The sequence below is a fragment of the Hetaerina americana genome, unplaced genomic scaffold, assembly GCF_022747635.1.
Source record: "Hetaerina americana unplaced genomic scaffold, ioHetAmer1.1.p SCAF_7, whole genome shotgun sequence".
In the NCBI taxonomy this organism is placed as follows: domain Eukaryota; kingdom Metazoa; phylum Arthropoda; class Insecta; order Odonata; family Calopterygidae; genus Hetaerina; species Hetaerina americana.
The window spans coordinates 47191556-47335734 of NW_027287316.1; the positions used below are offsets into that span (position 1 = coordinate 47191556).

The following is a 144179-nucleotide window of genomic DNA, read 5'->3' on the forward strand; positions in this document are numbered from 1 at the left end:
TAATTACCTCTAGTGAGGTAGGCTCTACCTTAGATACCGTTTACATTTTTCTGTAGTAAAACATGTTCTATACTGTTTGAATAATTTTATAAAACTATATTGTAACCATAAGTTGAGAAAAACTTGATTTTTCATGTTGCATACCTGGTGCGTAATATATATACGATATAAAACCATAAACAGCCTATGTTACTTTTTATATTTTACTCTATTTATTAAATTTACTTATCTTACTATATTTTATATATTTATTAATTTTACGCTATTTTACTCTATTTAACTTAAATTAGAAGCCCTTTATCTATCCAACATCCTGTCGTGATTGATTCCCATACAAAAAATAAATTTATTTTCGTAAATGCATGCATGAGAAATATTTTTTTATGTATATGTATGTATACACATATACATGTATATAATATAAACCTTAATCATAATTTTATAAATACGTGTGGGTCTGTATATGTGTGTGTATATGTATATATATATATATATATATATATATATATATATATATATATATAGAAAACCATAAACACAGTAATCACCCATCACCCGAAAGGTCAGTTTGGTAGGTGATGGTTCACCCAGTACTAAGCCCGACGGCGTGTGCAATTCACACATCAGAGTAGGGGAGCCAGTTCCTTTCCGTGTCAGTAATGGTTTCCCAGGAAGATCTGGTACCCGGAAAATCACATAGGAGCTGCAGGTTTCCAGAGAGGCTTGCCCGGGAATCGAACCCGGGCCCTCCCAAACTGCGACACACGCACAAATATAAATAATTAGGGTTAAGGTACTTATTGATTAATAATGAACTGTGACTTACGTCGCGACAAATTTAGCTAATTATGCATTCCTACCAGTTAAAAAATAAGCCATTTCACAATTACTTGGTAGTGATATTCTTGGATCTTCTAATATTCGCAATTTGCACCATAATTTTTTCTACGTACATACGTAGACGATCATCTGAAATCCTTAGCGGTGGATATCTTTCAGCTCTAATTAGTTGCATAGTATTTTACGAACATAAGCGTATCTTAGAAGATACATGTGCAAATTCCCTTCCTGGCCCGTAAATGTTTTTACTGAAACGTCTCACGCATATTTTGCATGCATTCATTCTCTTTCATACTTCGTATTTTGCAAAAAAACATTTTGAAATATGGTAGCTGGAGTTATTAAGGGAATGACAAGTAGCTGAACTCATTTCCGTTGCTTCCTAAATGGAATATGATCTTTGTTTCGGGAGAGAATACAGCAAACACGCTTGTAACGATAAATTATTGAAATATTAAAAATACTTGAATTGAATACCACAAGTCTAAGCTAAATATTGTTATACTAATTATTAGGCCATGATTGTAAGGGTACCATCCCTAAGAAATATGTTGGAGCTATTTTCGGGCACATAACCATGCCTTGTCACTGAAGATGAATATGTTAGTCGAAACGCGCGTTGTTTATCAAAACTTTTTATTTTGTGCTGAATTCTTTTTCTTAGTGCATTGGTATTTATTAAGTACTTTCATGAAATTTTCCGCTGAACTGATGATGAGTAAAATATCTCATTTAGATAACCTCATTTTTGACAGTTAAAATTCCACAATTCGGGTGGATTTTTTCGCAGTAGAATGTCCGACGATGGTAGTTAATTAAAGTTATTGATATGTATGTTGCATAACTGTCGCATTGGAAAAGATAATATGAAATCACAGATGTTATGGAGATTTTCATCCCACCAATTCCAGAATTGATTACTGCCGCTTTGTTGGTGGTAAATTTTACAAGTTCATTTCTGGAATCGTACACCACCAAGAATATCCCAGATGGCATGATATCAGCTAGAATGGTTGTAATAATGCGAGCCCTGTCACATCGATATATAAGGAATCTGTTTCTATTGGGAACTTTAATTTAAAACAGCGTTGATCCGAGGACGGTTAATTTTTTACCAATAATGATATTTTCGACCATTGAGCAGCCACAAGTAGAGCATAGTAGTACGAGCTCGAATCAGTTAACGTTCAGCATTTTCGTGGCAAGCAACAGAAATCATTACGTAAAGTTAATCATGTTTAAGGTCCCTTAAAGTATCTTGTTCTAGGTCAATTCGCTTGTGGATTCCCTCGGGAGCTATTGGGCTTAGGTATAATTTCGGTTTTGTAAATTTTTACAAATAACAACTACAGAGTTGGCTTAAAGGTGAATTTTTATTTTCTTTTTTCTTTGATTTATACCATATTTTCGTAGAATTTTCATTTGCTCGGAAATGTTTTTCCTCCGACCGATAGGATGTATCTCGGCCGAGGTAGAAAGAAGAAGGGTTTGGCTATCTCGATGAACAATTCACAGCCTCAGTCAGGAGATGCCGAATTCACTGTGGATGGTGTGCCGATTCCGTCGATTTGTCTTGAAGTCGGGTTCCTTTTTAACCGTAATGGTGTCCATGGTGACCGTAGCCTCCATATCCACCTCCGTAGCCTCCATATCCACCTCCGTATCCACCGTGCCCGTATCCTCCTCCTCCGTATCCACCGTAGCCGCCTCCGTAGCCTCCATAGCCTCCTCTATTGCCTCCATATCCTCCGTAGCCTCCGTATCCATGTCTTCCTTCAGCAGTTTCCAGGTCAGCGGCATACACAACGACGACGGCGATCACAAGGATCAGCAAATGCTGTGGAGGAAAAAGAATAAACATTCAAATATGTCATTGGGAATTCATACGCATAACATACAGTGTCATCGTGGATTCAAAGAGTTAAGGAAGAGTGATGGGGTGCATTAAGAAATGTCATTTATGCAACGAATGAAAAGAGAAAAGAAATGGACCCACACAAACATCAATAATTTGAAATTCAATCACTTAGGGTTTACTAACTGTAGTGATTGGTGAATATGAAAAGATAATTTTAGGTAATAAATAATATTTATGAGGATAATTCAAGGACTAAAACCGTGTGGACATATGTAATGAGACACCTATTAATGCGTGCATCTTAATATCACTATGTATAAATTATTAAGAGTAATTTATTTGTTAAGGTAGGATTTAGATGAATCTTGTGACTAACCAATGCTACATTCCGCGGCAGGCCCCGGCTAAATCGACGTGAAATAGTCTAAAAACTCAGCGTTACGATAAATAGTTCTTCAACTTCACGCACTATCTGCCTACGCATGTTGGACAGTGGAGCAGGGTTTCCAGATATCCAAGAATCACTACCGATTGGAGGAAGGGTGAAAGGGGATCTGGAAATGTCATTTTCTCTTTTTTTTGGCGAATTTGTGATTCAAAAGCGCGTCTCTTATTTTGCCACTCGTGTTCCAGCGTGGAACAAGTGGAGTATCCCTCAGAATAATCTCTCGATCCATTCAAATTGTAATCATGGAATTAGTAGGGAGAGAAATAAACTTAACCTCAGAAATTTAAATCGGACTTTCACGGCCTTGTGAACTTGCTGCACATTTTGTTGTCTACCTGAATATATAATTTTTTTCACTTCGCCTAAGGGCTAGGAAAAAACCAGAGCTATATTTTCTATTCTTGCCATCCATTGGAATTATTAAAGGGTATTTCAGAGCTTTTAGGTGGCAGTTTTTCTAGTATGTCCACGAGCCTAGAGAGTTTAAAACTTCGATACACTCATGGCAGGGGCTGATCGAAACCTATATACCCGCACACAGAATAATTTAGTAAATTTTTTGGAGATTCAGAGAACAAAAGATGTCTGGTATAAAAGCATCACAAATAATGAATTCGTGATAGGTCACCGTAATATTTTTCGCTCCATACTTTGCAATTTAAGGGCGATTACTGGAAAATCTCTCTGATGTATTAAGATGAGTCTCTTAAATATTGAAAATATTTTCGATAAGGGGGAAATTAAAACTATCAATATATTTTACGAAGGTATATAAGTAATATCCAAACGTTGAAGAATTCGTTTTAATTTAAAAAAAATATGGTTTTACAACAGGTTTCGTTTTCGTAAGCTTTCCTCGAAATAACTGTGCAGCATTAACGACGAGTAAAAAATGATGCATCCCATTTTGCAAAATTTATTTTAAATTCTTCCATAGTTAAAAACTCTGGCAACTCTGGGAAAAATAGTGCCCCAACACTATTTTTTCCAAAGTGCTGGAGTGCTACGCATTTAATTACATCGGGGTTTTATCAATCTTGCCCTCTGTAGGAAATACATATTTAAACGAGTGTGAAGACGAAGCCTTGCGATCGCGAAATAAATCTGGTTATCAGTAAAATAACTTTATTTTAAGCTAGCACTAATCCTCCGCAGTAGTATCGCCCTCACGCTCAAGTAGTGTTGCTTTTTAGTACTCAAAAAGATTTTTTTGCTTTTCGACCCTTAAATTCCTTTACGTTTACATTCTTACTTTCATGCGCTTACTTCCACCCATTTACTTGTTCAACTAGTCAAGCTCTCTACTTGTTAAGTTTTGATTTGAGGAAAATAGTTAGGAAACTCACAATAATGAATCGTTGAGTGTTTTTTATTTATGAAGTTATTTCCAGTAGCTCAGACTTTAAATCAGACTTAGAACTCCCATCTAAATGCTACTGGATCCTAAAGAGTCCTACTGGATCCTAAAGAGAGCGTAAAATCTTTTACAATTCATCTCTTTTGTATTACCAAAAGTCAGATAAAATAACTTTTAAAGATTATGCTACTTTAACAACTATAAGACGTATATATACGAGATTTTCCATTCCTAGACTACTCGTTTTTATCCTTTAATTTAGCCATTCGTCGGACTAATCGAAGCCTTTATCGGCTAGATGATGGTAGCCGGCAGTTATTCGTCATGTAGACCAATCCCGACGCTTTTTCTAGCAATAAACGATCCGCGAGTTGTACTCGTTGCCACCCTTAGCGGATAGCCCTTCGGAGAAATACTCCGACGTTGATAGGCTAAAGGCCGAAATATTGTGAAGTCATTCGGGGCTTCGGAGAAAGAGCTGCCCTGACAACAGGCCAAAGCCCCAAGTGGCCTCCGATCGTTGCCTCTGAACCCAGACCTTGAAAATGGTCACCGAACTGACCTATATCTCCCACCGCCCTTCTTCCTTCCCCACAAGAACGAAAGGTTGAAACAGTCTACTCACCTTGAGTCCGAACATGTTGATGCTTTGTCTTTCTCTCTGTTGTGGGCGCAGAGTGTAAAGCATGGACGATGGCTCGTCTTTATATACCCCTTAGATCGTGGTAGTATCCGGGGAAGCGGATCAAAACCTCATGGGCCAATCAGCTTGACGTCTTTTCGTGTGTGAGGGAACTGGATTCCGCTCCTCCTTCCCCATCCCAACAACCATTCCACGGGAAATCCCCGATGCCTAAGAAGCCACTTTTTTTTTCTTCTCATCCTTCAACCTTTTCACGGTGGGCCGCCGAGGACTGGCCGCGGGAGATCGAGGAAACAAAGGCACTCAACTTTACTCTATCATTACAATTGGTAGTGGAATAACCATTCTTGTCTTCCTTTCCTTGGCGACTATTGTATCTTCGTCTCTTAGGGGGTATGACTGGTAGCGTAAACTCGAGAGGTTTTTTCCTCCTGCTAATTAGTATTCTCTCAATTGCTTTTGGAATATCGCGCGGCAATTTGAAATCCGTTCGCTTGGTGCAAATTTCATACTGACACGTAGTGAAGAGTCTACCCCGAGAATGATGATCGCACACCCAGAGAGAGCTGAAAAATATGAAGCAAATCTATTTCGAGAAAATTTTCCATGAAATCAAAATGTCGTTTCTATAAAAGATGCGTAGTAAGATATCCTCAAGCCATGCAAATTGGTAATCATGCTTAAAAGTCATGACTTAAATTTCCGTTGTAATGACTTCAAACCGTTGACTTTCCAAACCAATTGATGCTGTGTTTTTGCATTCGTTTGGCATTTATCTGTTTATATTATTATTGATTTATTTTTTATTTATCCATCATAAATTATTTATTTATTTTGAATCTGCGATGTCGGAGTAACCCATTGCTCTTGAGAACACATCGACTACCTGAAATGTCATTTTGCACCGATACTACTGGGTGTGAATGAAGTATCTCAGCTGTTCCACTGAGTCAAATTTTCCATTTTCACCTCATTTTACACACTCCACAAGAGCATTTAAGAATTGACGGAAATGGAGAAGTGGCCAGGTGGGAGATCAGAAAGACTCAACCCAGAAAATTCGCCCGGAAAGGATCAGATATTTTTATTTCAGAGTTTTTTACTTATGTGTATTGTATTTAGAGATTTTCTCCATGCATCCATTACATTTTGGTCTGCAGTAATCCGGGTTTGAGTTGATGGGAACCATGTTCCTAAGTTACACTAAACTTCGGTAAATAATGTGTACATCAGTCTCGTGAATCCTCGAGTATCAAATTGATAATTTCGAGAAATTCAGTCAAGGTTCCACATACTTTATCGTCTTATCAGTTCTGTAACGTTGAGTATTGAAATAAAGTTTTTGCTCTAAAACTTTCCCTTTTCTGGGCGATCAAGCAATCCTTGAAATTCTTAAAAGCATTAACTGCCGGAAGGAAAAAATGTTAATTCTGCCGTTTCCGTTGAAAATCCTTATTCATTCGGCGGCATCCGGATCCGAAAACTGATTGAGTGCAACACTTCAAAATTCTCTATCCAATGCTAATCCCAAAAATCCGAAGTGTAGCATCATAAGCGTGTCATTTCGGTTACACGAACAAAATATGCTCCTTTCTATAGTTTATTGCTAACATTTCATCGCAGAAAACACAGTATTATAAAAAATTACATATTCTTTTGAAAAACCTTGAAAAGTGATTTTTTGAATCCTGAACGTATTCGCCCTTGGAGGGCGAACTCCTTAAAACATGCATATGACCTTGAATTAGAAAAAATCTCCTCACTGTTCCCTTTTGAAGTAATTATTATTAATTACCAAATCAAAATTCACCATAGTTGAATTCGCAGCAAACACATAAATTCAATACGATATTCAGATTATGAATCCTTCAACGAAATTCTATACCCAACAGTATCTTTTATATTGAATACAAAATTCCATTAAGGCAACAAAAAATATATTCCTCATTTGTATAGAAGGATTGTGTTAAAGGAAACGAAAAGTACTGGACACACAGTTTAAGGAAAGGAGGTACTACCGATGGCATATTAAGAGGATAAACTTCCAACAAACGGGTAATATTGCCATTTTTTCGCTAAATGAAAAAAAACTGCAGTTCCACAATCACAATGCATTCATATGACCATGGTGTCGATGCCTTGCACGCCAAAAAGTGCAGTACGGCAGCGAAAACATGATCATGCGAAGAAATGGTGTCTGTGAAATTGCAGATTTTTTTCTCATTCCTCACGATGGCAAAAATCTTCAATATAAAGCTGGAAAGAGTTTTCCTTACAAAACCTACAGTCAATATTGCACTAGATATGGTGCCATCAAAACTTTTGAATGTCTGCTGGATTCCATTTACAACTCTTGTCCACATTTCGCATTATTCGCGTTATACATTATGAGCACTTCTACTCGTATTTAAGTTATTTATGTTGCGGTTTAAATCGTTTATGATAAGTCTTTTTTTCTCTTTATACATGCTTATGTCTTTACTCGCTACACTTAATTGTGCTGTACTCGCACAAAATTAAAATTATTTTAGTCTAACCACTTTGTATTTTCACGCAAAGAAATTTATTCGCGCAACTTATGTTTCTACTTAAAAAAATAATCTTCTGGTAAATAGTAGAGAACATATCTGTACTCTTTACCGAAAGATGGCTTTGTAAGTCGATACTTGGATCGTGGAAGAAATATTTTTATGCGTAAATTCAAAGTAGTCTTACCTGAATAAGAATCTTTTCCATAAATTAATAACTGGAACTATCCATTTTATCGAGAACGAATTATTTATATTGCCTAAATATCAAAATAAAATAATAGTTATTTTATATAATATTAATGAGAGAGTTGCTGTTTGCATTAGTCTTCATCAAGTACTATCCTTCCACGTATATGACATTGATGGATTGAGTCATTGCGGAGTGTTTTCTGACGGGCTCACCCATAGGCTACAGATTTAATCTAAAATCCTACTTAAAGCGGTGATTAGTGGTTAAAATGTAGACGAGTAAGGACCAAATACCTATAAAATAGTGGCAGACGTTACCAATTGCTTTATTTACTCCCATGGGGTAGTAGAAGACTGCTCCTCCAGTCATATTTACCCGAATGAAGCCAGCAGACAAGCCGATAAAGATAAAACTACTTTGACTTGCGTCTTTGAGAGATCGCAAGTGATCAGAAAAATAAATGGTGATGAAAATGAAGAAAAGTGCATCCTATATTTAGGATTTAATTTGTTATTTATTAAAGATATGCGATATGATATGTATTAAAAACGTTTCGGATTTATTGTCATCCCTCACTAAATCTCACAACGGAAGAAATCGCATGCCGCGCATTTAATTACTTTAAACTGATCGATGTCCTTCAATTATCATTTTGCTCATCTCTGTATGGAACTGAACTTACCACCACTAACGAAATAACTTAGTCCTGGGCTCCATAAATCGTCGGTGTTCATAAGTGTTGCTTTCTAATACTCCTTTAGAGCATTATTATGCTGTGATTAGTATACTTATGCCAAATGGTGGAAAGACTACGCTATGCGACAGATCTCTGAGATGTAAATTTTCCAAGGCATCCTCATAGCGTGAGACCGGTTTGTGAGACCGCTCCGTGGACGGAGGTTGGAGAACGAAATAGATACAAAGGAAAGATTTTGGGGCGGTTCACACCTGTTCCGACGTCATCATCTGTACAAGGTTGCCGTCACGCTTAGGGTTTTTAAGGCCTTCTATTGCTGAAAATTTGCGAAATCTTGAAAGGTGGGTGCCATACTGTTTCCTCTCGGTCAACCGACAATTATGTGACATTCCAATCAATTAGGCACTAAAAGATGACATGTTTGTTACACCGACATGACACTGTTAAAATGCCGTCAATTTATAATACAGGCCTGTAAGCTCTCCGGTTAAATAATGGTATATTTGATAATATAAAACAATTGCCATAAAAAGGGTATTAGTGACCCAGCTGCTTTTAAAAGCCCTTCGAAAATAATTCAAAACTAAAACACTGGAAAATTACATCGTTTGACCCTAAGGAAAAGTAGACAATTCTGGTGCTAGATTCATAAATGTATGGGTAGGCCACAGCATTCAATCGTTTCAATAATAAATACCATCAGTTCAGCAATCGTGATGTGTGTATGAGTTTGTACTTTGAACGCTGTCTAGATTTTTATCGTATGCAACTCTTTGCCGTGCACTGTTAAACTTACCGCGTACAAATATGTTTCCGCTAAAGTAGAAAATAAGCTTATCACTGTAGACCAGTTTTCGTTTAGCGTTCTATTTTAGATGCTGTCGATCCCCAGTGCTTTCTTTGAAAATCCTCCCCTTAAAATATAGATTAGTTATTCCACACTCCTGGTACATGTAACTTAGGCATTTTAGTAGAGCGAAAATACTCAAAGTTTTAATTACTTCAGTGTAAACGATTATCACAAATAGCATAGTAAAGCGAAATCCAAAATATCAACGCAGGATTGTTTTGCAGCCGCGCTCCTATCTATCCTGTTCCCTGCCATCCCCCTAATTCCTTCATACGCGTATTTCCATTCCCTGGCGTTTCTCGTCATGAATCCTTCTTTTTCTCTAGCCCATACCATCAAAGGTAATTGGCCATTATCTTATTCATCGTCATAACTTCCATTACCATCTTCAGAAAAATATTGGAAATCAAAATTTTCTCCATTAGATTTTCTTTTCGTCAATGATGACTCTTCGAAGGACTTACTGATGACGCAGCCGATATATCCATTTCATTTTCATTCTCCGTAGCATCAAATGCTGCTTTTACTGCTATCGCCCACGTCTCAAAGTTCTATACGAGTAAAAGTGAACTTCACGTTCAGGCGAATGGTTTCGTCTGAATTATTCCAATTCATTCAGACGGATACTTGAAGACGCCGTTTGGGATTATTTCAGCGAAATGGTTGTCCATCAAGATGATTCAACCTGGGAGGAACTCGAAAACCCTGAAGTCACATGAACTACGCATGTGAGTTTTTATGAACTGTTCCCTGATGCCGAGGGCGTTTCTATTGTCCCCAGTAATTGTTTCCCACAATAGAACTGCCGGCCTCGGTGGTGGCGGGGTAACGTCCTCGTCTGCCAATACATGGGTCGCGGATTCGATTCCCGCCTGGGTGGGTTTTCTTCCACCTAGGGCTTGGGTGTTTGTAATCGTCTCCATTGTTATTCTTTGTTAATAGTCCGATGTAAAGGCCAGAGTGCTGTTTTCGGACTAATGGATAAATAAATAAATAAATAGAAAGCCATCTTCGCTCACGCTGAGAATTCGAAATGCATTAGGAAGTGCGCGAATCCCAATTACATGAGCCTCTTCATGTCCCTGTGGCTTTATTTGAGGAAACAAATCACTGACGGGGACAACAGGATTCGGTTTCTCTCGCCCACCTATTGTCGGATCCTCCTCAGACTGCGTTGAAGGACAGGATGGAGCCAATTTCCATTTATGATCTTATCGTTTCCAATTAAGGATTTTTGAGGAAGTTGACCTCCTGAGTAATTGAGCCATAGAGCCTATGCATAGGATGTTTAAAAAATCTGTGCTGAATTAATCAACCTGTTTTGTGATGTCATTCAATGCAAAAAAGGACGGGAAGTAATTTTTTACTTTCTTCCTGCAGTTCTAAACGCAACTCTTTTGAACAAAAAAATTTCTAAGAATTTTTACAAAAAAATACTATCATGGTTTACAAAAAAATTTATTGGAGCATGGAAACTACAGATTTAATTTTCAAGTAGAGATATTCATAATTTAAATAAAACCACGCCTTTTTCTATTAGTTTACTCCAAGAATATTGTTTGAGTCCTTTTTAGATGGTCAGGTTCTATCATTTACAAAGGACGTAATCTTTCGTGCGTTTGAAAACTGTAGATAATGGTGTGAAGTGTAGGAAAAAACTTTTCCGATCCCGTAGATTCGTAACAATAGGTACTCGTATACATTCTTATGGGGCACTGTATACCTCTCTTAAATTAATCCACTTCCCACACACGGGAGAATTTAAGCAATAATTTTGTATACACCCGGTGGTATGTTCTGACTATCCATCGACACAATGAAGCAAACCTTAGCCTATGGCAACTCAAGGTTTAGTGGGCATGATTTTACGAGGTATTTAATGTAGCATACATACCCTTCACGCCGTTCAGCTTTGACGTAGACAAGATATAAAAAAACCTGAACTTAAGCAGAAAGCAGTAATAGAAGGGAGTAGATGTTCCCTTTTAATAATCTCTCCCAACTTAATCTTGTATATTTCCGTCTCCTTTATCACATATATGTGTGTATATATATATTTTTTTTCCACGCATAATTTTCGGTTCCTGAGACCTCTGATAATGCTCGTTTCTTCGATCATATTCACTTAGGACTTCCACAGTCAAACGTCTTCCTCTCAGAGCATTTCGTATTCTCTCATGTATCTGTTTGGCTCATGAACAAATCTATAATATACTCTTTCAAAAATACAGGCATTTCTCAATTATTTTATACAGTGCAAAGAGATTCTTTATTAGGTATTCAACCGCATTACGCTGCTCGGATTTTCTTGTGTTACTTACCTTACACTTTCCAACAATACTTTTGCAAACATTTTCCCCGGTATATTCAAACGACTAGCTGCTTTGTAATTCTTGCATTCGGCTTATGGGCAGTACATATATATATATATATATATATATATATATATATATATATATATATATATATATATATATATATCTGTACATTCCTTTTCTCTTCGATGTGCAAATAATGAATTTGTGTCTGTCTAAATGTATTTATGTGTATACATGCATGTAATAATAAATTTAATGCCTAAAATAATATGTATACGACAACGGGTTGAATGGAAGAAGGGACCATTAGGTCTCAATTTCGCCCAAATAAAGACCTCTATCCATCTACCTATCCCACTTCGCCCATTACCAAAAACATTCGTATTTCATTCCATATAATTTTGCATTTTTTCTGCTTCTACCATTCGTATTCTTTCATTACTCTCTTTCCTGATATTTTTAACTTTGCCGTGTGTGTCAGGAATACTATTTGGATAGGTATAGCTGATTTTGGTGTAGTTCTTGCTTGGTGTCACTAAGAACTTTTATTTTAACATATTTACAGCCACTGGATGTGTTCTTTTCCTTTATATCACGTTCATTTTCAGGAGGAAATTACTCATGTCTGGATTCCCCTTTCTTCAGGAAGTCAATTCTATTCTGCCGCGAATGCCAAGGCCGAGTGTGTAAAATAAAGTAAGAAAGCAAAATATTCCGATTTTCCACTTTTCAAGAAAAAGAATGGTACACGTTCGAGCACGATCGTGATTCAGGTAAAGGAAAGTTCAGGTACACTCAAAAGTGAGGAATCAAGGATCGGTAATAATACCATTAATATTCGTGCGTGACTCGATACACATTTTTCCTGAAAATTTCTCGCGTGTTGACGCAACGGAACGTCTTTGGAGCCCCTGGGGCCTTCGGTCCCTCTAATGGTAAATAAGTTCATTCGTCACCGCAAGTGTATTAACCCATACCTGACAAAAAGATGCAGTAACGGATTGAAAAATATATTCCCTGGAAGCTCAGCATATAACAAATACAAAGTTTCATACGCTTGTTTGTTCCCTGCTGGTTCCCACGTGCAGGTATCATTTATTATTTCACACAACGTCATTCGCTCGGGTCCGGGGAAGTACCTACCGGTTCAAGGCCAAGAAATCCCCTCCACGAATCTATCGAGTTACGACTCAAGAAGGGTGGAACTCAGGGATTTCATTTGTTCTTCGTTTTTTATTTCTCCTGAATTTAAAACGTTTCTCATTCGAATGAGAAAATAGTGTAGGGCCTTGCTCGATCTTCAAATGCGTTGCTACTGTTAAACATAATCGATAAATTACTTTTCTCGCCATGGCCCTCTAAATTATGAAAAAGGTCAGTTAAAATGTCAGAGGCTTATAGAAAGCACAAGCCACAGGATATTTTTTATGCATACATACCCTTCGTAGTATCCATCATCGTCTCTACTACACGGCCAAAGTAGTAGTGACGTAAGGAGAAGAATTGCGCTGGGCAAAGAGGCTTTCACGAGGAGGGAGTTGATGACAGGGACGTTGAGTAAGGATGTTAAGAAAAGACTCGTAAAAACTTTGATATGGAGCGTAGCTATGTACGGCGTGGTAACGTGGTCATTGAAGCAGGAGGATAGACGTAGATTGGTGGCTTTTGAAATGTGGGTGTGGAGAAGAATGGAGAAGGTGAAATGGGCATAGAAGAAAACAAATGAGAAAGTACTTGGTACGGTTGGCGAAGAGACGGGTTTGTTAGGAGAAATCCTATGGAGGCAGAAAAAATGGATGAAGGGCGTATTGATCGGCAGTGGGATGTTGAAGACTGTAATTGAGGGGAGAATGTTAGGCAAATGAGGAAAGGGAAGGAACGGGATAGGGATGTTGGACGAGATGAAGGGAGGAAGTACTCAGAGATGAAGAGGGACCTGATGTAGACTAGGTTGCTGGATTTTGTGTTTTTTAGGAGTCATAAAATATTTATTTGGTAGTTGTATTCATCCAAAACTCCCTTAACCGGTAGATTACCTTAAAAAAATGCCCTTCCTACTGTTCAATCTCGGAGTAGGTATGTATTTCCAAAACAAAATGTGAATAATTGTATGTAAGGCACTACCGCACCTTATTTTGTGAACCTTATTTTGTGAACCTTATTTTGCCTACCAGAACGAACTTCAATTTCGTCTACTCAGAAAACAAGCGAGGAGAAGTTGCCTCCTGCCTTTTCTCAATCCACTCAGGCTCCTTTCCTCCTGTGTACTATCCAGAAACGGTTGAATTCCGACCGGCAGTAAGCTAATAATTACCATACGAACGAGGTGACCTGGCTTAAGCTCTCTCCTCTGCTAGCTCCTCGTATTTCCAGTGCATTTTTATTCCGACGGTATCTAAATTTTACCTTATCTCAACACGTTATTTTTCCTGGCAATGAACTTAATTCCTGTTTACCCGCCAACCAGGTTCCTCCAATTTAAAATCAAGATGATGCCCCAAGGAAATATGACTAAACGCAATAAGTAGATGGGTTATATTCCGAGCAACAAAGCTTTCTTGGAAACCGCTGGTGGTCAAGGAGAAGGAGTTGACTATCCTAATATGTTTGCATAAGGTGAGCTCTATCCTTATTATAATTGGTGGTTTCGGGCGTGCCTTTATGGAACAAATTCATATTATAATGAAAAACTATAAATGTGTGATTCCACAGCAATTTATTTAGGTACGACCCAGATTTCGGCGTTCAAGGTGATGATGATGTTGACCATCGAAACCTGGGTCTTATATAAATAAAATACTGTGGAATAGCAAATTCATATCCATATTAAAATATTGTGTATTTTTCCACGGGATTTATTTTAAGATAGAACGCGTTCCAAGAACAAAATATTTTAATATGAATTTCACTCACTTCCACGGAGTGAAGCCTGGCACCGTAAAGTAGATGCTAAGTCATAAATTTTCGTTATCTATCAAAACCCAACCTCTAGGTGAATGAATGTACTAGCACCATAATTACACTCCAATGACCCTAAAGGTATATCTGAGAATTATGTTCATTGGTACTAGATAGCATGGATAACTTTTTCTCCCTCGTAGATGAATTTACCTGTAGACTACAAGCAAGTAATCAAAATCATGCATTAATAAATTTTAAATTATGCTATCACATTATTGCATTTCTTCCTATTTGCTAAGGGTTTTTACATTTTTGTACCGATACATTTACGTACATTTTTTTTACTTATACTTATCACCATTTGCTGTTAGATGAAAAGAGTTTATTACTTAGATCTAATTTCATTAAACTTAGCGCTCAATTTCAAAAGGTTCATCAAAAAAATGAGATCGACATTCCTTCACCCCAGTCCGAGAAATTCTAGTTCGATACATTTTAAGTGGCATGGTATGATTTTCCAAAGTTCCTTTCATTGATGGGAAGGTTTTATCTAGTAAAAATGCTATTTTCTAATGTTTGTATCGATAATTTTCCCGATTTAAATTATTTGGTAGTCATTTACTCGTAAATAAGTAGGGGGTAAAAAAAGTACCCAGCCCTTTTACACCACGCCTGTGATTACAACGATTTTTGAATGCCTTATCATAGATCACTGCCTAATGGTTAGAGCGTTTTCTGATGAAGGCATACATACTCTACATTGAAGCACTTTCAGATAAGCTCATGATACTTGGTGACAACTGGGAAACCGCAGGCAAGAGAACTGGTCCACCCTGAAAGTGTGTTGGATTTCTCACGCCTTACAGCGTAATAGAATGTGAGATCTACTCTTGCCTATCAAATTAACCTGCCATTTGATGACTGTGGTGATGATGGGTGAGTTTTTCTCACGATGACCTTTCACTGGTAAAAACTGGATGCCCTTGGAAGAATGGTATTAATTCAAAAAGAAACATTCCGGATGTGTGAAGATAAAGTCAACGACTGTGTAGCACAATACAAATTTTAAAAAAATTGAAAACGGTCTAATTTTTAGTGCGATTTTCATTGATTAAATTAAAGTAATAAAAGGGTCAATTATGAACTTCACCCAGGGCCTGCGTAGGCAATTCATGAATTTTCGACGGGCTCATGAAAAATATTCAGATTGGTTTTTGGCTTCTCCTAACATCGAAAATTGCGAACGAGAGTAAAACTTGGACTAAGAAACAATATAATATTCTTGGTGTCTGTTTTTACGTAGACAAACCTGAAACGTTTGAGAAGATATCGAGCACGTATTAAATTCAGGGTGTAAGCTCATCGCTTTGCAGTAATTCTTAACGCTTATTTCCTAAACATAATGAGCGCACAGTAACAAGTTTATTGTGATATGCACAAGGATAATGCGGTTATAGAAGACACTCCAGTAAAAAGTGACACTTTAATGTAGGACTTGCTGAATATCGAATGATACACGAACATTCAGGGAAGAATTTTTATGTGTCGACCCAATGTCTGGTTTTTATGATTCTATAAAACTGCAACCACAATGTCCCTAATGGCGCTTTGGTGTAACACCACAGCCATGTTGAAGTTGGCATAGCATAGAGGCATACCTTTATCAATTAGGTTCAAAAAACTATAAAGAATTTCGTAGTCCATATTATTCTTTCCTGCCAATGGCTCCATCCTGCCGCTTGACTGGCAATGGGTAGACGGACCGACGCTTTCAAACAAAAAGACAACCTAAATGGACTTGAGGAAAACACATTTGTTTTTTCCCAAGAAAACCGGTCTCGTCGTAAAATACGTCATCAGTGATACTCCATCTCCTATAGATGACGTAGTCTGGAAAGATCCGGTTGGTATCTACTAAAGTGGCCACCTAATTGGAAGTTACGCACGTCACTCAATTCGGATCCCGTCACTGGGAAAAATCCAGAAATTGGAAGAGGGCTGTTGGAAGCTGAGAAAAAGATTTTGCAGCGGCCCGCCAAGAACTTAATTCTCTCCTCCATTTCTTGACATTTGTAAATAATACCGACATTTTTATGCCATCAAATGACTATCCAAATGTCTCGGAAATACGATTGGTATATGTAATCTCAGTTTAATAAAGGGTAATAGTTTTATTGTATTTTATTTAAACTTATACACGAGAAATCCCACCGGTAGCATGCAAGAAAGTTCAGCCAGTAGATCGTCTCTATGCAGTTCACGCCAAACAAATTTAAAATTCCCACGTTATGTTTCCCCGTTTCGAGTAACACCAAATATGGCCAGTAGATGTCGCATGCATTGCGTTCTTTACTGTATCAAGGTTCTACTTACTTTGCTTAGTCCACCATGCTGATTCTTTGTGTCCTCTGTTGGCAATGTTTGATATTAAGTCAGTTTCCTCTTCTCGTTGAAGTGCGCAAACTTTGAACATTTTTTTGAAATCCATCAAGAAAACCACAAATACGGATGTATCTATGTCTTAGAATGCACCTGGTTTATCCAATGGGCATCAATTATAGAAAAGTACACTATGCTCCAAAAAAGTCATCGTCAAAGTAGGTACTAATCTTATAATATAGCAGTAGTATCTCGACTTAAGGTAGGTTTTTGATGGTCCACGGTATTATGCACCACAGTATTTCAAAGCCTTAATGGATATGACATAACATCAGTATGCTACATATTGTGTTAACTGATTTTTTAGCTATGTGTACTCTCTACCTCCTTTGATTTGGCCCAAAACCTAACTGGTAGTTTCCTAAGCACTCATTTGCTTCCTTTTCCATTCTTTTACTGAGTATCCTAAGTTCTACCGTTACCAAATATGAAATCAGGCAATATTCATAATTTAACTGTGGTTTGCTCTTTTTTTGAGATGGATATTAATATTGATACAACAAAGCCTTCTGACCAAATTCTTCTCTTGTGAATGAGCTCATAAAACTCTTCCTTCCCCATTTTCCTATATTCTTGATTGATTCTGTAGGTATATTATCTATACCAAGATTCCATTTCATTTTTTATGCCTTTACTATCTTACAGGTTTATTTATGGTCAAAAGCAATTATTATCAACATTCCCTTCTTAAATCCAAACTCATTGGCCTAATGTATATTTACCAATTTGTTCCACTATACATATTTTCCACTTTGATTACTACTTTTCCTGTTGCATCTCAAATAGTGTAAATGGATTTTTCTTTCTTAAATCCTAGCAGTTCCTTTGTCATTCTGTATGGTACACCCTTTTCATCCCATCCCTGTAAGCTCTCCATATCCTAGCACTGCTCTTTCCACAATTTTTCACTTGCCCTGTTTGTTCTCACCTTGGTTTATTTTCATAGCTCCTTGTACTTTCTTCTCCCAAATTCTGTATTCACTTTCCATATATCCTTACTCTAGCACACTTCCCACCTTTTCTTTGGTAATAAATGGCTTATTATTTCTTTTCCGATTGTTTAATTCATCATTTTCTTCATTTCTTATTTGGCATATTGCCATCTTTCGCACACTACATCCGTTCCCTTATCCTCCCTCAGAATTTTATCAACTGTGTCCTGGTACTCTTTCTTTTTCACTCCAGTTGTCTTCTACATTCCAATTCCTTCCCTTCTGCATTCTCTTAAATTTAATATTACAGGCCCATTAAGGACTCATTTTCATATTTGGCTACATCATATTTTCTTCCTGTAAACAATCATTGATGTGGCTTCCTGTAGCCTTCTTCAATAGTGTTTTTAATGTAACACCATCACTGTAAAGTATACCCCACTGAGTTGAGACTCTTTTTTAGCCACCTCATTGAGGAACAGATACTGTGCATACTACTATTCATTTGGCTAGCATGGCAACATTTCATCAGTCTAGCATGCATCATTTTTTAAGAACAATAATCGTTATATCAAATATATGGTTCATCAGAACCCCTAGTCCTTCCGTGACATCAAGGCTGTAGCCCATGGGGAAGGAAATAAATGATAATAAGGAAAATAATATTTTTTCCAAATATCTGTGCATATATATTATTTACATCAAGTTGACTTTAATTATTAAATAAACACATTACAGTATACATGCATATGTCAGGTATATAAAATTTTAAAACCAAGTAGATTTGTCACTATGCTAGGTATTATTTTACACTTTAATATATTTACACTATATAAATAATATGTATATAGTGTAATATATATATATATATTTAATATATATACACTATATATATAATATATATATATTTACATAATTTTTCTAAGTTGATCTTTAGTTTTACTTTGATTAAGAAAACTCTTGAATATCTTTGAAAGAATCTGATAACTTTCATACTAGCCAGCTAGTGTGCTGCTTAGTGTCAACGTGATTTAACAGTCATTTAACGAGTAGGATCATGGTACTAATATTATCAGAAATTATATGGGAGCCTTTATCAAGATATGTAAATCACAGTTATTTGCACTTTTGCCCTGCCATTTTTTAAATTTCAAATAGTTGTTTCCTTCATTCCATGGATTCTTTTTTACATTTTAGTTTCGGATCTGAAACTGTCAGCTATCATTAATAGAGGATCTTGGGTAGGCCAAAGTGCTCCTTCCCTCTGACACCCCAAAATATAAATTGGGGGGTTGAAATGGACAAATTGTATGTTATAAAATTATGTTATGCAAATCTATCTCATATTTAATTAGTAAAAATATTAGGCTCAGCATTGACCAGCTTATAAAAAGAAATTTGGGGTACCAAAGAAAAACTTCAACTTTTACCTTCACATCCACATACCTACTCAAGGAAAAGTAACAGGACCATAAGGTGACTCCCAAATGAATGATAAAGGAAAAAATTGTTGCGTAAGTAGAGTATGTACATGGAAAAAGGCTTATTTTATTTGAACATAGGGTTTAAGTATAAATCCATTCAATACTAAACATTAAATTGGGGTAATGTTTTTAATGAAACACCAACGCTGGTAGGACTCTCCCACTGGGTTTGAATCACCACAGTATTGCATATATATCTTGTTGCATATAATGAAAGACTGAGAGGATTATTGAAGGACGGGAGGGCAATAATAGGTGCTGAATATAGAACTGACCACAATTTGATATTTTCAATACAGCACTAAATTTTGAGCAAAAATATTGCCTGGGTAGCAATCCTAAAAATTTAATAATTACAGATATGTTTTAGAAAATAACTTAAAGGAAAGGAAATTCTCCAATTCCAAAGAAGCAAACCAAAGGAGAGAAAAGATAGCAGAACATTTAGAGGATTCTTTGGTTCCCTAGGTCACATGTCTCTGCCTAATTGGTTCTCAATGTTTGAGTTTAGATCATATCATTAAAAATATAGTGCCAAAGAATATCATTTTTACTAAAATATTTTCTTAATTATTAAATTTTTGACATTGATGACTCAACAATTTTTTCCTCATAATTGATTGCTCTATCAAATTCTGCAATAAAAACTACAAAATATATATTTCAAAATTTTTATTGACTACCACCTATACCTCTGAAGTGACTCAATCTACAAAAATGTCATGGCACCTCAATAATTACCCTGTGGAATCAGATTAACCTTGAAACATTTTTTCCAAGCATAAATTTGTCTTCAGGATAGAGGTGAATGTAATTTTAAATACCTCATCCTGTACATACATACAGGTATGTACTTCTCCCTATACTACCACATGGAAGAAAAAAATGGGCTTGTATTGAGTATCAATGTAGAATAAATGCATTAGATATAGGATATTTAAGATATGCTTCCAGTAAATATACAATCGATAGGGTGTGGAATGAGTGAGTTATGAAAGAATACCTGAAATTAGATCGACCAGTGATAGATGTGTATGACAGAACTGCACTTTGCCAGTTGGATCATGATGGGAGAATGGATGAGCTGAATCATCAAAAAGAAATGAGCAGTGCGAATGGTTTAAGGGAAAGGGTAAACAGAATGTTGTACATACATGTATATATGTATGCCAATATATGTGAAAATACTCAAGAAATGCAGTACTAGGAGTCTCAGAAATAGAAGGGCATGTATGAAACAATACATCAATTCAGCAGGGAAAAAAGAAATATTCAAGAGAAGGGTGGTACAAAAGAAAGAAGTATATGTCTGGATTACTCTTGATTGATCTTCTGCAATTCTAATAGACATTATCACCTAATCGACAACTGTTTTTCCCAACTCGAAGTCTTTCCATGCCAACCTTTACATTTCCTCAACATATAAGTTAAATAGCACTGGAAATAATGGCCAACCCCCCCTACTACTCCATCTACTGCCTTGCCTTTCACTAGCCATTGGTTTATTCACTTTGTCAAACACCTAAAATCTATGAACCACTCAAAAACATTCTGGCTTAATTCTAAATAAGTTTCCCCAATGACCCCAATACCACAGCTCTGTTACTGGTAGTCCCCTTTCTAAGCCCAAAATGATCTTTACCCAGTACCTATTTGTTTGCACTATTATGTAATTTTCTATTTTATGATTCTAACTTTTCCAAATGTGAAATGTAACCTTTGATCCTATAGTAAATACTGTCCTAAGGCTACTGGCAACCCAATGAATGCAAATGAATATAATCATAATTATTATTTTATTCAATATGGGAAGGAGACAGATTGGCAGGTAGAAATCACAAGGAGACAGGAAAAATGGATAAAGGGCATATTTTTTGGCAATGGAATGTTGAACACTGTGATAGAGGGGAGAATGCAAGGCAAACAAGGAAGGGGCAGGAATAAGATAGGGAAGTTGGACGGGATGTAGGGAGGAAGGAAGTACACAGAGATGAACAGGGACTTTTTGTAGAGTGGGATAATGGGTTGTGTTCTGTTTAGAGAAACAAAATATTTATTTGGTAGTTGTGTCCTTCAAGAAAACCTACCTTAACCAGTAGATTACCTAATAATAATAACACCTTAAATGTTCATAGAACATTTATGATGTAGTTCCAAACATTATTTTGCAACGGAAAGAAACAAAAACTGATGTGATTATTCCACTTAATTTTTTAATATTATGACCAAGGGCTTAAAAATACAATATGGCTATAGTTTCACTATGTGTTGAACCCAGGTTGTAAAAAAATAGTAGTTTTTTTTTCTTCTCATAATTTGTTAAGGTCCATATAGTCAAGCCTGAGAATGTGAAGTTTATTATTTTGCAAAAATTTTCAAATTTGACAAGTATTAGGAGGAATAAATGACTTCTTCAGACTGAGAAAATTTATTTTGATCCCAATGATATTTTTATAGGTACTCTACAAATGAAACAAGCTAATTATTAAATTCTTGGGCACATTCAAATGCCTTAGCTTTAGAATTGCATATACTTTTCATGCACTTTAGTCGATATATATTAATAAAAAAGTGTCCACAAAAATATGAACACTGCTCACCGAAAAATATGCGTAGTTTCGAGATTCATATTAATTATACTAATGATATAAAAACTGGCTGGTCCTCAATTAATATTGTCACAGGCAAAGTGTGGATAAGCATCAAAGATACAATACGGCAAGCAGTAAAATGATGTCCTAGTGGAAGAGCACTAACTAAATATCTCTATTTTCAAGGGTTTTCATCATGTGCATTGCATTCAGTAGACAACAGTTTCTCAATAGACATCAGTGCTTTCAGTTCAAAGATCACCACCTTTATATAAATGATTAAGTCATTTATGTATTCAGATAATTTTTTTAAAATTAGGTATGCCACTGCTAAAACTATCATGTTAAATTTTATGGTATTCAGCGCACCTTAAGTACTTCATGATGAATTGTGAAAAATAAAAAACTTGATAACAAGTTACCCTAAGATTTATTTAAAATGGCAGGTTTCCTAGAACAGTCAACATTATCAGGTCGGATTATGCTGACTGTTTGACAAAACCAGTTGGGTCAATTTAAATTCTGTGAAACTTTCAGTTTTATCTTTTACAATAGCAGATTAATATAGCATCTTCTGGTTGAAGGTCCCCCTTTGACCTCAAGATGCTGGTTGGAATATCAGGGAAACTATTGTATATTGTAGCCAACGAACACAGTATAAACCCAGAAGAATGGAGGTATCTAAGACCCAAAGTAGCAGAAACTTATAACTACTCAATTCCAGCTAAGTATTTTTTAACTAAGTCAAATGCCAGTATACTGGGATCTAGATAGGCAAAAGATGTGACTGAATGAGGGCATCTTGGATCTAGTAATGATGTTTTGAAACAAAACACCAAAAACATTTTGGTGAAAAAGGTAGGAGGCATAGATTGCACTTTAACCATCACTCAAAATTTAATGAGAAAATGGGACATGTTTTCTGGAATATACTATCATTTGAAGGAGGCAAGAGTTTAATCAGAAGACTTTTTCAGATCAATTTCAATACCCCTAAAAGGATAATGCAAGGACTATAGGAGCTTACTTTTGTAGGTGTAGCAGGTGATTCTAATGGTCTACAACAATTGCTAGGAGAAGATGGAGAGCAATTATTTCAGCAAAGATGAAGGTGAACTCAGAAATAGGAAAGGAATCCAAGGTTCCTCGAAGTAATAACAGCATTAATATGAAGCTATACAGAATACGTTTAGGATATCCAGTGTAGAATGACAATTTGGATCATTACTGCAAATGTTTTAAAGTTGATTTGAATACCAAGGAAACGGTTATAAAGACGAGGTTGTGTTATGGAAGGAATGAAGTTCAGACCCTAGGATGTTTTCGTCAGTTTTGTACAATATTAAGCTATAGGTAGCCAAGGGATTTCGGTCATTTTTTAAGCGAATTTCAGGGCCATTGACAGAAAAATGAGGAGATAAATCATTAAAAAAGGAAATTAATGATATTTTCATGAAGTACGAAGGCTAAAATCAAGCATTAAAGGAGGTCATTATTGGTGCAGTTGGTAAAGTTATCTAGTTTAGGTCACACTTTGGATGAAAATGTTCACGTTAGTCAAGACATTACGGAATAGAATTATGTCAGGTAAAATTCCCACTGCATGGATGCTTGGAATGTGTAGCTTGCAAAGCAGAACTGTTGATTATGCCTTATCTAAACTTAATCAATTCCAATGTAGAGAAACTGACATCAGAAGAATTGGCAACCACAACTATTATTAATGAAAATGCATACCACAAATGTTACATGTCTCAGAAACTCCATCATTAAGGACCTTTGATGAGCGTAGATTTAAGAGGTACACTAAGAAGTATAATGAAAAAGGTTATCTGGATAGAGGCCACACAATCTAACGCAAATTAAGAAATGATTGGTGAGGAAATGAAATTGACTGAATTAAGGGAAAATGTTAGTTAAACTGAAAAAAGGGAGGAAAATAAATATGGCTTGTATGAATCAGATAAAATACAAGAAGCGTTGACGAGGTAAAAGGTTACTTTGTGCAGCAGTTATTTAAATTCCATAAACTTCTATAGTTTTGAGGGACCTTCTAAAACTACTTCTGATAGAATGACTATAATAAAATCGCCATATTAAATTACTATAATAAAATAGGACAACTTTATAAGTCATTTAAATAATGTTATAAGGTTCCACTCAATAAATGGTAATTTCTTACCTCCAATCAGCCATAAGCTAACGTTATAACCATCCTATTGATCGAAATTGAAAGGATAGTACAGGTCTAGCATGGCAGAAAAACGTTAGATGGTACTACAATAAGGTGACAGCTATGCTAGTGAAACTCCTCCTTGTTGGGGTAATTAGTAAATAGGTTTATCAACCACTTGTAAACCACCATTTAACCACTTAATGACGAATAACATATTCACTTCAACTAAGCGATCTATAATTCTTACGGCTAAGTTATTTTGGTTTTTTGGTCATATTCTTTCATGTTCATTACACCAAAGGGTTTTACTTTCAGTTGCACTTGCTCCAGGATTTTCCGCGGATGCTTACGTAAACTGGAAAATGTCGACGAGATTTCAGCGGATATAAGGCATATACAATTATTAACTCTGTATTCCTCGTAAACAGCCATTTGCTTATGCCACCTACACCATCGTAGCGTATTGAACAGCATCGCTCTAGCTTCAAATGAAATATGTCATCAGCCGTTACTTTAGATATCATAGTTGGAAGACGTAAATTAGGGGGAAAAAACTAAAGTTACAACAGCTCAGTCCGTTAGTATAATTGGTTTAAATTTTTAAAATAGTATACATTGCGCCCTTCCTCCGTATCGATCCTTAATCAGTGCAGCCACAGTAAAAAAATACATACACCACCTAATAATCAAAGCTATGCAAATTATTTGTTTGTCTACTTGAAATATGAAAACAAATAAATGGCACAGCTTAATTTCTATTACCTCTGATAAACTGAGACAACTGTTAAAGACATTATTAAGGTTACGATATTTTGGAGGCTTCCTTTGAAGCTCACCAATTGCAATGTTGACGAATCAAGGCTAATATATATTTTATCACTACTTCACTTTAGACTCCCTTGTAATCTGTAATTTAAAAAAAGCGTCCTGTTCAAATGCATTCCTCGAATTCGAAGCCAAAACGAAAATTTTGGTTTGGTGCGCATTCAATGCTTCGTTAACGCCCGGTTTTTTGCCGGTTCGGCTGATATCAATGTGGACGGAAAGCGCCTGGACCTGGTAGCGTCACCTATCAAGCCTCGTTTGTGTACAAAGTCTGTGTTCAAGATGATGGGATTAGGGCCTAAAAAGGACGGCGGTCCTAATGCCAAATACTTCGAGGCACCAGACACGATAAATTTATTTGATGGAATACGTACATGGCTTTTGAAAAATGCTAAAAAGGTACTATTGATAATAAATTGATAACTGCTTCGTGACCAGTTTTTGTTAGTAGTCATCTTGTTTTCCCTCCCTTTTGCTGTATCATTTTATTATTTTATCGTTGTTGCATTTAAACATGTGATAAATAAGAGTATTATTAAGTATTATAATGTCTTTTTAGTATGTACAAACCGATCCACCAACAAACAAAGGCTTGGCGTCCTTAGTAATTCAGCTTATTCAGTTTCAAGAGGACAATTTAGGGAAAAATGTCGTCAAGCCTCCCCTTACGAGGCTTCCTGTGAGTAAAACTTTTCCCATATTTTGCTTTTACTGACTTATTGACTGGTATTAATTCTTATGTTTTAATTTTTGTAGATGCGTTGTTTCCTTGACTTTAAGCCTGGAGGAGCCTTATGTCATATATTGGCTACAGTGTACAAATTTAAAACTGACCAAGGATGGAGAAGATTTGATTTTCAGGTAAAGTAACCTTATCGTAAAGCAATGTAATTGTATTTTATAATCAGAGATTGAGTGAAATAGACGTTTTTTAGCAAGGTATCTAATTCTTATAAAATTCAGAGTTTTCATGATTATTAAGCAGACCATTTGGACAAGTTTATTATTTTTACCGTTTTGGGAATTTGTTCCGAATGGAATTTAATTTAGGAGAATAGAGATTTTTATGGAGGGAGTTCTATTTTTCTGTGATAGTCGTTAATGGGTTGTAAATATTATTAATTTATGGACTGATACTTATGATGATATGCCAGAAATGCTTGAACATTTTTTTTTGTAAATGTACTCTTTCGTATGTGTTTTCTCTTTCTATGAATAAATGGAATATTTATTTTTATGTGATAATAGTGACGTTTATTAGATTTTTTGTATGTCAAAAATTTCTACCTATAATTTTGATTATTTAAAACAAAAAGAGGTAATTAATATACGTGTTGTTGTGTTTAGTATATATATATATATATATGTATATATCTATGTTTTTGTTCATTCATATTAAATTCACATGCATGATTGAGACTGAGTAATACTTTATTTCAAGACGAGCATTATTTTCAGATCATTTTAGTAATGAGTTATATTTCTTATTAACAGAGCCCATCCAGGATGGATAGAAATGTTGAAATGTTCATGAACGTGGAGAAGACACTGATTGCAAATCGCTGCCTTGTTATGCCATGTGTTTACATTAGACCAGAAGTTGATAAAGCTACAGCAGCTCGAATTCGAGATGTGATCAAGAGACATCAAGGATCCATCACAGGTGTGACATCAATTTTCGTATTTTATAATTATTATGAATGGGATGTACTAATAAATAATTCAGTGTATTTTTGCTATTATCAGTGTGCCATTTTGGGTTGAATATTAAAAATGATGTATTTATTTGTTCAGCAGACACAGTTTCAGTATTGAGAACACATAATAAGTGTATGGGATATGTCAATTGGTTATATATCACATTATTCCCAAGTAGAAATTCAATTACGGTTATGGCAGGAAGCTAATATACATCTAAGTTTAACATGAACATTCATTTAAATTATGATAACACCCGTCAATCGGGTATGCAAATAGATTCTTCTTGACTATTGAAATTCTTGTCTCATTTCTGAAATGGTTAAGCAGATTGTTAAACATTTTTGTGCAAATTGAAGTTGGCCCTTTAGTTACCATAGGAGGTTTCGTGTTTTATCACAAATAATTATATTGCCTCTGGTATTGTGACTGGGATAACTATTATTCATTATAAAGTCACTCTTGTTTTTCTTATCTTAAGTCACTGCATGATAGATATATACACAAGGTACAGTTAATATTCCCAAATGTCTAAAAATAGGTTATTAATATGGACGATAAGGTTGATTATATGAGTGTTACTATTATTTTCTTTTCTAAAAATTTTTGATTTGATGAGGTTTATGTTCCCCAGATTACAATTCCACAAGAAGTTACAGAATAAAACTAGCCGTGATATAACATTTTAGTGTGTTTTAACTTAAGTGTGTTTTAAAATTTATATCTGGTAGTAAACTGAATTAATTTTCTTACATACCTGGGAAATATATGCGTTCCATGTAAGAATATGCTCAGAACATGTTCATTGTGAACTGTAAAAGCCATCACTTAGAGTTTGTTTCAGTTATGGTATTGGCAGAATAGGTTTAGATCATTTTCTTAGGATGTCTCTACAAACCATTTTGGTGTATACCTAATTACAGCATCCTGAAGCTATTTTGAAAATGGAAACAATGTCATAGCTTTTCTTAAAACCCAAGAAAATACCTCAGGGTTGTACATCTTTTGCCCAGAATTAAAATTATAGTCATAATTTTGGTTGAGAAACCCTATGGCTTATTTTAACTGAAAGAAGAATACTTGTTGGAATAATGTTATTCCACAACAAATTAAATTAACTTTACTGCTTCCGATGACAGGATGTTTGTTTCTACACTGATTGTAATAGTTAACCCATATTTAGCTTCAAAAATTGCCACCGATGGGTCATTAGGGTGGCCACTTTGGAAAAATTGGGAATTATTTAGTTTCTAGAAAACATTTTATGAAAAATAGGGAAAAGGCTGAAGATGTTAGGAGTTTGATCTGGGAGTCTGGAGCATGATTTGGAACCTGGGAAATCTTTATGAAAATAATGTTATTTTTAATTGTGACACCAGTTATTGTTGTAGGTAATCATGCATGTAGGCTGTGGAAAAAAACTCGGAATATGGTTGAACCAACTTTAGGTACTAGTTACAAGCAAGATGATGGGAATGATGCACAAAAAGAAACTTTATCACATTCAAATCACTCTGGAGACAATCCAGAAAAATCGGGAATGGGAATCCATAGTATCCCCTCGAATCATTGGGGTCATAATTATTGGTAGCAGCTAATCACCTAGTCTTGGTAATTTCTTAAGTCTCTGAAATTTTCAAGTTTATAGATGTAAAAATTGGTAGGTTACCTTTACAGCCAAGGAAAAATGTAAAATTTCAGTATTCTTTTGCTATCACCCTCACACATGGTCAATCAAAGAAAATTGTGAAGCCCATCAATTAATTCCTTTTTGCCAATTTTTATGCATCAGAATAATTAAAACATTAATACCTGATATGAAATGGGAAATGATACATAAAAAGTATTCGACCTGCATTCATTACTCCGTGCCAAAACATTGGAGCAAACTCCATGGGGTATGAGCATAACCAGTGACTCTTCCCAAACTCGCTGTCTGCCGCTGTTACCAAGGGGACATGTTCGTTCGCATGCTGCATTTATTTATTTACTGTGTTTTATTTGAATTCGTCAGATTTCATTATCCTTGGAAATGATGAGATAGATCGTACCAACAAGTTAGCTTCAAGTTTTGCTTAAAGCTCGAAAAGAGTTATGCAGAAACTATTGAAATGATAAAGAAAGCATTAGGTGGCAAGTGTATGGCCAAAACACGGGTAAAAGATTGGTACAAGCGGTTTAAAGTTAGCAGCACATCTGTTGCCAGTGACCTGCATTCTGGCTGACCTTCAAGCAGAATAACACTGAAAAATAATGAGCATGTGCAAGTTGTGTTGGAAGATGATGTCGTTTGACTATGTGTGAACTAGAAAGTGATCTTGGAATTCTGGAAACTTATTTTTTGAGAATTCTAACTTTGGATTTGGGAATGACTCTTGGGTGAGTGGTGACTTGCTTCTTACCACAATAACACACCAGCCAGTCATTCATCGAAATCTTCGCAACTCTTCTCATGTGTGTCAGAACCAGCAAGCAATGATGCACTTCTGCATGTACACCAGAGTTCACATTTTGCTTGCCCAAAAAGTTAATTTTTGGCTGAAGTCCACCAGTATGAACACTTGACCCAAACTAAAGAAAAGTGGCATCATTTCTTCCCAATGACTGCAGCATATGGGGAAGCAATATTGTGGCAGTTTAAAAGTACAAAATGTCACCAAAAACAAATACACAGCACTTCCTTTCAGCTGGCAATACAGTCATAAGGCTACTTCTTCACTCAAATTTTTGTGTCTTGGCTGTAAAATTTTCATTTGAATGGGATGTTTGTGTTTTATAGTGTGAAACTAATTTGTTAAGTATTATTGAAGTATATTAGTGATCTTGATAAAATAAGAGAAATATGTATACTCTTTTAACTCTAGCAGATTAAGTAATCTTTCTTCCCTTGTACAATTTACTAACTCAAAAAAAACAAGGTTAAGTACTTTAAGAACAATGATAAAAAACCTTAATTAATCCCTCAGTCCTATTGTCAACATTACATACATTAAAATATTAAAGAATAGTGTCCTAGGACCCTTGCCTGACTCCTCCATGGCATCTCTCAGGATTCAATAAAGGTTGGTGATATAATTGCTAATGAATTGATTGTTTGCCTATTGTTCTTTGCAGATGTTGATGAAGAATCAACACACATAATTTACCCTGCCAGTGATCCATTGGAGGAGGAATATGCGCGACCAGCTCTCAGACGAGGGGATCGGTCAGTGCTACTCCACTGGTATTACTTCCCAGACTCCCATGACACATGGTTGAGTCCAGTTTCACCTCCAGATCTTGTGCCCCGACTCAATGAAACACCATCTGAAGCTAGGGCTTTGGCACACACTCATGCTCATTCTCCAGCTGGTGCAGTTCCAGCAGGTGGATCTTCTCCAGGCCAGGGTAGTGGAGCAACTGCTCCAACAACACTTCCACCTGTCTACACACTACCAGCGAATGCTACTGCTACTGGTCTGGTGACTTCAGGGCTGAAAAGTGGACCATGGCGGGTTAGTCATCAAATATATGCATTTTAAGTTAATTACCTATACCAAGTCAATGGATTTGTGGTAGCCTTGCCTCCAGTCCTCCTTAAGAGCATGATAAGAGCTAGATGCTTCGCCACAAGAAGAATCCAAAAGAACTTTTACTGAAAAAATCTCACATTTAAGTTAGGTATTCTCTGTGTTTTTCACTAATTGCATCCAGTGGTTTACTTTGCTAATTGTACTTCTTGTGGCTTATGAAAATTTATATGATGGGCATAATATTCTCTATTTTTAAAGCCTATTCAGGCATTCAAAATGGATTATAATTGGTGCAAAATCCTCAAATCATTTTTTCATCGTTAATAAGTGAGTTCCATCAGAGTGAGTCTACCTGCCTACCCAGTCTGACACAATCTTTGAATTTATTTAGGAAATTCATCATTGCTTGGGATACTTTGTGTTATGTGTTTTGGATACTTTTGCTGTTATAATTTATTGATAATTTAAAAATGGAACCAGGCATTTAGTATGAATTGGGGAGAAGGATTGAATGCATTATACCATAATTATTGATTAGTGATAGACTGCTAATCAAAATAAAAATGGATATAATTTGTGCATAAGATGTAAACTAAAGACGAGCTTCCCGATTTTTATGGTGTTAAAGACTTTTAAGATTAAGTCTCGAAAGAATGTGCTGCAGATGTTTAATCATCTCAAATTCTAGCTGCAAACTACGCATACCATGGATCACAGTCTGTGGTCCATCGAATGAGTACTTGACATCAGAGAGACCCATAATTTGTGCTGCTCTGAAGACTGCTTCCTATTTTTGCTCCACATTAATGTAGATATTGGACCGAAAAATTCATATTGATGCTGGCATTCATTTTATCTGTTTGTCTGACTAATTCATAAAAACTGCAATTGACGAATGACTGGATTTTACTGTTTAAAATACATATGTTGAAATATGGGTGCATAGATTTAAAAAATAATTATCTTTTTTATTAATGTTTTACTAGATATTTATAATGTTACACTTAAAAAAAATCATTATTATAATTAAATCAATTCATTGAAATGTTTTAAATGCCACCAATCAGGTGCACGTGCAAATGGTTTCATTTATGCCTTTTTCTCTTAAGTATTTATCTAGGTATTAATTATTTTAATTGCTACCTTGTAGGTTGGTGCTACTTGGGTCCTTGATTTAGACCAGTACAATGAGTGGATGACAGAGGAAGATTATGAGGTTGATGAAGCTGGCAAGAAGAAAGTGCACAAGGTGTGTATATTGTATTTCTTTTGCACCATGAGAAAATTTGGAACTATGCTTTGGTGAATATGACTTTTTCCTATCAGTATTTTGTTATTTTTTATTTCTAATATTTATTTTATTGACCACTTCAAGCCCAGATATTATTTTTTTTGATTTTGACGATTATTGAGAAACTTAAATGCTTCCATAATAGATGTTTACTAAGCTCCTAAGATATTTAATTTAATTTGTAATGTTGTTTTTTAAAACATAATTAAATGTTTACATGCCACTAAAAATGTGAGTTTATGGGCATGCAATAACATTGGAATGAAATTTTAATTATTCAGTATTATGTTATGGCTAACAAATTAGATGCACACTATTTTATCATCAGCTATGCGAGGAATAGCCAAACACCCGAATGTACAATGTAATATTGTTCTGTGATTTAATCAAATATTATTTAATTAGTTTTTCATTAAAATATGATCAAATGGTAAAAATACAAATTATTTCTAATTCGCACCTATCAAAGTTTTGTGTTTAAATAGCATCAGTTCTCCATTTCTCAAAAGAGAAAAGTCCCTTAACAGCTTTTTGCTGAGTCAAAGTGACTGTTGAAAATCAACTTAAATGATGCAAACAGAAGTTTAATTGTGACCTTTAATTGATGACAATCATAAATATTTTAAAATGCTTTGTGGCAACATCCCGTCAGTGGTTCAATTGATTGTATGGCTGCTTCAAGGAGTATAGAAGGTAGTAGTAGGAGTAGTTTTAAGGGAGGTGACCGACAGCTAAGGTTATTTGTACCTTTAGGGATGGATGAGAAAGGAGGAAGGGTGGAGAGAAACTTAGCATCAGCATTAGCCTACTCTTAACAAAAGGCACTAAGGGGTCTGCAGTTTAACGACCCATCCGACAAACGGCATATCACTTAAAGTGCTCTCATCAAAGCACCTCAAGTAGAGATCGGGATACCTCTGAAAAACCATCTGCCGTCTTTAGGAGTCAAACACGGGTCCTCTCCGAGGGAAGCCTGTACATTAACCACCACACCATCCCAATCCCCGGTTAGAATATAGCCAGACCAGTGATATTACAGGGTGTGGTAAAAAATCCAGGCAAATTTTAAAAAAAATTCCAAGCATTATAAATTACAAAAAAGAAAATGTTTACAAAATGTTTTGTACTAAAATATTTGTTTGGTGATAAAAAAATATTTATTCAATGTATCCCCCACTCGCTTGAATAACAGCCTCCATTCTTGGTCCGAAATTTTTAATGTGCCACGGTCATTATCGGGGAATGTCATTTCAATAATGGCTCTCACAGATTGCAACATTTGGATGTCAGAACTTGTTGGTTACCCTTTTGACAAAGCTCCACGCATAGTAGTCCAGTGGATTTAAATCTTGACTGTTTGGAGCCCAGAATTCTTTGGACCTAGGCATATGGACGTTTTTCTGCTACCAATTTTGCACCTAAAGACTCGTATGGGCTGGCGCACCATCCAGCTGGAAAATGTACAGCCTTCCAGATGACACAGTTTCCATTCATGGCTTCATAAATTTTGTCAAAACACGCAAATAAACTTCTTTGATGATATTTTCCCCTTCGTTGAATAAATGTGGTGGCATGACATAGGTCGTTCCTATGATTGGTTTTAGCATCTACAGTAAAAAAAATTTCATCAGAAAAAAATCTGATTCATCCAGCAGGATTGTTTTTTAAGGAACGCAAAAGCAGGTTGCGACATTCAACTCGCTTTGCCCTGGTAGCTTTGGAAAGCATGTCTTATTTTAACGGTTTAAGACTGGTAGCAGAGGTGCTCCTCGACGATTCATCGCATTCTTTTCTCTTACTTTGGCAACTGACAACAATTTTCTTGATCAATTACTCTGAATCCTCAAGAATGAGTTCCTGAATCCGTTGGGTGCTGTTGGGCATCCTGGCAATGTGCTCCTTCAAGTGAGTTTTCCTCGCTGTTGTTGCAAAACTATTGTTGGACTTTTTCGATTCCTTATACTTTGCAACAACATGATATACTTTCAATGTCAGGTACCCAAAGAACCGCATACCGTCAATCTCAGGTAGCCGTAGAACTGAATAATTTCTGTTGTTGAGCTACCAGTGCAGACTCTTTCAATAATCGCCGGTCCTATGTTATTCTCCGCACTTGTTCTCAGCATTACAATCGTTTTGAGGTTATGGCTGTTCAGTACATTTACTGGTAATTTTCTAATACTGTCCTGTCATTGCATTTTAGCTCCGTTTATCTGTGGAGGACCTCATGAATCCAGGTGATCCCATGACTCCAGTGACCCCGTCTGGTGGGGGTCTTGGAGCTGGGGCAGGGGCTAATTCAGCAGGTGAGAGGGGGAAGAAGAAAACAAAAAGGAAGCGGTCTCCTTCGCCCCCTCCACCTCCTCCCCCAACTAAAGGACAACCTGGGAAAAGAAAGAGGTATGGAATTATGGGTTATCTTATTTGTAAATATGCCGCCGAATGAAACAAAATTTTCTTTCAACTTCAGCAGACCATGTCAGTTGAGAAGCTTCAATTTTATGTTCTATTTTCCCCAGAAAATTTCCTTTAGTGAAATTTACAGGAGAAACCTTAAAAGTGACATTTAATGTCCCTGTATTAAAACTTAGTTTCCATATGCGTATTTTTTAGTCTGAAAATGAATGTTTGCCTATATTTTCTATTCTAAGAAACGAACACAATTTTCTCTCATTTTCACCTCTTCCATTAATCAACAATTTTAAATATGCTTATTTGTTATTCGTTGCCGTATCAATTATTTTTATCGAAGGAATAATAAATATATATGTATATACCTATTTCTGGAAATTTTCCAAGTACCATTTGGTTTCTTTTTGAAGACTCGCCTCTGACTTATATTATTTTTGGGCCTTATAAATGGGATAATTTTCATTGGCACCAATCTTACAGTAGCTGTGAAAACTCCAACCCCTAATATGATTTGACTGACCAGGGGTGAGACCCTTTGACCCCTGACTAGGTATTAAAGCAGGTAGATTTTCACTGTCAGGTAGTATAAAACTCCACCTGATAGAGTGATCTAACCTCCAGTTCATAATAACCACCTAAAACTTTCAATAAAAAATTTTTCTGATGAATATATTTTTTAATGACCTAATGGCCCTTTTTAAATGCGTGTGATACTTTTATTACTGATTTTTAAAATGTCAGTTACAATACAAGCATGGCTTTTCTTCTCTGTTGTTTATCTTGATTTGGTAACCTTCCTTGGCACTCTATATGTACATGTAAAAGTTTAGCATGATCTCACTTTTTTTTTTTAATTCCAATGAAAGCCTACTATGATGAATGCTTTCATAGAGCTGAACAACACATTGTGGAGCAATAAAGTTGAGTACTAATGTGCTGAATGCAATCAATAATCAGTTACTTTTTAAAGAAATTTGGATTTTACTATTTGTACTGATCTGTTTTGTCATAACACGTTGAACTTTGATTCAATTTGTTTTTAAGAGTAATTTATTTCATCTGTCTGGTTTGAAATTTATTTTCATTGGCCATTTTATTCTTAAATAAAATTTCTCTATTATCTTTTAGCACGAGTATTGTTTCCCTATAATATTCATCATACTGGTTTTTTTGTGTACATTACATATTTATTTGGCTTCCTTGTTAAGACAAGAATAAGCAGACTCACTTAAGTTTCATGTTCTTTATAGAGCTTAGTTTTCTCCATGGGTAGTGTTTGTTCCCCTGGCTGTAAATTCCTGACTAATGCCTCTCCTCATTTCAGAATGTTGTACTAGTCTTTATGCTTGTTTGCTGCTAACTTTCAGTGGTCGAGGTCCAGCAATTGCATCGGGCAAGAAGCACAGAGGTGGAGAAGAAGAAGGTGGAGGGGGTGGTTCAGCTGGAGGAGGAAGTAATAGTAATTCAGGAGCAAATGATGACTTGACTCATGATCTGGATGATCCATCTTCAGAGCCTAATGTTCAAGAAGTTCCCATTCCTAAAGGAGGTGAGTGCTGTTTCAAATAAATGAAAGGCAATACTTCAACAATGATTTTAGTAATGCAGGAGTTGCTGGATACATTAAAGGATGGTTTTTTTCATTAGCACAGGTTGAACATTTGTCCTATAAATCATGTAACTTATGAAAGGATTCTATGTTCTGGGTTTTCATGGGGAGTATTTACTTTTGAAGAATTTGTGTCAAACAGTCAATTTTCTCCGCAAATAACCTGTAATACCTTTGCATTCTTCATGCCCTGAAAGCTAGCAGAATAGTCCCATGTAAATAAGATTGAAATGTAATTGGTGCAGTTAAGTCATCAGTAAATGTTCCTATGTTTTGTTGGTACGACATATACTTTGCTTGAAGTTGTAACCATAAGTGAATGACTAATGAGTTTGGCTTTATCTGACGTAGTGCAAGTTTATAGTGCAAACATTCTATATTGTATCTGCTCAATCTTGCCTCTTCTTTAATGGACTTGAAATTTCTTTATTACCTAAATTGTTATCTTTTGGGAAATGAGAGCTCTTGCATAATTAATGTTTTTGGATGCATAGCTATGCAAACCTGATTCAGAAATGTACAGGTATTAGTGAGGGTAATGATTGCAAGTTGATGCAATTGATGGTTGAATTTTGGTCTTTCTATTGGTCTTTCTTTTTATGAAAGGAATAGCATCATTTTTAATAGTAAATGAGATGAGAGCAGAAATGGTGTATATATTTTGATGTTCTTGTTCCTAAGGAGCCCCACAAGCAATTATTTTTTTATTAACTTTATCGGAAATTGTTAGTGAATTTTGAGGTCGTTTAGTAGATACAGGTATGACACCTGTATGACACTTTGACCTCTTTGTCATCTGCATTAGTCTCCATGAAATTCAATCAGAGATTATTAATGTGATTTGGAAGGCTGCATTATTTAAGTGTGACTGAGTGTGGACTTTCTCTTGTTTAGGTTCTTCTTCATCATCAAAGAAGGACAATGACCTGCAGCCGATAAAGGGTGGGACACTGACAGACTTAGAAGAAAATGACACAATGGACAGGGGAGAGGACACCTCTGCAGGGAAAGGCTCTTCAGAACAAGGCAATCAGGTTGGTATTTTTTAATGAAAAATTAATAAAAAGGTTGTTTATTGATTGTTTAATGCACCCCTGCAATTGCTGGAGGTTTTTAATGGGTATCCCTCTCTAAATATAAAACAAGTATATTGGGCTACTGAATAGAATCAGTGTAGACGAATGTCATTTTTTATAATCTAGAGAGGAGAAATAACTAATGCCTTTCATCCAAGTCAAAATTTATTCCTAAAATACATGATATACCGGGATATTACACTTTTTAACTTAGGTGTTACTGTTCAATGTCTTACATGTGACTCACTTCTTACATTCCCATGATCTGCCACTCCAGGCTTTGGTTATGAGCCGTGCAGTCGCAGGTACAATGTAACATGTTGAAGATCAATCCTTGAATATTTGTAGCATTGATGAATAAGTATTATAGAAATTTTAAAGAGAATATCAAATCGAGGTCTTTAGTAGTTATATAAGATTGGTATTATGTATTTTTAGTCATGGCTAATCTTGTTATAGATAATCTTGATTGGAACAGGAATTCACTTCCTCATGAAAGATTTGTTAAATCAAAGTTTTCTTCTAAATTAATTGGTTGAATTAACTTAGCTGGATCTTTAGATGAGCCCTTGCTCTGATTTATACTTCAACTCTATTTTTTTCATCCCACATTGCCAGTGAATGGTTTTGTACAGTCCAATTACAGCGCTTGTATTGATGAGTATTCTTTTTGCCCATGTATTAGAAATTTTTGATGGACCTTGATATTTATGATTTCATTTGTGCCATAACAACATTATTCACATGTTATCCCATCTGTTAACAATAGCTAACTGAGTACATGATTTGTATATAATAAGTTGGTTAAGCAGTATCAAGAAGATGGCTGTGATTTGACGTTACCAGATTTGGGCTATGCTTTCTCTATTAGTCAGCCAATTTTGATGGTTGATGAATTGTTTTTATGTAGTTTGTGAGAAAACTCTATATTTGTCTTAAATGTTGAAATAAATGTTTTTTCTGTAAAAAAATAGGTAATTTCTGTCAGTGTTTAAGAGTATTTCAGATTTTTCCCCCATTTCAATGCTTAAAAATGGGATTAGCATGGTGTATGTGTGAATACTCTATATCCATTTATTCCACACTTTTTGGTGAGAACATTTTTAATTTGATATTTATTCATTCTTATTTCTATTCTAAAGTCAGTCCATTGAAATGAAGAATTCAATAGCTGCCCCTAGCTCGTAAATTTTCTTATAAATCATTTTATAACAATCAAACCAAGGTTAAAAATTCTCTTCATTCTTTCATCAAGTCACCTAACAAGATTTTAAACATTTCAATGTGATACATGATTACTATTAGGTTCTTTTATATAATATGAAATGCTGACCTTTGTGAATTCCATACATTTAATCACTCTTGTTTCATCTCCTAGGATGGATCTGTTGGTGGCAGAGATGGAGGTGGAAAGGATGATGGACAGGAAGACACTGTCACTGAACAAACTCACCACATCGTTGTGCCCAGTTATTCTGCATGGTTTGAATACAACTCTATACATACGGTTGAACGTCGTGCCTTGCCTGAATTTTTCAATGGGAAGAATCGCTCCAAAACACCTGAAGTAAGTGTAATTGGTAATTTTATCTCTTTTGTATGACCAGTCATTATAATAAGAATTACATGGATATTTTGGTCCTGCTGTTAGTTTGCATGCAAAAACTTTGTATGCCTGTAAATTCTAATATGTATTTACTTGCTTGTTTTCAGCCTAATTCTTTGTTATATTTTTAATTAATTTTTGCTTCACAGTATTTTATTGATTTTTTAATAATTCAATAATTATTAGTGTTACTCTGAAATTATATTAGTTTTTGATAATTTTTTGCATTATGCTTCAACTTAAATTGGTGATAATATTTCTTTGTTTATGTTTTTGGTGATCTCAATGTTCATTTTACTTTTTATTAACAGGTATATTTGGCCTACAGAAACTTTATGATCGACACCTATAGGCTAAATCCAACAGAATATCTTACCAGCACAGCATGTCGTCGCAACTTAGCAGGAGATGTGTGTGCTGTAATGAGAGTTCATGCATTCCTGGAGCAGTGGGGCCTTATTAATTATCAGGTATACATTTTATCAATTTTATTCAAACTAATATAAACTATTTATTAATCAAGTATTTTATTGTGTTTTCTTCAATCATTGTAATTTAAATTCATGCTTTTCTTATAGAGGCTTAAAAATCAAGCTCATAATTCAGATTGCAATATTTTTTGGTGCTTTGATAAACATTTATTGAAATTTAAATGAAATCCCTCAACATTCCCACACCAAGCTTTTTCGTTTTGTTTGAAGTTTGGAAGGTAGCTAAAAATGGAATACATTTAAATATGCATGTACTTTTGTCAAAAAATTGTAGAAAAATCATCTTATTTATTAATTATGGAGATTATATGTCCACATATCAATAGCAATAAGAATATATGAAAAATTGAATCCACATATTGGGTTATTAATGGATGTTAGTATTGGGATAAATATTGGAAAATGGCTATGAATTGTGATGAGCAAAAAGGTATATCACTCAGCAGTTGAAATAAGATTACTTTATAAATTAATGGGCTCTTATTATCAAGAAATATTAAAAATGACATGCTTATACAAAATGAAATACCTTTTCAACCAGAAAACCATGTACCATATTTCCTGGCCCAGTATCATAATTTTTTGGTTGGAGTTTACGTAAAACACTTGAATCAGACATAAGTATTTTAATTATTACACTCAATATGAAGATAATTGAATGTTACATTGATAAATCAGTGGTTACCCTGATATGTGTAGTCATAGTAGAATCCCAGAAATTCACAATCACTGGGACAAAACGCCTTTCAGCTGCCTTATTTCTTTGTTCTGAAGCGTAATGCATGACTTAAAGTTTAAATGCAATACTATGTGACTATCTTCTCTATTTAGACCCATGAGGTTATTTATCATTTTAACTTTTTATGCCAATTTTAGTTTCTGTTATTATTCTCATATTATTAAAATGCGTTTTAAAAACAAACACATTCTATGTCCAAATTGAGTAGCTTCAGGCGTGATATGGTGGAAGTCGAACATAATGAATAACTGATCGAGGCATTTTCCACTTGATAAAATCTTTATTATAAAGATTTTATCAAGTAGGAAAGTGTTTTGATCAGTTATTCATTATATTCTATGCCATTACAACACCATCATACCACTACTTAAATGGGTTGGAATATATAAGGTTGAATGACTGTAGACTTCAAGTTTATCGAGAGAGATGCAATGCACTATTCATGTATTAACAGACGGTTTGTCAATTGAATGAATTCAATCCCTGTTAGCCCAATGGATATTGAGGAACTCAGCACCACACGTGAGACGAAACTACATTATACACGTTTACAATTTATTTGGGAATTTTTTAGGAAGTACTATTGGCGAAATATTAAAACTCTGTTACGTACTGCTGACTCAAAAAAGTAATATTAACAATATTTGTAAGAATGGCAACCATTTTCAATGCCTGATGTGGGAAAAAATATTTGACAGTCAGTATTTTTCCAGTGAATTGACTTGCGCTTATAGGTCAAAGTGATACCCATGTACATTGGGCCTGTTGAATTCAGGTTGATTTTTTTGGAGCACATCTTGAAGTAAAAAAGGGTGTCTTATTGCCCAGAAAATATGGTGTGTCAGTTGTGTCAGCAGGTACTCTTTGAAATTTATTTTAAGTGGGCTTGATTTTTTTTTGTGGCTGATTTATTTCACTTTCTTTATTGTTTGAGTTAAATCTAACATATATGCTGCAAATGTCAAAGAATGCATACTTTACTTTTTTTCCAACATGGTCAGTTGTATTGTTTTTTCAGTTTTTACTCAAGGAAAAGTAAGAGACCTTGTGCAGAAATGGCAAAGAAAACACTATTTTTTGATTGGCTTTTCAGATCATGTAATGCATACAATGGTTATCAAAACAAAATATTTACTTCATTAGATAATTGAAACTACCAAAAGTAGAACTTACCCAAAGTGTGAAGAAAATTAAAATTTATTTCATTATGAATATACTTACTTAAATTATTATGTACTTAGGAAAAAACTAATTGATAAGTACTGTCATAATGTGTGCACACGCATTTTCGCAGATTCCGCAGGAGGTAATGGTATATCATTAGTTTCTGTTTTATGTGTGTTTTTGTCCAAAGATGTTCGTAAAATAGTTCTCTTATTCATTGTGTAAATCATTATTTTGCACAAAATAGCATCTTTGCATTAATCTGATATGTTTTTAATAATTAAATAAAGCAGACCTCTGCTTTTTACTTGGGGACATATTTTAGGGTATAAAGACCTTATGACTTGCTATTTTTGTGCATGTATCACATTTTCCCAACTTTTACCAACTTTGGTTTTACCCTTCATTTTTGTTTTGAAAATAAAGTGTAGCTTTGGAATTGTACAATTTTAAAATGGAATATTTATTTAAGTGATTTATTGTTAATTATTTGCCTCTTTTGGAATAATTAATCAGTATGGTTTTTTAATTTTCCATCTCCATATTGAACCAGCATTGGAATGATAACTTCATTAAATTCAGTGGAAACTTATTCTTACAAAACTGAATTGTCAGTCCTTAACAAAATAATCGTTATCTAACATGCTTTGGCTTGATTAGTGCCTCCATAATTATGAATAGGTTTTGCTCCAATGGGGAAAAATTCTGACTTTTCAGCAGTATTAGATACAAGTGTAAATATACATAATAATGAAGTCTTGCCCTCCATTCATTGCAATGTAATTTTTATCCCTCTTGTCATCCCTGGATGTAGTACAGCATTTAGAAAACATCAAAATTACATCCATCGTTCATAGGCTCCAATAGTTACAAATTCTCCTTGTTGCAGTTAGAATAAGAATAAAACCGATTTTCTTATTGAACTCTCTGTAACCTTAAATATGCAGACTTATGGTTTTATACTTCTGTCATCAAAACAATACTATAATAATGTTAAAAAATATCATGACTTAATTTGGACAAATAATTTGATCGGCCAAATGGAATATGTTGAAATTTAAGCCTAGAATGGGATAAAGTGCTGATTGTCATTTTGAGAAACTGATTTTTCTGAAAAATGGGACTACAGTAAACTCTTGATCATTCATGTTAATGGGTGCACAATATTGCACTGATAGCTGAAATATGTGGAAAATATGGTCATGACATGAACAGATATATATGGAATATCTATTTTCATTCCTTGTGATTAATTCGTATTTTTAGAAATGGAAAGTAAATTTTTTTCCCTTATTCAGCTATTTTTATATGGGTGGACTAATAGTTTTACACACATATATATTTAGTTTTAACACAGAACTATCATCAAGTGAATAACAGAATGTATTTTCCTCAGAAAGATGAACCAATCACGTAGCCAGGAAAAAAAATGACTATTAAACGACGAATCTTGACAAAGGATCACTTATTTCATTTCATATTCATCATATGATATCCATTAAAACAATATAGTATTGACAGTTAATGGCTTATTTGTTGCATAGTACAGCTATGTATTTGATCACCTTACAGAAGTCTATAGACTTCTCAGGGCTAATGAATGTGAGGGGAAACAAAAATGGGAAAGTACAGATGGTACACTAATGTCTAAATTAAAAATTGAATAGTGTTGACAAAATTTAATTTTGTAAAATTAAAAACATTGCATGGACATTTGTAACTTCATGAAGAAACAAACTATAATCTGCAGTTGAGGGACCTGTTAAACACTTATCAATTAAAATGAGTGAAAGTCTCCAATAATTTATTTTATTATGAGTAAATTAGATTTCCTTTTCATTACATGTATTCATGACTTAGAAAGAAGTCTATTATGGTATTTTGTGGCAAAATAATATATATTTATACGAATCCAGTGAATGTGTTATGAGATGACCCAGCTGAAGAAACTAAAAAATTCAGTTCAGTTTCCTTGTACAGCATGAAATTCGGTATATCAATTGTATTGCATACGAAATTGCTCCAATCAGTCTTTTATGAAATCGAAATCTGCACCAAACACAATAAAATGAGATTATTGGGGAGAATGTTGGGAAAGGACAAAAAGGGAAGAAAAGAATAGGCATTTTGGATGGAATTAAGGCAGGTAGAATGTATGTAGAGCTGAAGATGGGAGAGTACTGAGTACATAAAAATTAAGTGTACTTCTGGACTCTCCTATGCAATTCGACTAGCATAAATTAGCTAATCTCTTTTGGGTTTCCCATCAAAAACGCTCTTTCAGTTTTGACTACTCTGGGGTTAAAATACTTTAGTAGTTTTCAAATGTTTGTTCCATATAATCAAGGCATATGTGCAAGGGTACATTTTTTTTGTAGGTAATGAGTTACAAACTGAGTGTGGCACTTCCAAAAAATGTTAATGTGATAAAATATCCAGGGCATTTTGAATATCTATTCTGTGGGGGATAATAATTCAATTTTTGTGGGAATAATTTTTTGAACGTATATATTGAAATGTTGTGTGTTGATACTTTATCAGGGGATTAAACCACAGTTTATTCAGGACTAATTTAAAAGTAATAGGTGCAACTTGTTTGCTTTCTATTTATTTATAAATCTAATCTATGTTTCTTAGGTTAATATTCATGAAAAAGGTCAAATGTGCAGATATGTACTAAAGTTCTAAAGGAACCTCTTTTATCTTTTATTTTCATCGTCAACCATATTGATTGGTTATTGTGGTTGTAAAAAACACATGCAAAATTGAATAGCTAGTGGTTGTGACATACATTTGATCTCAATTTATTAACACTTATGAGTGAAATGAATGCAAAATTGTCATCATTCTCTTTATAGGCTGTAAATAAACAATCAGGGATTAGTTTATCCAAAAAGAAAAGTTATGTTGTTTTCTGTGCTAGGCACCTTCGTGCTTGATCATCCTAGAATTCATTTTCGACACCATGTATTACTCACTCAACTGAGAAATGTTGATAAATTATAAACCGTGTGCTGAGGTAAACCTAGCTTTGACCATTATTAAAATCAATATTTTAACTGTTAATTATTACTTAATCATTATCATTTATATTGTTAATCATCACCTCATAATATAGAGTAGTGAAATACTATGAAATACATTGTAGATGATGCTTATGAATAGCATTTTAAGCGCTGAAGAAGAACCTTAATAAAACTGCATGCTAGGATAGGTTTTTCCAAGAATTTATGCATTTAAAATGGCAGAAAATAGGCACTATAAAATTTCCATGAAAATTACCATATGGTTGTGTTTTTTTCTCTCAGAAAAGAATTCTTAAGGTTGACTGCCAAAGAAAATGCTAGGGTATTTTGGTAACTCTTTGGAACATTCAGTTGAACTAGTCTAAACTGTACGGTGGCCAATGGTGTGAAAAGTCAATCGTATGGTCAAGACCTAGCCGATATATCTTTTGCCCTACTAATTTGTAAAGGAAATCATGGCTAGTGAAATGTTTTCTATGTAATTCTCATGTAAGAAATGGATGCTACCAGTTCCTTATGTAAGCAAATTTAGTTACTGAGAAAACTGCATTTCATTTCCATTTGTTTTAATTTTGTCCTGAATTAATTAATTATGGTAAATATTAATGAATATTTATGTTTAAATGAATTACTGATTGTGTATATTTTTTTGCTTTCTGTATCACAACTCTGGTTTTGAATTTTGTCCAAATCTTAATGCATGACCTGTAAAATGAAATCATGTTTATCTTGAAAAAATCTTAATAAACCTGTGATTTTTTAATCTGTAATGAGCATAAAATTATGCATAAACATTTTTGCTAAATTCTTTAAATGTAAATGTAAACTATTTTTATTTAAAAAGTTGAAGTTCATTTATGATAATGAAATTATCAGAAAGAAATAAACTTAAATTTTAAATAACATCTCAAGTTCCAATGTTTGTAAATACCTAAGTAAAATTTATTCTTTTTGAACTTTTGATGAAAATTATTTTGCTAAGTCATTTTTTTTGTTTGAACTTATCATTTATAATTGTAATGTCTTTGTTGTAATTTGAAAATTTATCATGATGTGAAATTATGTTATTCTGTGTTATTATGGTGTTGCCATAATTTCAGATTGACCTGTAGGTAAGCTGTCCACTTGAGTAAACAAGATTGTTTAACTTTCTCTCTAATTACCCTCAAAGAATCCATCTCGGGGTACCTATATTTATTTGAGGAGCAAATGAAACGGAATAAAATAAATTCCCACGTGCAAAAAGAGGAATGAACTCTCATTCATTGACCAAATAAGCATTTTTTTTTCCTCAAGAGTTCCTACAGGATTCTGATATGGCAACACTGTTGTTCTATTTTTGTATGAATCACCCTGATCTTGGAGTGGAAATTTTTCTCAAAACGTGGTTGCTATCATTAGGAACCTGGTTTTATCGTGCAGGTGGATGCTGATGGTAGACCCACGCCAATGGGCCCCCCACCCACCTCACATTTTCACGTGCTGGCTGACACTCCATCTGGCCTGCAACCTGTTAACCCACCCAAAACACCACAACCATCAGCAGCGAAAGCACTCTTGGAATTGGATGGTGCACAACGCAGGGAAGGCACTGCCGCCAATGCCACAGCCCGAACTAATGAATCTTCAACCACCGATATATCCAATTCCAATTTTGGTCTGCGACTAGATCAGTAAGTATTTTATAGATGCTCTCAATAAAGTCATGGAAAAGTTATACTTTTTGCATGCATTAGTTCCAGATTAATTTGTATCACATTGTTTTATTGCATTGTATAGTAACTTTGTTTCTATAACATTATCCTATCAGTGAAGGGTGCCCATCTTTAATTGATTAAAACTGTAGCTATAAAAACAGAAGAAAAAGCAATTTTATTTCCATAATGAACTCATATTTCACAAGTTATTATGTATGAAATCTGTATAATTGTAAGTTTAGGGTTCAGTATATGATGATTTCAGTTTAATTTATTTGGAATTATTTCTGGATCTGAATGTATGTTTAGGATTTTGAGCCAAAATTGAGGCTAATTTCTGTTGCCTTGAAGATGAAGGAAATAAACACTTTAGCTAATGTTTTTTTTTAATTTTGGTTGTAGGAAGATAATTCATTGATCTTATTGTGCTTGCAGGTATGCTAGGAAGCCAGCTGCTTTACGCAACAAAACTGCAGCAAATATGACGAGGGAGTGGACAGATCAAGAAACTCTTTTACTCCTTGAAGGTCTAGAAATGCACAAAGATGATTGGAATAAAGTGTGTGAGCATGTTGGCTCCCGCACCCAAGATGAGTGCATACTTCATTTCCTGAGGTTACCAATTGAGGATCCTTATCTTGAGGATGCAGAATTGGGAGGTAAATGCCCACATAAGAATTGGAAACATAATATAGTTTACTAATTATTTGTTGGGATTTGCAATTTAAGTATTTAACACCGGCTGTCCAAGTTGAGAATTAATATCACAAGCAGTAAGCAGTCTTTTCATGCCAATTTTTCCAGTTTGTGACTCTCACCATCCCGAATTTTACATGAAATAATTTTCACTAGTTTCTACCACCATATTCATTAAAATTTTCTCCACCAGACCTCATATTTTCCATGATAAAGAAATTAAAAAGTTTGTAAAACTTTGAATAGACTCCACATTATGAGTGCAGTTGATAAGGAAAATATTCATATCTCAGTGACAATCAACATATATCAACGTCAAATTTTATTACATGCCAATCATTGTATGAAGGTTACAGTAAATAAGTTTTATGAGCTCTGTCTCGTCCTGTGGGCCACTATAAATTTATTAATTTTAAGTTAATGAAGTTTCTAAGCATGAAAACATTACTTCTCTAATAAGTGATACCATTGTAAGGAAGAGGAGTTACCATATTCATTTGTTAGTTGAATTAAATTGAATGTACGTATGCTCAGAAAGAAAAAGAGAAGGTTATTTGATCGCTTGTAAGATTCATTTAATGTAGTAAAATTTGTTATGGCTATGCCCAGATTATTCAAAATAGAATGTTAAGATACTACCTTGATCAAAAATTTCCCGGAATTTATTCAGAAAATTAAAAATACAAGTTTATTCATCTAAATCTATATTGTCCCCTTCAAAGTAATCCCCATCGACTGCAACACACTTATGCCAGCGCTTGATCCAATCCTCGAAACATTTTTTATATTCGGTTTTCGGTATGTCCATCAGTGCTTCCTGCGATTTTTCCATTACTTCCTCTCGGCTGCTAAAACGCGTTCCCCGTAATGGTTTTTTAACTCGATTGAACAGAAAGAAGTCACAGGGAGCCAAATCAGGTGAATTCGGTGGCTGTTGGATGGTATTTGTTGCATTTTTCGTCAAAAAATTACGAATAATGATAGCACTGTGCGACGGTGCGTTATCATGGTGCAAAATCCACGAGTTTTCTGCCCACATTTCTGGTCTCTTTCGGCGAATTGCTTCACGCAAACGTCTCATAACGCCCAAATAATACTCTTTGTTTACTGTCTGGCAAAAATTCATGATGCACTACACCGTTGTAATCCATGAAAACCGTCAGCATTGCCTTCTTTTTTGACTGAAAACGACGTGGTTTTTTTGGTCTCGGCTCATTTGGTGAACGCCATTCACTTGCCTGATGTCTGGATTGCGTGTCGTACTCATAAACCCACGTCTCGTCTCCAGTAATGATCCTTTTGATGAATGTGGGATCGGATTCAGCCTCGCAAATCATGTCTTTTGCGACGTCAACACGGTCTCTTTTTTGCATGAAATTGAGGTCTTTTGGCACCAACTTTGCTGCTACACGACGGAAACCCAAATCATTAACCACAATGTCTTGGGCGGATCCATAGGCAATGTTCAAGTCCTCCGCTATTTCTCTGATGGTTAATTTGCGGTTATTGACCAACATTTCTTTTACTTTATCAATTTTTTCACCGACTTTCGATGTCGATGGTCTGCCACTGCGTTCATCATCTTCGATTGACTCACGACCACTTCTGAACCGCTCGTGCCACTGGTAAACGACCGTTTTTTTTAGAGAATCGTTGCCGAAACACTTTTCCAACATTTCCAACGTCCGTGCGCCACTAAATCCGTTTTTTACGCAAAATTTAATACAAGTTCGTTGTTGCAAATTTAAATCCATTTCTGCAATTGTAAAAAATCGCCAACACACACAGAGATAGATGTACTCTTGGCTACGTAACATTTGCAAATGTCAAGTTATGACACTAAGATTTAAAGGGAATATCAACAACAGATGTACCAATTTAACAAAAAAAACAGAACTCAAATCGGAACGATGGGAGCGCCACACGGTGGTTATTCCGGGAACTTTTTGATCAAGGTAGTATAATGCATAGCTACAAACAAGTGCCTTATGTGAAATATTTCATTGATCAAAGGATGGCAGCCTAAATTGCTAGTTTCAGTGAATCATCTTAAGATGATAAAAATAATATTTGTCTGAAGTAATACAAAGGAAAAGTAATTAATGGCTACTGTAATATTTTGCATGGTTCAATTTTTCTGATGGTGTTGAATTAAAAAAAAGTTAATGTAAATTTTACTATGTTCAGTTAATAATGAATAGTCAACTGATAAATTAATTATTTGAATCCAATGCTTACATTACTGCTAGTGTCCATTGTGTCCATCCAAAAAAAAACACCCCTACCTTAACCGGTAGATTACCTTATAATTATACATAACTACAGGGTGGTCCTCAATCAATGATTTTAAATTATAATTTATCTATAATTATTTTATGGTTGTAAAGCACTGGTTCTTAGGGTTCTTGTGGAAGTATGTGCAGAGTCATTTGAAATTTATATTTTTGTTAAGCGTCTTTAGTCATAATTTCATTTTAATAATTGATCGGTAAGAAAAGCAGGAAAGAGATTTTGAGGCCATTGGTAATTAAAAAAGTGAGGAAATAGCAATAATTGTATGTGCTCATCTTTCTTCAATGGAATTATGTACAAATGTATAAGCATATATACCTACTAGGAGGTAGAAATCCACACCTGCACACCTTTGTATAATTTCAATGCCAATAATTTACTTTTTGTTCAGACACAGTGCATTTACCTTATGATACTCGGCTCGGCTAGACACTTACATTTCCTTGATAGTTATTGGCTCCTTTCCCTCACTCATAATTTTCTCTACAGCCTGCTGATACTCCTTCCTTCCATCAATCCAGTTAATATTTCTACATTCCATTTCCTAAACCACCTGCTTAATCTTTTTGAATGAGACATTACACTGAATAACAACTAAATTGTGGTCGGAGTCGGTATCCACTCCCAGGAAACTGTGAATTGATCATCGTGTTCCTAAATCTGTGCCTTACCATAATACAATCTAGCTGATGCCTTTGTGTTTCACCTGGCATTTTCCATGGATAGGTATGCCTTTTGTGATTTCTAAACTAAGTGTTAATGATGACTAACCCCCTTGCTCTTGCAGAATTCAATTGCTTCCCCCCATGGTCATTCTTTGTACCTAAGTCATAATCCCCTACCTTGTCACCGTCTCTTCCTTTGCCTACTATTGCATTCCAATTCCTTGTCCCTGTCAAATGTTTTCCGGGCAGGAGAATGAATTAGCCTAGTTTAGAACCCATGCTAAGTGAATATATCCTACCCTCCTTAAATTGCATGCCATGTAGCAAAAGAAATATTGGATAAGGGAAGAATTTTGTTATTCAGGCAGCAAGGTCATTAGTGATGAATGGAGAAAGATTTAAGTTTGTAGTAAGAAGGATAGAATGATGAAGAAAGCTTTCTATTAGAAGAAAAAACAACAAACAGGAAATACCTATTGCACAAGAGTGAAAGTGATTGGTTAAAATGTAAATGGAATTGACCTTTTGATATCATTGTCAGACATGAATAATAGGGGCTGAGAAAAAAATAGGAGCCAGGAAAAAAGATCAAAAATGATGAAAAAGTATTAAGGAAGAAAGAAAATAAAATGGATTGACAGAATAACGAATGCAGAACTATATTAAAGTGTGGGTCAAAGGAGGGGTCTGTGGAGGACTCCTACCCAAAGAAGAGGAACTAATTTGACATAGCCTGAAGCATTTGAGTTTGCTAAATGTTCACTAGTTGATAATAGCACAGAGGGAAGAAATTACAAATGAAGGATAGCTGTGAGAGGCAATTAATGGAAGATGTAAGTTAGACCGCGAGGAAGGAATGAAAAGATAGTCAGGGAACAATAGCTTGGAGAGCTGCTTAAAACCAATCCTCAATTGATAACCAATAGCAATATTAAGGAAAGAATGATATTCCCTTCAGATTGAAAATCTACAACAAGAATATTGATCTAAATGGAATGACTCAATATTTAAAAAAAAGAAACTAAAGCTTTATTAATGCAATCTCAATTTAAATATCACAACATAATTTTCAACAAGAAAATTATCTGGGTATGTATGTTAATAGGATGTTTGCCCTAGAAGCTGACCCAGCAGTATTTGGAAGTGAAGGTCTGGAAAAGTTTAAATAAGGATAATAGCTAGCTAGCTGTGCCCAATTCAGGTCAATGATTTACTCATGGCTAGCATCTAAAGCTTTATATTCAGTGGATGAATAGTTCTCTCATAATGTTACTGATCTTATATTCTGATATACCTATGATGTATTTGTGTTTGTATTGTGTTTTTCCGTCTTTACGAGGGCCATTATATTTTATATATTTAATGAATAATAAATATTATTTATGTCCTCCTGCAGTCATTAATATAATTGCTTTGATATATTGCAGGTGGTGCTCTCGGACCATTAGCCTATCAACCTATTCCATTCAGCAAAGCCGGCAATCCTATAATGTCCACTGTGGCTTTTCTGGCCTCAGTTGTTGACCCTAGGGTAGCTGCTGCAGCTGCCAAGGCTGCAATGGAGGAGTTTGCCAACATCAAAGTAAGTCCAATCTACTATTTTTTCAAGGAATTGGGGTCAAATGTCCAGTTTTTAATAACTTGGACTGTATTTAATTTATCATGGACAAAAGAATTTGAATTCAAAATAAAACTTGTATTTATGAGGGCGGTTCAATAAGTACCCATGTTAGAAATGAAGAAACCATTTTTTCAAAAATATTTTTTTTATTTTTCAACATAGTCCCCTTTTAGAAAGATAAACTTCTATCAACGTCCCGGCCAATTTTTTAACCCCTCCAAAAAATAGGATTTGTCGAACCCTCCAAAATACGCCTCTGTCTCGGCGATAACTTCCTCGTTTGAGCTAAATTTTTTTACCGTGAGCCATGTTCATATTCATGTTAGGAAATAAGAAAAAGTCACAGGGAGCCAGATCGGGTGAATACGAGGGGTGCGGCAGCAATTCATAATGTAGTTCATGCAGTTTGGCGGCGACAACTCCGGATGAATATGCCGGTGCGTAATCGTGGTGAAACAGCACCTTCTTTTTCACCGAATGCAGTTGTGTATCCTTCAATTTTTTGTCAAAGAGGTCAAATAACTCACTGTAGTATTTCCCAGTGATCGTTCTTCCTTTTTCTAAACCATCCATAAGGATGATGCCATTTGCATCCCAAATAACTGTCGCCATGACCTTTCCGGCCAATCGGACCATTTTCGCCTTCTTCGGAGCAGATTCACCAGAAGAAATCCATTGTTTTGATTGTTGCTTAGTTCCTCGTGTGTAAAGATGAATCCAGGTTTCATCAACAGTGATAACTCGTCACAAAATCACCTTTGGATGTTGCTTAAATTGCTGCAAACCCTGTTTCGAAGTTGACAGCCGGATCAGCTGGCTATCCACCGTGAGCAATCGCGGCACTCATTGGGCTGACAATTTTTTCATCGCCAACTTATCATGTAAAATATTAATTGCCGTTCCGGTCGACACACCCACGGCCTCTGCTACTTCGCGCACTTTCGTTCGTCGATCAGCGAGAATCATGGCGTGGACTTTTTGAATGATTTCCTCGGTAACCACATCTGCCGGGCATCCTGGTCACTCCTCATCAAAAACAGATGTTCACCCACGTTTAAATTCATTGAACCAATATCTAACTGTGGTCATAGATGGCGAAGTGTCCCCATGAACAGCATCCAACTTTGCTTTTATGTCCTCGCATTTCTTCCCATTCAAAAACAAAAAGCAAATTACTGAACAATACTGCTCTTTTTCCATCTTAGCGAAAGTCGTGAAACATGTCTTACTCGAATGGCTGCCAAATCCAAACTAACCTTTAAATCAGTCTGAAATTTGTTTCAACGTCGTTTGATAGATGGCAGCACACGATGATAACATAAACTTCCCTTAGGAACACCCTTTGTTGTCAAACATGGGTAGTTATTGAACCACCCTCGTACTGGTCATTTCATACCACAGTTGCAATTAACATATAATCACTTCATTTGTGCTGAGTTTTTATGGACATTTAGAACTTATTTTTAGTTAAGCCTTATGTAGTTGAGTAAGTTGAATGAATGAAGAGCTCATTTTATGCTCTAACAAGGTTGAAAAATCTTAAAATAAGAGAGATACCATTGAAAATTAAATCTAATATTGTCTAAATTATATTAAAGGATGAAGTTCCTGCTGCCCTTGTAGATGCTCATGTGAAGAATGTTGAAGCTTCAGCTGCAGAAGGAAAATTCGATCCCTCAGCAGGTTTGGCACAGGTCAGTGGACATCATCATGCATGACATATTCTAAAAGTTAATACTTACAATGGGGAAATTTTTTCAAGTGATAAGAAATAAAGTTTTGTGAGATACATTGAAATATATGTACATCCTTCTAAGGTTACAGTCACACTAAGCCACAAATGCAATTGCAATTTCTTCAGAACGGGGTGAGAAAATTTTTCTCGACAATTGTATAACAGGAAATTATAAGCAAAGAATATCATGACACTCTTCCATGAAATATACCTGTTATGAAAATGAATATTACTTTTAGTTTCATCGCTGAAATTGATGCCATAGGAATAAACAAAAGGATGCTGTGTCATAAAATTGATAGAAATGAAAGTCATTGCCCATATTTTTTTGCCCCTGGAAAATTACTGTAATTCAATTAGTTCATTGAAGTAGTTATTAGTAAGGGATAAAAAAGAGGGATTATTAATGAAATTCAAGTGAGCTGAGGTACATGTAAAATAACTCTGTTCATTTACTTATGGCATAGAATTTAAGAATTTTAAAATTTAAATATTGTGGAAAGGCAGATATTAGGAATGAATGGAAATAGTACTTTGATAGAATACTGGTCTCTGGTAATTTTTGCATTTAATAATACATCCTGAACTACACTGAAAGCATTGAGCCTATTGAAAATTAATTTTCCTGTTTGAGGCCAAATTCTTCAATCTTTTTCTATTTAATACTTGTCGACAAAAGTGAGCTGTTATGGTTCCATGATATGTTCTGCTGCCACCTTTGACTTGCTCACTCTTTGCTTCTTCAATTTAGAATTTAAGGAGAAAAATTGGGTTTTGTTTTTAAATTTTGATGAGATCAGCTGTAAGTACTTGTTTTAACATCACTTTGCCATGAAAACTCATATTATTTGAATCATCAATCAATTTGTGTTAGTTTTCAACAAGAGACCATGGAAAAACACCTGAAAGACCAGGTGCATTGTTAAAGAAGTCACTTCCATCATTCCTTCTTAATTATTCTCTTTTCAATGCCATATCCAATCCAGTAAAAGCAAAACTTTGAATTTACATAACGAAAATTTGCATAACCCTCACATTAATGCAATTTTTTTATGACATGGACTGTTCTCCATATAAATCCATGCGATCAAAACCTTATTATATACAGTAAACCCCTGCTAACCTGGATTTAATGGAGCCAGGAGTATTCTGTATTGGATTAATTTGGTCTATCAGGGGATATGGTACACATAACCCAAGGGAACCTTTTCTCCTAGTTACTCTAATGCATCCTTGCTTAATGATTTAACAATTTCAGAGTGGCATTGCTGGAACAGCTGTGGAAAAAGAAGAAGAGACTGAGAAAGAGAAGACACCTGTGGTGAAAGAGGAAAAAGAGGGTGGAGCGGCAACAGCTGGGGTGACAACAGCATCCACCACAACAACAACATCAACGACAACTACCACTACAGCAACCACGACTACAGCCAAGGAGGGCGAGGGAGCAACAGCACCGTCATCAGCAGTGACACCAGCTAAGGAAGAGGGAGGAGAGCAGAAGAAGGAGAAAAAGGGTGGGGAAGAGGAGGAGCCAATGGAGGTGGATGGGAAGGAAGATTCCCAGGGAGGGAAGGAGAAGGCAGAGTCAAAAGAGGGGGCAGAGAAGGAGGGGGCAGGCGAAGATGAAGCGGAGTCAAAGGAAGAGGCAAAAGAGGGTGCCGAGAAGGATGCTGCCCCTGTCAAGGATACACCTGAAGACAAGTCAACAACAGAGGCAAGACTGCAAGGGGCGGCAGCAGCTGCTCTTGCATCCGCAGCAGTCAAAGCCAAGCACCTTGCAGCTGTGGAGGAGAGGAAAATCAAAAGCCTAGTAGCCCTGCTTGTTGAGACACAAATGAAGAAGTTGGAGATAAAGCTTCGACACTTTGAGGAACTGGAGACAACGATGGAGAGGGAGCGAGAGGGTCTAGAATATCAAAGGCAGCAGCTCATAGCCGAGAGGCAACAGTTCCATCTTGAGCAGCTGAAGGCTGCGGAATTTCGTGCCAGGCATCAAGCTCACCAGCGGCTAATGGCTTCTGAAATGCCCCAGTCTCAACCGGTAAGTTTCCTTAATTCCCGATAAATTTTGTGCAGCAATTGAAAAGGAAAATGTACACTGTTCAGTATCATTAAATAGTTGTTAAAATGCCTTAAAAAATCACTCCCTGCATTGAGCACTCATTAATACTAATGCTGATTTTATAATTACTTACTTTGTAATGAATTCCTGTGACTTTTAGGATAAAATATCTAGTCGTAGCAATTGGATATCAACTGAGAAAATATTGTTTGATCAAAAATTTTGATGATTTTACATAATTTTTATATTGTGTACTATCAATAATTTTTAGTTTAAGTTTATTCACTTAGCCTTATCCATAATGTGCCTTTTGGATTTCCTGACCTGAATTTCAATCTTATTTTTGATAGTTTTTCATTGTTCTGGCATATGCAATCCATGCCATATATGTTTTTAATTATGGTGTGATGATGTCTAAACATCTGGCATGAAACACGAGAATGGGTACCTTCTTCTACTCATTTATACTTAATCAAAATTACCCAAAATTGTGAACTTCAACTTTGGTGTGTACATTGGAGACATTTGTCAGAAATTCTAGAAGTAATCCTTCATTTTATTGAACCATGGAAGGCCTTCAGATGCATAGCTAACCACAATCTGAAAAAACTAATCAACCCTTTCCAACAGTCTATCTCTTGGTTGTTTTTTTGGGTGCAAGATTTGTCTTGAAAACCACAGGTGTCACAGGGAAAGGATCTGAATCCCCTACCCTGATGTGTACATTTCACATGTCATAAAGGGTTTAGCAAAATGTGGAAGGAAGAGAATACATGGACTGATTCGTAGTATCTATGAGGAAGGAATCTGGCCGGAAGACTTTGTGAGATCAGTGTTAGTTACTATGCCAAAAAAGATAAAGGCTATATCAATTGAGGACTGCAGAGCAATGAGTTTGATTTCCCACACAGCTATAGTGGTTCTCAGGATCATCAACAAAAGGATAGAGAGTAGGGTGAATGATTACTTAGGAGATGATCATTTTGGGTTTAGGGAGGAGAGAGGCATTCATGATGTCATGGCAGTGATGAGATCACTAATCAAAATGAAGATAGAACACAATCAGGACTTATTTGCCTGTTTAGTTGATTTCAAAAAGGCATTTGTTAGGGTGGATTGGGACAAACTAATGAGTATAATGCAGAAAATAGAAATCGATTGGAGGGACATGAGGCTAATCTGCAACCTGTACATCTCTCAGTCTGCTCAGGTGCAAGTGGGGAACGGAGAGTTCAGATGGGGTAGTGTTAGGAAGAGTTGTAAGATAGGATTGTCCATTTGCATCAGTGCTGTTTAACGTGTATGTAGAGGAAACGATTAAAGAGGCACAGTAAGAACTGGAGGTAGGAATGAAAGTTGGCGGGTAATTCATAAAATCAGTTGGGTTTGTTGATGGCCAAGCCTTAGTTTGTCAGTCAGCCAAGAGGTTTTCAAGTATTGTTGAGTGAAATGGAAGTTCAGTGCGATAGATATGGGATGAGAATCATTATTAATAAAACAAAGGTCATGCGATTTTCCAGAAAGACAGTCTTTTCTTAAGATTAAAATTGGAGGGGGAAAACTTAGAGTCAGTGGAAAAATTAACATATCCCGGAAGTGTTTTGGACAAAAATGATCAAAGTAGTAAGGATGAAAGGAGAATAATTGCACTTGGAAAAGCGGCTTTCACAAGGGGGAGGTAGTTGACAGGGGCATTGAGTAAGAAAGGACTCATTGAAACTTTGATATGGAGCATAGTTATATATGGTGTGGAAACATGGTCACTGAAGCAGGAGGATAGACGAAGATTGAAGGCTTTTGAAATGTGGGTGTAGGGAAGGTAAAATGTACGAAAAGGAAAACAAAAGAAGTGCTGGTTATGGTGGGCGAGGAAAGGGGATTGTTGGGAGAAATCATAAGGAGGCTGGAAAAATTTATTAAAATGTTCGGAAAACAAGGAAAGGACAGGAACAGGATAGGGATGTTGGACGGGATGAAGGGAGGAAGTACACAGGGATGAAGCATACAAGAAGAACACAGCATCCTACTCTCCTTGTTGTAGAGTAGGATGCTGTATGGTTTTTTGTCAGGAGATAGTTATTCGGTAGTGTGTCCATCCAAAACCTACCTTAACCGGTAGATTATCTTTAAAAAAAAACAGGGCTTGGTATTAGGTGAGCTCTACTCTCACATAGCATACCCAACCTGCAGGGTGATTTCTCTGATTTGGTTTTGTTTCCCACATTTGATCTAAGTCATTTGGCCGTCAAAACATTTTATATCTCAATCTTTAATTTCTCACGTATTTTCTCTGCTTTTAATATATACTACAACCGCTTCCACACACTGTCATTTCATGATGGTATATTATATATGTCTGAATAATGTATCATTTCTCCCATGTCATTCCTTGCTTCTGAGATAGATTAAAGTTGACTGGTACCTGGGAAACTGAAAACCTTTATCTTGCTTACAGTTCAAAGTATCAAGCTCACAGTATAAAGTGTAGTATATGTCCAAGGTAAAGGTAGAGTAGGGAAATATGTATAGTCCAGAACTCTAGAAAACTTAATTTCGTGTATATTTCCATTCCTTCGAATTATTTTTTTTTCATTGGTTTTAAATGTGTTATTACTTGAATCATCAGAATGTTGGTTCACACTGCTGGCTTGTAGTGGGCAGTGAGGAAGTTGTTCATAGTGGATCATTGCAGTAACTGTTTGCATTTGTTTCCTTCCCTCTCCTGATTCTTTATGTAGTTCACTTTAATGTCAGTTTGATTCTATGCTGTGCCAAGTGGAATATAATCACCAGCATACCTTTCATTGAGGAAATTTCAAGTCACAACAATTGTAACCCCAAAATTGAACTGATTTGGGTATTGCCTCCCAATTATGAACAATTACATAAATATTGTTTTTAAATTTAGGCTACCATCTTCTAAAATTTATCACCAAAGCAAGATATTACATGCTAAGCCATGTTGTCCAAGGTATATGTGATGTATGTTGGTACAAAAGTGCCATTATTATTAGAATGCTGTTGTGTATGATAGAGCTGCAAAAACATAAATTGGCTTGAAGCTGTGAGAAATTAGAACCAGACATTAGTTACTTCTGATAATAATGATATAAAATGACATATTAATCTGGGTGTTGAAATTTGTTAGGTTGTGGTGTCAAAGCCGTGGCAAACATCAATTATTATATTCAAGAATTGGGTTTTTTTTGAGGCTGTCATGTCAAATCGTCAACAATTTCAAGACTTTTTTTAGCCCCATGATCTGGGTACTTTCAGTCCTAGTATTACTTTACAACTCATATATCCATAAAGAATTTCTGCCGCATATTATAAATATCCTGCATTTTTTATTCACAACAGCAACAGGTGGGTCTGGGTGGACCACCCCCAGGTAATCCACCACCGACATCACAGGGTGGCCCTCCTCACCCTGGAGTTGGTTCACAACCACCCCAGCAGCCCCCACCACCTCAGCCACAGCAGCAACCTCCTCCCCCACCACCCCCACAACCGCAAATGCAGCAACAGCCGCAACCTCCACCACTGCAACAGCCTACACCATTACCGCAACAACAGCCACCACCACCACCACCCCAACAACAACAACAGCAGCAGCAGCCGCAACAACAACCACCACCCTTGCCCCCACCACCGCAGCAACCCCCTCAGCAGCAGCCTCCACAGCAACCCCCTCCACAGCAACCTCCACCACAACCACCACAGCAACAACCTCCACCACAACAGCAGCCACCACCACCAACACCCCAACAACAACAACAGCCCCCACCACCTCCCCTGCAGCAACCACAGCAGCAACCCCCACAGCAGCCGCAACCCCCCGGTCCAATTCTTGGATGGCAGCAAGGCCCACCTCGACAGTCGACGCCTGAGGTGGTCGGTCCAGGGGCCCCACCTGTCGCATCCCCAGGGCCACAGTCAGCGCCCTCGCCGGGCAACCAAGCGTCACCCCAACGAGCAGTTTAAAATGTTAAACGAAAGGAAAAACTTTGTGAGGGGGGTGGCAGAATGGTTTTTAATTCTCATTGTCCCCCCCCCCCCCCACTCCCTTGCCTGTCCAGGCTGGGACTCTTTCTTAGGTTGCTCGGTGATCTTCATTTGTCATAGGAATTTGTAATCTACTTTCCATTCCCCCCTGTGTATAGGTGACTCAAAACAGATTTGTATGAAGTTTTCAACAAGAGCGGTGCTCGATAATTGTGTAAATTTTGTGTCCTTTTTTATGGAAGAAATACTAGTAGTGCATAGATTTGTTTCGTTTCTTACTCATCTCGATTCTCGCGCTCTGTTTCGTCTTTGGAGTAGAGGACGTGGAGCTTGTGTCAAGCATAGCTGTGCAAAGTGGTTGTTTTATAGTTAGCAACAGTGGTTTTCGGTATTGCCTTTATTTATAATCTTCCCCGTGAAAAGGGACAATGTTTTCTGGATGGTAATACAATACCTCTACATTTTTGAAGGAATAAGCTATGCTTTGTGAAGCTGTCCTTGTCAGCTGAGAGAAATCTTCTGTCCTCTGCCTGTGAGTCTGTCTTTCTATTTTTTAAATTTTATTTCTCTAGTAAAAGTATTTTATGTCTAATACTTAAAAAATAAACATGTTGAATATGAAGGATTTAATTCATCAACTCCTTTTAAGGCATGTATAACTCCATATCATAACTTCTTTATTTGAAGAGAAGTGAAAAAACATACAAAATAGTGATTAAAATAAAAATACCTTTTTGTCCTCATAAAAAAATTTTATGGGATAGGCTAGATTGCATCATCCACAATGACAATAAGGTATGTATAAAAAACGAAATACCTAGTCAACACAAACAATTTCACAAAAACACTATGTACTCATTTATGCATGATGTGTGCTAATAGGAATAACAAGATCACAGTCATTTCTGATCACTGTAAAGGTGGCCTTCAAAATAGCCGAATGTTACTCCAACAAGATCGATACTCCAACTGGAAGTAGTAACTTCAAATGACTTCCCTCTTACTTAATGCCATCACATTACTTTTGCACATCCATATTATAAATAATTTTCAGTCGGCAGGTAAATTTTAACTGCCAGCAATTTGTTTGAGATTGCAGCGGAGAGAAACCATCTTGAGTAACACACTTTGAACACTTAGTGCGTAATATGTCTACAAATGAAATGTCTCATTTTTTCTTGTCTTGACACACTTTCTGGAACCATGATTTGGTGAGACCACAGCGAGCGTTGACACAGTGAGGACATCGTGTAAGAAATTTAGGACTAACTGAAGGGCTGTTTCCTTTTAAGTGACTCATCACTATATCTGTGAGTGCATTAATGAAGAGTGGATGATCATTAGGTGCTGCAGCACGGCGAATCATGTTGACCCCCAACTGTGAAAGCACAGGTAAGTAAATAAGGTAAGCTAGAAGAGTAATTTGGATATTGCATATCTTTTTTTAACATATAGTAACATAATGAGTGTATAGTAATAAACAGGCTTTCACAATTATAATACTCGGCCAAAAAAAAATTCCACTTCATTAAATTCAAATTTCAGAAGCAATTATTTCAACAAAATCAGATTAATTATTGTAGCAATCAGAATTTAAAAAAATTAAAGTACTTACTTCCTTTCCAAGGTCATGACAATATTCTATGTCCATTTCATGAAGAGTTTCAATATGTTCATTGACAAATGCCACAGGAACTAAGATAAAATTTTTCTTTCCTTGTTTAACATAAGCTGTAAGGAGAATTAAGTATTAATTAATAATGTTCAACTAGCAATAATGAAATACCCTATATTTAACACAATCCATTAGTTTAAGTGGATATTTGTATTTATCCTTCAGAATTATGAACTACGCTGGCCAAAACCATAATTATGTCATCTGTCATTCTTTAATGTTGTTTCACATAGGAACGATGGCCTTTTCTCAAGTGCACTGCTTCCAATACAACATGATGGACTCATTAAGTAACGAACTAAGTAATGCTCAATTTCAGTCTCATGTTAATTTCTGTAAAAGGAAATTTCTTTTTAGCAACCACAAGGAAAGTTAAGAAAATATACAGGTACATCTGAACTAGCAAAGTGCAGTAGCAAATTTAGAGGTAAGCAGAAGAGCCTACTGATATTATTATGAAGAAATAAGATCTTTCAAAACAAGCCTCTCACTTGGTCATTGAATGAAGAAAGCAATTTATTTTTTTACTTCTTAACTTAGGTACGACCAGCTTCTATGCTTAGGTCCGATGGGGTACTTCTATCAGGTACGATGATGACGCCTGTGTCATCACTTACGAGCATTGAAACTAGTTGTACCAAAATAAAGAACAGTGGAAAAATACATTGCTCTTCATTCCATAAATATGAACTTCGTCAAAATTGAGCCAGAAACTATCAAATACAGTCACCTGGTATATACTAGGGTACACATTCGAACCTGAGGGGAGAGATTTTCTGGGAATTAGAAAACTACATTCTTGACAAAACGATATTCATTTACTCATTCCAAGCGTATGTATTAAATAATGAGAATTGAAATTTAATTTGAGCACGGCTGAGTAACAGTACAGCACAAAGAATCTACGGTATTTCATACCCAGCAGGATTAATGTTAATGTGATAACTGATTCATTCATTTTGGGGCCCATGATGTAACCATTGAATTCCAACTGTTCTTTTTATTTTTAACCTTAAATTTAACAATGGAATGGATAAATTTAGTCTACACAGGTTAAATAGTCATTTATGCACATTAATTGTACTTAATCATGCTTGTTTTTGTCCTCTACTTTTGAATCATTTAAAAGTAATTTTTTCTCTATTCTTCTATAAATGCATTTCTAGAGTAGTAATATAAACAGCAAGTATATAGTTTGCTTCTTTACACCTAGAATGAAACTGCCACACATATTGAACAATTTAGTAGATGTTGGTTTTCATCAATTATTTATAATAAACTTTTGTCTTTGAAAATCATTCTTATGTATTGTAATATCAATTATTTTTGCAGTCATAAAGATCATTTAGTGATGAAGAAAAAGCTCTGTGCACAAAAAAACTATGATTGATAGTCAGAAACAGAAAAAAATATATAAATATTGAGAGGTCTCAGAAGGGGAAAAGACGAAATGGGTGTAGAAGAGGAACATAGTTATCATAAAATATATTGATAGATAGTTCCTGCAAGTCTTAGCCCAATAGCCATTAATAAATATCAGGTATTCATAATTTCATTATTCATACAGTGTCTCTTGAATAAGAGTGGCATGTTAGTTTCATGGAAACATTGATGTCTCCATTCTAACAATTAATTAACTAGTTGTCATGAAAGTACTTTTTGTTCTGTGATTAAAATACATACATACTCAAATATTAACCCTGCTTGGAATTGTGGGAACCATAGTTACTGTAATGAGAGATGGCAAATTCTGCTCGATCTGTGAGCAATGCATAATCTTCAAGAATTTTATATTGGAGTGCTTTTTTTGGTCAGCAGTGGCTCCGGGCATTAAAGTATTCCTGCTTAAGCTGCTTATTGGGCCAAAATGAAGCAATGAATATAGTAAAAAATTCCAGTTTCGCCCTAGTGTTATTCCCAAATGATTCCTCATAACCAACAGAAAGGTTTTTCACATGGTTAAAGTCACATAAATTCACCAAAAGACATCTCACCTTTAAGGGCATCATCTGTGAAGGGGCCCAACCATGGAAGTGGGCCAACCTTTGACTGCCACACAAGAGCATATTGATGTGAAAACTTTAATTCTTCCATCACTGCATGAACTGTAGCACCAACTTCTGAGGGGTAAGTGTCTCCTCTGTTCACCGCCTGTGAGAAAATATATGGATGTAGAATAGTCACCTATGGTCTATGCCTTATAGTGTTGTCACACACATCTTAATTTTGATTAGTCTTTTCCTCACTTTTTACTTCCTCAGTAATAACAGTAGAACCTCTCCCAATGACCACTCCTATTAAGCAACCACCCCTTTTAATGAATAGTTTTTTCCCAGAACCGATTGTAATGCCCAGATGTTCAATGTTTATAATACCCATATTCAAAGATCACACCTCACTCCAACGTAAGACTACTACTTCCTTGGGATTCTCCCTTAATTCTGCGACACAGTCATAAAATTGGGTTTCCCTCAGCTCATAGTGTTCAAGACCTTAATCCTCTCTACAGAGGTTCCGCTTTGTCTTTTGGTACTCCCCAAAATATTCACAAGAGAGAATGAGTGATGTCGATTGTAGACTATTGCGTTTCTCCGTACCTTATGGCATTTCATTTTGGGTGACAGCATAAAAATGATTCACAAGTCAAAGATGTCACAGAAGAGAACTTGTTGGAGTTTTGAGGAAAGGTTTAAAATTATCAGAAAATGAGATAAAGATGCACTGAATAGAAAGCAGAGCTGTTTAAGGGTGGAAAAATCAGATAAACAGATTTTGTGCCTCACATTTTTGATGGTGTTTTTTTTTATATGGAACCACAGAAGACACCTGAGGACAAACTCTGAAAACAAGTTTGACTGCTCAAGAGGCACTTTCAATGATATAAGGGGGTGTCATAATTTAGTAAAAGAGCCCAACTATGGAGAGATGAACTACCTAGTCACAGAGCGTAAATGTATATGTTTTTGAAAAGAAATTAACCAAAAAAAAAGGACAGAGGTCTGAAGCAGACATCTTTCCAAAGGTTTTTTCTAATACAAAGTGAGACTGACTAAAACTTAAAAAGCTAGGAAAGATGCATTATTTTATGAAAACGTTTTAATGACTGTGTTAAATCATTACTCCCTTTCCAAGTAAAATTGAATACAGATCACTAATTTTTTAAAAAGTTGCCACTCATTACTTAGTTCAGCCCATTTTCCTGTTCTTCCAAGTCCCAATGACTAATCTCTCTCAGATTCCATAACCTTTACATTTTGCCAAAACTCAGTTCTAGGGTAATAGTAAGCATATGTATCGTATTTTCATGTCAACTATGTTCATTTACATCAAGATTTTACCTGCTTATTTATCATATTTTATATTTTGCTTCCCATAGGTTACACTGATGTAGTGTGAGCATTTTTAATTTTTTATGAAATTACTAAGCTTACTTCATTCTCCTGAAACATTTTGTCATCATGAATATATGATAATGAAAAACTAGATTTATTCAGCTTTATTTCAACGAGTTCAGTAATTTTCCCATTTTTTTAATGTATTCTATGCTCATTTGAAATCATATTTCTAGAAACACAATCTTCCCAAGCACCTGTGCCCCAATCAATCACCCCTCTTTACGACCATTTTTTGGCTAAACTGTTAGTAATCTCTTAATGCAAGTTTCATATTGTTTCTGTTTATATATTTATTTGTTTGTCCAGCGATTTGTTTATACATACCTGTATATTTCCATCTCAATATATTTTTTTTAGTTAAGAAAAATTTCGCTATATAACTGAAAATTTAACAGGAAAGAGCTTTGGTTTCTTAAGATACTTAATAAGTAAATTTGTCCTAAATACCTTAAGAGGAAGTGAATGGGCAGAAAATAAAATCATAACATCTTGACGGATGTCACTAGGAAATTCCTTCAGCTGCTCACTAATTCTCTCAGCAATTGTCTTAGCAAGAAGGGGATGAGTAGACCAGCGGTCAATGAGATTCCATTTCATGTTGGATGGCTCTTTTCTGTGTCAAATATAAAGTAACATCAGAGAGTAAGCACTGGTGCCATTACACTAGCTGCAATTTTAAATCTTGCAGAGTCAGCTATAGGTTTATTAAAATGCAATTTTTTAATAAATATGGGACATATTAAGGAAATAATAATAAAAATGTAAATTCAGCTCACCAAAAATTAATGTTTTACAATAGAAAGATCAATGTGAATTAAAAATTTGATAGCATTATACAGAAGGTTAATTAATGAAAATTTCATAAATATTTACCTGCAGGAATAAAAATCATGGATAGCATTGAGACTGGATCCAGTAGTGGCACAGCTGTACTGAGGATATTGTGAGAAAGCTATTACTCTCTCTAAACCATCACTATGAAAAAATTAGAATGAATATGAATGCAACAGTTTTGAAAGTATTATTTCGAATATTAAACGACCATTTTACATATTATTATTAATAAGGTTAGGTGAAGCCAAATACTTAATACATCGTGCAAAATACATTTTGCATACTTTACTTGATAACTCAGTAAAATGTAATTTTGTTATTCAAATTTAGTTAGATATTGTTAAGTAGTTTCCAAATTACAAAGTAAGTCTCCAAATTTACAAAGACAAGAATTTGATTTTGTCACAACATAATTTCCTATTCACTTAATAATCATTTTGGCACTAAATACCACTAATTGAGTAATTGACTAATATTGGTATACATGAACTAAAACCAGTTGTGGATAAGTTATCCCTCCCCTGACTCTCCTTCAATTACCCACCCTGAGACTCCTTCCATAATATATCTTCTTTCCTTTGATTCCAATTAATTGTTTAAAATTACTGAATACCCAAAAATGAAAAACAATTGATTTGAACAAAACGTAAATTTCAATTCTAATTGATTTCAGTGGTCTCTCCTATCTGCTAAAGAGTGTGCCACCCTTCTACCTCCCACAGAAAGTCAACCCTACTTCTATGCCTGACTGAAACAAGTGCATGTGATCATATGTACTATCAGAAATGGCTGGACGCCACCTTAGTTTCACGTACATATTCAATAAACCAACATCTTTGAATCATGTAAAGAGTACATTTTAGATTTCAATTATGATATAAGTGATGTAAAACATGGTGCAGAAGTGAACTGGAGATATAGGTAACTTATCTGAAAACAGTATTTTACTCAGACTTAACATATGAGGTTATTTTATGTAGAATGGGAATCATAGGGAAATAGGATAGGGTTGTCCATAACATGCCAGGAAAGAAAAGACTAATTCCCTTGATAGTCATGGAAAGGGCTGGTGTTAGGAATTGAAGTTGGTGGGAGAAGATTAATCTTTGGCATTTGTGGATGATGAAGGGTTAGCAAACCACTAAGCTAAGGAATTGCTGTCATTGTTGAGTGCAATATTGCATTCATGTTTAAACTATGAAATGATAGAGCATAGGAAATATAAATTGAGTTTTACGAGGCAGTTAGAGTTAGTCAAACAAAATATGAAGTCATATATTTAAGGTGGTGGTAAACTTTACCTACTAGGGAACTATTTAAAGGAGAAAATCAATAAGGATTCAAGATGAATAACAGCATTAGCCAAGGAGGAGATATAAGATGAGAGGATCCTTGAGTAAATATGCGAAGTACACCATTGAAAGCTTTTATATTGAGAAGAGTGCTTCATGGTACTGGAAGCTGGTTTTTTGAGGGGAGAAGATAAGTATACATATAAGATACATGGAAGGCTTTTGAGATGTGGGAGCGGAGAAAATAAAATGAACAGAAATGAAGACAAGCAAAGAAGTGAACAGGACTTCTATAAATGTTTGCCATCACATTTTTTTATAGGTATAAGGGTAGATAGGTAGGTAGATGCTCATTGATAAAAAGTATATTAAGATTATGCCATGCAAGTTCTTCATTGGTCATCATATTTTTTTATAATAAGTTTTACCTTTCCATCTTTTCCAGTGTGACCTCTGTAAGCGGGTCTGCATATCTAAATGCCACATAAGGCTTGTGAGGAGCTGTATTGGGAGAAAGCTCATCCAACTTTTCACAAAGTAATTCACCCTGAAAAGCAAGTAGATACTTCATTTTAAAACTACATACGATCTTGAAATTGTAATAATTTAACACTGTGGTCACACACACCAGGGAGACAACATTGCTGAAAGTACAATTGGCAAATTTGCCATGACAGGGCGGAAAAGGATACACATTTTGCTACATGGTCATGGTTTCAACCACAAAAAAATGCACACTGGGCAAATATTTTTACTGTGGCGATTTCATTTCTGATATTTCCCACAACTTGTGGCTAACTTTATCTGATATGCTAACATAGCAGCAATCATTTCCAACTCAATTAGTAAGTATTCTAATAACAATTTACGAAAATCTACCATTCTGTCACCCTTACACACTATTGGTATACAGTTGAATTTCTTCTGGTCAGAAAGTTGAATTCTATGATCAAAACAAATAACATTCTTCAAGAAAATAATTAATGAAAATTTTATGGGATGTAATGGAAAATGTACGAAATGTTAAGTGTCATGTACAGGGGAATGATATTATAACGAAAAATACATGTATTGAATGTGAGATCGATGATCCAAACTTCGCAAGGCATCTATTCCAAAGAAAGTTTATTTAATCACTTCCAGTGCCAAATCAATGGCAAAAATCTCATTTGAGCACCTGTAACCAATACCAGTAAGGACAAATAATTAGTGCTACTCATAGAGAAAACAGTTCTCGCTAGACATTTACAGAAATAAACATGGTTCATACTTAGGAATTTATTGGGACAATCCCTCACCACAATTGGTGATATAGTTGGCATGCCTTATATCTCATATAGTTTTATGTATACTGATCACCTGGGAAAATAAAATTTTTACAAATGTATAGAATATGCAAAAAGGTTTATGCCTGTTTTAAGTAGGCATTTAGACAATTCATAATGCAATTCTCAATACAATGTACAAAAGAGATTATTGTAAAAAGAAAAAGCCAGGTAAATGAGGTAATTCATGTATGCAAATATTATAAGAGTATTCCTTCCTTATGGGATGAGTTCAGGAGTAGAGCATTGGACCCAGGAGGTCAGTAATAGGTCCAGGTTCAATCCAGAGCACACCTTTTGACATCCTCTGCAGGGTCTTCTTGGTAAACTACAGCTGGCATAGGGAAAGGAACTGGCCTCCTACCCTGATGTGTGAATTTTACACACTATTGGACCTAGTAGGTGAGCTCTAACCTCACTATCAAACTGACCTTTGCATAGATAACAGTGTTTATAGTTTATTATTTCTTTGAAAACCCTTTCATTTGTCCATTGTTGCCCATTATCACCGTTGCTGTTCAACCTGTATGCGGAGGAAATGATCAAAGAGGCATGGGAAGAACTGGAGGTAGGAATGAAAGTAGGCGGGGAATTCGTAAAATCAGTTATGTTTGCTGATGACCAAGCTCACCTGATGATGAAGTTTTACTTCGAAACCCGGGTTGTGTGAATAAATCGTTATCGTGTGGAACTACAAAGTTAGTCCTTTCATTTATTTATAATGAATCGGTTCCATAAAGTTACGCTAGAAACCATTAATTATAAAAATGTTGGGGGCTGTTACGGTAGAAATCACGGGTCTAATCGGAAATCCCGGTTTGTGAAAGGGTTTGAAAGGGTGAAAGGGTTTGTGAAAGGCTCACCTGATGATGAAGTTTTACTTTGAAACCCGGGTCGTGTGAATAAATCGTTATCGTGTGGAACTACAAAGTTAGTCCTTTCATTTATTTATAATGAATCGGTTCCATAAAGTTATGCCACAAACCATTAATTAGACCAAGCTTTAGTTTGTCAGTCAGCAAAGGGGCTGCAAGCATTGCTTAATGAATTGGAAATTCAGTGCGACAGGTATGGGATGAGAATCAATATCAATAAAACAAAGATTATGCGATTTTCTAGAAAGAAAAAGGCTAAGCTTAACATTAAAATAGGAGGGCAAAAACTAGAGCAGGTAGAACAGTTTACGTATCTCGGTGGTGTTTTAGACCAACACGGTCAAAGTAGTAGGGGCGTAAGGAGGAGAATTGCGCTGGAAAAAGAGGCTTTCACAAGGAGGAGGGAGTTGATGACAGGGAAGTTGAGTAAGAATGTTAAGAAAAGACTTGTAAAAACTTTGATATGGAGCGTAGCTATGTACGGCGTGGAAACGTGGTCATTGAAGCAGGAGGATGGACGTAGACTGGAGGCTTTTGAAATGTGCGCGTGGAGAAGAATGGAGAAGGTGAAATGGACAGAGAAGAAAACAAATGAGGAAGTACTTGGTATGGTGGGTGAAGAAAGGGGTTTTTTGGGAGCAATCCTATGGAGGCAGGAAAAGTGGATGAAGGGGGTGTTGACCGGCAGTGGGATGTTGAAGACTGTGATAGAGGGGAGAATGTTGGGCAAAAGAGGAAAGGGAAAGAACAGGATAGGGATGTTGGACGGGATGAAGGGAGGACGAAAGTACTCAGAGATGAAGAGGGGCCTGATATAGAGTAGGATGATGGATTTTGTGTTTTGTTAGGAGTAATAAAATGTTGGTTTGGTAGTTGTGTCCATCCAAAAACCTACCTTAACCGGTAGATTACCTTAAAAAAACCCTTCCATGCTAAGTTTTCTTGGAATTCTAACCATTCTTAACGCATGTATCAGATGTGTAAAGACTGCAGTGATTTGTGGGTGAAAATAGTTGTATAACATTTTCAGAGCAAGAAAGCAAGAAACCGCAAGATCATTTTGAAATGGCATGAGGACGTTTGGCTAAAACTATTTTTTTTCATTTTTATTAGGATACTCTCCATGTGTGGAAATAGGAAAATGCCTCCCTAAAATGTATGCATTCGCAACCATTTAAAAGAACCAATAATAGAAGAGGACCTTAGTGTAGCAATTTAAACATAGATAATAAACGCAGATTCAATAAACAATAAATAACCAGCGTATTGGTTCATGTGGTAACATCCAGGCCTTTAAAGAAGTAACTATTTTTCTAAGCTTGAAAAATTAACCAAAATTGATATTTTTATTAAGGCTCAAAAATGAAAGCAATCACAGGGATTTCATAATACATCTTTAATTCAATTGATGGTATTGCTTCTGTCAGACGACAGCGCGTACCGAAAAAAATAACTTTTCTCTACCAACATTGTCTTGCAATTACAGGCAGATATTAAGTCAGCCAATTACATAATGATGACCACTTTACCTGCCGTTTTGTCCATTTCAATATGGGTGAACCCCCACCAATCTCAGAATATTTTTTTTGGATCTCCGGAGTTCTGCGCCGCGCTATATATGGCCCAAGTGTCCTAACAGAGGAAATCAATACAATTTCTTGGCATTACACAATAGCTTACTGATGGCCACTTAATTATTACATTGGTAAATGAAAGGAATACTCTTTATGTGTTTATACTAATTACCCTTGAACGGGAAGTTGAATCATATCCCTATCAGTCATTATGCGAAGTAAATAATCATGTACTTTGTCAGTGGTTTGTGGGCCTCCCATGTTAATCATTAATATTCCAGTTTTTGCTTTTTCTGTAATTTTCTCTTTTACTTCCGGGAGCGTAGAGGCAGAAAATTGTTTTGAACATATTGAATACCAATTTGAACTCGGATCTGAAGAAAAATCAAGTAATTCAAGTTAAAATACATATTCACAGATACTTGGAAATTGAACTATGTGGCATTTAATAATTACCAAAATGATTATATTTTCCTCCTCTTAAGCTATGCGAAATGCAATTTCGCAGGCTATTCATTGCGTTGAAAATGTAGGCTAAACAATAGTACTTTAATTTTAATTTAGACCCCACACTGTCTGCTAACCTCTTTGAGTTGGCAGTTGAATGTGAACAATAATTTGTTCGCATTACAATTATCGTTTGTCATATCTTATCGTGGTGGGCGCGGGCGCATGTTTTATTCTTTTGAGTCTGAGATGATTTCGGTTGCTGACCGCTTAGTTTGTTCTATTTTATGTGGTCGTTTTACAGGGTGTTCTTTATTTTCTCATATTTTACATTTATACCGTGGAAAAAATGTCACATAATGAATTGCAACCATCGGAATTAGGGACGAAAGAATAGTAAGCAGCTAAATTTTATATAATTGGATTAAATTATGATCTTTTATTCATTTTCACTTTTTTTCAGTTGGGATAACACATATTCTGCTGAAATTGAAAATTTCAAAGAATTTGGCGATTTCGGTGAGATATGGTTTGGCGACGGATGTTCTTCTAGAATTACTCGGTTAGAATCCATTTAGATACTTGTCTGTCAGTCTTCATATATAGATAGACCGTTGATTTTTCATGTATTAATTGATGAAATAAAACGTATAATTTATTAGATGGCTGGAAAAAAATAATATAGATAAGAATCAGAGTGTGATCGACCTCGGTTGTGGAAACGGAATGCTATTAGTTAAGTTGGTAAGTTATACCATTATTTTCCATAGTTTTGCGATTGGAAGGATGCATGTAGTAAGCACGATTATTATACTTGTTCACAGGCGGAGAATGAATGGAAAGATTTAACGGGTGTTGACTATTCTCAGAATGCCATTGAACTGGCCACTAGTATCGCCAAATCCCAAGGAGTTTCTATCAACTACCAGGTAAATGTCCCGAACATCGTTACTGCTGCCTACTATGATATTTTTGTATGACGTTGTAGCTTGTCTCCACATAAAATTTCTTCAGAAAGGGAATCATGCCAATTCAGAATTAGACTTTAACTTTCTCCTCCACGATCAGCTTATTTTTTTAGCATTTTTCATGATCTAACTTTAATTCGCATGACAGCAGTTACTGAATTTACCGCATAATTACGCATTTATCATTGGTGATATCAGTTTAAACTTCATTGTGTTATAGATCTTATATCTTTTTTTAACTTCGGGTTTCAATTTGTTCACTTTGCCCTTTGGAACTAACCAACTGTTTTCTAGATATCTTCCTTCATAAAATATTGCTTGACAAATAATTTGGTCATAAGCTGCCTCTGGTTCGTATCTGCATAACCTGCATATATGTGCCCTCAACTATTTCATTCTTTCATTCCTCATGCGCTCTATAATTCTTCCATCTAAAGTCTGTTCTTTACCTCTCTATCCTTTTCATCATCAAGGTATTCTTCATATTTTGAAGGTAGTTTTCGGATAATTTTCATCGTATACTAATGGCATTGTTACCGTAAAGCACTGAATGAAAGCTGCAATTCTATGACTGCCTGGTTCACTATTGCTTGATAATTTGCAACCCTAACTGACCTAATCACCTTGCTGTCCACTTTTTCTCAGCTTCAGCTGTTCCTATGGCACCCTTAGTATTTCCTCAACACATATGTTGAAACATATTGGCAATAATGGGCAACCCTGCCCTCACTTTCCTGCCAATCTCTTCCCATTACAAATCTTCCCCTACCACCCTTACATGAGCCATTTGAATCATGAACAAGTTTCAAATAAGCCACCTATCCCTCCATTCCAGTCTCACATTACACAATATCTTCCCTAAATCTAAATTGTCGAATGCCTTATCAAAATCCAGAGCACGCAAAGACATCTTGATTATATTCAATATTCCTTTATATTTTATAATAAAATATAAAGGAATATTGAATATAATCAACCCCCTACCCTGATGTGTGAATTTTCACATGCCGTATAGGGCTTAGTACTGGGTGATCTCTACCATTACCTACTAAACCGACCTTCGGGTTGATTACTGTGTTTATGGTTTTTATGGTTATTTTATTATATTAATGTTGTCATCACTTCAATGGGATCACACGTTCTGTTCTTCTTTCTGAAGCCAAACTGATCCTTGAGTCAGTAGTTGTTCACTCTATTTTTAGCCTTCTATTTATGATTCTTAGGAGTACCTATGCTGCTTGTGAAATTTAACTTTATCATAATTTTATTATTGTAGAGTCCCCACATAAAACTACTTTATACTTTTTTGGAGTTGGGATCAAAAGTGACCAATGTTAATCTTCTTACAGTATTCCTTCCTCATAAAATACTGCTTATAAGTTCCATGAATCCCTCCCTTACATTTTTGCCTGAAATATTTAGGAATTCTGAAAATATGTTATCTACTCCTGATGCTTTGTTTGACTCCATCTCCGTAAGTGCTTTTTCTATCTCACTGCCTAGTATTCCTGGGTGTCACATTCCCTTGTATTTCTAAACTGGCCATCCAAGTCCCTTTCCGATAAAGCTCTTCTAAATAATCTTTCTACTGTCCCTGTATCTATTGTAGCTCTGTTAATAACTTCCCTGTCTTATCTCTTATATTAGGTATAGTTTTTCCTTTGCCACATCCTAATAATTCTTGTAGCTTCATGCATAGTACTACTTTTCCTTCTTTCTGAAAATTATCATTATTCTCCCTCAGATCTTTCGACCACATTTCCTTGGCCCTCTTAGTTTTTCAACCAAGTTTATTATTTATTTCTCTGTACATTACCCTCCCTGATTCCACATTGATATTCTATCATTTTATTCTCTCATTCATCCTCTTTTTATCTAAAATTATTCCTTCTATGATGGCTTTCAATGTTCCACTTTCTTCTGATACTACAACTATCACTTCAATTGTGCAACTGTGCCTTTTATATAATCTATCCTCTACCTTGTTCATACAACTTTTATTTCAAGGTCTTCACTCATTCACATTTGTCAACTTTGCAATTTTATGTGCATGTAAATGTGTGGTAATGGAATAGTATTATGTTGTGCCATTCCAAAATAATGTTAATCAAGCTTACATGGCTGGGCAGCAGCAGTGTCTGATGAACACAGCACTTTCAAATCAGAGTGGATACAAGAAAAATGCCTTGAGGCAACATTGTATAATTTTATCTCATTAATTGAATTCTGTAGCATCTTCATCTCTCGAGGATATTAATTAGTGAACATATTTTTTAGTAATTTATATAGATTTGGAGATTCTCTTCAGAATTAACTGAAAGAATTATGTTGCCATTTTATGCAGAGCTAAATCAAATAATTAATAGAGCAAGCTCCAACCAGATGTACAAGGTATAATAGTATAAGGCAGATTAAAATTCAGTGTGTGAACAGAGGATGTGAGAATACTTACTTTATATTCAGGTAAAAGCACTGCAGTTCAATGTGATTTTGGAACAATATCATCTTCAGATTTTTGTGAATTTTAAAAGATTTTTAATACCAAATCTTGAAAAATTGTTATCTGTATACACTTCTTGGCTGTTCATAATGATGTGTTCAGTATGATTTTCTTGGCATTTTTTTTCGATTATGAAATGAAATCGCACTGCACTGAATCCTGATTGCTCAAGGCATATATATGAAATTGTCTGACTAATGCTGCATAATAACAACTTAATGTTACTTTTTTCAATTATTAAATGACTATTGTTGGAATACATAATGAAAAGTTATCTACCCACTTTCAAGTACTAAATTCATTTATTATATTGAATTGTACCTACTTAAAAATGGTCTGATACATTGAAACTATTCATAATATAAACATTAATAAGTTGAGGACTAAAACCTTGTTTTTATCATTATTGAGTAATTCCTCTACATTACGCATAATACTTGTCACATGCATTCCTTATAAAACTACCTTGCAGTTTCCTAAGGCTACACATCGACCAGACATTACCTAAGATTTCAAAGTATGCTATCTTCATTTTTTAGTTAACCATTTAAGGTTTTAGATGGACACAAACTTGACACCCGTACATTTCTTAGCTGCAACTAATAAGACACAACCTGACCCCCCACAATACAATAAAACCATCTTCAATTCTGCATACTTCCTTCCTTCATTCATTTCGTTCAACATTCCTATCCTTTTCCTACCCCTACCTTGCCTGCCTAACGTTCTCCCCTCCATCACAGTCTTTAAAATTCCATTGCCAATCAAAGTTTTCTACATCCACCTCTTTTTATTTATTTTATTTTAAAATATTATTCACATGCAGCAGTAGTGCCAATTTACAGCGAAAAATATGGCAAAAACATGAAAGTGGGCAAAATACAATAATAGCATAACAATAAACAACGAGAGCCGAACATTGGCAGGGGAAATATTTGATTTGTTGACAGGCGGAATAAAGCTTGGGTGGTGAAATTTTTGCATGATAAATAAATAGGATCGTCAGTGTGAGGGAGTGAATTTAGAAGGGAGGAGAGGCAGAATAAAGGTGAGCACTTAGTGAGAGATATCCTAGGAATAGGAAGTTAGAATAAGGAGTGGGTGTGGGTGGATCGAGATGGTATCCTGAAGTTGAAGAGAGAGAGAACCTACCTCCTTAGGAGTTTTCTTAACAGTCCTCTCTTTGCCCAACATGCTGAGTATTACTGTGTTTGTTTTCCTTTCTGTCCATCTTACCTTTTCTACACTTCTCCACACTGACATCTCTAAACCCTCTAATCTACGCTTATGGGGATCGAGATGGTGCGGGGGCTAACGTAGTGGCTTCCCACCCAGAGGGCCCGGGTTCAAATTTCGGTGGTGTTGAATATTTTTCAGAGGTATCTTGATCCCTACTTGAGGTGCTTTGTGGAGGGCACTTTGAGTGAGTATGCCGTCCGTCAGATGGGACGTTAAGCTGCAGACCCCTTGGCACCTTTTGTACAGAGTAGGCTAATGCCAATGCTGGGTTTCTCTCCAACCTTCATCCTTTCCTGTCCATCCCCTGTGGCACAAATGACCTCAGCTGTCGGTCGGCTCCCCTAAATACTACTACTATCTACGCTTATCATTTTGCTTCAATTAACATTTTTCACTCTGTGCAAAACCATGCTCCATATCAAAGTTTCAATGAGTTTAACAGCCTTACTAAATATCCTCGTAATCAATTCTCTCCTCCTAAGCTTCTTTTACAAATGGAATTCTTCTTTTAAGTTATTATCATAAAATGTACAGAAGCAACTTAAATTAACGCCTGAGTTTTGAATGACTCAGTTTTACATCGTCTAACACCTGGTTAACATAGTTAAGGCTTCGAACATTTTCTTCTTTTCCTTGAGTTTTTCCTTAATTAAATATAAACTCAGAAAAAATCTTTATAATTTTTAATGATAACTTTTGAATTTTCCATAAATATTTATATCCTGCATTGTTCTCTGCATACTTTTTCTCGCTTGGTAAATCTAAAATTTATCCACTTCGTTTCGACTACATCCAGAGCAATGATTCTTTTCACCGAACTCGAGTTTCATACTGTTATTTTTCAGGTTTGGGATCTCCTCTCAGGAGAAGAAGTTTTTGAGAAGGAAAAGTTCATGATAGCCCTGGACAAAGGTACTTATGATGCTATAAGCCTTTCTCCTGATGACAGTGCCCAGTGTCGTCGCAAGTACATTGAAAAAGTGAAGGATATACTTAAACCAAATGGACTTCTGCTTATTACATCTTGCAATTGGACAGAAGAGGAGTTGCGAACTTCATTTTGCTCATCTGGTAATTATTTACTGGGAACATTTAATAACTCAACAACTTAATTTTATGTTGGAATTTTATGTGAATAACCCCTATATATGTAAGTTAAAAAAAAATTAATGCATGAATATAACTGACAGGTAGAAATTCACTCCTGTATTTTGGGAAGAAAATTGTTTATATGCTGAAAAATATAATCAACCCAAAATTTTGTTAGACCCATGACAGTGAACATAGTAGTAAACATAACAGCAATTCCCACATCTGGGTAAGGTGACCCATTTCCTTTCCCTGTGCTGCCTGTAGTTTCCCAGTAAGATCTGATATCCAAAAAATACATACCTTGGACCTTCTGATTAGTAATGCAGAGTTCCGTGGATATATGTTTTACATTATATTATTTTAGTATTATTTCATTCTTAAATTATAATATTCTTAATGTGATACTAGTACTTGGATGATATATTATTTCCCATTGATGAGGAATATTTTTGTTTACAAGTTGCCCAGGTAATATTTACTTCACACCTATGCACTGCAATAAACAAAAGAACTTCAGGATAGCAGTCTTCTAGCTCATTGGCCTAACTTGACTAGTGCTAATTCCATATCGCTGCAACATTTCAAATGCCTAATTTGTTGAAATTCAGAAACTAAATAATCAATATTAAAAAATCACTTTTGACAGTGTTGCGGGAAAAAATTTCTCCACAAATCGTTTCTTCTGGTGTAAACCATTTTTATAATTGTAGCATTTACAATTACAAATTTATAAGTATTATACTGTCCAGCCTCTGAACTATGCCTTTATAATTTACTGCCTTGCCATTTAATGTTCCACACTTGAATACTCATTTCTTAGTATTATAGGTTGCAGTATTCAGGATAATTTTAGAGTGTTCTAATTCCAGTGTATGACCAAACAAATTGGGGCAGAGAAACAATATTTCATCTGTTATCAAGCATCTTGGGTCATGCTACAACATCTTTTATTTTTCATATTGTCAAAATTCAATAAAATGTTCATTTTTCTCATTTCAGGTTTTGAGGTAGTATCATTAATTCCTGCCCCGCAGTTTCAGTTTGGTGGTAGCTCTGGTAATAAAGTGACATCATTAGTTTTTAAAAAGACTAGGTCTGATAAAGAATAATGACTGTCATTTTATTCTGCATTAATAAGCCTTACTGTAAAATATGAGAACATAAAAATATTTTACAAAAGTGAACTGCAGTGATGGAAAAATGGCAAATTGTGATAGAAATAATTTATACAGCTCTTGTGAAACTATAAAATATTTGCAGTTGCTGAGGAAATAAATGAGACTCATAATGTTTTTAAATCCTGGCCTACCCTTTTACAATTGTGCAACAGTCTTTTCATTTCACTGTCTTGTGAGAACACTATTTGGAAATGGTAAGTGACAAAATCAGTTGGTCAACAGTACGGTTGTGTTGGGTAGTAATACCTAGATGTGCTTAAATAATGAGTTGTAATTTGGTACATTAAAAGGATTTTTTAATTTCTAAGAATAAAAAATATTGTACTTCTCATTAACATTTTCAATACTGTCCTATTCTTAACTTAATAAATATTTTTACAGGTCCAAAAACTATAAATTTTCCAACCACTGCTTGAGAGAGTATTTGAGTGTTTTTGAGTCTTTAATGACCTGTTCATTTTGAAATTCATCACCATAAACTATGTCTATATATTCAAACTTTTTACAAACATCCAATTGTAAGGTAATTCACACCTCGGAAGTTAGTCATATCTTTCTATCAATCGTTGTGTATCTTATTTAAATTTGAAATATGTTGGATCCTATAATGGCCGTGTAAAAGAAATTAAGATTTGTTCATTGAAGGGAAATTTCCACAAGTAGGAGCTGCAGTAAAATAAAAAGGTGGGATGCGTATCACTTGTTATTAAATGTAGCTCAGCTGTTTATTTTTAAGCAAGAAGGTACTATGAAAGCTGTCTTGCAGCTTTAAATGTTCCTAATCAGTTGTTGAACCATTTTATTCTCCCTACTGTCATTTCATTTCTCCAAATTCATTTCATTAAATAATTCAGGCTGTGCTTTTTTCATTTTGTACTAACTTTACTAATTACTGTAATATTTTTTTTAAACATCATAATATTTGAGGATATCTTCTTCACCTCCTTTGTCAGAAATTCCTTTGACTGGCTTTAATTTCATATTTTTATTTTTGCATTGTCAGATTCAAAATTTGCAAGTTTGACTGCATTTATTTAGAATGAAAATGACTAACGCTGTCCACAGTTTAATTGGCTCAAAGTGCATCGACATACACAACTTTTCTTGATTTTACAATTGGATAGTATTTATTACGATCATGAATTTAGTAAACTTCATCACTAAAGTAGCCAAGCCCTTTTGAAAATTTCAATTATACCTTGATCAAAGGTTGACTCGTAAAAATACTCTTAGAGGTGCAAAAAGATTAAGTATACAGTTTGTGACGTTGTGCTTGGCGCGGCGTCGCTTGCCCGGTTCGAATGCGCGCGCCCCTCTCGCGAGCCGTGGAGCGGCGGGGCGCTGTCTGTTGGCGCCGACGACGTGTGTAAGAAGGGGGAAGAGCGGGGCGCGCCGCGCGCGGGGGGTGCCGGCCGGCACGTGGTGGGGAGGGTTCATTGTGGGATGTCCGAGAGAGGGGGTCGTGTGCTGTCATCGTCGAGTCGCCGACGGCCTGCGAGCACCGGGGGTGCGCGTGCCGGCGGCCGGCCTCGCCGTGTGGGCCCCCCGCGGGCCCCGGCCGGAGCGTCGGGAGCCGGCGGTCGGCGGCGCGGCGGCCATCTTCGGCTGCGGCCGGGCGGCCGCCCAGCGTCGTGGCCCGGCAGGCGTCGGCGCCGCGCGTCGTGTTTGCTTGGGAGCGCCCACACCTTTTCTTGTGATAATAAATAGTTCTTGTGAAGTTTACTGGTCGTAGTCCATTTTTATGCGCCTCCTAGCGTCCCTCGTGATTTCAGCTGAAGAGCCGCTGCCCACCCCGGGGCACATAAAAGGTGAGCGAGCCCTCCCCTGGGACGAGGAGTGTGATGGGCCAGGTGACAGCCAGCGGCGTGACTCTGCGGCTAGCCGTGCGGCTACCCTGGCGCCCTCAAAACAAGTAGAGTCGCGGCCTCCCTTGTCTCGCGGTATCGGGGAAAATTTATCTATGAATTAAATACCGCGTCACAAATGGCGCCCAACGTGGGGCAGCCTTTCTATTGTTGTGCGAGAAAAGTGACAATTATATTTCGAGAGTGCGCATGAGGCGCGAGTGTAAAATGGCGTCGCGTCGGCCTTGACGAGGCAACAATGGTGTGAAGGAGAGCGAGCGGAGTGATACCGGCATGGTGTGCAAAGCGTGTGTGTGAGCGGGAACGATGCGTGATTAACATCGCGCGAGCGCCAGTTATTACGTACAGCTCTTTCGCGAGCGGTATACAATTTTTCTATTTGATTTATAAATTAGTCCTTTTTTTCTTTCGCTATACATTTTCATGAAATTAAAAAATTTAAAATTCTTGGTGAGGGAAGCAGTAAATAAGAGATTATAATTTCTACTCAATCTTTTGTACTTGAATGTGGTTTGTGCGGTTGCTTTGAGTGGTTGCTTGGCGTTGAGGGTGGGATGAAAGCTGTGAACATTCCCGAGGCGACTTGTTTCCAGTTAAGTTGCGGAGGGACGATCGGTTTCTAAGATTAACTACTATTAATGGCGTGAGGGAAGCTCCGTGCGTGGCCACGTATCCCCGGAGTGGCAGAGGATCCTTTGAGAAGAGGAAGTGGAGTTTGTAATTTTTGAATTTTGAGGTTAGGTTATGCTTTTAATATAGAATTCTGATTTATTCTACCCTATTTGTTATAATAACTGTAGAACAGGGAAATATCTTTAGATTAGGATTAAATTTTTTCAGTAAGCGTATTTTAGGTTAGGTGGGGCAAATCCTTTAATTATTCAATAGGTTAAGAATTTTCTTCTTCCTAATTTACAATGGAGGGTGACACTGGATTTTTGGCGAGATATCAGAGAGATATGAGGACACTGCTACGGCATTCAGCGGTAAAGGCAGAATTTGAAATAATTAAGCAAATGAGTGAAGAAGAGGTGGAAAATGAGTTGTCAAGTAAAGGACACTCCTTGGTAGGGCCACTCTTAGTGCGCAAAGAGCGATTATTGCGGGCTAAGCTTCTTTTGGCACAACCACGATTAGGAACACCATGGTCCAAAGAATTGGACGAGGATGTGCAGCCTGACGATGTAACCCTCTCAGGAGCTCTACACGCCTTAAACTGGGACGAAGACCTAGATGCAGGGCGGAAAATGAAACGAGCATGCAGTAAGGGGCATAAAAAGAAGTACATCGAGACGGAGAAAGTTGCCGCAAGCGACGGAGAAATTAATGAGGAACTGAACCCCATTCAGACCATTACAGCAAACGCAGCGGGAGGCCCTCAGCCCAAACTGCCGCTGCTGGACTCATATGATTTTCCACCGCTGGGGGAAAGGAAAGAAGCGTCAAATTTGACCAGAGAAAAGGAAAAACTGCGCATTCTGCCTTCGGAAGCGAAATCAAATCAGAAAGAGATACCAGTACAGAGCGACCGCAACCCTGAGGAAATAAAGGAGTTGCGGAGTCAATTGCAACAGCAGAACGAGATGATCAACAACCTAACGGATGGAATTAGCCGAATTTTACAAAAATTGGGCAGTGAGAAGAACGATAAGGAAGTGAACTTGAGAAAGGGTTCCAGGAAAAAGTATCGGAGGGAAATAACATCCACTTCGTCATCTTCTTCAGAGTCGGAGGTAACGAGCGGGTCGTTATTTACTGACAGCGGTGATGACTCGGACGATACATCAGGGAACGATGGACATAGACAGAGCATCAGCTCTGAGTTAGGAAGGGCCAGTGCTCCGAGAACATTGGCATCTAAATCCAAGAGACATCGTACGAGCTCGTCACGCTCAGCTGAAATCTCGCAAAGATGCATAAAGGCGTTCCAGAGTTGGAAGCTTGAATTTCGAGGAGACGGCAATTCAAAGGCAAGAGAGTACCTCCAGAAGTTGGGAAACATCAGAGCCAGCACTAATGCCTCGGAAAGCGATATCTTGAAGGTTTTGCCGTTTACTCTTCGAGATACCGCTTACAACTGGTATGCGGCCACGGAGGAGTACATCAAAGACTGGAATGACTTTGAACGACGATTTAAACAGAGATTCGTCGAAGAGTGGGACGAAGAGCAAGTGATGAGGGAAATTACCAATAGAACCCAAGGGAGGAAGGAGAGGATAGTAGAATTTATAGGCAACTTACAACATCTTTCTAAATATTTGAAGAAACCGTTGTCAGAGAGGAAACTGCTCAAGGTCGCATTGAGCAATATACTTCCAGAATATCGAAATGAGATTAAGGATCGACGCCTTAAGACGTTGGATGAACTGATGGATTGTGGTCAGAAGTATGAAAGAAGAATGGCAATCAATGCTCGTTATCATGACCCTATGCCAGCTAGCGAGTCGCTAATCACGACTGGCGCTTATGTGAGGAAAGGAGAAGAGCAAGAATCAAGAAAACTAGCGAAAGTAGGGGCCCTGGGGAGCAATGTGGAGGAAATGAATAAGAAGACCAGCGAACTTCAACCCAATGAGGTCAAGAAAAAGTCCATTACGGACGGAGGAGGGAGAATACCGCCCACCATGGGGAAAAATGGCGAGCTGTCCCCTCCGAGAGAGGTCACGCCCAGCTCCTCTGGGGCAGGTTACAATGGCCGATGGGACAACCGGGCCATGACGAGACCTACGTGGTCTAGGCCTTCACAGGCGAGAAACCAGGGACCGGACTTTGACGGAGCTTGTTATTCCTGCGGAGAGTCGGGACATAGGGCAAATGCGTGCCCGAGAGTCCAGTGTTTCAGCTGTGGCGCAAGAGGGCATATCAGTGTCAATTGCCCCAGTCGACCTGGAAGGACACAAGAAAAGTGCCAACTTTGCGGCAAGGTCGGCTTATTGGCAATTAATTGCCCTAATTGCAAACACCTGTTTACTCGGCAGGAAAACGGACAAGCGGGGAGTCGCCTAGCTCAAGCGGCTTCCCCGCAAACCAATCCGTCGAACACGAAACGGCTGAATTAGATCTAGGTAATCATAGGAATAAGTCGATTAGGTTAGGAAATGGTGATTCGATTTTGGAAAAGCCGAGTTGGACAGCCAAATTCTGCGAACCAAATTCGATCAAGGGAGATGTAAATAGTGGAATAAAGGATTGTATAGGGAAAGGAAGGGAGATAAACTCAGATGGGCCAGATGAAACATCTGCTCCTAGGTCGAGTTGGACAGCCAACATCCACCACCCATCTGAGGCGTTGGCAAAGATCAAGGATGAAGAAATCTACAGATCGAGGTGGACAGCCAACCTCTATCTATCTGGGCAATGCAATGGAGCTATCAGAAAAAGCTCTCCAGCTGAGCAGTCGAGACGGACGGCCGACCTCCACTGCAAAGCTGATATTTGCTGTCCAGCCGTTGATTTCGCCGAGCCGAGCGGGTCAGCCCGTCTCCGCCCATCAAATCAACCGCATATGGGGCAGAAGGCGCATTGGTCGACGGAGTCAGCTCCGCTCTGCCAATCCGTTAGGTCGGAAGAAAGCGAAAGGGTCAAGTCCTTGGTAGGATCGAACAGGCCAGCCTGTCTCCAGCCACCAAAGCAAGCAGAGAGTGAGAGAATGAGTGAGAGGCCTCAGAGCATCTCGTCGGTGCCACAAAGCCCGCCGAGACATGCGTGGAATGTAGATTCTGCCCAGTCGCTTCACGCGGGCCGGAAATCAGAACAGGACAGCGATTATGAGAAATTACCTCAAGTACTGTTCACTCTGGATCGGTTTTGTTCCGACAAAGGGACGGGCCGGAATGAGTCGAGTGAGAGTGTGATATACCCTGAAACCATTGAGGACAAACCTGATAGGCTGTGTCCGGTTCAGGGAGGGGGAGTCGGCGTGGAGTCCACGCCTAGAGTGAGTTTAGCGAGTGTGACGGCAGAGAATAGAGACCAAGTCTCAGTCCTGATCGGGGGAAAAGAGTACATTGCGCTCTATGACCCCGGGGCTCAAGTGACCATAGTAGGTCTCGAGGTGGTGCATCGTCGAAGTAAAATCCATGATTTGCCTGATGCACTATCTTGTATGTACGAGCAACTTTCTGGCGAAGAGAAGATCGCTGAAATTACGGAAGTAAAGGATGAGGACTACCAACGCAGAGTCGAGGAAGTCAGCAAATATCCGGAGAGGTATAAAAATTGGAAGGTCGAAGCGGGCCACTTGTATCGTTACAAGTACGATGAGCTGCTCGATCCAATCGCTGATTGTGAAGAGGGCTGGAAACTCGTGCTTCCAAAAGAATGTCGAGAGCGGGTCATAAGGGATGCCCATTGTGAACCTTCATCGGGCCACCTCGGAGTGGAAAAGACATTCGATCGAGTCGTACGAGATTACTATTGGAGAGGGGCCTATCACGACATTCACAACTTTGTGAGGCAATGTCAGGAATGTCAACAGTTCAAAACGTCGCAGCAAGCGCCTCAGGGACTATTGGGTAAAAGAACGGTAGAGAGACCATGGAGCGTCGTAGCAGCAGATCTCATGGAGTTTCCGCTTAGCAAAGCCAAGAACAAGTACTTAATAATCTTTCAGGACTTATTTTCAAGATGGGTGGAGCTAAAGGCGGTCAGAGCTGCTACAGGGGCCAACGTGGTTAAAGCACTTGAGGAGCTTGTCCTATTTCGCTGGGGAACGCCGGAGTATCTCGTGACAAATAATGGAAAAGAGTTTGATAACAAATGCGTAAGAGAAGCATTGGCAGAGTATGGAATAACGCATACAACAACGCCTCCATACCATGCTCAGGCAAACCCAGTGGAAAGATCCAATCGAACGCTGAAGACGGCCATCGCGATGTTTGTAGAAAAAGACCATAGAGACTGGGATCAGCATTTACACGAACTAAGGCATGCCGTCAACACCGCGAAGCAGGCCTCGACTAAGATCTCGCCAGCCTATTTGAACTTCGGAAGGCATCCACTGCCAGTGAAGAGGTTGCGGCGCGAGCTTGAGAAGGGGGAAGGCATAGAGAGCAGATTGGATCCACAAGCGTGGAAAAAGAGGGCCGATAGGTTAGGCTTATTACGAGATCTAGTAACCAAGAACATAGAGAAAGCTCAGGAAAAACAGGCGCGAGCGTATAATAAGGGTAGAAGAAACATCGAATTTAATAAAATTTGTTGTCTCAGGCGTAACTTTGTGGAATTTGCATAACATATTGAAATGTAATGAAATAATTGACTTTGTAATTCCACACACTTTATTTAAAAACACACGACCCAGGTTTCGACGTTGAACGTCATCATCAGACCTGATGATGACGTTCAACGTCAAAACCTGGGTCGTGTGTTTTTAAATAAAGTGTGTGGAATTACAAAGTCAATTATTTCATTACATTTCAATCGAATTTAATGTAGGAGACCTAGTAATGCGTAGGACCCACCATCTGTCCAGTGGGATTGATAGGTTTTCAGCCAAGCTAGCCCCTAAATTTGATGGACCAATCGCGATACTAAAAAAACTGTCTCCAACAGTTTATAACGTAGAAACGCGTTCCAATAAGCAAAACGCGAAAGTAGATATTGGTGACTTGAAACGATATATAGCACCAAGATCCACTCGTCAAAGTGGTGAGTCCTCCGAGCGCCAAGCCCACGGAGCACACTCTCAAAAAAATTCCTTATGAATTTTGGTATTATGCAATAGGTCAGCATTGTGTGTTTGCCTCATGTTATCTTGTCTGTGTGTCAAAGTGAGCGATTTATTTTTCAATGATGTGAAAATCTCTGTCGGACATTATTGTTGTTATGGCACATAGCCCTTGAATTGTGGTGAATGAAAGTTTGCAAACGAGGTGTGATGTGTTTGAGCTGAGGACGTACTGCCTTTTATAGAGTGAATTATCTGAGCGAGTGATGCTTTTGTTGAAATTTTGTGAGAAATTCCCTTGGAATGTATGAAAGATTCATGCCAAAAGTTTGTTCATACCAAATGTATTACTTGATGTTCATAGAGAATGTGGTTAAAATTAGAAAAAGTTGTGCTATCCATTTTCTATCCAATAGCTGAAGACAGAATCTCAAAACTGAGTGAACTACTGGTAGAAATCTGTGAAATTGTTGTTATTATATTGTGTTCATAGGTTTCAGTTGCAGGCTCGTCTGTAAGCGGTCCACTCGGACGAGTGTCCGACTTAGGGAGGGGGTATGTGACGTTGTGCTTGGCGCGGCGTCGCTTGCCCGGTTCGAATGCGCGCGCCCCTCTCGCGAGCCGTGGAGCGGCGGGGCGCTGTCTGTTGGCGCCGACGACGTGTGTAAGAAGGGGGAAGAGCGGGGCGCGCCGCGCGCGGGGGGTGCCGGCCGGCACGTGGTGGGGAGGGTTCGTTGTGGGATGTCCGAGAGAGGGGGTCGTGTGCTGTCATCGTCGAGTCGCCGACGGCCTGCGAGCGCCGGGGGTGCGCGTGCCGGCGGCCGGCCTCGCCGTGTGGGCCCCCCGCGGGCCCCGGCCGGAGCGTCGGGAGCCGGCGGTCGGCGGCGCGGCGGCCATCTTCGGCTGCGGCCGGGCGGCCGCCCAGCGTCGTGGCCCGGCAGGCGTCGGCGCCGCGCGTCGTGTTTGCTTGGGAGCGCCCACACCTTTTCTTGTGATAATAAATAGTTCTTGTGAAGTTTACTGGTCGTAGTCCATTTTTATGCGCCTCCTAGCGTCCCTCGTGATTTCAGCTGAAGAGCCGCTGCCCACCCCGGGGCACATAAAAGGTGAGCGAGCCCTCCCCTGGGACGAGGAGTGTGATGGGCCAGGTGACAGCCAGCGGCGTGACTCTGCGGCTAGCCATGCGGCTAGCCTGGCGCCCTCAAAACAAGTAGAGTCGCGGCCTCCCTTGTCTCGCGGTATCGGGGAAAATTTATCTATGAATTAAATACCGCGTCACAAGTTGAACTAAAGATCTTTTCATTCACTAACATTTTACATATTTTTTAACGCAATATCTAGTCGAACAGATAGCTGGATGTGTTAGGTCTGTCAGGAATTTTAAGGCTTAGGAATTTCAAAAATGCTGGGAAATGACCATTATTAAGGTGCATTTAGCTTTCTAGTAACTGTTATTTAGGGGGTGCACGTCTTATTGCTCACAGCCTTAGTTCAGGAAATGTATTTCTTGTCCTTAACATAAACGATTATGTTAATGAGAGTGCATATTATTAATTTCCAATATTCATAAGTCTTGCATTATTCAGCTACTTTTATTCATTTAAAATCATGATAAATCATATGTGTACCCTAATTAAAAATAAAATGAATGAGGGAAATCCTTTTACAAAGTGGTTTACACAAAAAGCATTGTCTTGAAATTCCAACCATTCCTTATCTAGTTCTTGCTCTTTGGAGCCTCTTTCCTGCTTCATAATTTCTTTGAAAATATTCCCTCAAATAGTTTCATGTATTTATAGAAATAAGACTGGGAACACAATGTGTTCCCAGTCTTATTTTTAAATTTTCAACAAACTTTATACCTCAAAAAAAAGTCAAATTGACACTGGAGTTACAACACATTGTCTTCTATGAACCAAGGAAATAAGGACCCGCATTTTTAAACCCTAACCAAAACTCTGTAACTGAGGATGCATAAATGCAATGCCATTATTAGCAGTTGTTAACCAATCAGGGAAGTTTTTCATATGTATATATATGTATAATAATTTTGATTTATAAAAGTACTGTGAATTAAATAATGTCAATTTTTCAACCCAAGTTATGTAATAAGTTCCATTATGATGTTAATTATACTGCAACGGTAATGTGATAAAATTATGCTCTAAAATTTCTCATTTGGCTCAAAATGAAAACTTAGTGAATTGAGGTGCCAAGGCATAGAAAATAGATGAAGATATATTTGATTGATGATGTTACTACAGAAACCTCACAGACATTGGTATTTGGAAAGAATTTTCCAATGCAAAAAAATTTCATTTTTTCATATTAAAATTATGTAAAGCAAAAATATTTCAAGCAAAATGTTATCACATTTCTTAGGTGAACAGCTAGCTAATATTTCCTGGTAAAGACCTGCTTAATTGGAAATTTAAATTGGCTACCAATGAACGTGGCTTTGCAATATCGCTTGGATGAAATTCACTAATGTTTTCTTAAAATTTGAACAAGTGAGCAGAAATGTCTATAAATCCTGAAAGCTAACAAATTGAAATCATAATGATCATTTTTTAATAAAAATATTATGTACAAGGCACTATCTTCTTACGTATATTTCAAAATATGTACATGCACCTAGTTGCATTTGTGTGATAAAACTAATCAGTTTCCTAATGTTGCAGTCTTCTGTCCCATTCATTTATCAGGTTTTGACAAATGCCCTGTGTTACTTAGTTGAACAAAATGGTGATCTTCTTTCACTTCACAGGCTTTGGATATGATTACTTGGATGCTCAAGAAAGTCTGATTACTCATATAGTATTTCTTTCTTGTTATTATTATTATTTGGGTCAAATAATGTCTTCACTTGAACATCACTCCCAATTACAGCCATGAATTGCAACGTTGAATTTATTGAAGTATGGTGCTTAGGACTATTCCTAAAATCAAGACCATACCTGAAGTCTTGAGCATTAGTCCCTCTCCTGTAAATAAAGAAAATATTTTGATTATTACTTGACCTCATAATAAACCAAGGTAATTGATTATAATTCACCATATTATAGGAATTGTATTAAATAATTTACTATTTGATTTGTGCTGAATCGTGAATGTTCTCTTAATTGCGGAATTCTTTGAGGTCAGTGTATACGTAATGTACAACTAATACACCTTTTGAGTATGATGGAAACCCAGGAGTGTCGTATGGAGCATATCCTCAATGTGACCAAAGAATTGACTATCCTGGAGAGTTCAAATCACCAATTCCCTTCTGGTGGGTGTTTATTACATGCCTTGTAATTCTTATTTGATATGAACTTTTAAGAGTTGAGAAAAGTGTTAGCAAAATTTGAGAAAAAAAGTTTTTCAAATTTTTATTTTCTAGTAAATTTTGACATCATATTGATGGACACTACATGCAGAAAGATGATAAAAGGTGCTAAGCATTCTGTATTCCATGAATCATTTTAAATGCTGACTCGGTTCTCTGATGGCTTAAATAATTATATATTTAAACTTGAGGTCTAATGGGATACTAACTTCCTCTTATTTTCTGTGTTCATGTCAGTTTGCATTTTCCTCTCCTTAAGTTGCTCACCCGTAGTCACTCCTAAACATCAAATAGTCTCCACCATTAAATAAAATTTATCAAAATGATATTCTTCTTCCTTGTTAGAGAAATGTCATATTTGTGAGGCTGTCCACCTGGTATATAGTATTACTAATCTGGTTTCTCATAACCTTACGTATTGCAATTCATGGAGTGATTCTGTGAGTGTTGCCCTGGCACTAAGCTATGGTGTTCAATATCTTGAGCAAATCATTAAGGTATAAAACAGTGTCTGGCGTCACTTGGTGGAAAATCTTTATATTGAACTTAAAATTAAGCCACTTGGCTCTTCCACATGGAAAAAATTTTTATTTACTATCCAGGTTTCGTTATGGTATAACATCATCAGGTAAAAATACAAGTCAAACAAAGTGTGTATAGCTGTGGACGGAGGGGAAGAGGAGGGAGGGAGGAAAGCAAGGATTGGTTGAGGTAGGAAGAGGGGGCGGAGGAGGAGGATTGGTTATATTGATAAATTGGCAGGCTGGGAGAAGGAATTAATACAACTTTGAAAAAAGTTTTGCTTGGCGTCGATTAGCTGGCAGAGGAGTGGGGGAACGGGTAATGCGACCGGCCCTGCATAATTAGGTGATTAAGTAGCAGGCTGGCAGGGGTTACTACATTGTTGAAAAAGTTTTGCTTGGTGTCAGTTTAGTTGGCAGTTGGGCAAGGAAAATACAATAATGAGGAACATGAAGGGTAAAGAAATTCGTTGGTCAAAACATCTTCTCCATAATCCATGTGCTGAAGTATTTCTAATTACTCCAGCGCATCAAGGTGGTGACCTTTCTTCTCAAAGTGCAGGATTTTGGGGATGAAATCGCTGCTGTGACCACAGTCTCTCAGGTGTTTGGCAAAGAGTGACGTGGAGATGTTTTTCCCAAAGCATGCTCGGTGCTCCTTAATTCTCTTCTCAAATCTCCTTCCCGTCTGGCCAATGTATATATGGTTGCAGTCTTTGCAGAGGAGTTTTTACACCCCACTCTTGTGTATGGGTTTAACTTGGTCCTTCATGTGGCATAACAGGTTGCTTAATTTTGTTTTATTGTAGAAGGCTGGTCTCACCTTTTCTTTTCACTCTTAAAGAACGCAGCATCATAAAACAGATTGTGGTGAACAATGGGTATAGAGAAGTGTTAATTCATAAACTTGACAACAAGAAACTATCCCATTTAGCCAAGTTAGCCATGTATAGTTCTCCCTTATCTGCAGAAAACCAGCCACAGTGGCGGAGATTCCCTTTTCTTAGCCACTTGTCATTAAAAGTACAAAGAATCCTCCCAAAAGAGGATTCCTTCCTCTTCCCCTCTGTCCAGAGCTATATATACTGTGTTTGACTTGTATTTTTACCTGATGATGTTATACCATAACGAAACCTAAGTAGTAAATAAAAATATTTTCTATGTGGAAAAGCCAAGTGGTTTAATTTTAAGTTCAATAATCATTAAGGGTGAAAATCCTTCCTTTTACCCATTGTGCCATGTGGTTGGGCTGTTGGAACTATTTCATTGTTTTCCTTTTTCTGTAAAAGTTATAAAACAATTTTGTTTCAAATCGAACAAAAAGGTTTATGAAAGATATTTTGCTGTCCCTGGGGTTTGACCTTTAGGATCATAGTTGGAGTCTCTACTATTAGGCCACCTCTGATCTGTCAGTCATTTAATTTGTGAACTAAAAGGCATTATGGACATAATTTTCCATTATTAGACCACACTTTGAATGTATAGTAATTATTTTACATTTGATTAAGTTTAAATTAAAGATTCAAATAAATTTTAAAGGAGATCCTCTTGATCAACAGATTTTGTCACTTGGGTAAATTATAAACATTTTGTAAAATTAACTATGTATCCATTTATACTAGAAAATGCTTCATTTCATCTCAACCTGACGTCATTTTCAGGTAAGGTGTACCTGCATAATTTTTATATCCGTCATAGTGTGAGATAGGTGGAGATAAGTGAGGAGGGTAACAACATTGTTGAGGAAAGAGGTAAGAGATAATAATTGAATGGAGTTGTGAGCAGTAAAAAAGGCGGGAGAAGTTCATTGGTTATTGATTTAGATTTGCTGATTATTGTTCAGTACATTTAAATGTATAATTATAATTCAAAATTAATCGGATACTGTCCTTCATATTGACCCAAGATCCACTAATTAAATGAAAAGTTATCGGAAGAAAAACTTCAAGAGTTAATAGGAATGGGAGAGAACACCTGAGTAAAAGAGACAAGACTCCCACATGTTTAGAGATAAGTGTACAATTTTGTCTAAAACATTTTAGAACCACAACCAAATTAAAGTTCTAATTCCCCAATGTTTTAATCATGAGACAGTGTTGTCATCTGCCTGGATACTACAGACTATTCATGAAAACTTGTTATTCATTTCAATTACATAATTGAAGGCTTCTGTTATAAAAACCCCCTCCTCTTATTTATATGTAGAGGTTCATAGAATATGCAAGAGATTATATTATACCTTTTTCTATGCATTCCATGGTTATGTTATCATATATGTGGTTCATCTTACACAAGCAGCGCTTCGTGTAACCAATTGCTTTACAGATGGCATTCGGAACAGTGCATCCACCTCCAATGTCATAAACTGTGCAGTAGCTGTTTAGGCCTTGAAAAGATTAATTTGTCTTATGAAAATGCTTATGGATGTGTAAGGGAACGTTACTTCTAAGTATTTTATTCGTTAAATTAATTCATTTAAAAAAGGTTTAATGGCCATGCTATTTTATACACAACAGATCACCCAGGCTCACTCTATAATCTAGATCTTCACCAAAAATTTGGTAGCCCATTAGATTTTTATTGCGCTATTTGAAAACTAACATCAATGCCCTATTATTTATTCATATTATAAGTAAAATGTAGTGAAACATAAATTACCATCAATTTTTGTATTTTTCTGACTTCTGCACAAATAGAAATTTATCATTATAGAAAGTGCATCATATTGTAAGACTGGATGCTCAATTAATGGTGAATGGTAGTCACCCCTAGATATCACAGTTTTGACACTCTGATGTAATTCTTGATTTCAATATAAATAGGGGAAAAAAAGATTGATTTTGGATTTCCGCAGGATAAACCTTTCTTTGCATACTCCTTTTTGTATTAAACACAGACCATCAGAAATCAAAGTGGAAGATATACGAGGCTAGGCTCGTAGACTAATGGTGTGATGAGCAGAATTATTCTAAGCTATTGTTAAGAGAATCTGTGTGTTAAATATTTGGCCAGTCATGCTCACTGAGTTGCCACTAAATACTCCTAGACAATCGTAGTTTTAGTACTGAAAGTATTTTTAGCTCTGTTTGGTAAATATAAACGAAAATAGTTAATCATGTGGCACAGTGATCTAAAATTGATGATGACCATCTGCAATATCCATTTCTAATTCATAAGTTGATGTTTGTTAAATGTCAACTAATAAAGGTACATAATGAAGTACTTACTGGCCTTGCATTTCAGTTCTTTCATGTCAGTTGTAAAGGTATCATTGCAGGTACATGTGTCATTTAAACATATAGCTAAGGGATTGTCACATTTGCCGAATAATCTGCATTTCTGTCCAAGAGATCCTTCTAATAGAACAGACAAAATAAGAAAAATCTTAGCATGTATCAAGACAAAACATAAAAGTTATAAATCTTAAGACTTACATTATTGTACATTTTTTAGTTGCTAATGATTTGGTTTCTTAAAATTTTGATCAATTCTTGAATAGGTTTTTTCAAAAGGGCACATGCATAAAAACCTCTTTACAATAAAATTCCTCAATGTAATTGTGTGTACTGGTAGAAACAGAGCATTAGACTGATATTAATCATCATTCAAGTGTGCTAGTCAAATAAAAGGCATGGGGCCCTAGAGGATAGAGCGTTTGACTACTGGCATAGGACCTTTGCTCAAATCTGGGTGAATCTTGACTGCTTCAGCTTCACCAAGCCTTGTGAATTTGTCGGGTTCCAGATATTTCTGGGTAACCACAGGTGATGCAAGTTAAAGAACAGGGCTCTCTGCCTTCATGATGGATGTATCCCATATGTGGTTCCAATATGTAATTCCCTGTAAAGTTTGCATGTGTTCATGTGAGTGTTCAATGTTCATTCTCTAGCTCAGTTTTGGGCATGGGAGTAATTTTTGCTTTACTATCTTCCATTTATGATTGTTCAAACATTCCTTTGTCTTCTGCCCCTTTAGGAATATGCCTTAGAATATTTAACATTCCCAGTCATTTTAGTGGTTTTGGATATATTTTTTCCACTTAAGTGGATAAAATAGCTCCTTAAAGCCATCCAAAGAATCGGGGTAGTTGGCTTAATAACCCCCCCCCCCTCCGCATATATCTGTGTAATTTAAGTTTCCTCAATAGCTGAAATGGTTTAGAATATTGGCTCATCGAGTCGAAGATCCGAGGTTTGACTCCTGGTTAAGGAAACATTTTTGAACTTATAATCTGATCTATTCCACCTTCTCCACCATTCCTGTGTTTGTCTTTAAATGTGTTCCTATCCTTTTTCCTTTTATAAATAATTATTATTAGGTCATCAACCATTTGAGTTAGGTTTTGGATGGACATAACTACTAAGTAAATATTTTGTTTCTCCGAACAAAGCACAACCCAACATTCTACTCTACAAGTCCCTCTTCATCTGTATACTTCCTTTCTCACCCCATCTCAAATCCCTGTGATATTCCTACCTTTTCCTCATTTGTCTAATATTCTCCCCTTTATCACAGTTTTCAGAATCCGACTGTTGATCAATATACCCTTCATTTTTTCTGCCTCCCTATGATTTCTCCAAACAATCCCCTCTCCATGCCCACCATACCTAGTACTTCCTCATTTGTTTTCTTTTGGTCCATTTCACCTTCTCCATACCCACATTTCAAAAGCCTCCAATCCACGTCTATCCTCCTGCTTCAGTAACCTTGTTTCCACGTCATACATAACGACACTTCATATCAAAGTTTTGACAAGCCTTTTCTTAACATTCTTACTCAACGTCCCTGTCATCGATTCCCTCTCCTTGTGAAAGCCTCTTTGCCTAGTGCAATTTTTCTCCTTACATCCCAGCGACTTTGACCATTTTGTTCCAAAACACTTCCGAGATGCATAAACTTCCACCTGCTCTAATTTTTCCCCCCTTTTTTAATGATGAGCTTAGCATTTCTTTTTCTGGAAAATCACATAATCTTTGTTGTATATGTATTGATTCTCATCCCATACCTATTGCAATGATTTTCCAATTCACTCATCAATGCTTGCAACCCCTTGACTGATAGTTGAACTAGAGCTTAGTCATCAGCAAACATAACTGATTTTAAGAATTGCCCTCCAACTTTCATTCCTACCTCCTGTTCTTCCCATGCCTCCTTAATCATTTTCTCCACATATACGCTGAGCAGCAGCCTACTCTTTACCCTTTTGTTGCTGATCCCAAGAATGACTTTAGCTGCGTGGGTAATCAAACTTACTGTTCTGTAGTCCTCACATGATGCAGCCTTTACCTTTTCGGAATGGGAACTAACACTCATCTCACAAAGTCTTCCAACTAGATTACTTCCTCATAGATGCTATGAATCAGTCCATATAATCTCTTCCTCCCACATTTTCCTTGACCTTTTAGTAGTTCCGCAGAATGTTGTGTACCCTTACGGCCTTATTTGATTTCATCTCCCTTAATGCCCTATCTATCTCATTGTCAAGTATGTCTGGACCTAAGCTATCTTCATCTACGTCATATTCTCTTTCAATGTGTAATCTTGTTCACCTAAGTTCTTTACCATGGAGTTCTTCTATTCAGGTTCCTGTAAGTGGTCCATTATCAGTTTGTGTAGACCTAATGTCCACCCTCATTACCTTTGATAGTTTATATATACATTTTGAAATTATGACTAAAGATGGTTAATATGATGTTGAGGTGGGAAGGCCTATTGTGCATACTATAATTTATAATATCCAATGTGTCACGGAGCAAGTATGTACTTTGTGGCAATTTCATTCATTTAAAATGTGATTATAATTTTTCAGAACCTTTGCAATGTTCATTTTACATCACACTGCCATGTTCAACATTATCATTACTTTCCATTGTATTTATGGCTACAGAGGTACATGAATCAAGGTTAAAACATTATTTGGAGCTCATTTGTCTTCTGTCTAAGTACAAGCTCTCAAAGGGACATAAACATAAGTCTCCTTACAAGAATTATTTTTAAAAATCTTACGTAATCCATATGTTGAGACCACTAGTGTACTCAGAATGAAAATGATTGCCAATGTCATCCATGCCTGCATTCTTACAGGTCTGCTTTCATTTACTGCGCCCATTATAAAGGTGCTCAGGCCTGTAAGAAATAATGCATTAAAAGTTTAATTTGACAGGATTCAGTAGTAGTATTTAGGGGAGGTGACCGACAGCTGAGGTCATTTGCGCCATAGGGGATGGACAGGAAAGGATGAAGGGTGGAGAGAAACCCAGCATCGGCATTAGCCTGCTCTTAACGAAAGGCACCAAGGGGTCTGCAGCTTAACGTCCCATCCGACGGCCAGTGTACTCACTCAAAGTGCCCTCCACAAAGCACCTTAAGTAGGGATCGGGAGACTGCTGAAAAATATTCAACACTGTCAGGATTTGAACCCGGGCCCTCTGGGTGGGAAGCCAGTACAATAGCCACCGCACCATCTTGATGCCTGACAGGATTCAGTCCCAGTATTAATTAATGAGTGCACATTATTCATTATAGATACAATTTTCTGTGACAAGTGCCACAAGAGGTGTAGAATGACTGGAAACCCATATATATGCAATATTTGGTAATTCAAAATACCAAAAATAGGTTTACTTTTTGAACTTTTAAAACGTGTAATAACTATATCAGTAAAAATGGAAATAATTCATAGAGGAGCTGCTTTTTGATGAAAAATATTAGATTGTCTCATTTAGGCATACAGAGAATGTCATGTTATTGAGGATAGCTTAAGTAATTGTAAGATAGATAAGGTATTCAAGGAAATGAAATTCAACAAGGCGGTGGTAATGGGTACTTTTAAAATCTCTGTGAAGGAAGAGTTTTTATGGCTTAATATATAGTCTCAATGAGGGAGAAATTTGGCTATAAAGCTTCAACAAGTCAGGAATAGTTCCCATCTCAGTAGAGATAAAATCAGCAGTATGCAAAGACTATCTGTAGCCTGTCTAGATAATGTAATTGCCAATTGTGGTCCTGAACTGTATAATATAACTGTTATTGACTATCCTATATCTGGCCATCAAGGAATAAACTTCACTTTTAAGAGTCAAATAACTTCAAAGATATTCTAAAAATAGAGGTAAAACCTTAATCATTAGGCCTATAGCAATAGAAGGTTGAGAGTTTCAAACTGCTTCTATCTTGTATCAATTGGCATGGTATTTGCACTGACTCTGTAGAGCAAACTTTTTTAAAAGTTGTTTGGGTAATTTCCTAGACATTTTTGAACATTACTTTCCTGAAATAATACTAAACTCTATGCCCACTAAAACTAAAAATAATCTCAGTTATCCTGAGGAGTTATTAGCTCTTGGAAATGATTTACTTAATTACTACCACTCTTACAAAACCAGTAGAGGCCTGCATGACAAAGAGGCTTATTTGAAATGACGTCTAGTGCCGTCTTGCAATGTCATTTGAATTATGGTGCTGAGTTATGGGGTCATTCCCCACATGCTGAATAAATTTTGTTACTACAAAAGAGAGCTATCCGCTCTCTTGCTAACATACCACCAGGATTCCTTTCTACCTTTTTTTATTAGGTATAGAATCATGACTGTGTATAGTTTATGTATCTTTAAGGCTCTGATTCATGTGAAAGTTAATCTAGAAACTTACCAAAAGATCTCACATCCATAACTACACCAAAAGAGGTAAAGTGAATCTAAATACTACTTATTGTAGATTGTCTTCAACTTAAAACATATTTCATAATATGAAAATACAGGATGTATCTACCTAATCTGTTGAAATTGGACTGTATCCAGAGTTTCAAGAATAGGTTATAAACCTGGTTACTTGCTCGCCCACTTTACTCATTTGATGAATTCTTTAGTGACAATCGTCATCACATTTAAGAACTTATTTTTATATATTTAGTCTCCAACTTATTTAAACTTTAAGCTAAAATTTAAGACTTATATTTTATATATTTATATCGACCACAATATGGTTTTACCATTTTTCAAAATGAGTAAAGTATTATTATCATTTTAGGACAATAAGTTTGATTTTGTAAGCATCTAAGGTGATCCTTGTGATCATTAACAAAAAGATGGAGAAGAAGGCATGTAATTGTTTGGTTTGGTTTCACAATGTAAAGAGGTGTGTGTGCTGCCATGGCAGTAATGTGGTCACTGAAAAAAGGAAATATAGTGTGTACAGCCAGGACATAATCGTTTCCTTCCTGAATTTGTGAAGGCATCCAACAGAAAATTGGGTATAATAAATGAGTGTATTGCAGAAGATAAGAGTAGACTGATAAGATAGGCAAGTCATTCAAATTCTGTTAATGTTTCAATGACGGAAACCTTGAGTAAGGGTTTAAAGAATAGATTAGTGACATTTTTTAACTTTACAGGATAGTATAGATTTGCAGGCTCTGTAAAATTGGTCTTTGAAGTTAGATGGCAAGAATTGATTGGGGTCTTTTAAGTCGTGGATGTGAAGGAGGATAAAAAAAATGTGAAATGGATTAAAAAGAAAAATGAAGGGACAATTGCTAGGCATGTTAGAAAAGAGGAGGGAAGATGGATGGAAAAAATTGATAAATGAAAATTGGGTGCTTTGCACAACATGACAAGAGGGAAAAATGTTCGGTAACAAAGTTATTGCTGTAATAATAATAATGAAAAGGATAGACATATTGTATGAATTGAAGGAAAGCAGAAAGGAGTATCTGTGGTGGAAGGATTGATTTATTCGAATGCAAGGTGTTTGAGTGGAGCTGAGGTTAGTGATTGTGCTTTGTATTTTTACTACCTTTACCAGTGGACAGCTCCTAGCAAAAATTCACAATAAAAGCCAGCAGTTTGACATAGCCTATGTTATCGTCATCCAAAAATGTAATTGAAGTATCCGATATTTTGTTATCAAGCTGTATTATTGACTGAGAAAAAGCTCTTTAATGGATCGGAGTTCCATCACACAAATTCGATTGCTAAAAGTTCAAATCGTGGTGTGATCAATTTGACCACAGCAATGTCATGTGCCATATAACCAGCTCCCAAGGGGATGTGTAAAATATTTAGACACTTCCCACTCAAGGAAGAAATCACTTCACTGAAAGTGCACATTACTGTGATTTTTTGTATTAAGGGAAAATTTTTCGAAATTTTCTGAAAACTGATTGAAATCGTTTTTATCTAATTTCCATTACTCTTACAATATTTTGGAAATGACTATTCTAAATATTAGAGTTTATACTACCTTTTATAGAGCTTGTTCTCCACGCACTCTTCGTTTGTGAACTGCAATTAGGGAGGGCACTTTTAACGGCTCCGTATCACCTTAGTTGACTAATCTCTTTGCTTCTGGTCGTGTTGTCCTTCCCGGAGTACACGCGCGTGAAAATCTTGATACAGAATTGGTAAAAAAAACCTCAGTCGGATGCCATTGCAGATCCGTGATAGAAATCGTTTCTCCAAGCGCCTTATCTCCCTCTTTTCTCTTCCCTTTTGCCTTATCTCGTTGTGGGCTATCGGGTTCGTTGATTAATCGGATTACTGCCACTAAGTTATCTGATAGACAAGATTGATGGCTCCGACAAATGAAGTACTTGCGTTCGGATTAGGATTATGCATGAAGTGTTTCAGTAAGGCCTATTATTCAACTTTTAGCAGAAAATACTCTTAAGCGTGAAAGTCGACCTCCAGTCTCGCTGTTTAAGGAATGGGTTCTTCCCAATTCCTACGAGCTTGCCTCGTCCCAAGCACCCGATGTGAGATGACCTGACCAAATCCAAACAATGCCCGTTGAGCGAACGCGTCTCCGCCGGGCTCGGACCTGTCTTAAATTCGTATCTCTCGCGTCCTTGGCAGTTTAACACGATAAAACATGCGGTAGATTTGATTGACGTTGGGCCGATTGGATATCCTACCGTGAATGTGTATGTACAAACCAAAGCCAACATTTTAGAAATATTTTATTAATTTTATAGAACATACTTGTAGTATGGCATGAGTAAAAAATGTATTCATCATTATGCTCACAAATTATTCTGCCTGTTAGATTAAGGAAGGTCCCTAACCGGGAGAGGACTGGCCCGATGGTATATCGGAAATTTCCCGGTTGGCCGTCGGACGGATGAACGATACACCTAAACCCCCACACTAATTATTTGGCATATGGACTTGATGGAATTATGTTTTTGGTAGCCAGTGAGCCCCCGTTCCTATTAATTATTATATTCTTTGTATCGCGAGAACCTCATCTTGTAATGTCCACATTGTTTTCTATTGTAGTTATCTGCGCTTTCTACTTACCTTTGTACTGTCGTAGTAGTAGTAGTTTTGAGGGGAGGCGACCGACAGCTGAGGTCATTTGCGCCATAGGGGATGGACAGGAAAGGATGAAGGGTGGAGAGAAACCCGGCGTCGGCATTAGCCTACTCTTTACGAAAGGCGCCAAGGGGTCCGCGGCTTAACGTCCCATCCGACGGACGGCGTACTCACCCAAAGTGCCCTCCACAAAGCACCTCAAGTAGGGATCGAGATACCTCTGAAAAATATTCAACACCGCCGGGATTTGAACCCGCGCCCTCAGGGTGGGAAGCCAGTACGTGAGCCCCCGCACCATCTCGATCCCCTTTGTACTGTCTCAGAAATATATTCTCTTCCTCCCGCTAACTTGGCATCCCTCTATTACGGCCTTCAACATTGTGCTTCCTCGATATTTCCTTCGCCCTCTTTATTTACTTTTTCAGATTTCCCAAGTAACTCATCTCCCTACGTATTTCAAATTTCGTCTGTAGTCTTCCTTTCTATCTAGCTTATGTTATTTTCACTAATCTTTTCTTAACCTACGAACTTAGTGCTCCTATAATTGTTTCTTGTAAGAAGTAAGTGGAAGTGCATCTTTTGGCCAACTCAATTATTTTTTAATGTTCCCACTGCTTTGACTATTTTCCTTTAAAATAAAATTCCTGCCAGAATTAATGAACTGCTCCACTTGCTCTCCTTCATTCCCTCCTGATTTTTTTTCAAACTTGCCTTTGCTACTTTTCGAGAACGTCATTACTTTTGCTTTCTTGTAGTTATTCTTCACCCCGTAACTCTTGCAGTAGTAGTTTCGAGGGGAGAGGACCGACAGCTGAGGTCATAGGGGATGGACAGGAAAGGATGAAGGGTGGAGAGAAACCCGGCGTCGGCATTAGCCTACTCTTTACGAAAGGCGCCAAGGGGTCCGCAGCTTAACGTCCCATCCGATGGGCGGTGTACTCACTCAAAGTGCCTTCCACAAAGTACCTCAAGTAGGGATCAAGAAACAGATGAAAAAATTCAACACCGTCGGGATTTGAACCCGTGCCCTCTGGGTGGGAAGCCAATCCGATGGCCACCTCACCATCTCGATCCCCCCATACCTCTTGCATTCCCTGTAAAACAATCAACAATAACTGCAATCCCTTGGCTGTCTGATTATTGCTTGATCATCTCCAAGCCTATCTCAATAATCTTCCCGTACGCTTTTATTCCAAGTCCAAGCCTTTCTCATACCACCCTTAAAATATCCTCAGCATATATGTAAGTAAGTTAAAAATGTACCGACGTAAGTTAAAAATGTACCTGTCTCCCCCCTCTGGCTATCACTGTCATCCTTATTTTCCCTTAGTTATCGTTGCTTGCTTTGTCCGATTCATATGCGGGTTTCAGATAATTCATCGTATCTCTCGGGTCTATTTCTATAATCCAAGATAATTTGATCAACTTTAATTACACTACTCGGTGGAAGCCCTTCTCAAAACCCAGGAAGCATACTAAGGCATTCTGATACTAATGTTTTTTTTTACTGCAATGGCGTCACAAGTTCCCCTCCACTAAAACTAAATTATTCTTCGCGTAGCCATTTTTTTGCGCACGAGAAGTATACTTTACGAGTAGGCTTTGATGCGATCGATCGCAAAACGGTTTACTTATTTCTACTACTGACTACTTGACGGCATGTGCAGCTGGATCAACCGTGGTCGAGTCTGCTTTTATCTCTACCAACAGAATCACCTCCTCTTTGCTCACTATCCTTCTGAATAGGGGACAGTTCCCTATTCAATACTATTTATCACGGTAGACTGAAAGTAATCGCTAGGGTGTGGTCGGGGATGATTACACGTCAGGCATGCAACATCAAAAATTAAGTTTTTCCTAATTTGAAGTCGCAATATACGCGTAAATATTTAAATTATTCAATTAATGTAGATCTTGACCACTACGGCCATTCCACATTAATTGCCTCCCAACCTGCCCCACCCCCAGTAATTGCCTCTCTCCACCTCATCTCACACAAACCTGGCATGTTTATCCTTACTTCCTTCATTTCTCTCTCTTGATATTTTCTAGCTCTCCTACCCCGGGTTTCGTCATAACATTCTATGTTCCAATTCTAATAGTTATGGCTCTCTTCTGACAATGAGTCGTCTTTTCCTATGCTTTCAGCTCGGTTCTGCAAGATTTCGGGTGAAGACCGCGGAGACACTGCTGTCCCTTCAGCTGCCGGGCATGACTCCCTCCTATGGGTTCGAAGTCACGTAGTTTTTAGGATTCATCATGTCTTTGTTACCGTCCGTAGTGTCGCGGAAAATACAATTGAGGTGGGTTTCTTCATTCGTCCTCATTGTTTTTAATGTGATACCATCGCTTGAATGACCGCCCCGCCAGGCTTAAAAAAGCCTTTGCAGCCACCTCACTGAAGAACAAACTGCGTGGACTACCTTAAGTCTGGCTCCGAATCTTCACCATATCTGACATGGGTTATCCTCCCAGGAGCAATTATCATTGCCCCTGCTAATATAGATCCAAAGGCCAACCGAGCGCGCCACCATATCTAATTCGTGGTCCTTGGGAGAGAGTATTCATCATGACGTTGCGAATTAATTTGGGTAAAACGTAAGTTTAAGGCTGTTTAAGAAATGGTTTATCTTTATGCGTACGAGTATGTCAACCAATCGACGACTCATGAATATATTCAATTTGTGCAGTATTTACCTCGTAGAGGGAAAATAGAGACTATTGGGCATATCAGAAGTACGACGCTTAGGCAGCAAGTCTCCTATTCGAGCCTCGTACTGGAGAGTTGTTTTCCCATTACGATTCTAGGCAGGATTCGGCTTGTGAGTCTCACTTGATTTACGGATCCCATTCGAAGATTCGCAGGCGAAATTGGAGGTGCAAGGAACGAGGGTGACGAAACGGAACCCAGTTAAACGCATTTCGCACGTCCAGTAGGTGTTTTTCATCGATCAACGGAACGTGCCGCATCCACGCTTAGCGTTGAAAATTTTTGGAGAGGGGCAGTCGTATTTGATTGAAATTGTAGCATCAAACCACAACAAGTTTTATTTTCACGTTTCTTACATTCAATCTAATTGAATTTCATGGAAATAACGTTGCCCATCTGGTAGACTGCTGACCGGAGAGCCTTGGGCTGAAATTGTGTTATACCGCAAGACACTCAACAACCCTCAAGCTGTGGTTTTCTAGATGATATTAGGGCATCCTAGGAAACCGCAGTTGGGGCAAGAAAAGAGTCTGCAACCCCCACTCAACATGTCTCCCCCAACATATGCATTCACTATTTACTGGTAGTCATGTAGCCGCTTTGATTGGAAGCTTTACCAAGGAGTACATTCTGTGGCTTTGACGACTTCATGTAAATGTATTTTGCCTACGGATAAATAAAGCTACTGCTTCTACTTTCGTCTCTGTAAATTTAAAAATTGGCTGTCATAGAATTTAAGACACTATTTTAAAGGATTGGGGATTAACTTAAGCCGTTTCTGTACCATAGTGGCTATATTAGTATGTATAGGTAGTATGTATTCTGTATAAAGTGTGTGGAATTACAAAGTCAATAATTTTATTCCATTTCAATATATTATACAAATTCCATAAACTTACACCTGAAACAACAAGTTTTACATATGTAGTAGTTGTATTTAATGCATTCGGGTACTACTTTTTCAAACTCATGCACATATTTACCTATCATGCACTCTTGCATCATGCATTCTTGAATGTTTAGCATATTTATGGAGTGATGTTTTGTGGATAAATTCTAAGATGTCTTGCACTCATAGTTCAACCACATACCCATATCCCTGTTCAAAATCCTTTGGGAAGCTGTTTCCGTTACTATGTATCAATACAGGGTCATATATAATTGTTTATTCCGGAGGGTTGTAGCTCTCCTTTAAGCTTACAATTATCTTATTGCATACACTTAATTATTATTAAGTATTTGTTATAATCTATTTATTATATAATTCAGATGGAATGTAAAGTCAACTGTAGCCCATACCACCAATCTTGTTCTTGAAGTAATCCTTGGCTTTGCTCTGTACTTATTTTTAACTTTAATTTTCAACTGTTGAAGTGCATGCCATACTTATACCTTTTATGTGTACTTTATAGACATATACTTCTACGCTGTTCATTGAACAATATAACCTCACCATGCATACTCTGCCCCCTGAACATGTATGCAATATGCAACTCTTCAAATAATTTGGATTTAAAAAATCCTACTCATACTTGGTTCCGTGGATGCCGCATTAAGAGGTTCCACCATATTTTGAAATGCCATAGCAGCTAAGTTATGTTTTCCGAGAATCGGGATCCCTCTCAATCAATTTGGAATAAATGCGACTTTAACATGTTAATGACGTTTCAGTGAAAAATCTGTAGTATGTTCCAGATTCATTAATGACTTTTTACTAATGGCGTCGTTTTTTCCCTCCACATCAAGCACAGGACAAATGAGCCTTGACAAAAACAATATGATATTACTGAGGAATCAAATCATGGAGTAAGTAATGGAGGGAGGGATGTCAGACAAAAATGATTTTTATGCATTGCTTATTTATTTACGTGCTTATTTTCAACATGTATATTTTTTTGTATTAGGGTTAATACCACTTTGACCTTACTCCCGCAATCTATGCCCCCATAGAAATGTTATGCAGCAATTATGGCAAACTAGTATTTAGGAAGTTTTTTTTTTACAGAAGCAGAGCCTCTCAGGAAGAAGAAAAATGTGGACTATTGTATGAAGAATTAGGTAGTAACGAAAAGGCAGCAGCAAAGAAGTGTGCTGTCTTTGATAAAACACCATGATACAATTATATATATGGTGATATACTATGCCCTACATAAAACTGTTTATGGCATTTTATTAATGGACCTTAAATGGGTCATCAGGTGACTTCTTCATTGAAAGGAAATGTTGCTAATGTTTGAAATTGGTTGACCCCCCATGTGAAGGTTCTTGGTAGAGGATGTCTATTCAAAACAAATGAACTTGGGACTTAAGGGTGAGAAATAATGAGGTTTTATGTTTTACCTAATACTCCTTCTCCCATTGGAGATGTTGGTCATCGAAAAAATGGGGAGTGATATTGTCGATGTCAATCCCTTTAGTGAGCCTACGCCATAAGATTAACTCCTTGCCAAGTGTTCTATGCATTTTATCAATGGTGCAAAGAGATATCTCAGTTGTGGGATTTCCAATTGGAGAAGAGGCAAAAAGGATGGCTGACGGGAGAGGGATGAAGTCTTACAAAAGGTACAATTCTGAGGTCCTAACCATGAGCACCATTGGGAGATAGAGGGAGGAGATAAAACACAATCAAAACTTCTTCATTAATCTTCATCATCCATTTCCTCAATCCACTCTTATTTCCCAAGAGTGTAATTTTACCCCAGCCTCAGATTTAATTATGGTATTTCATCTCAGAAAAATTTGAGAAAAATCAGGATATCTATATGGAAGTCATTCAAAATAAATATGCAATTTTGGGCAGCTATCTGCAAAAGTAGTAGTTTTGATTGAAATGTTAGTACATTTGATCTGAATAAATGAAAAATATGGATTCTGTGATGCTTCTAATTAAGACGCTCGTGAATTCAGAATCCTCACCAAGTCAGATCTGGCTGGCTAGCAAAAGAAGAGAGGAAACATTTCTACCATATGGTTCATGATATGTACCCCTGAGGTTTGCTATTATATTCACAGATGAAATTTACATGACCATTTTGCCTCATTAAAATAAATGGAATTCTAATGATTTCCCCGTCTACTCAGGGCCAGCCTTAGGAAGAGTGAGGCAGATGCCATGAGTACCACAACATGGAGTGTGCCATGATAGATGTGAATAAATACATGCTTTTCCAGGAAAGGTATTTAATTATGCGGGCATTGTGTGTGACTTGACTCCAACTGTAGAACAGTTCAAATGGTTATTTCAAGAAGGTTGACTCACATAAATTTTACAGGAGAGAAGATATTATTTATTTAATCATTATGTACATTTTATCAAAATTAATATGCCATTTTTTCTTCCATTTGTTTAAAAATGCCACCATAGTTAAAACAAATTTAAAATGTCATTTGTACATTTTCACCTGTTTTTAACTTACTGTCTTATCCTGTGCCAGAAAAAAGTCACTAATTTACGCAGGAAAAAAACTTCATATGAATGCTACAATTTTCATATTTTGAAATAAAAAATACAAGTATTTATTAATGGATATACAAAGAAAACAGCCCACTAGGAGCTTAATTATTGTTTTTGCTCAGGTTTCTTGCAAATATACTATAAACAATATCCATCACCAATTACAGCTTGTTCTTTATTTCCTTATTAGCCAATAGTTGTAACACTGGGTTCTCTTCGTTTCTTGACCCTTCTGTCTTCACTGACTTTTCTTGTTCAAGCCTTTGAAGATGTAAATCCTATGCTTTTTAAAGAGTCAACCCTGTTAATTAATTTAACTTGATAAGTTGAGGAACCTTCTTATGATTTATTTTCATTTAATCTCTATCCCAAACTAAATTTACATACCAATATCAATAAAATATATACAATGTGGAGCAAACCTCTTGCCATATGTCACACAGAATCTATTGTGTAATACAAAGTTAGGTATACTTTGGGAGACCAAATAAATCATACCTTGTTAACTTAATTAATTACTTGTGGAAATATCATAGATTGGCCACATATTAAATATATAGAATCTGCATCACTCATGCCTACCTATCCTCATCAGCCATGTTACTATGAAGTTGAATTTGTTGACAACTCAATGTGGTAGCATCTGACTATACAATGAATGCAGAATTTCAAAAGCTAATATTTTTGTTTGTGATATTAAAAAGTTTTTCTGGCTGGTATTTTTGTTGAACCTTTTGATTGCTACATAAAATATGAATATGAATTAATGAATCAATTCAATTCTCAACATAAAAACTGCACCATACTAGCTAAACAAATATGAATTTTGATTTTTTTTGCCCGTTCCCTGTAGGCATCTATGGGTAATCAGGAATTTTTGTGTTCTTATGTTGTGTGATAGATTTTGTTGATATTTTTTTCAGAACCTAATGCGTGGTAGGTATGTTAAGTCAAGTAAATAATAGGTGGTCATTTAAGTGACATCACACCAAGCTTCAAATGAGACAAACTACAAATACCAGTCAAATTATTAACGATGAAATTCTTTGCGCTCAAAACTACATTCATTAATAAAAATGGAATGGTTGAAATATTTGAGTGAGTTTCAAAATCACAGAGGAATGTGAATTGATTAAATTATTTCCGTGCACCAATATTTTCTTCACACCATGTGATTTTCACCCAAGTTTTATTGTCTGTTTGTCAGCAGTAAAATTAATATTATTTATGTCTAATTAAAATGTTCTTCATAAAGATACATACTATCAAATCACCATGGTAGATAATATTATAATTGTTAATAATAATTAAAATCACATATCCTTATCTTAATTAACACTTAAATAATACCAAATTTAAGTCAAAGTATTGCTCAATAAGTAGGCTTTTTCACTTTTTAACTTATCATAGTTTGTAGGTACCTCTCATATTCATTTTGAACTAGTTCATTATATTTACCTCAGTTATTCTGTTATACTCCTATGCTTTTTGCAAAATAGGAATGCCCTTTTGGCTTTCATGATTATGCAAGTTTAAATCACCATATAGGAACTTCATTTTTTTTCATCAAGTTTTATAAAGGTAGTTTGAGTTCCCATCAGTCTTTTCATTTTCTTGTTTACTTTTTGTCCCATGGTAGTTCCTCATTCATTTAACGAATGAAACATTCATAAAATCAACCTTTTAACATTTTTAAATGTTATAGCACAACTTCTTAGTCTTCATCTTCTTTATTGCTATGAAATATAGCTCTTATTTCATCGATGGGCTTCAGTAGGAAGATAATTTTGTCATCATCTCTTCGCTAAATACAGTTCCCCGGCAAACCAAAGAAAAATATTGATCAGTTTCATATTAATTTTAAAATATTCACTTAATATTTCTGTATATTTTTACTAGATGACCAACCTGAAAAAGTGTCTCCCCTTCAAAATGAAGGAACTGGTGCTTTCGCCCTCTCAATAGGATGCCAACAACTTTGTTGGATATGTTTGTATATATCTGAAATAGAATTCATATATTCAAGTATAGTAATAAAGCTCTTGCCTTTGGAATTACATTTGAGGGCTTAGAAAAACTGAGTGAGTCTTGGACAACATGATGTTGATGGCACATATATCCTGAAAACTTTTTTTAGCGATGTATTAAGGACAATCTAAAAGTCCTCTTTTAAATTTATCTTAAGATATCAATAACATTTAAATATCTTCAGAAAAACAAGTTCATTAAGGACAATTAAAAGTACTCTTTTAAATTGATCTTAAGATATCAATAGCATTTAAATATCTTCAGAAAAACAAGTTATTTTTCATTATTGATAACAAATATACATTTTTGTCTTTGATTAAAAAAGGACAAGTATTGCTGGCACACCATTAACATAGTCATAAGATAAATATTAAATTTGAATATCTGACTATAACTAATTTTACAAGTGTGTATGATCCATCATACTTGGTTGTCTTAAGACCAGGTAAGATTCGTTGAACATTTTGTTATTTTTTCATTTCTGCCAGTGTTACATTGGTCTAGGTAGTTTCTGAGAGGTACATGCTTATGAAAATAAACATTATTGGAAATGGTAGGTAGAATAGCAATTACATACCTTGAAAAGTTCTCCAAATGTTATCCCATCTAGTTCTCCATCAGAATATTCGGCATTCTCGTGGATGATTTCACATAACTCTAGCATTTCCTTAGTAACATGGGAATGTGCTTTGAGTCCTCTGAATTCTGTTTTGGATCCAGAAGGAGGTCTGAAAAAAATTCAAAATTCTCGATCAATATTATGAACAGGACACTTTCATCAAATGTTTTCATATCTCTATTGGGGAGCATTATCATACTACATACACATAATTAGAATCAACGAAGTCCACCATGCTACTATGTATCTGATTTTTATCGATAAAATAGTTATCATAGTTTTTCAATAAAACAATCAATCGTAGCCGTATTTAGTGTTAAATAATATAGACTTTATTATCTGATGTGCTAGTATTTAAATTTCCCATGTTAATTCATCATCCCGTACTATTAACTCTATTTTACTTCACTATCTCATGATGTAGCTTATGTGAAATTGAACAATGCTCAGGTTCTTTAAGCAATTTATTGTTATACCTTTTATATAATTTTTAATTATGTATTGTTCTTTTTCTAGTTCACTTCCTGGATTGTTTTACCAAGCTTTATCAGTGGATTTATTTAGGGCAAATTTACAAGAGTGCATGAAACTTTAGCCTCCACTGCCATGAGCCAGATATATATAATTTCTTATATTTTTTAGCCCCTGACCCAAGACATAAGGTGCCAGGTGCCCCTGACAATTTGTCATCCAAGTGGGGAAGAGAGATGAAAATGCCCACTGAACTAAATTTATGGCATGCAAATATTGCATTTTGCTGCCGTAGGTGGCCCTAGTTTGCCCAAGAATTCATCTCAATCTGCTTGTGATCTTAAGAATATCAATGATTTTTGCTATGTTTTAAGAGAGTTATTTTTGTATAATTTACTATAATTATTATATTGCAATTTGCATGTTTCCAAAGGGTCCTGGAAATGATATTACACATTTATCTATTTGAATGATACAAGAAAATAGCTTTAATAGATGCTGAGCAGGGATTTGAGGCATTAAAATTACTTCTCCTTATATAGAAAGCTGCACATGTAGAGGAGCCAGCCCCCCAAAACAATGATGTATGATTTGACATGCCATGGGTTTGGTATTCGGCAAACTCAACCTTGACCTATCAAATCCACCCTTGGGTTGATAACTTAGTGATAGAAAAATTCATTACACATGAATATATCTATCCTGTAACATTTAACAATATTTTATGGCACCTTTGACACATGATATCTATTATTGACCCATCTTTTACTAATACAAACTTTCTATTCACCTTCCATACTCGGGGTCACCTTTCTTGGGAGCAAAACCTGTTTGCCCAGCTCCTTTGCGATCTTTTTGCAGCCATTGTGCTGAGAAGGGATTCTTTTCTTGAGATTGTTTATGAGTTTCAGCCTTGGTCTGAAACATCTTCACTTTGTCCGAAAGGCCATGGCAATATCGCTTATCCAATGGATCCTTCTGCAAATTCCAGATTGATGAAATCAATTCTAACACCAAATGCATAGTACTTTTAAGAATGCTGTGTTTACAAAGCTGCATGTCGCAAACAACAGACAGCCTGAATCATTTATAATAAAATATTCATAATTCACCCTGTAAGGCACAATCTTCCCTTGCTGTTTATGTCATCCCAAATGTCCTTTTGCAGAACCAGGAGTGTTATTCTAAAAGTCTCATCAAAATTTCATTATTGTCAAAGTTTAACAATTTCAATTTTATACTGAATAGTGCTCTTGCCCCTCCCTCCCCAAATATAGGACAGTGGGAGTGAAAATGTTGGGCCATGCACTCATTGTACTCATGTCAATCATAGAGAAATAAATTATATTATTCTAGAAAAACAAAATTTTCATAAATGCCTGTGAATAGTACATACATGACAACAGATGTACTAATAACTTTGCAACAGGAAGTTTTTTAGCAGAAATTTGTTTTGAAATAAGTGAAAAATCTATTTGAAACTTATTTTAATCTTATCTTTGGATAGTATGAAAATTTTTTTTTCTCACAGAAAGAATGTTTTTCAAAAGCATATTTCAAACTGCCACTTGCTGTCACTTTTATGAACTGTTCACATAATATTTATGGATGTTATGTGAATTTCAGGAGAAAAGAATCCCATTTTGAATACCTTTGTTATTGTCCACTCATAAAACTAATTCTTAATCATAAATGTTTTTCTTTGGGGCTGTCATTTTATTTTAACTTCACCAAAAATTTGAAAATTTAAGATGCCTGTAGTCCTCAACCACTTAAGTGTCCAAAAGTTACATTCTTTGGTCACTACTACGGAATCATTTGGGCAAAATGAGTATTCCTAGTGGAATAGATGGATGAACATATTGTAATAATACTTAACCATCAAAAGATGAACCAGTGATTCAGGAAGCAGATTAATTACATTTGAATAAGCATATTTTAGTGATATATAGAATTATGGCAGGAATCAATTGACGTGGTGTATATTTTATGATGAATTACGTTTTGAATAAATCCATCCGGGATAAATAACCGATAACTCTTCATTAATTATTAAGCAAGAGCATGTTTTGGTTGATGATTTTACCCAATATTTCATCTTGAAGTGCATGGAATGTCGGTGGGTCAAAGAACATCTGCATCTTCTTTGGTGCATAAAAATTTCGCTAGGCACCATCCCAATTAAACTTGGAATAAGATATTTTTGAAGGACAAAAAGAGCTTTGCTAAGATCTCCTCACATCAACAAGGTCATGTAAGTTACGCGAGGGGAGAGAGCGCCTGTCAGTAAAAAAATCATCAGGTTAAATATGATCGCTTGTTTATTATGCGAGTGCGCTCCTTTTTTCTGTTGGCATCCATCTCTATGTAAACAAAAGACCACCACAATGTGCGCATAAAGATAAAAAGGTTTGTCTACAGTGAGCCGAACTATAAGGTGCTTTTTCGTCGAGTGTCATTTAAAATCTGTTGTGATCAATGCATCGTGCACAGTGATACAATTATACTTACGAATCACATTCCGACGCCGTATGAGAGCTAGAAGCGGAAATAAAAGCAAGACGTCCAACATCCCGAATGCACCATGAAAGCTGCGCTAAAAAAAACAAACTACTGACAAATGCTAGCCAAGATAATTTTCTATTTCCTCGTATTCATAGGTAAACAATGAGATGACACAATAGAAGAGGATGGTGACACTTAACGCCAGGAACAATGTGGGGTCTTTAGTCGGATTGCAGCAATGGAGTCGATATTAAGTTGGTAGGTAATGCCAAAAAACATTAACTTTAGGTACCTACTTGCCGAACATTTTATTTAAGAGCGTAAGACCCTTTTTCATTAAAGATAGCAGATTTTCGAGAGGCATGCAAGTGTCTAAACATGAGAGTAATTTTCCGTAATTACCCGAAAAATTACTGCTAGCTGTCATTGAAGTCGTCTTCCTACTATCAAGTCATATTTCGTCGTGATTACTTAGTTCGAATTTTCTATTGCGCACTGGTGTAACTTTAACGAGTTTTTCTTTTCCGTTAGGCACCAGAATGAGTGATGCATATTGAATGAATGGGTAAATAATTCATTTATCCAAGGCGCATAAGTTATCCTCCTCCTCTTCAATAAGCTTTTCACACTTTGGCTGCATACTTCTCTTTAGAAATTCCTTTCCCGCAAAATATGGCAATCTGTCGTGATAAAGTACACTGAGAAACTATTTTTAGTGAGAGGAATCATTAGGTAGCCGAGGAGTCATCTGGTGCAGCACTCCTTTCGCAGTCCCGTTGATATAACAGAGTTGTAGAAACATAATAACTATAAATAGTTGTAAGAAAAAGAGCTCTTATTTCGTTCCTTCTTGCCGCAATTCACAATTTAAAATTTAAAAGTAATAGAATGAAACCTTGAACGAGTCCAACAATAAAAGAGGAGATGTTGAATTGCCCTCCGAAATATATTGCTGGTAGCTAAGGCTCTCACCAAACTCTACTCGTTTATTTGCCTTCAACAATACAATAATTACTTTGCTCAATACGTAGTATGCTGATCCTTCTGCCAGATAAAAAACACTTTGATGGTACAGGGAAGTTGGGGGTGTTTAAGAAGATACGTTCAGCAAGTACCCAGCATGTTGCGACTACTGGCAAGAGAACTTGACCTGGTAAATCACTGGAGCGAACAACATGAGCGCCTGAAGGTAAATGCCCACGCACTGGCTTTATTTGCTCTATTCGGACGGGGAAGTCACAGCAAGCCTGATTATTTGTGTTACTTGGAATTTTTATGGATCATGGTTGCCGCTAATTTATATATAATTATGATAACCATTGAATAGTTAGTCAAAAGAATTTTGAAGCACATTTATTACTCACCAGCAGATCAGCAACTGCGTCTTTCTCCATCTCAAATCCGGATTCAACTGAAGAAGCGTTCTGGGTAAACTGCCAGTCGTTCTATTTTCTCCGTGCGAGCTAAAATTAGGCGGGAAATCTTCACCGTAAAACGTGAGGCGTGTCGCATAAAGATCCCCGCTGCAGATTACAAGCATAATTGGTGTTCCCGTGCTAATGAAAACGGCTCCCGTCCAAAAAGTTTTTACGGTTCGGTAACCAGATCATCAATCAGAGTGCGTTCAATGAAAGTTGTTTCAGCTCCGAATGCCGAGTGCAATGACCCCCAATCCCTTTGTTCCATTTCTCATGCCATACATACATATACAGATTGATTCGTCTCGTGAGCAAACTTAAGCAACCTAAAATCCGTGGAAGAAGTTAATAAATGAATTACACATCGAACTTATTTAATTACTTCTCACTTGCGTCTTTCCCGTTCATATGGTCACTCGTGGGATGTTTTCTATCGTGCACTCGTTTTACGATAATACAATGTCTCTACAACTAATTAATAATAGTTAACCTAATTAAAACCTCTATGTGACACTGTTTGAATCTATGCCTGTTATGGCATTGGTTTCTGTTGCCAATATTGCATGCAACAGGCTAATATTTTTGTCGTAATTTGAGGTTGCCTAGCAGTTCTGTTGTCGAAAGATGGACGAATAGAGATAAATATTGTACTGATTGTAAGCTTCAATTAAAGCATTTATAATAGCTCTCTTCCTACGCCAGCGTTGCTGTATTGTTATCGGATTGTTATCGTATTGGAAGAAACCGCTTCTCAGTGAGAGCCGAAAGTCTGCGATAGGGATTTTCTTATTCTTTTTTACAGAATGTTCTGGATTTTTAGGCTATGACACATACCTTCCACAAATGAGTACATGGGCGATGCTTTATAATATCAGCTTCTTTGTATTATAAACTGATTGTATAGGAAATCGACAGATCAGCAGATCAGAAATTGGACAGAATAAAATTTGAGAGCTATCGTTTATTGGAGTCGGATGCCAGTTTAAAATGACTAAGATTTTGTTTTCAGAGGGTACTATTTCGCTTTAATCGCTAACTAAATCCGTTGATCAAAGTTAATTTACTTGAATAGATTTATTCGCATCAAATATTTAAATATTACAATTAACATTAGATATTCAAATGCTATTGCGCTATCATCTTTAAGAATAATGCGTCGTCAGTTTGAAGTATAATAGGAGCTAGAAAAACAAAGATTCGAAGAGAAATCATTAATCTTACCTTCCCTAGAGGTTTACCAAGATATCCGTAATCATGATGACACAGCAGCTTTAGCAGCTTGCTTAAGTGCTATACAACGCTGGTGCGAAACTTGGCAATTAGAATTAAACTTAAAAAAGTTTCCAGTGACGAATTTTTGGAAAAAGAATGATTCCTTCCCGAACGCCTACTGCATCGGGATCATTGAAATGGAATGTATAGACTCGATTAAATACTTAGGCAATATCATCACTCATGATTTCTCCCGGGTGAAACACATGCGGGAAATATGAGCTAAGAATGTAAGCTAACAAAAAATTAGGACTTATCAGAGTAGTACTGGGTAAGTGATGAAAATATCAAAAAGAAATGTTATCTGTCGCTGGTTAGGCCTCATTGATAAGCTGCAAGTATATGGAATCCGCACGAATTTGGATCGATTGCCGAATTGGATCGCGTGCAGCGTAGAGGAGCTAGGTTTGTAGAAAAGTATACTATGTTAAACTTCGTGGCATATCCAAAATATTAGAGGAGCTAGGCTGGCAATCACTGACGGAGTTAAGATTAAATTGCAGATTAAAATTCTTGCATTAATTGGAAGGAGATCTCTTTAGCAGTGGTTTTGGAAATGTATTATTACCCCCACCGTAGGCGAAATCATTTCAATAATATTAAAGAGATTAAGTTTAGAAGAGATAGATTTAAGATGCAATTTCTATCCCATGAACGATAAGGGATCAGAATAACGTTGTCCGACCGATCTAGGGGGAAACTTATTTTCAGTCAAAAGTAGTCTGGTGTGTTGGGGTTTCGTAGTACCCCTGGCCACCAACCCTAGCGGTGGTTTGCGGTTACTACGTAATGTAATACCAAAGATTCCTACACAGTATTACTCGAGGGAATATACCTGTAATACCTCGCGTATTATGAACATCAGCGTCTTAAATAATTTTTTAGCAGAATAAAAGTGGTTCAAAATATCTTCGATATTTTTACCCGTTGCCAATAATAAGGGAGATTAACTTTCTAGATAAACGCCCAAGCAAGCCATTTTTATCAGTAACTATAGGAATTGGGGTTTCTACTCTAAAATCTATGACTGGAGCGTAATTGAGTCAAAGGTAAAGCCATCTCCTCTCCATTACATTACATCCCAGTTACCACGCAGCTAAGATAAATCTTCGCGTCGAGCTCCTTCAGGTAATATTTGTTAACGTTCATTTCAATTGATTTCTATTGAGGTTAATTTTTTACACGAGCGATAAGGATTCAGAATAATCACGGTATGGTCATATTCGGGTCACAATTAGTCTGGCGTGCATTCACCCCCTGCCGCACACACCCTAGCGGTGGCTTTATTTATTAATTTTTATTTATTTATGTACCCTGAAAGCCTCCGTTAGAGCACTAACTTATCTAATATCTAGTATTTATTTTCCGGGGATGTCAAAGTTTTCCTGCCGATGTTATTGGAATGTTTAAATGCTTGATTTAATAAAACAACCCATACTGTATCTGGAGAATGCATGAACATATCGAGAATTTAAGGGAGGGGACAACCCTCTCTAAACATCCCGGGTCAGCATTCATTGACTGGTTAAAAAAAAACCTTTGTATTTGCGTCGACCTTCTGAGCGAACCAAAATGGTTACATTTTTTACCAAACGCCCTTATACCTCCCTCCATGTGTACGTATTTTTTACGACTATGATTCCACAAAATGTGAGATGAGTCGATGAAAGTGGTCGAATTTTCCAAAAAGTGACCGCACTAACTCCTCACTAGCTCGATGCACGTTTTGCATATATCATCCGCTTTCGTTCGTATTTAATATATTGACGTGTATTTTCGCATCGAACGAAATGTACGAGGGTCATCCGGAAAGTAGTACCCGTTCGTGCCGCATGAAGTGCTGACGACGCGAGTAGCCGCTGGACGAGATCAGATAGCTTCAGTGGCTTGTCTGCCTTCTCTGAGCCAAGTTGCGTGACGCTAGCATTGCCTGTGTTGTTTCTGTGATTGTTTACAATGTTTAAAAAAATTGAGAACGCCGCCAGTTGTGAAGTGAGGGCAGTGATTAAATTCCTCAATGCAAGAAACGTTCGCCCATGTGATATTCATCGCCAATTAAAGGAGGTGTATGGAGACAATGTAATGGACGAGTCGTCTGTTCGGCGGTGGTGTCGCAACTTCAACATGGGGAGGGGGAACACACACGACGATGAGCGTTCGGGGAGACCGTCTGTCATTACAGACCAACTGGTGAGCTCAGTTGACGAATTCGTGAGGAACGATCGGCGCGTCACAATTGATGACATCTGTGAGCATTTTCCCAATGTTTCTCGAACAATTGTTCATGAAATTGTTAAACACCATCTGCATTATGCAAAAATTTGTGCAAGATGGGTCCCTCGCGTATCTCAATGAGCTGGCGGCGAAGGACTATGCAGCAGGAATACAGAAACTTGTCACACGTTATGACAGATGCCTTAATTTGCTTGGAGATTATGTTGAGAAGTAGTTTAAAGTATCCTCTTTCAAATAAAATTTTTTATGTTTGTTAATATTTACTTTTGTGTCTTTATTTCACGAACGGGTACTACTTTCCGGATGACCCTCGTATTTTGAAGGGAAATAATGCTGATTGGCATCTACCCCAGGGTGTATCCGTAGGGAATTATTTTCATTGACCACGGCATACAGCCTAGCATACTAACTAACTAGAATCGGATGTAAAACCCCAGAGGATTTTAAGACGCCTTGAGTTTATGAATGTATGTAAGGCTTGCAAAAATTTTGTTAATGCGGGCTTGTGTGGAACGGTTTTGGTATAATGAAAACGGTCACATCGTCGCGTCTGCCCAGCAGCATAGAGGAACGTGCTCAAATGATAACATTATATTCTTATTGCATCTGTGCCCGAAAAGAACCACTAAATATAACTCACCTTTCACTCGAAACGCATTGCTCAAAAGTTAGAAGATCGTGGACCGAGCACACAGACAACGAGGCATAGGAAGTGCTTTCCCAAGTTTTTCTATGGCGACAGCAGGGATCAAAATTATATGCGCGAAGTCTCAACAGCAATACGAGGCGAGAAAATGGTAAATGATACATTAACTTTGTCTTCCTACAACAGCGAAGAAATGATACATAGTACTGTTTGTCTTAAGAATTATGCCGATGAAGGAGTGCCGTGGACGAATATTACTTATCTAAATAAAAAAATGAAAGAGACATGGCACTTTTTAAGGTAAAATGTCTGGTCTCTTTTGATTTTTATTTATGAAGATGATATCAGTTCACGACACTCCGTTCTGTTTCGCGGCGCCTAGTTAGAAAGCACTCGAACTGACTTTGATAATCTAATGAACATCTTGTTTGGCCATAGACAGATTGAAAACTGCCATAAAAAGCCCATCGCACATCTGATATCTTTTGCACGAAAGTCTTTTCGATTTTCACACAGTTTTCACGTAAATAAACGTTTTTGTGCGGCATTTTAAAAAAATTAAGATTCTTTTAAAGGTCACGTTACTCTTATTCCCGATAATTTTCGATCAAAATGAGGTTGACAGAGGTTGATACATGATGGCTCGCGGACTGGAATTGAAATCACCTAGGGTGTCTATTCAACCTGAAGATTTTTGGACCATATTCCCTTGAATTAAGATAACGACGCTGCTTATTTAGCCTCGGCAAAGAACTTAAAAGGGCATTGGTCAACCCGCAATTCATAACGAGAGATTCTTGTTTTGGACGGAAATTTTGTCAACCGCTGCTATGACGCACTCGCTTTTCATTGATTCGAGTATCATCCCCTAGGGCGAGAGAACATTAAACCCAGTTTGTGCTTCAAAAGGACGGAAGAGTTTTTCACTAAGTTAAGAGTATGTGTGATGTTTTTGGAATATTTTTTTTGTAATTGGGCAAGAAAGCTTTCCTATATTAAATGGTAAAAATTATAAGCTTTGCAATCTCTTTTGCTAGGCCAAGACCTAAATTGACCCTGGTCGTACCGTTCTTTTCCCGTATTTAGGGTGCGCTTTCTAGCTGTGTACATTTTTGACCCTGAGTGCACCTCTATAAAATCATCGATTATTTTTATTTAAGAGTCTTAATTATCAATATTTTTCTTCCGACGATGATTTTCTAAAGTCACATGCTTAACATTTCGATGTATCTATTATGCTTAACTTGAAGTCAACTAGGAGAAATTCTTTTATTTTAAGTTTTCCATAGTGTATTTCTATGTAAAAAATATCAATTGATATCTCTTCCTCCAATCCATGTATCTCTATCAAAGTGACGATTGCAGTGGAAGAGGGTGAGGGTGTATAAATCGTCGACGTGAGGCCGTTTGGGGGGTTACTCTTCACCTTATCTATTGAATTAATTGAAATGTTCCCTCAGGCCAACATTTGAATTTGGATCTAAAAACTTATTTCACTATTGAAAATTACAGTGCAATCACGATATTTTTCAATTCACACAAATTCAACTGCTTCTTTGGATCAATTTTCAAAAATTGAAACATCGTTTCCCTCTGAATTTTCCGTTTTTTGTTCATGGCCTACTTTAATCCTCACATTTTAGGACTCGAAGTGTGCGGCACTGACCACGGTCTCACAAATGGACCCCATTGGGGTCGCCGAAGATGCGTCTCGCGGCGTACAAAAAGTCAGTCCGATGGTGACGGAAGGAGAGCGGCCGGACCAGTTATGCAGTTCTTCCGACGGCGTGCGAGTGAGAGATAGCCGGATCATCAGCGAGGCAGTGCCGGCGGTAGAGAGACTGTCTCATATCCGCTCGGAAGAGGTTATCGAGAAGTGTTGCTATGACGAAATAGGGGGTTCGTTCCCCCCCACCGTCGGTAATAACGTCAACTCGAATTATCCGAAAATCGCACTCTCAGAAGTGGATCCGCCTGGAGGGAATGCGGGTCCAAATACGGGCGCGACGGAAATGATCGAGATATGTGGTAGTGATCTCAGGGACCTAGTGATTCTCCGTGGTGCACAAGAGCCTTCCTGCCGGGCGACGCAATCAAACTCGCCGGAAGATCGTAAGGGCCTCGATCACACGGAAAGAAACCCGCAATGTGGTGTTGAATCGGCTACACCAGCCGTAAATAATCTGTGCAGCAATCATGAAGAATTCGTGGGGAAGAATTCTGAGGCTAAAGGCACGGTCAAGCAGATAAACCTCAGGGCTTCTAATAAACGAAAGGTAAGCCCCAAGATGAATATGATTGATGACTTGATATTGTGTTTATTACAAGAAATAATTTACTAGTGCATTGCACACTGCCAATTGATTCTCAATCGCTAGACATACGTATAATTTTGTGATTAGTGTCCAGCTTCCACTGGAGAATATCGCAGTCTAAGGCGCACCTTTTAGATAGCGTTAAAAACTGCTAACGTTTGGTTGGAAATAACAACCCAATAAAATAAAATAAATCTGGCGATTTATGGGACATTGCCGTTCATTTGCTCAAATATTTTGCATTGCATTCATGATAGGTCGTCAACACTTCAACGAAAAATTAAGTGAATACATTTCACTGAGATATCTACAATGGGAACTTATATTTGACTTCCTTGTAATGACAAAAATGTTTGCTGTCAATTTGCATTACTTCATCGCCGAAAACGGATAATAATTTGGGAATGGATGAGCTTTATCATCATTCTACCTTGTTCCCCCAAGTCAGCCTCTTCAGCTCCTTTCATAATAGCCGTATACGTATTCTAGAGAGGGGTTTCTAAAACTTTTTTCCACGGCGGGAGGAAGCCAATACCATTACTCCTTTAGAATTTTCCTAGTCACAGCAGCGGTCAGCCGAGTTTTTCTTGTATCTCTATTAACTTTCTCTTGTAGTTAATCTTATAAGATTAGAGAGCCGACCGTCGATTCGCTTAATGACAGAAAGCTCACGCGGGAAACTTCGAAGAATGAAAGTTTCCCGTCTTACGATGGGTCTCAGATATTTTTGAATTACGCTTTCCTTAGCATTAAAAATATTTCTAATCGTCTTCCTTAATTTATTTGGGGTAAAATTAGATAACTACGAGAAATGAATAACATATCTTCAATCCATAATTTGACAGTAGAGAGCAAAGCACCACTGGTTCCATTCTCCCCACCAGGTGTAACGTAGGCGAGTGTAGAGGCTAAGTTCTTTTCCTATTTTAGCATTTTTGCCATAAGTTTTGATAATCATAAAGTCACAGAACTTGTATTTAGCTGAAGGAAAATGTGAGGCACACCAGAGCCCCTCTGGTCGCCCAACCAGACTTGAACCAGTGCCCTTCTTGTCACTGAATCTATTCTTCTAGGCTTCTACTCACCTAAGGAAAGAGTAATGAAGAATAATGTGGTTTTGGAAAATGCTTCATTTTCAAGAAAGGCATTCAAAGTAGTTTTATAGGTTGTTAAGAGTACAGGACGAGGTAGGTTTTTGATGGCTTGATTACCAAATAACTAATACTCTTCTTAGCTCCGCCTAGCATGACACTGAATAAATTCTCAAAAACCTTCATTGCAATAAACTATTCGTCAGCTCTAGAATTGCCTCCCTTTATCCCTTCCTACATACACACTTTTTTCTGCCTCTACGTCGTTTATCAATCATTCTTCCCTTTACCACATTTTTCAGAATATTATTGTCACTCAATTTGCCTTGATTTCATGCAGTCTTCTTTCAATTTCTCTCACATTCTTTCGTAACGTATCTTCCCTAGAACCTCCTATTTTAATTTTATTTCCGTCCATACTCTTTTCCTAATTTTCTCTGCACCCACACCTCAAACACTTTTTACATACGCTTAAACTCTTGCTTCAACTATCAAGTTTCCGAAACATTTAATGCTACGCTCCATATTAAAGTTGTCACGAGTCTTCTCTTAACATCTTCACTTGTATTCGCCGTCATCAACTCCCTCCCATTCGTAAAAGCTTCTTGACCTAACGTAATCCTTCTTTCAATGGTCTGTCTATTTTTTTACCAACTTTGCCCAAAACTCTTCGTAAATAGGGGAATTGCTAAATCGATGCAAAATTAAAAATAAAAATGGCGAAAGTTAATTTTTCTGGATTTGGGAAATCACTCCGCCAGTAGCAATTAATCGTACTATCTTTAAGGAAGTGAAACTTCATAATATGAAAAATCCGAATGTTTTTATATTGTATCCCTTAGGTTTCCTTTCCATAAATTTTAGCCGTCCACACCAACTGAATTCCTCTTCTCCCCTTGGACTGGTGGCGCAGTTTGGGTACCAATGTCTATTTGCTCATAACCATCGTGTCTTATCGTACTTTTTCCCATTCCAGGCTCGTCGCAAGAGGACGAAGCACCGTCCACCTCAGCTGCCTGGGATGACGACTAGGGGGAACCTTCAGTCCCAATTCTTCTGCCTCTCGGACTTCCCCGCCGACATCGGCCCCATGAAGCGGTGGCCCTCTTCCGTACGCCTCGAGAGACCAGAGTACCCCTCTTGCATGGAAGGCGTGGAAGAAGAGGTGAGGGCAATGGCGGAAGAGACAGAGTGTGCCACAGTGATTGACGATTCGCCCTCGGCCTCGGAAAAGTACTCCAGCAGTGAAGACGTCGCGGTCTCGGATCCCTTACTCAGATTGGAGTCCTGCATCGTTCCCGGCACGCTTGAATCCGTGTTAGTTTTCTGTCGAACGTCTCCGCTCCTGCCGAGTTCTCTAAGACCTCAGCCGAACCATCTCCGCGACCTCCTGCACGATTCGTGCGTCCTCCAATGCATTCTCAGGGGGATCGGGCCATTAACGATGGCCAGTTATCTAGATTCTGAGTTTTCCAAGAAGTCCGTGACAGATTTCAGGGATCTGAGTGACGCGGCCATCTTCGCGGGGGAGTGATTTTGTGGTACATTTCCGACGAGTGGATAGTCTACTTTCCTTTTGAGATTTCAGGGGCATTTGGGGTATTTTTTAAGAGCGAAGTCAGTTTAACTCTCAGTTTTTTTTGTGATCCGGAGGAGAAACCATGCATGGTTCACGATACCAATTTTTTGGAACAAACCTTTCGACCTTCTTCGAATATTGTCACCGCGATTATTCTACTCCCGTCGAAAAGCGTCGACCTGGACTAGTGGGGAGAGACCGTCTTGCTTCAAAATGAGAAGACACAGCGACGTACACTCTAGTTATACCATACGAAAATTTAGCTCTAACATATAATTTATTGGAATTTATTATTATTCCATGTCACGGGAAATAAATTTCAATTTTAAATTCCTACATATTGGAATCTTCTTATTTTTAAGGCTTTAAAACATTTTTATTGTATTTTATTCAAATTCTGCGACAGATTTTTTAATAAAAAGATAAATGGGATATCTAACGGTGAGTCATTTTGTTTCTCTTTCTTTTACTTACATTGAGGAAATCTCGAATTAATGCCTGAACTAGGCTTTGAACAACTGAAAACCTTTTCAAACTTCCCAAATTATGGTCCGTAACCCAGTGCCACTCAAACCCTTTTTTATAACGTTACCGACTTTCAATCTGGAAATTCTCCGAGAACTATAATGATCTGAAGAAGGTAATAGTATAAAACAAAAGGTATTTATGTGGTACGGAACTTCTTGAGAAGTTCACTACCTTGTGCAACAACTCTCAGGGTCCATCCTAAACCCACCCTTAAGTTGAATCATGATATACAGGTACCTATCCTGTACCTATCATCTTGCGGGCCACTTGCACTGGAAGATGCGTCGGCCATCGGAATCCAAAAATCTTTCTTTTTTGGTGCATGAATACACAGGCGGAATAGCTGAATGCGTAGGGAGCCCAACATTTCGTGGAATAAATGTTCTTCAACTCGGTATTTTTCTACGTAGGGTTTTTCACAATGCTAGTTGGTGTTTCATTCTTGTTTTAAATTCGATATTTACCTGTATCACATTTTTCTCTTGTGTCGCACAGATGGAATGAAAGTATAGGCATGAATCTTCCATATCTAGTAAGTTGGGAGTGCCACTATGAGAAAACTGCAGGAAAGCATTGCTCTCGGGGATGAATGTGTGAATGTAAAACAGGAAAAGATAGTTGATTCGCTTCACTCAACATGAATTTTCGAGTTAGGCATTGGTCGATGGCAAAAAATGGGGCGTCATATGAAAAACCTTTCGGTAGCAATAGAGTTAAGGGCGCCAAGGGTTTACGCCCGAAGTTAGTTTAATGTCCGAACCGGCAGACGGCCTACTCCGTATCAATCATCGGGATACCATTGAAAAAAACCCTGAACCCGGGCCCTCGGCTAGGGAAGCCGGTAATAAGCCACTGCATAATTCCCAATCCCCTATATTAATACGTGTAAGCAGTCGTCAAATGCAAACGTCATATTCCACATTAGCTTTGAAGATACAAAATTGTTTTGAATTCCAAATAGTTTGCTTGGAGTTTTTTGTTGGACACGGTGCTGGCGGGGTAACTTTCTCAGTTGCCATCGAAGAAGTCGCGGGTTCGATTCCCGCATTGGTGGGTTTTTCTACACTAAGGGCATGGGTGTTTGTTATCGCCTTCAATTCAATATTTAGGGGTCAGGTGGACCCCTAAAAAGACCGATTTGAGATGATAATTAAATACCACCACCCTGCCAAAGTGGAATATCTGTTGCTTGTTACCTCATCACGATTACAAACGAGTTTCGGAATGAGTGATACCACGCAAACGGGTCGGACTTACACCCCTGACCGACCAGGGTACCCTGCCTTTGAAACACCGCCTGGGTATATCTTCACTATGGCAGCAGTTTGTTTACATCGATGCTCTTCACCTAGCGTATTGAAATTATTAAATTTGAGCGTAGAATTACGTTAAACACTATTAGTTTGCATTAAAAATAGCCAGAACGGTCGAGTAAAAACGGATGAAGCAAAATTAGCAATATTGGTTTTTCAAAAAAGTCTCTCATAAGAACTATGCTAAAATTCTCCATTTTATCAATGCAATGTAATTATTAATTTTGTTTAGCGATAACTATGTCATATGCGGCATGTATTTAGTTTATTTCAACACTGAGCTCTTTAATTTTTTTATTGTAACTACTTCACTTTCATTCGCATTCGTCGTTTTGAGTAAAATCGGAGAAGTGATGCGTGAAACAATCAATTTTTGTTCAGAATTGCCTGGTGTCGAAGTGCACTATCACTAATACGTTTCCTATTTGATGAAGTTTTCTCTTGACTTTCCCCGGGTCAGAGGTTCCATATTGGCCGACGTTTCGATGCTCGACTCGTGCATCGTCTTCAGGGTATCATCTTCATCTACCCTGAAGACGATGCACGAGTCAAGCATCGAAAGGTCGGCCAATAAGGAACCCCTGACCCGGTGGAAGACCCGAGAAAACTTCATCAAGCAAATACGCCGGGAAAGCACCAGATCTTTCTTCACGTTTCTTATTACTGCTGGGGGATCGAGATGGTGCGGTGGGTATCGTACTGGCTTCCCACCCAGAGGGCGCGGGTTTAAATCCCGGCGGTGTTGAATATTTTCAGTGGTATCTCGATCCCTACTCGAGGTGCTTTGTGGAGAGTACTTAAAGTTAGTACGTCGTCCGTCGGATGTGACGTTAAGCCGAGGACCCATTGGTGCCTTTCGTAAAGAGTAGGCTAATGCCGACGCCGGCTTTCTCTCCACCCTTCATCCTTTCCTGTCCATCCCCGATGGCGCAAATGACCTCAGTTGTCGGTCGCCCCTCTTAAATACTACTACTACTTATTATTGCTGGCAGTTCGTTCACTGATGGAAGAAAAAAGCCAAGCTACGTATTTTATTGACATTTTCATGCTTAGGGTCATTAGATTTTTGCAGGTGAATGTAATAAAGGCTATGCAAAACAAAATTAGTCAATAAAAAAGCACGTGTGCAAGCGTAAGCACGCACGCACACCCATGCATTTACAATATTTCATTGGTGGGAAAAGTCGGAAAACAAACAAATTGTCACTTGAGCGACCCTTAAAAATATTATATATCCGTGAAAAACCTGACAGCTGGCAACCCTAGTCGCTCTTACCATTCCAATCTATCTCCACGAGCCCTCCCCCCTAGGGTGAAAACACTCATGATAAAAATTCATAATTTTTGCTGTTAAGGCGCAATATGCATTTTACAGACCAGTTATCGTAAATATATGGTAGATAAAACGATACTTCTAAGTTTTTGAATTTTGCTATAATTTAACCCTTCGTTCCCGAATCAAATCCTTCCTCTGCTGCAATTTTGCCTACTGTGGGACCACCTTAAAAACCAGGCTTGAATAAAATGATAATAATTTATAATTACCGTAAGAATCAATGCATATAAGATGCGTCATCAAAAAGATGTGATAGATTATGAAAAGGTTGCAACTACCTGCCTCCGGTATTATGATCTGTAAGGAATTCATTCACTTCTGACGTGATTTTATAACTGCTCCTCTGCATTGCTCCTACTTTCTACCGCGATCCCCTCGGATCTCCTCAGGATCGCTGCGTTCTTTACGAAGTGAGTGAATGGCTCGGCAGTATATCTCGCTGTTGCCTGTTACCTCGTCACAATCGTGAAACACCGCATATGTGTTATGGATACCTATTCAAAGATAGCATGAATTTCGGTAAGGCAGCGTAGTGGCTCCCCAACTACGTTGGATTGCAACTACGCCGCTGCCTTATGAGCTAGAAAAGGCTCTATCATTGCTTTTTTTTACACTTGACGTTTATTTTATCTCCAAATAACTATTCATTCACGTTTCCAGGTGTCATTGCTCGTTTCTGTAGAAAACTGATAGCAGGCGGAAGACAGCTACATGACAGAAACATGTTGGCAGCAAGGCGAAGCTAATCTTTTACGGATGCCGTTGTACTCCATTGTTTTGTTACAATGTCTCCTCCCCTTTTCGTTTGTCGCTGCCCTCACTAGCTGTCACTGTTGTCTTATGAATCTCGGCAGCGCGAGTCGCATCGTGGTGTCTGCTGTTGTGTGGCTCAAATGTGCTTGATGTCGTCGTACGGTTAAGTGTGTGAGTTGCCGTGTCAAGAAAACTGAATTTAATACAATTATAAAGTGCAGTGTTTTAAACAGAAAGCGTGCAACATAAACTCGTATCACTGGAGGTTTTACTTCTGGCGTCTTAAGAAGGGGAGAAAGAACGGACCAGTACTTCAAACATAATGAGTAAGTGTGCTAAATTCGTTTATACTTTTCAATCGCAATAAATGACGGAGATGAATGGTTGTAATTAAGTGCGCTAACTTTTGAATTAGCAAATAAATAGAGGTGATGCTATATTTCAACGGCATATTAACAATGATGACGAATATTCAATTCAGTGGAATTCAATTTTATTGCACGGGATTAAACCTACTTTCAAAAACATGAAGCGTTAGGAAATTTGAATATGACCGTGGCTATTTTTAACTGTCAAAACGGTTCCATCAGTAGACTAACGTATTTGCTAACGACTCATTGTTGGTTTTTCCTTTTGGATTGTTTGAAATTAATAACGGTTTTCAATACATCTTGAAGTTTAGCGAGCAGGATTGTTAAAGCTACCGAATTGACCATTAAATATTACAATGTACACATTATTTACCATTTAATGTTAGGCATTTAAATAGAAATCATGTGGGAGTTATTTGAATCAATTGTCACTGATTATATCAACATTTTATGTAGTTTGTATTAGTTGGGAGAGTATGTTGTGTGATATGAAACAAAAATTTTGGAATGGTTCTTTTGAAGGCAGCCTTTTTCTTGTCAGCTAAACGTTTGCCTTATTTATTATAAGTTGTAATTTCAATATTTCTTTGGTTTCACTGTTAGTTTTCTGGCCACTGAGATATGAAAAGGTTTGGGTCACTTTGCCACATGTGAACTGCAATAAAGTAACCAAATATTCTGTAAAATCACACAATTGTAATCGCATGCGTCGTGAGTTCTACTTCCTTTTTTAAACAACAGTGTGTCTTCAAATTACAATTTTTATTTATTTAATTTTTTAAATTTATATGTACTCTGCAAACCACCGCCAGGGAGTGTGGCAGAGGGTGAATACACACCAGAATAAGATACTTAATAATAACCTTGATTTTTTAATAATTTTGATACGGTACTAGGCTTGTCATAACAACGTTTTACAAATCTGACTCCTCTGCGCTGCAGGCGATCCAATTCGGCGATCAATCCAGCATCATGAGGACCCCATGTACTAGCAGCATATTCTAAATGAGGTCTAATTAGCGAAAGAGAACATTTCCATTGATCTTTTCATCACATTTTATGTTCAATTCTGATTGCCATTCGTCGCACCAACGTTATATAGCATTAAGGTAATCTTGTAATGCTATTTTATCCGGAGGACTACGGATATCTGTGTAAACTACCAAATAAACGTATCTTATTATCAACCAATGTCTCACTGAATATCTCCGATAGCTTGCGACATCGTTTCCGTCAACCGGTGCCCACAATGGAAAATTCGTATGATGGAACAGAACGTAGTCTGAAAAATACTAGCAACCCCGATCAAACCTAAGCTCGTGTTTTTAAGGATTAGCGTCGGAAATTTCACCATATCTAGAAATAATATGTAAGAAGTGGCGGTGACTTGCAGGGTATATCAAAATTAAATTTTAAAATATCTTTCGTGCGCTATTATTATCGTTATGCCACGTTATACCATAAATCTAATGCCAAGCGATCTTTATACATTTATATTTATTTTAGTACCCTGCAAGCCACCGTTAGGGTGTATGGCTGGGGCCGAATACACACCAGACTAACTTTGACCTGAACATGACCCCAACCGCGGTCGGAAAATGTTATTCTGAAACCTTATCGTTTGTGGACAAAATGACATCCCAAATCCATCTGCTCTACTCTTGATCCCTCTTATTGTATTGACATGATCTCTCCTACCGTGGTACGATGGGGGTAATAATACATTTTCAGCATCCAGATCTTGAGAAAAATAAAAAATTACTGTAGGACATCCACAAAAAGGGATGTTTTTGATGAGATAACTAGGAATTTTTGTGCTTTAATTTTATTGCTTGGCTACCTCAAGGCAAGTCGAATTGGAATGTACATTCCATGTGATACTATAAACTATCATTGTCTGACCTTACTTTCATGTTAGCATGGTACAAATTCGTTTTTTTGGCGCGATTAATGTTTTGCCAATTTAAACGGCAGGAGTATTTCCAAAAATATATGATTAAGTTATTCTAAGATACTATGAACAAAAATGCGTATTTGCTGTATGTAAAAGTGTTATGCCTTGCTACCTACATGCATTTTCCATAGAATTGATCTCCTTCTGTTTAAATGAAACATGATATTTTGAAGTTGTTATTATTAAAATGGCAACTGAGAATTTTAGCTCGAAATATTAAATAATTAGTTGAATTTCAAGGTCAGAAACTTGCATTACTTATCATGTAGTTGTATAATATGTAAAGAAGAACTATGAGTACTCATTCGTGGGAATAAACTGACTCGTATTTGAAAATTTGTAACGGCCTCGGTTGAGTTCTGTGATTGGTTAAGATGGGAAGCCAATGGCGTGGTAAAGCGCAGGATTTAAAATTCTCGGAACGTCAGCAGTGTGACCCATCAGAAACATTCCTGCCTTCTCGAGCTTGGCAAAAGATTTATTATTGTTAAGTTTACGATTAGAATGAATGCAAATTTAGTGGTACTCATCACCACGAATTTTTCTTTCGCCTTTTTGAGTCTCCCTGTCTTTAAGTAATTAAATGAATGTATTGTGTTCTATTGGTTGTAAGATCAGTTATGGATAGGCTGTGGGTCGTGGCTCATGTTGGCGTCAACAATGCCGCCGACCGTGGATCTGAAGAGATTCTGAATTCCTCCAGGGAATTGAACTCGGAAGTGAAGCGGGTGGGTGGTGTCGATGGGGTTGATGTGATGCTCTCGGTCTGCAGCCTTGTTCCGAGGATTGATTGTGGCCCTCTGGTTTAAAGCCGAGGGGAAGGCTTCAATCAGAGGTTGCGTGCTTTCTGTGGGGATATCGGGGCTTCCTTTGTCGACCTCCAGCCGGCAATCCAATCGCATAGGAACCCCCTGAACCGTTCTGGGGGTCAAGTCTGTAACTTATCTCTCTCCTGGAGAAACTTTAAAAAGTTTTCTTCTCCAGAATATATCCAGATGCAAGTCCGTAACTGGGCTGGATAAATTTTTCTGCCGACCGGAAGGTAGAAAAGTCTGGACTCAAATAAGTTTATGGAAGATGAGAAGTTCTCGTGGGAAGTGCTTCGCGAGCCAATGGAATCTTTCATTACTACTTGTTTACATAATACGTCAACCGAATCCGTATTGTGCAGACGAGTATCATGCGGGGTATGAAAGAGTTTGTATCCTTTGTATATTTCATATTTAATAGATATTTTGATAAATAAATTTGTCGGAGATGCTACTGCAAAAATCTGCCTGGAAGTTTGCATTGATAGGAAGATGAGTTACTAAAAAAATACAACTGGTAGATTAGTGTCAAAATAGTTATTTTTAGTATAGTTAATTTCATATTTAATGTAGCCAACAGATTCAGGTGAGATGTAGTGGAAGTTCGTCATTATGAGGAATATTATATATATGTATATATATATATATATATATATATATATATATATATATATATATATACACATTCAAACACGAAATCCCGCCAAACGATGAGTATATATATATATATATATATATATATATATATATATATATATATATATATATATATATATATATATATATATATATAACGATTGTACGGAAAAACTCACACGAGCGGCACAATAATGGGCTGACACAATATAACACAAATAGAAAAGAATAGACACATTTAAAAGAACACTCACACGGTAAATTGTTCGAGCTTTCGGCCCTCTCAGAGGCCTTCTTCAAGAGAGACTCACCGTGTTCTTCTAGAGAGAATTTACCGTGTGAGTGTTCTTTTAAATGTGTCTATTCTTTTATATTTGTGTTATATTGTGTCAGCCCATTATATATATATATATATATATATATATATATATATATATATATATATATATATATAATCTTTACTCCACCCTTGAATGCTTGGACAGTATTAGCCGTTCAACTACAAGTTAACGATGGCTATCATAAAAAGTGATGTAGTGATGTAAAGAAAAGGAAAACTTGTTGATAACAAACTATTCCGTCGTAATCGGACCAAGCTCATCCCATCAGCTGTTGTAGTGCAGAACCAAGGAATAGCTCCTTCCAAATTTTAATTCTCTCTTAATATTGAAGTACTCTATTCACCCACTCACAGTAATATTATAGTCCTTCATTTTACCGTCGAAGAAAAGCATGTAATTCTCTATTTGCTCATCTTCAAGTAAGACAGATATGTTATGTAGTTGAAGTTTATCCAGTACAAATCATAGTGAGATGGCCTGAATAGACTGTACAATTTTATTTTAAAAATCTTATAGCATTCTGATTTTTTGCTCTGAAATGGTAGTTTGAAAATACTGAAGCGTTTGAATGATACGTGAGAGAGATAATGATGGCTCTGTTGACAATTTTAATTGCCTCTGTCAAAAACTGATCAACGAAAATTTAAGGCAATATAGGAGGTGTCTCAGGATCATAAACAAAAGGATTGAGAGTAGGGCAAAGGATTACTTAGGGGATGATCAGTTTGGGTTTAGGAAGGGGAGAGGTACGCGTGATGCCATTGCAGTAATGAGATTATTAATGGAGAGGAACATAGAATACAACCAGGAGGTATTTGCCTGTTTCGTATATTTCGAAAAAGCGTAAGAATAAAGTCTAAGCTAAACATTAAAATAGGATGGCAAAAAATAGAGCAGGTAGAACAGTTTACGTATCTCGGTAGTGTTTTGGAACAACACGGTCAAAGTAGTAGGGACGTAAGGAGAAGAATTGCGCTAGGCAAAGAGGCTTTCACAAGGAGGAGGGAGTTGATGACGGGGACGTTGAGTAAGGATGTTAAGAAAAGACTCGTAAATCTATTACTCCGGAATCTATTTCTCCGTGCGACTGCTCTGGTCGATGAATCTACTTGTATATCGACTGTAATAGAGGGGAGAATGTTAAGCAAACGATGAAAGGGAAGGAACAGGATAGGGATGTTGGACGGGATGAAGGGAGTAAGAAAGTACTCAAGAGCTGAAGAGGAACCTGATGTAGAGTAGGACACTGGATTTTGTGTTTTGTTAGGAGTCACAAAATATTTAGTTGGTAGCTGTGTCCATCCAAAAACCTACCTTAATCGGTAGATTACCTAATAATAATAATGGTAGGGAACCTGATGTAGAGTAGGACACTGGATTTTGTGTTTTGTTAGGAGTCACAAAATATTTAGTTGGTAGCTGTGTCCATCCAAAAACCTACCTTAATCGGTAGATTACCTAATAATAATAATGGTAGGTGTATGTATATTTTACATTGAGTTAGGGAACTGCAACTTTTTTGTCGTCGGATATGGTACTGCATTCTACGGATAGTGCATAAATGTATTAGTTAATGAAAGGTCACTGTCCTCAATCATCATGTCGTCAAGCCATAATATCATGACATTTCTTAGCGAAAGCTCTTTTCGGCAGGAAGAGAATATGAAGTTCCCATACCTAGTTAACCATACCATTTGTTTTAATTTTAATGTTTTGTTTGTTAATAATGAATTCCAAGGGGTAGATAGCAGACTTAATCTACACAATGTATAAAAGGACTCTTTCTCATCCGTTATAACGCAAAATCACACCAGCCTAACGAGTTAGTTAACCTGCTTCAGCTTAGTCACTTTTTTCACAGCTGAAAAATCTCATAAACCGGCACTTTTAAAAGTAATGATTCTTGCCTCGCTCGTACACCAACGTCTTTTCGTAAGCATAGTCTATAGAAACATATGATTACAATTTTTCATGAATGAATACTTTATTAACGGAAGGATACATTATGGATATTATGGTGAGCAATTAATATCAGTGCAATATTCACCCAAAAAACAATCATTTACGAATAAGTGAAATTATGCCACCAACGTTTATATTTCAATTTCTTGGATATTTGAAACTCAAATTCTAAGTAGCAACGACGGTCAATGATGCATGTAAATCGAACAGTGGTATGACACTATTAATATAATGTATCCCTTTCGTGATTTTTACGGAAAATATTTACAACGGAACCAATTAGCTTATAACCTGGAACAACAAAATACTATTATTGATTTTTTGCAACATGTTAAATAAGTTACCTTTGCATAGTCCTATAGTGTGCGCCTTTGTCTCTACCTCAAAGTAAAAAGGAATTTGGTTGATGCCTCGATCAAAACCAACCTGTATTAATTTTACACAGGATATCAATTTATTTTTAATGAATGCACAAAGCTAATCATTTTCCCCAAAAAAAGGCGTTAGCCTTGGAACCCGGGTTGCCTGGAAGGACAACAATTTTTTAAAGTTGAAGTACCTACTTAATCTACACTGCTGAAATTTTGCTCGTTTGTACCGTAGGTATTATGGTCGTTATTTGCATGGAACAATTGGCAATATGCATCAACTACTTACTACTCGGAACGTACGAGGGTCATCCGGAAAGTAGTACCCGTTCGTGCCGCATGAAGTGCTGACGACGCGAGTAGCCGCTGGACGAGGTCAGATAGCTTCAGTGGCTTGTCTGCCTTCTCTGAGCCAAGTTGCGTGACGCTAGCATTGCCTGTGTTGTTTCTGTGATTGTTTACAATGTTTAAAAAAATTGAGAACGCCGCCAGTTGTGAAGTGAGGGCAGTGATTAAATTCCTCAATGCAAGAAACGTTCGCCCATGTGATATTCATCGCCAATTAAAGGAGGTGTATGGAGACAATGTAATGGACGAGTCGTCTGTTCGGCGGTGGTGTCGCAACTTCAACATGGGGAGGGGGAACACACACGACGATGACCGTTCGGGGAGACCGTCTGTCATTACAGACCAACTGGTGAGCTCAGTTGACGAATTCGTGAGGAACGATCGGCGCGTCACAATTGATGACATCTGTGAGCATTTTCCCAATGTTTCTCGAACAATTGTTCATGAAATTGTTAAACACCATCTGCATTATGCAAAAATTTGTGCAAGATGGGTCCCTCGCGTATCTCAATGAGCTGGCGGCGAAGGACTATGCAGCAGGAATACAGAAACTTGTCACACGTTATGACAAATGCCTTAATTTGCTTGGAGATTATGTTGAGAAGTAGTTTAAAGTATCCTCTTTCAAATAAAATTTTTTATGTTTGTTAATATTTACTTTTGTGTCTTTATTTCACGAACGGGTACTACTTTCCGGATGACCCTCGTACATCAACATAGTACCCCGCAAGCCACCGCAAGGGCATGTGGCGGGGGGTGTTAGGTCACCACCCGTAAAAGTGAAAAAAACCACAATCAAAACAAATAAATGCTCCTTAGGATGATGTTAGAAATGTATAAAATAAATTGCAAGCTAGAATTTGATAAGCAAGAAGGCGAAATTCGACTACCACATGGACATGTAACATACAATGGTCTCCACCCACAGGACACGGGCAGGGAGTATGACCCAACGCTGCAGGTAGCGGGAGGGTCCCCCCACAGAGAGAGACGAGGGATGGAAGGTGAATCTTATAAACAGAACAGGCAGAGCAACCAATGATGTAAAGAGCACTACATTATTTAATGACATTCTAACGCGGCAATGCAGAAAGAAAGGTTTTTGACAAAAAAACTCACGAGGTTATTGAAAGTGCAAGCAATTGAGCAGACCTAATTATTCCCTAGACACTAAGGGTGGCAAGTGGAATTTTTGCTGTTTCGAACCCTACGATTGCTATCCCGTATTTTCCCGAATTTTATATACATGATCCAAGCGACCAAAGTACGAGGGTCATCCGGAAAGTAGTACCCGTTCGTGAAATAAAGACAAAAGTAAATATTAACAAACATAAAAAATTTTATTTGAAAGAGGATACTTTAAACTACTTCTCAACATAATCTCCAAGCAAATTAAGGCATTTGTCATAACGTGTGACAAGTTTCTGTATTCCTGCTGCATAGTCCTTCGCCGCCAGCTCATTGAGATACGCGAGGGACCCATCTTGCACAAATTTTTGCATAATGCAGATGGTGTTTAACAATTTCATGAACAATTGTTCGAGAAACATTGGGAAAATGCTCACAGATGTCATCAATTGTGACGCGCCGATCGTTCCTCACGAATTCGTCAACTGAGCTCACCAGTTGGTCTGTAATGACAGACGGTCTCCCCGAACGGTCATCGTCGTGTGTGTTCCCCCTCCCCATGTTGAAGTTGCGACACCACCGCCGAACAGACGACTCGTCCATTACATTGTCTCCATACACCTCCTTTAATTGGCGATGAATATCACATGGGCGAACGTTTCTTGCATTGAGGAATTTAATCACTGCCCTCACTTCACAACTGGCGGCGTTCTCAATTTTTTTAAACATTGTAAACAATCACAGAAACAACACAGGCAATGCTAGCGTCACGCAACTTGGCTCAGAGAAGGCAGACAAGCCACTGAAGCTATCTGACCTCGTCCAGCGGCTACTCGCGTCGTCAGCACTTCATGCGGCACGAACGGGTACTACTTTCCGGATGACCCTCGTAGATGAAATTATGCAGTGAATGCTGTTTTCGCTAAATGGGGTCAGAAATAAGATGCCTAAAAGAAAAATTTACTTGTTGAAAAAATGGACTACAATGGCCTAAAGTGCGTGCTACAGAATCAATTTGCTAATTTTAAGAAAGATGGTAATCGCTGGAGTACTGAGGATACGTGGAATCACTTCCTTGAGACCACGCACTCAGCAGTCAACAAGTTCATTCCCCAAAAAAATATAAAAGATAACTCGGAACCTAGACGGTACAACGCGGATGTTAGAAAGGCATTACGACGTCAAAGGCTATGTCACGCCAAGATGAACACATTAGGGATGATATCTGCAGCGAAAAAGGAATGAGATCATTTATAATTACAAGATATGTAGGGAAAATGCCAAGAAGGAATTTCGGAAAGCGTTAAGCGAATTCCAAAGGAAAACATTAGCGGAAAAATTGAAAGAGAATCCGAAAGCATTTTGATCGTAATTCCGAGAGGTTCAGGGAAATAAATCAACAGTTAATTCACTCAAAACTGATAAAGGCGAAAGATTAGCCAGCATACAAAGTAACTTTCCACTGTCCTTTACTGGACAGTGGAAAGTTACTTTGTATTCTTAATTTTATTAAAATGAATTTCCACAAGTTTGAGCCGGGAACAATTGAATATTAGCCAGCATTTTGGGAAACACCAACTTATTAAAATCCTTCTTTGAAAGCGTCTTCACCAATGTCTCACCGAATGTCTCCGATAGCTTACCAAATCGTGCCAGCCAACCGATGCCCAAAATTGAAATCTCATGTGGTGGAATTGAAAGTTTGCTGAAAAATATTAAGTCCAATAAATCCTCCTGGCCCTATCAAATACCCTTTGGCATACTTAAAGATTTACCATCGGAAATTGCACAGTACCTAGAAATCATATTTGAGAAGTTGCTAGTAGATCACAAGGTTCTCAGTGATTGGAAAACGGCTAACGTAACACCAATATTCGAAAACTGAGACTAGGAGGAACTGAACAATTACATACCTAGTTTCCTCACATCCATTTCGTGCAAGGTTATGGAACATAACTCGTATGGTATTAATAAAAAGACGTCTCTTCAGCAGTGATATTGAAAATATGTTATTACCCCCGTCGTACTACGTTAGGCGAGATCATTTCGATAAAATTAAAGAGGTTAAGCGAAGAACGGATAGATTTAAGATGTAAGTTTTATCCCGCAAACGATGAGGAATCAGAATAACTTTGACTGCCGTTGCGGTAAAAATATTCGGGTCAAAATTAGTCGGTCAGTTTTCATCCTCTGCCACACATCCTAGCGGTGGCTTGCTGTGTACTAAAAACACAAACAAAAATACCTCTAAGATAGAAAAAACAACAAAATAATTGAGCCTTGTGATGACTAAGGAACGGGTTTTGTAAACTGAAATAAATATTTTAAAAGTTGAAGCCCCTTTCGCTGGTTTTTACCTTATCGTTTTCCATCTAAATAGTGCTGAAACGCGTAAATGAATCTCCTGTGGCCCTTTTTGTGCTGACTAATTGGAAGCGAGTTACAGACTTGGATTTGGAGAAGAGATTTGTAGATCTATTTTCCCCAAAGAAATGCGTGGAGTCTTGTACCTTTGGAGTAAATATACGATCGATTTTTATCAAGTGAAAATGATGCATTGACGTTACCAGCAAAGCCCACGATTTCATCATTCGCATTCGCGATGAGAAATGCCATCGAAAATAACTTTTGTAATGTGAGGTGGGCTTTTTCATAGCTGTTCGTACGTTTATCTTCGTGATTTGCGAGTTACCAAGAAAAGAAATGGTTTAATATCTGCAGAATTCAAAGTTATGGAAGCATCTTCCTCACAGGGTAGGGACGCACCGAAATGAAAATATTTATGAATGGGGAGAACTAAATTATTTTAGTTGCCTTGCCTGCTTTTCAGAACGAAATTCTTCGTTTACCGTATGCAATAGGTAGACCCGAGTTACATATTTATGAATATTCTTTGAAACTTTGAATTACCTCTTATCCAAGAGTTCAGGGACGCTTAATATGTGTGTAACCATAGAAATGTATTCTCTTTTTTGTATGATAGTCATAACCTTGTTTATAATGACTGTATTTTTTCCGCAGGTGGCATATTTAAAAACTTTTTCAGGTACATCTTCGGTGGCGCTAAAAATCCTGAATTGCAGTCGAACGCTCCTTCGCAAGTGAGCTGTGATTTTAATAATCATGAGACTAATTGGGCAGAATTTTGGCAAGAAAATCAGGTAAATGGAACCTTCTAAATAGGCGCTTTTTCATACGATTTGGCGATTTGATTGTATGTCGAGTAATTTTGTTATTATCGTAAATAGGTGAACTCTATGAAGATAACATACCAATGTAAATCCCGGATATTATTTTACTTACCCCGAATGGTCGACTACCAAATAATAATAATTATATTGGTAGTTTAGGCCACGGCATGAGGTTAAGTTAATTGACTGCCGAACAATTATCGTGACCACAAGATTACTGACCATCTCGTAAAACAATCAGAACTACTCGAAAAAGATAGCAACTGGTGACCTAAAACGCCCTTCATCATGCCACTTTGGCTTGAGGGCCGGATTGAAATGCAAATGCTGTTTAATCCTAACGATTGTTTATTACCAAAATTCCCCGGTTACTATTTCCAAGCTGAGCGAACGAGAATGCCGAACGGGATGATTCTGCTGTTCTTGGTTTCGCAAAGTTGGAGATTATTCTGAAAAACATTTGCATTAGCTAAAATTCCAATCACGGAAATGGTTTTCGGTCTCTAATAATTATTTTATGCAATGTATGAAGAGGTAAAGGATTTTTTTCTTTTAGACAAGCGTTCGTCTCATGTTTACCAATATGTATCTCAAATAAATTCTGGAAAACGAATTAACGATGACACCCTGTAATATTGCTGGTGCTCTTCTGCACTACGTTCATAAAAATGGAAAGGGTAATCTGCAGCACTATAATCGATATATATATAAAATAGAGTCTCACTTGAAGAAGGCCTGTGAGAGGGCCGAAAGCTCGAACAATTTACCGTGTGAGTGTCCTTTTAAATGTTGCTATTCTATTTGTTTTCTATTGTGCCGTCCTATTAATGTGCCGCTCGTGTGAGTTTTTCCGTACAATCGTTATATATATATATATATATATATATATATATATATATATATATATATATATATATATATATATATATATAGTGTGTAGTTCTAATAATTACTTCTGTCTCTGAATGTAGCACGATGTTTATCACAAATTTTGTTGTACTCGCTGCAGTCATTCGTATTGAACAGGGATTCTCTATGATCAGTTAAATTTTCCCCTTAAGGACAACATATTTAGGATTTCCGGCGGGAATTGGGAACGCTATTCGGCACCATGTTTACAGTGTGCCCTGTAGATTACACGTATTATTTGGTAGTCTTTTTTTTTCAAAAAAGTATTCATATTTAATCGAAAAGCATACAGCGTAGAGTTTATGATAATTACATGACGGTATCTATTTCTTATTCATTGTTTTCTTCCAATCGGTTTTCTTTCTAAATGCAATGCGTGGCTCATTATGGTGATCACAGTATTTTCCCATACAGTGTCACGAGAGATCGTCCCATATTCCCTAGGTTGTCTTTCAATATGCGACCAACTACTGATTGATTTTATATGAGCCCATTTGTTTGTAGTGATTGTAATTGATTTGGAATCAATAAATGATTAATTAAAGAGACTAAATTTGCTAAAGAGTAATATTGTGAGTAGCCATTGTGACTTTAATGAGTGAATTGAACTCAAATTGATATGATTTACATTTGATTTTCAGGAATCGAAAATCGAAGTGAGAGACGACGAAACATTTGGTCCAAAAACAAATTCAATTCACGATGGACATTTTCGAGACCCTTCGTCCGCAAGCAACAGCATGTCACCCAAAAACGATGAGTGGGATTGTGATTATAATGTTTTTTCAGAATCACTCAATGATGCACCTGATATAGGAGATCTGAAAGAAAAATACATTGACATCTTTACCGAAGAAAATAAATCCCTATTCACTGCCCATAATGACATGGATGAAAAGGACGATATAAAGGTCCCTAATTTATTTTCTGCCGAAGATAAACCCGACGGAGGGAATAGTGGTCGTGATATAAAAGAGGAACAACCCATTTTGCCAGATCTTTCTTCCGGTGAATCCAGCGACGATGACACTTTGAAAGGTGAAGAGTGCAATTACGAGAAGGAATTGCAGAAAGAGGAAACAAATGAAGAGGCTTCACGCGGAACACTGACTCAAAACTTGCGTATAAACGATAATACCCAGGTTTCTTCTACCTTTCTCTGTATGTCTGATCAGAATTTACCTGAAGGTATAGTGAAACCTCGAATTATGACTGTAATACCTATGGATAAGGTGAATGTTATACAGAGCAATGGCAAATATGTCGTGGATTGCGACGACCAAGGAATTACAAGCTTCCTCGTAATGTCGAAAGGTCCATGCTCAGTACCCATTAACACGACGCCACAAGTCCAGAATGTTGAATCAAACTCTACCATTGCCAGCCGGCCCCGGCTTGAATCGCCAGCCGTCACCGAAACCGGCTGGCCTCATAAGTTGCCCCTTTCTTGCAAAGACATGACCCTTGAGGAAATGTACCGGAGATTCACCCAATGTGACAGTAAAACACCTTCCTCAAAGCAAAATGCTGGTGCCAACAGATCTCCCAATACAAATATCAAGAAACTCATGGACGTGAACCTTCATTCTAGCCTTGCCTACACTCCTGAGGCCAACTCCTTGGGGACGCCACCGAAGAGTTCGGTCTCCTTGGCCGGTCCAAGTGTCCCCTCCCCAAACGCCTCCATAAGAACCCTTGGATGTGTTTCCGCGGCCTCTGGAAACCGAGGAGGCCGTGGGCTGCCTTCACCTCGCTTGACTTCCGTATTGAAGACAGCAAAAAAGAACGCTGCCACCACGATGACAACCACAGCGAGCCAAAATGTCGGTGTCATCAAGGGCAGAGCTATTACCGGCATACCAAAGAAAGCTTCCCCGCTAACTTCAACGAGAGTTCACGGTGGGACAAGCAGCAAAACCTGCAAGTCAATGAACCTTCATTCGCGGGAGCTGGAGTGTAAAAATGTGCAGGTTAAGGATGAGTTCGCCACGACTAAATCTAGCGCTTCCCAGAGCGAACAGGTGAAGAGCGAGACAATTTCCTGGCCCGGGACACCGCATCCTGGACCGGCACCCAAAACCTCGTCAAATGCGGGGACCGCTGATGGCCAGAGAGGAGGCGTGCAGGCTGTTTCTGGGAAAGATGTTGGCAATCGCAGGGCTGTGAATTCCCACTCCAAGAAGGCGGCGGGTTCGGAATCCAGACCTACCAAGAAGACATCCTGTCTCCTGGGGAAGAGGAGCAAACTTGCGAACACGACGGGTGAGCATGCCGCCCCCGTAAAAAAGAAGCCGATGCATGGCGGCAACAGCACACCAGGCCGATGTAAGCGGTCCAGCCCCCGCATTCAGCTGTCCAAAGTTTGTGTCCAAGGGAAGCGACCAACTACCGCAGTGGTATCATACAAGGTTTGAGGCACTGGGCGGAAGTGATTAAATGTGGAGACTTGTTTCAAACATGAAGCGAAATCTCTTGAATTTAGAGCACTCGTACAATCATCCTCTTCCAAGATTTTCTCTAGTTTCTACAAAATATACGTAAGAATCTCCAGGGAGAGTTTTTTCTTCAAGTGGACTTTTGACTGAGGACATAACTAATTCTGAATCTTATGATTTTCGGAAGAAAAACTGTTGTGTTTTTTAAAGAAGTGTTTGTGTTTTTTTTTAATTTTTACTTAAGAGATTAAATATTAAGTATTATTTTCAATGAGCTGTGCATTTATAATAAGACTACTTATTCTTAATTTTTTAATTTTCACTTTTTTAATCACTCTGTGGTTCCATTTAATTAAACTGTCATAAGTTGATATTTTTTAGACCATATGGTTTATTGAAACTTTTTTTTTTGGAGACTCTATGACTTTTGTTGCATTTCATTTATTATTTTTTTAAATGTAATTTTGATTTTGCAGTGAAGTAAGTCCTTGATCTCATTCCACAAACGCTTAAATTTTAATGCATGAGTGAGCGTTTGAAGTTAAATGTGTTATTTTTAATTTAAGATATTGGATTTGTATTGTAAAGAAGTTTTTGTAAAAGACGTGTTTATTGCTGAGTTAAGTAAAATTTTTGACTGCACTCCTTTTCTGTTTTTCCTGGGTCGGCTGAATGGAGAGCTCACCCTGGGACAGTTCGAATTGGTGGAACCCCGACTAGAGTGTGGGTGTCGGCCTTTGCTGTTTTTGACTACACTCAACTGTGTTTATGATATAATGTGTCCTCAGCACCTTGCAAAGCAAATAACTTCAAGGATTAATTCTAACTGATTTCAAATTTAGCGAAGTTTGCCCAGAAATACTTCAATTTTTCAGAACTGGTAAGCAATTATAATGGAAATTTTTTTTAGAATGAATCTGGGAGAAAACCGTCACAAATTCGGTCAAATAAGCTGGGAATTTCCACGAGTTACTCTTTTTTTCAGCAAGTTTAACTTGTTTAACAAGAAAGTTTAACTTGTTATACAGTAGTAATAAATCATTAAATATATGATCCACACACACTGTTCATACATACAGAAAGTCCTCGGATTTACAGTTCGATGCACGCTGTACGAAAGAAATGGGTGTGGTGACGAGAAATTCTCTCTCAAGGAGTTTTAAAAAACATATTTCCCTCAAAGCAATAACAATCCTAGCTTTTGAAAAAGAAATTTTTGACGCATTTTAAGAAAAAAAAAATTGAGAACGAATTATACTTTTAACATCTTGTCCATCAGATGGTAATGACAACAGAGTGTGTCTTGGAGGTAAGCACTCTTAAAAATGGAGACAGTTAGTATGTACTAGCATGCAGGAACCAAAAATGAAGATTTATCTTTTTTACCTTTTAATGTATTTATTGAAATTTTAAGAATTTTCCTTAATAGTCAAGAGACCGTGAACATCAGTACTTCAGGTACCATAGTATACACATACGTGAAAGTACAGAGTCAACCCTTGCAATATTTAAATCTTGAACAAAATTATTCACTCTGAAAAAGTTACATTAATGTGATAGATATTTTTGTTGATGAAAAATTGAAAGTTCTTCAAAATACATGGAAGTCGTGCACCATACCGCTAAACAGCATTCATATCATTCGGGAAATTTCTTAGATCTCCATTGTTTAACATTTGTCGCCATTGTCCATGCCAGTATTTGTTTTAATATTTAAGGCTGTCAACCTTTTGTGGTAACAGGGAGAAGGTTAAGCCAATGGAAAGTCAACACTTTTGATTTTTCTAATTCACTAATAATATCAATAGGAACTTTTTATTTGGGATCTTTTAAGCTAGTGATTAGTACCAATAACCTTGTTTTCAACCAGTCTACCGAAACTGATTGGATCGGGAATCTTCGTGGGATTTGAAAAAAATGCTCTTTAGTGTTGTTGAAGAATAGCAATGTCACGCGTTGGATTTTGGAGCCATTCATTTGTTTATCTTATTTACCAAACTCTCTTGACTATTTCCCAGTATCCTCAGGAAGATTCCTCTTACTTCGGGAAAGGCTTTATTTTTACTCTTTCATCCTTGGGTTTCTTTTCAATCGGGTTTGAAAAAGTGTCTTCCTAAACTAACGTTTTTGGCGGAAAGGGAGGCCGAAGCCTCTCTATAAGATAATTTCAGTTGACAGAATAGAAACTTCTCAAGTAAAACTGATAAACAGTCACGGCAGTGGGACATTTCACCCCCACCCCGTTACCACGACCAGATACAAACAAATGAAATTCAATTTTTTTTCAATTGACACGTTGTTATACTCGTACTGTCCGATTCTCCCGTCGTTATCGAACAAAAACGTTATAAGCTGTGGCCAGATAAGCACCCGATTTTTTTTACTGATGGGGGAGTTCCATTTAAATGTTTGTGATTCGACGCAAAAGCATCCCAAAGTATTCCTTCCTCCACTCCCAACAGAAGTGAGGCAATTTAAGGACGGTCTCTCAGCGCCCAAATAACAGTCTGCAGCGTGATGATACTCGTATCTGGTCAAATGAAATCAGGTCGAATTCCATTTATTAGTTAGCTCTTGGTGACTAAATTATTTAAATTGGAGAAAGAGTAAAAACTCCATCCAAGCGATGAAATAGGAACTTCAGAAAACTGTGAGCTGCCAGCGTTTTTCATGCGGGAGGAAATTGTGCAGCTCCTTGTTGAGGGGTCAGTTGACTAGCTTTTCGTCGGACTTTTTCAAAACAAAGTCAGCGTTCATCCGTTTACAAGTGAAGACGAGTGAAAATTTTATTTCTAACAATTTCAATTTTTATTGAAGAATTATTTTTTCCTAAGCTGAATCCCGGCTGACCTCCAAAAAAAACAGGCAAGCGAAGGATATAGGATTGTCAAATCGTCTTATATATGACGTTCTGCTAGGCTCGCAGGAGTAATTAAAAGCACTGGATTACCTTGCAAGAAAGTTAACTTCCAATCACAGGTAAACCAAACGCCTAAGATTCAGGCACGTTTTCTGGCGTGGGAATACCGAGGACCGCGATTTCTTGACGCGCTTGCCTCCCCCGTTAAACCATATTCTGAGGGGGAGTCGCGCCATTCCCCTTTGACGCTGGGCTGGCCGGCTGAGGCCTGGTCGTGCTCCGAAGTCCGCTCCTGGGGGCCGGCGTCGGGACTGCCCCTTTCCCGGGCTCCACTCGGTGTCGAGGTACACGCGGCTGCTTCCCGGGCACCTGGTGGTGGACCACGAGGCCTCCCCTTGAGATCACTCCGGCGTGGAGGATGGCCAGGCAGGTGGCGAGGGAGAGGATGGAGAGGAATCCCAAGGCGGCGAGGCCCACCCTCCGCCTCCACCGTCACTCTGTCTCCATGTGCGCTTGGCGGCTCCCCCTACCACTCCCCCTCAGGGCCGGCTCAGCGGCCAGCAGCAGCAGTAGGTCCTGCCTATGGTCGAGGAGACAAAGGAGTGGGGTCAAGGTCATTTCACACTACGTCTCGTCCGAATAGGGGCTGACATGTTCCCGCTAATAATTTCTAACTCGTGTTAGCACTTAGTTAAGCTCTTATTACGGTACATGGGTGCGACACATGGCCATTAGAATTAAACTTAAAAAAGTGTGTAGCGATGAATTTTTGGAAAAAGAGTAATTCCCTCACGAACGCCTACTGCAATGGGAACACCTAAACGGATGTTTAGACTCAATTAAATACTAACGCGTTACCTTCACTCACGACCTCTCCTGGGTGAAACACACACGGAGAACATGTGGACAAGCTAACAAAAACTTAGGATTCATTGGAAGAGAATTTGGGAAATAGGATGAAACGGTTTAAGAGAAATGTTATATTTCGCTGGTTAGGCCTCAATTATAGCTTGCTGTTCGCATGTTAAATCCTCATAAGTTTGTATTGATTGCCGCATTGTATCGCGTGCAGCGTAGATGAGTTAGATTTGCAAAATTATATTATGATAAACTTAGTAACGTATCCAAAATGTTAGATGACTCACGGAGCGAAGGTTAAATTACAGATTAAAATTCTTGCTTAAATTGGAAGGACGTCTCTTTAGCAGTGATGTTGAAAATGTATTATTACCCCCATCGTGCTACGGTAGGCGAGATCATGTCAATAAAATCAGAGAGATGAAGTGTAAAACAGATGTAATATGTAATTTTTACCCCACGAACGATAAGGAATCAGAATGACGTTGTCCGACCGCGCTATTAGGGAAAAATGTTTTGGGTCAAAAGTAGTCTCGTGCGTAATCACCCCGTGCCACACATCCTATCGTGTCTTGCTTGCTGTCTAGCTTGCTGGGCACAGTCTTAAATCTAAACTGAGCACATTTCACGGAGAATACCATTGGGGGTGGCATTAAATCTTTGCTGGGCTCAAAAGCACTCAAATATGTTGTGAAAAATTCTAAGAATTTATTTTGTTTTCCGCCTATATTTTTCATTAGACGATTGAGGGAGTAGGGTTCTATCAACGCACAAATATTGCACATTATTGAAGTGGGTTAAGGGAAGTAGACGACACCTTAAGCAAGTTTTTCTGAAGCCTAAGTGTAGTTCACGTCACCAAACAGCATTCGGGACTAAACGCTCCCGAAATACAATTATTATTGTTTCAATGTTTTCAGATCTGGAAAGCCTTCAATATGCAATTTCTTTCGCGTAGAAATGTTTTACCTATGTATTGGTAACCAAATATGACCGCCCTGAAAAATCAGCATTTGCTTGAAACACTTTATTTCCTTGAGGTCTGCACTATTCTCATTAAAATTTTTAAATAGAAAAATATCTGTTGTGCTGACCTGTAAATAAACAGTCCTCGGGTTTATTGTATAACATTTGGAGGGCGAGAGAATCTTATATCTTCTTATATTCGGT

General features: G+C 37.2%; 6 protein-coding genes across 13 annotated transcripts; 3 read left to right on the forward strand and 3 right to left on the reverse strand.

Annotated features, from left to right (window-relative positions):
• Positions 1-2200: 2200 nt before the first annotated feature.
• LOC139696466 (neuropeptide-like protein 31) lies at positions 2201-5201 on the reverse strand. The gene is made up of 2 exons (XM_071595249.1): positions 5129-5201; positions 2201-2677 (listed from the first exon to the last, which is right to left on the reverse strand). The coding sequence occupies exons 1-2, from the start codon at positions 5189-5191 to the stop codon at positions 2432-2434; spliced, it is 309 nt and encodes a 102-aa protein (XP_071451350.1). The 5' UTR covers positions 5192-5201; the 3' UTR covers positions 2201-2431.
• Positions 5202-25299: 20098 nt separating this feature from the next.
• mor (SWI/SNF- related protein mor) lies at positions 25300-59022 on the forward strand. Of its 2 annotated transcripts, none has more exons than XM_071594764.1 (17): positions 25300-25479; positions 25640-25759; positions 25837-25941; positions 26575-26743; positions 29893-30272; positions 31441-31539; positions 33785-33981; positions 35361-35542; positions 36497-36636; positions 38057-38245; positions 38596-38754; positions 45106-45377; positions 45837-46060; positions 50482-50636; positions 52274-52369; positions 53669-54451; positions 57833-59022. In XM_071594764.1, exons 1-17 carry the CDS (start codon positions 25363-25365, stop codon positions 58454-58456), a joined length of 4011 nt encoding a protein of 1336 aa, XP_071450865.1. In that variant the 5' UTR covers positions 25300-25362; the 3' UTR covers positions 58457-59022. The 2 variants fall into 2 exon arrangements, with proteins under 2 accessions (XP_071450865.1, XP_071450866.1); XM_071594765.1 differs by having other exon boundaries at positions 45127-45377.
• Positions 59023-59168: 146 nt separating this feature from the next.
• Positions 59169-70057, reverse strand: FeCH (ferrochelatase, mitochondrial). Its single transcript, XM_071594766.1, has 9 exons — positions 69904-70057; positions 69620-69821; positions 69403-69505; positions 66102-66220; positions 64421-64522; positions 63995-64160; positions 62147-62303; positions 60093-60208; positions 59169-59855 (listed from the first exon to the last, which is right to left on the reverse strand). The coding sequence occupies exons 1-9, from the start codon at positions 69962-69964 to the stop codon at positions 59646-59648; spliced, it is 1236 nt and encodes a 411-aa protein (XP_071450867.1). The 5' UTR covers positions 69965-70057; the 3' UTR covers positions 59169-59645.
• A 63-nt stretch (positions 70058-70120) lies between these two features.
• On the forward strand, positions 70121-104072 carry LOC139696228 (EEF1A lysine methyltransferase 2). Of its 5 annotated transcripts, XR_011702601.1 has the most exons (8): positions 70121-70290; positions 70358-70456; positions 70557-70638; positions 70719-70823; positions 75447-75672; positions 89918-90007; positions 103023-103082; positions 103282-104072. XR_011702601.1 is itself a non-coding variant. In XM_071594901.1 (7 exons), the coding sequence occupies exons 1-6, from the start codon at positions 70244-70246 to the stop codon at positions 103034-103036; spliced, it is 573 nt and encodes a 190-aa protein (XP_071451002.1). In that variant the 5' UTR covers positions 70121-70243; the 3' UTR covers positions 103037-103082; positions 103282-104072. The 5 variants fall into 5 exon arrangements, 4 of the variants coding, with proteins under 4 accessions (XP_071451002.1, XP_071451001.1, XP_071450999.1 ...); XM_071594901.1 differs by lacking the exon at positions 89918-90007; XM_071594900.1 differs by lacking the exons at positions 89918-90007; positions 103023-103082.
• A 505-nt stretch (positions 104073-104577) lies between these two features.
• LOC139696229 (actin-binding Rho-activating protein-like) lies at positions 104578-111795 on the reverse strand. 3 transcript variants are annotated; one of them, XR_011702602.1, is made up of 6 exons: positions 111718-111795; positions 108639-108826; positions 107336-107486; positions 106639-106731; positions 106189-106534; positions 104578-105031 (listed from the first exon to the last, which is right to left on the reverse strand). XR_011702602.1 is itself a non-coding variant. In XM_071594902.1 (5 exons), exons 1-5 carry the CDS (start codon positions 111745-111747, stop codon positions 106445-106447), a joined length of 552 nt encoding a protein of 183 aa, XP_071451003.1. In that variant the 5' UTR covers positions 111748-111795; the 3' UTR covers positions 105813-106444. The 3 variants fall into 3 exon arrangements, 2 of the variants coding, with proteins under 2 accessions (XP_071451003.1, XP_071451004.1); XM_071594902.1 differs by lacking the exon at positions 104578-105031 and having other exon boundaries at positions 105813-106534; XM_071594903.1 differs by lacking the exons at positions 104578-105031; positions 111718-111795 and adding an exon at positions 110360-110391 and having other exon boundaries at positions 105813-106534.
• Positions 111796-124938: 13143 nt separating this feature from the next.
• On the forward strand, positions 124939-139578 carry LOC139696558 (uncharacterized). Its single transcript, XM_071595361.1, has 3 exons — positions 124939-125165; positions 135778-135917; positions 137498-139578. Exons 1-3 carry the CDS (start codon positions 125162-125164, stop codon positions 139268-139270), a joined length of 1917 nt encoding a protein of 638 aa, XP_071451462.1. The 5' UTR covers positions 124939-125161; the 3' UTR covers positions 139271-139578.
• The last annotated feature ends 4601 nt before the right edge of the window (positions 139579-144179 follow it).

Coding starts and splice junctions, on each gene's coding strand:
- LOC139696466 (XM_071595249.1), bottom strand. CDS start 5,191: ATGCTTTACACTCTGCGCCCACAACAGAGAGAAAGACAAAGCATCAAC. Junction 2,678..5,128: donor TCAACATGTTCGGACTCAAG/GTGAGTAGACTG, acceptor TTTCCTCCACAG/CATTTGCTGATCCTTGTGAT.
- mor (XM_071594764.1), top strand. CDS start 25,363: ATGATGGGATTAGGGCCTAAAAAGGACGGCGGTCCTAATGCCAAATAC. Junction 26,744..29,892: donor ACATCAAGGATCCATCACAG/GTGTGACATCAA, acceptor TGTTCTTTGCAG/ATGTTGATGAAGAATCAACA. Junction 46,061..50,481: donor TGAGGATGCAGAATTGGGAG/GTAAATGCCCAC, acceptor GATATATTGCAG/GTGGTGCTCTCGGACCATTA.
- FeCH (XM_071594766.1), bottom strand. CDS start 69,964: ATGAATAGCCTGCGAAATTGCATTTCGCATAGCTTAAGAGGAGGAAAA. Junction 66,221..69,402: donor TGAAATGGACAAAACGGCAG/GTAAAGTGGTCA, acceptor CTTGCTTTTCAG/GGTGAATTACTTTGTGAAAA. Junction 64,523..66,101: donor ACACTGGAAAAGATGGAAAG/GTAAAACTTATT, acceptor ATTTTTTCATAG/TGATGGTTTAGAGAGAGTAA.
- LOC139696228 (XM_071594898.1), top strand. CDS start 70,244: ATGTCACATAATGAATTGCAACCATCGGAATTAGGGACGAAAGAATA. Junction 70,291..70,357: donor GAATTAGGGACGAAAGAATA/GTAAGCAGCTAA, acceptor ACTTTTTTTCAG/TTGGGATAACACATATTCTG. Junction 75,673..76,692: donor AACTTCATTTTGCTCATCTG/GTAATTATTTAC, acceptor TTCTCATTTCAG/GTTTTGAGGTAGTATCATTA.
- LOC139696229 (XM_071594902.1), bottom strand. CDS start 111,747: ATGGAGAAAGACGCAGTTGCTGATCTGCTG. Junction 107,487..108,638: donor GGTGACCCCGAGTATGGAAG/GTGAATAGAAAG, acceptor AATTTTTTTCAG/ACCTCCTTCTGGATCCAAAA. Junction 106,535..106,638: donor AAGGGGAGACACTTTTTCAG/GTTGGTCATCTA, acceptor AACTGTATTTAG/CGAAGAGATGATGACAAAAT.
- LOC139696558 (XM_071595361.1), top strand. Junction 135,918..137,497: donor AATTTTGGCAAGAAAATCAG/GTAAATGGAACC, acceptor TTTGATTTTCAG/GAATCGAAAATCGAAGTGAG.